Source organism: Phoenix dactylifera, chromosome 13, assembly GCF_051530095.1.
Source record: "Phoenix dactylifera cultivar Ajwa chromosome 13, Ajwa_hap1_PhDact_Kaust_v1.1, whole genome shotgun sequence".
In the NCBI taxonomy this organism is placed as follows: Eukaryota; Viridiplantae; Streptophyta; class Magnoliopsida; order Arecales; family Arecaceae; genus Phoenix; species Phoenix dactylifera.
In genome coordinates, this window is record NC_143202.1 from 24,769,127 (window position 1) to 24,910,326 (window position 141,200).

Below are 141,200 nucleotides of genomic sequence, written 5' to 3' on the forward strand. Positions count from 1 at the left end.
GGAACTGAAATGTCGAAGAGTTGACTGCCCCCTGCAGCCACGACCCTAGTAGATGGGTCCCGAATAACAAAACTTGCACCACCCCGCGTACCTCCATCCAAGACAGACCCATCGAAGTTGACCTTGAGGAAACCCGAGGGTGGAGGATCCTAGGTGAAAATACCGTACAGAATGTTGCCGAAGCAAAATAGGAACCCCAGATGTTTCGAACTGTTAAGGTCTCTTCGACATGTATGATATGACTGAGCTCTGCCGCCTACACATGGGCACTCTCCACCATAAGTCTCAACGACAAACTGCATTTGCCAAAGGTATGAGCGTTCCTAGCAGTGGGGACTCCGAACATTGATGCATGGCCTGTAAAAATTGGTCCCTCTAGCTCCGAACCTCCCGCAGGATCCTCACTAGTCGCCCAGTCGCCCTAGCCCATGTGCACTAAAACAAAGGCATGATCCACTGTCTCGTCCACACCACAATCTTCACATACCGGAGGAATTTTCAGTCCTCAACTACTAGGCCCTTGTTGGAAGACAGTCCCAGACCACCTTTCAGAGAAATAGGGCTACCCTCGGGTGGAGTCCCAAGTGCCAGATCCAGGTGCAGTCTAGCCCATGCTCATACTGTCGCCGGAGAATGTGGGAGAGGTCACCCACCCTTATGCTGGTCCTAGTAGAGGTGCTCCAAACCCGCACGTCAGGACCTGTACACCCAGGTAACGGGAGGAAATGAACCGTCTCCGCCAGCTACCCCCCAAAAAGCTGAACCAACCTAGTCTCGTCCTATGCAGCCCCCCCAGGGACAAGGAGATCACAGACCCGCAGGCCTTCCGCAACCTCGACACTGACCATAGTCGGCCAATGCAGCAAGGGGAGGGCATCTACCCACGAGTCCCCAACCACATCAATACTACGTTCATCGCCAATCAGCCATCTAGTGTGCATCAAAGTAGTACGCAGGTACCTCACAATCTCTCGCCATAGCAAGGAACATCTCCACCCTCGTGCCGATGCCTCAGGGCCCACCTGCCCATAGCGGGCTGCCATGGTCTGGCTCCAGTTCTTCTCATAATAAATATTTTATATAAATTTTTCAGAAAAATAAATACTCAACCAAATATAAGTCATCTGTAATGTGCCACTGGTCAACCAAATATATAAAAACTATTTTTTCGGTCATCATATATTCAGACATCAACTTTTAAAAAAAAAAAAATATTTCGGTGAAAAAAAAAATTCGATAACCAAATGAGTCCTTAGTACCATGGTGGGTCAATGACCCATGTATTGGATATCGAGCTGATAAGAACAAATGCTAACTTCATCTCAGACAAAATGTTGAGAAATGTTGCATTACTTTGCGACAAATTCCTTATAGAAACTATAGAATTCCTCTCAGCCAGTGGCCCTCGTGCGGAAATCTCATGGTGTGCTGGAATAACAAAAGAAGTTTGTTCTACATGACCTCTAACTTGCATGGACCGAGAAAGATGGTTTTGTGAAAGACATGTTACATCAAATTATGCTATTTATGTTTTTTTTCCCTTTGCATCATATAAAATCCCAACTCACACAATTTTGAAGGGTCGTTTGTTCACCTATTAGGAAGCATGTATGCATCGGTTCTTTCCTTGTTCAAGGTATCGTCTCCTTGTTTTGTAAATGTTTTAATAGTCTTCGTCAATCATTTTTCCATGATGCAGTAAACAAGAAGATTATGAATTCTTCCATTTCTTTTACTATGTGAGGCTTTGTTTTTACCTTCAACCTAACATAACTTGCCCATTTCTTTCAAAAGAAGAAGACTTTGGTTGTCTGATATCTTCCACCCTCAAACACTAGCTTATATAGACGAAAAATCTTTTTGAAAACTTACTCATCTAAATTCATCTAATTTCTTCCTTTGTTAAATGTGCCTAGGTCGGCCATCCTTAACCAGATACCATGGTTCATTATCGGCATATATGCTAGGATTGAAACTTTAAGAACACTTATATATACCGCTAAAAAAATTTATCAATATTTTTAATTAATTGCCGATGCCATCTTAAGATGGTACATAAGAAAAACTGCAAAAAGTATTTATGGTTTTTTTTTTGGGCTTATAACAGTACTTAAAAACACTGCTGATAACTCTTTTTATTGTAATTATTCTACCCTTTGGCAGTTCGAGTATTAGCAAATATTCCAAGAACTTTACTGATGGAAGGATGAGAGCGATCAATATCCCTCAACTATAGAGCACAACTCTGGGAGTCAAAATATGAAGATTATAATACGGACTTACAGCTTATTTTGCATTAATGCTCCTAATTTAAGCATTCATTTCTTAAACTACTGAAATCTAATGTTTCCCAACAGCTTGGACTCTCTTCGAGCACCTGAAAAAAAAGAGGCTGAGGAGATGTTGGGAAAGGCTGGCGTCTGTCTTGATTCTCAGGTGACAAGTTGCAAGCTTTGCGAAATTTCTTTTGCAGGTCTATACTCTATCCATAAGAATTACGATTTCCTAATATTTATTAGATCGTACAAATCCTCTGGGTTTTACTAGGCAAATTCCCAGTTTAATGACCAGAAGCTTGTTTCAACGCAATCCTTGTGTATCTGGTGGCAGGTGATCAGTACCTATACTTCAACGTCTCTCAGCCCTGCTTTCTGGGCAAGAAGTCTACCAGGCTGTTGAAGCAGGCATTTGATGGTTATTTCAATTCCACAGTGCTGGTGGTAGGCAAAGGAAGGCTATTAACATTGTTGTGTGAACCAGCTGATACAGCTTCAACTCCTGTAAGACATGATTTGTCGAAGCCAAGTGTTGCTTGAACACCTGTTGGACTAGATAGAAATGTTTAGAGGATTTAGGAGATGGCACAAGTAAGGACTGATGCTCTTGCATCCACAGAATCTCTCTTCAGATCACAAATCACGAAGGAAGCATACTGCTGACCTCTAGCATAGGAATGTCCATGAAATTCGCAGCCTATAGGATAGGAACTGAAGCTTGATGACATAGATCATAACTAGCTGCCAATAAACACGCCACTGCAGATAATATATTTACCAAAAATAGGATATCCTAAAAAATATCCAGGTCCACTGGAACTCCTTTGTTCAGATTCATAAACCCTTCCTTTCTCCAGACTTGGGACCGGCCACAGTGGTGCAAAACATATCAATATCAAGAGAATTAACAATTAAGTATTAAAAATTATGTAACCAAACAGATCCATTAGGTACCAAATACAATAAAGTATGAGTATGATAGTCAGATTGGGTTGCAGAGCCCAAACTCTGAAATTAACTACTGCCTTATATGAAATATCTAGCTGCTACCACCTTTGATGTCGTAACTGCATCTAAAGCTCTAGAAATGACGGCATTGTCGCATCAATGGTGACCATACATTCGAGCAGAATCATACTGACCTTCATATCCAGGCTGTGGAGACACACTCTTCGCATAACCAATCGGCGCCGTCCCTGGATGACTTCCAAAGCCTGACCGAGCGGGAACGGACTGCTAATAGTAGCCTGATGGGTTTGATGGCAGCTGAGCATACCCTGGCTGACTGCTTGCTGGCGGTGGCGCACCATATCCTGAACTCGGGGCAGTATAGCCATAACCTGCATCAGCTGACCCACCATGATACCCATAATTCACATTGCTGGAGGCTGGTTCAACATAGCCTTGTTGGGATGATGGGTACTGCCCATAACCACCAGGCTGTGAGCCTGGTTGGGCGTAAGCAGGCACCGGTTGTCCACCTTGACCGTAGCCAGAAGCAGCTGGACCACCATGCTGGGAATAAGCAGCCAATGGTGGTTGTGGATACCCATCCACAGCACCTGACGTAGGGTAAGTCTGATTATAAGCAGGTGCTGGCTGCTGCGAAGGTGCACTTGAACTATATGGATACGATTGTTGAGCGGGCGCACTTGATCCATAGGATGAAGGTGCAGGACCCTGATACATAGGATCTCCTGGCTGACTTGCTCTAGGCGGCCCATAAGATGGAGGCATTTCTTGAGGTGGCGCACCATAAGATGTCTTGCTGTAAGCCTGTTGTTGACCGTAGCCTGGCTGTGGTGCTGCTTGTTGTCCATAGACACCTGGCTGCGAGCCCATGGGCTGTTGCCCATAAAACTGCTGGCTAGTTGCTTGGTTATCATACTTCGGCTCATTATAGCCATGCCCGTAGTTCTGCTGTGCGGGGGAAGGCTGTGCATAAGGAGTTGGTTGACCATAAACTGGAGCTTGAGACTGCCCATAGCTATAGTTCACAGGAGCAGGGGTTGATGCTAGAGAGGGGTTAGCCCCTGGGTTAGATGGTTGGCTGTCAGCTGCCTGGCCACCTTGACCATAGTAGTCGTAGCCACCACTTGGGTGTGTGCTCTGAACAGGAGCTACTGGCCTCTGATCCCAGCCGGCACTATAGCCACCTCTTGGAAGGGGCTGCTGTGAATAGCTGCCATATGATTGAGGATATTGTGTTGTCTGAAGTGGTGGATACATACCTCTTTGCTGGTAATCATTACCCGTGGTTGGTCGTGCTGGCACTGTTGCTGCGGGTCCCCACTGGGCTGCTGCTGTAGGCCCGCGGGGTCGAAAACCTTGCTGACTATATCCACCGGAGAGTGGCGAGGGCCTTGTAGGAGCCTGCACAAATCAAGTTTCAGATGGTCAGAACAGTGCAGTCTATGATTTTCAGCTAGTGATTCATAAGCATCAGGAAGTATACTCAGGGTGCTGATTTTGATGGACACCAAACAAACATTGTGAAAAGAATATCTATGATCCAGCACCAAAACCACACATTAATATTACAAATATTCAGGGATATGAAGCAATATATATATATATATATAACAAAAATTGATATACAAATCAAAATTTGGAACAAGTAACAGATAAATTGGTATACTAGTCAAAATTATATATGCGTGCAAACAGATATATACAAGCAAGCTAACAACTATTACTAAAGGATACCATAATTATGTGAAAGAATTATATTTTGAGTGGCCATGCTTACCAGACATAACTTGTCAGAAGCCCATTCTTGTGATTCACAATCACCTTAACTATCAGTGTTATTATCAAAGAATCAGGTGACAGCAGTAGAAAACCATCAATCAAGCATAACAAAGATGAATTAGTGCTAAATCCAGCTTTCTGGAGTCAGAACCTAAAGCAAAATAACAATTACAGCTTCAACATGATTTTACACGACCATTGCAATTGTTGCACACACTTGAAGATTTCCATCAAGTGCAAATGTGAATTAGGTTCCACAGATATCTCTTGTACTTATGGTAAAAGAAAGATCTCATAATCTCAGTGGTAACTTCACTAAAATTGCAGGTCAATGCTTTTGATGCTTGATACAAAATCTACAAAAATAGCATGCAAATGCCAAACAATATTGAATGGAACACAATTTTACAGAAGCAATTATTAAGTAATAATTTGCAATATTGTCGAAAGGGATAGAAGTTCAATCAAGATTTTTAACAGCAGATTTTGGGCCCTCATGGAGCATGCTCAAACATCAATAACAAGTCAAATGAATCAACTAGAGAATAATAAGCCATTTCAAATCGCCTAGCAAGAGTGTAGCATCTCAATCAGGAAACTCAAATGGCAGAGTACAGAGGTGAATGGCAAGGTTCTTAAGATATGCAAAGGTGAAAGATACATTCCGAACATCATTATAGTTACCAGGATATTTAAAGACAACTTAGCAAGGATGAAGACATTGTATATAGTACAGCCAAGGAATGTGACATCATACAAAAGATTATGAACTCAGGTAGGGGTGCAACCAAGCCGAGCTGAGCCAAGTATCAGGCTGCTCAGGCTCGGCTCAGTCTACAAGGAAGCCGAACCGAGTATCAGGCCCAGGCTTAACATTTCATGCTCAAGCTCGGCTCTAACGAGCTGAGGGAGCTTCCTTTTAGTTCTGCAGCTTATCCTTGATCGGGCTCAGCTTGTTTAAAAGCCAAGCAGCATGCACTCGCTCGTTTTCTGACTGAACCGAGCTTGAACCAAGCCATAGTCAAGCTGATCCCAAGCTGCTCATGAGCAGCTCGGAACATTTGCAGCCCTAAGTTTAGGCACAAGTTGTAGAATGAAAGTGAACAAGGCTTAAAACCTTTCCTTTGAAAATTCAGAGGTAACATCGAAAGGATGGGCCTATGGCCTCCGAACAAAAAGTTTGAGCTGATATCCTGCTAAAGTCCGGTAATTGCCGACTTTGAAAACCTTTGATGCTGGGTTTTCATGAACATTATAAAACTCGTGTTGTTTTGAAGGCATTCTGGAGTTATTGTACAATGAACATTTTCTATACTTTATAACTATAGTTAATGATAACTCATTAAAAAGCTTAGCGATCTTTCCAAAGTCATCTTTTTGGGTTATATCATACTCTCAATCCAAGTTGGGTATTGACAGACAGCAGATGTAAAAGAACAGAATCCCTGGTGAATAAGGTTGCTGGATTCTGGGGAACCTATATATTAACATCTAGCAAAAGGTTCAGCGAAATCAAGGAGATGGATACTAGTAGCTAGCTATTATAGTCCCCTCCCCTCGCCTTCGAAAAATAAATCAAGCTTATTATAGTTTGGAATGAAGTCGAAAGAAGACTTTCCCAAGGGGGGAAAAAAACTCGAAATAATCCTGAAAGATCAGCATTACAGCTTGCAAATGTGTCAGTAGTCCTCAATGACCTGCAAGCAAATAGATAATTTAGGAAGTCATGCAGATATTGGTTTTTATCAGGGATAAAGGAGCTCTTGGTCACAGTCATGCCAATTGTTTTAGTTGATGCATATTTAAACGACATTCAATTTCTTAAATTAAAAAAAAGGTAATCTGATATGAAAAAAAGATGCAAACATTATGTTCTTCAACAATCTTTCTATAATAATGCAACATGACTTGCACAATACCGCATGAATCAAAAATCATATTTCATGGGACTCTAGGATGGGAAAAGATATAACATGTAACCAAGAGGAACCTATGCTGGTCTGTTAATGCATGAGACTTCCTTGAGCAGAAATCACTGCAAAAATAAAGTATGATTATGTAAAATGAACATGAAGGTGAAACAGGGTAGCGGTCGAACATACAACAACATAATGAATACATTTGAAAATTTGGAAGTTGTACTGGAGCACAATAAGAAGCATTGTATCAAATCACAGATAATCTCCACGGCAGTAGTGTAAATTTAAGGGCATAGGCATGATATGCTTAAAAATTATGAATACATAGATACCATGCAAGCATTAAATTATCAAGACTTCATCTAGAATGGCGCATTATCTGAACACGGTGCAATCATGGAACATTCCGGCCGCTACAAAACACCAAGGCCATCACGATAGGCTTACAAATTTATGAATTTGATTCTTAAGTCTTAAGCAGTCTTACCAACTATAAAAATTCTTCAATTGGCAAGGGTTATAGCCTCATATCCCACTTCTGTAGATGAGAGTGAAGAATGGAAGTTTATTGCTACACCAAGAAACCAATGTTGACCTCATGTGAAAGGTATAGCCATATCTGCATTATGAAAGCCAACCATATACAAATTGGCACCTTCAGAATAAATAAACCATCGCAACTGGCATCAAGTGAGTTTCACGTGGATCATGCATGAATAGGCCAAGTGTTGCTATATGTTATCCACACAAAAAGCTCTCATTCTCCAAAGAAGGAATATCTGCATAGCTTTCGTCCTTCATGCAGTTGATGAAAAAAGGGTGTTCATTTGTAAACATGCAGATATCTCATTAGATGTTTTCATGCATAGCATCTTGCCATTTTCCTAAACAGAAGGTACCCATGTGACACTGGAATGCAAAGATCCACATTGTAATGACAACTAATATGCATATACAGAACTTTGTCATACAAGTCCAGGAATATCTAAGAGAAAAAACTGGGATGGTGACTTTTAAAAAGAAAATATCTAAATACATTCCTCGTAATCAGGGTTGTAAAAGACCTACAAAACCTAAATCTGTGAAAGTGATAGCCAGTACTACAAGCCAGCACTACACATCATTGTAACTTTGCTCAAAGAAGGTTCATACATGAAAATTTTAGCAAAAAGGACGCTCATTTACACAATTATGCAACATGCTTTTTCTTTTGCAAACTTTCATGTTAACCTATTGCAGTCACAACCTATATAAAAAGCTGTTGCCTTTGAGATTGTTGTCAGCATACCTAATTTTTAGAGACCATCAGAGCATCTGCAGTACTAGTTCTTGACACAAGTTAAACCTCCTAAAATTATCATGATAAGCCGCAGTTTGTGCAGTAAAATGGTAAAAAAAATATTATACTTTCAAAATAACCAAGATTAGCTACATAGAACTAAATCAACCAAATTTGACACCTTCACAAAAGCATCTATTTTCCACACACCATCATCCCAAGTGCCATGGACCATAATTGCAATGACCAGAAGATGACAAGTACAATTCTTCAAAAGCAAAAAAAATCGTATGCTGCGATACAAGTGATCATGCTACACAAATCCTATGATGATCTTTTTTATGAGAAACATTAAATTATAATTTCCAAAAATACAAGAGAATTGCTGGACTATCCTATTCATCTATGCTACATGCGAACTGAGAAAACCTATACAAGATAGAACAACTGAATCACTAACTATATTTTAGAACATCATTACACAGTTATTTCTTTGGACACAGTCTTATTAAACAATTTTCGCTTTCAAGATGCATCAAACATACAATAGATTCCAGCAACACTCCTCCATATTCAAAACAAAGCAATGCTCCAAGCACCCACAGATGAGCCAAAAAAGAGTACCTCACGTATCAAGAAATTCTAGGCTGCTAATAACAAAATCATGTAAGACACCTACCTTTATGAGGGTGTCACATCCAAGTGGCCATCTAAAGCTTTATTCTTCGGAATTTGGAATCATTAACTCATGGTTTTTCAAAATATAATTTTTGAAAAAAAACTAGTGAGAGAAACATCTAGTGGTGTGCAAACCACAACTTCTATGTCAAAACATAAATTGATGATTGAAGCCTTGCCCAACGATGAACAACGGCTAATTCCCAAGCACGAGTCTCAAAAGCAGTTGACATCATCCTGACTGGAGAAGGCAAACAACCTATTATATTATTCCTTATTTAGGTTTATTCTGGACGGACAATATTTCTTTTTTTCCTTCATCCTTTGCATTGAAATAACAGATTCAAATAAAAAATATATGATTCAACCTCAGACCCTTTTGAATGTAGCGGATAACAGCGGAGCTCTCAATCTTCCTCTAGCAAGAGGCCCTCATCCAGGATTATCTAGTTTTGAAAACCGATCTGACATCCTTTCTTAGGCAGGAATCTAGAAAAATGATAAATGAAATAAGTATTTTTTTGCTTAGGCTTCTGACTCTTCTCTCAGATTTGTTGGTAAGATGATTGAAATTATGAACATCAGTAGATTACAAAAATCTGATGAAACGCTCCTTTTCATTCTCTAGAGGAGGATTGAGCATTTACAACCAAAACCCTATTTGGAAGCTCATCTTCTCTGGGAGTTTCAAGTATCAATTTTTCACTTCAAGATTCACACATGCAGTAATATCCCAATAAGAATAATGAAATTGGAGGAATTTGTCAATTTTTTGGAGCAGATGAGACAACTCTACACCTTGCAATATGGTTACTTGTCTTTGGAGAGAATTTTTCCTAAGCCTTCAAGAAAATAGGATCTCTCTACAGAGGTTAAAACTTATGTGGAAATTGTCAAAAGGATTGTGATGGATGTTTACATACACAATTGTGACTGGAGGTTCAAGAGAAGATTAGAAGGAAACAAGTTAGAATAGTGGTGTATTAGATGAGGGATTGCCATTTGCACAAAACATTTGACCCTATGAGTGAAGGAGTAGTGGATGGATTGTATACAGAACACAGGCATCCACTTATCAACGAGGGAGATTGAGACCAAGGTTAAATTAGTGGTAAAAAGGCTGGGACGCAGTTTATATATGGGCCATCCTTTCACCTCAGCAGCAGTTGAGACATCATCTTGTTTTGAACCCATTTACCTTCTGTTTCAAAAATTTATTGTGACCCTTAACTATCAAAAGATGGAAAAGAGCAATCATACCACAACCACATGCATTTGCTCAAGTGTTGTGCAACTAGCACACTTATCTAAAGACTAATGTATCCCATTACTTGCAAATCATCTTCGGTCAGGCTCTGCAACTTGGGTTGAATTTCTTCTGTTGGTCTCTTTTTACCCTCAACTCCTAATACTAACATCAGCAACATCTCAATCAAACTTTCCAAGATGACACTCTGAGGGTATTAGACGAAAAATACATTGTCAAACAAGAAACAGTGATGAACAAAATTTGCTTCCGAAAAAAAATCTCTAAAACTGATCCAAAAAAAAATCTAAGCTACACTACTAAGGATTAAGCCAACATTGAATCCTACAAAGCCTTCCAAAAATATGCAGTTAAGAAAATAGATGCAAAACATCAATAATGTGGCAAGTATATCAAATATATAACAAGTGAACAACAGCACCTAAACTAAGTTTGGTAAATCATATTACCCTGCCCCTGCTATATAATGTTAGCCCATAAACCAGAGGTAGATGTATCCCACATAAGACAGATGAAAACAAATAATCTTCATACTTATTTGATTAAGTGCATAATATTGACAGCTTGAGCTTCATGAATAGACCTGATTCATGACTTCCTTGATCATTTCTTTGGCAGATTCAATTTGTTTTTTGTTTCCAGTTATTCGGACAGTCCTTTCCTTCGATGAATCGCCTTCAGGTAGATGTTGTGGGATCAACTACGCAAAAAAGAAAGAAGTTCAACAATTGAGTTCATAACAAAATAGCAAATTGACATGATTCTTAATAGAAAAGAGAACAAGTGTTTGATGAGTGGTAACCATGCTACCTGAATGCGAGCACCAGATCTGGTCTGTAGATTCTTAATTGTCTCGCCACCCTTGCCTATGACCAACCCCACCTAGAGAATGCAGAAATATAAACTGGTGGAGAAAGCAAAAGTAAAAAATATAACAATAATCAGGCACAGAATAGTTACCTTTTCATTTGGAACTTTTATTTCAGTTTGTTCTCCACCAGATTGTACAGTACTAAAACCCCTAGCTACAAGTGATGGGGAGCCCCCAGCATCAGCCTAAAAGAGAGGGAGAAATATAATAAGAAATACTTCATATTCCACTTCCATACACCCAAAGAAGTGGACAAATATGGTCAAAGATTAGAAACACCATAACAGAATATGATGTCAAATTAAATGAACCTCAGCTATGACATCCTTTATCAGATGTTTTGCCTTGTTGATATTTTCAACAGTTCCTATCAATTCCACAGGCCGAGTAGTGGAGTGCGGATCCGCTTCAGCATCTCTTGTGATTTGAATTTTAGCCCCTGAATTAATTTGCAAGTACTTGATTGTATCCCCAGCTTTACCAATAAGAACACCGACCTGTACAAAATGCCTCCAACAATCAACTTGTGGAAAGGTTCTTGTTTGAATTTGATAGAGAAAAGATAGGCACAATGCATGAAGTAGCAGGAGCTGAAAAAGTCTCAGCTAAATAATATGTAAATACATTAAATTTGTCCCTCGGAATTCAAGAAAAGAACAAGAACAGCCACTTTCTAAGAAAAAGAGTGTGCACATATTACATATATACCTAAGGATAAAAATAGACCAGATAATATCTATCCAGATCCATTTCTATATCCAAATTTATCCAGATATGGATAAAAATTTCAGCATCTGACTAATATCCACATCCATAGCCGCATCGGTCAAAAAAATGAGGATAGAGATACGGATAGACAACTATCTGATCCATATCAGACTACCCGGTATTATTTGCAAACCTATTTAGTCTTGTTTAGCTCTCATGAAACTTAAAAGTGACAAAATATTAATTTACCTTTTAACAGTGATATCTTTGATTTGTTGATTCATAAAGCCTAACTATCCTTTTATATTCGCATTTATATCCATACTATCGATATATGATTTGTATCCATGTCGTTTAAAACAAATATGGATATGAATCTTAACATCCAAGTGATATCCACATTTCTACACATGCCTGTTTCTTCTACTCCAATCCAACGGGAAATCCATCTGCAAGTGCTAATCCAATTACACTACAGCTTGGTGTCTCTAGGAATGCATATTACTTGTACATCCCAAATTTCTTCAATAGTTGACTTCATAATATGTGACTACTTCATGACTTCAGATTTGTTTTTTTTTAACTTCTAATTATGTAGTTGTACATAATCAATGCAGAAAAATAAGGAACAAAATGTATACAAACAAATTCTAAGATAAGTGAGTAATAGTTGCAAGGAACAAAAAGAAAAGGAATATTTTAATTGCTTTGTAGCATTACTAATATAAATGCTCTATGCAACAAGAAAAAGCAACTAGATTGGCCCATCTTCCAAAATAGAACAACAAAATACTACTGGAAAATAATTCCTTCCACAAAACCATGCCTGAAGCAGCACAAGATTATATCTTTCTGGTAATTAACATAATTATCTCATAACCAAGGTTCGCCGTACCGGTACCGAACCCCATACCGGTGCCGCATTAGTATAGGCGTACCGAGTGTCGGTACGGTGCCGTACGCTCGGTACCGACCGTACCGACATTGGTGTACCGATACCGGTACCCATCGGTACGAGTACGGTACGCTCGGTACCGACCGGTACAGCGAACTTTGCTCATAACTATCTAAAAAACAAATCCTAGAACAAATGGTATATTTGACCAGATCCTCTACAATTTAGTGCCACATTCTCATATTTATCAGGTTTGAAAGATAGTGTTTTGATGTCTTTTTTGTTATTTAAGATAATTTTTATTTCCATTCGAGCACAACTTTACCATTATACAAGCAAGATCTCAAGATACCAGTAGAAAAATAGAGAGAACCATATTTTCTTTGAGTGATTAACAACTAGGAACAAACTATTACAAAAGGTACATAGCTTTGTCAATTTAGTATATTGCTTAGCAGATGCATACGATGGTAAAGGAAAAGTTCGAGGAATTCAAAACATTGTTTTGCTTCCTAAAATTTCACTATGATTATATTGATATCTACATGCCAAAATGGAAAAAGTTGACACATTCTGTCGATCTGTTATCGTTAATGCTAGGTCCAGCACACACCCAAAATTTACTTACAGAAGCAATCGATGTGACCGGCTTCTAAATCATGGCAAACCATGGCTTTTATTTTATGGAATTTTTGAGAAATACTACTTAATAGTGGTGTATTCCCCCCCTTCCCTTGTTATTCAGGTTGTAAAATCCTGATAGGATAGGTTGTAAAATTAGACGATAAGGATTTCAAAGAAATGACTTCCATCTGATCAGCTGTAGGCATCTTTACTATGCTACATGAATCACATCATTCAGAACTTTTTTTGTGGGGCCTAAGTCAAGTGGTAACTGAGGCTGCAGATTAAGGAGGATGTTAATGTGGTAGATGAAGCATGCAGAAAAGTTTTTGTCTGCACATGCATGTAGATATTAAGGTCCTCTTTTCTACTGTGGTGAAAAGAAAACATAATTTCCAGTTTTCACCACTAATTTAGTATAACTTTCAAGCATCACAGAAGAAGTTTTCATATAAATACTTCCTTGCATGTAGTGCTTGCTAATAAAAAGGCTCGCAAAACAACCAACCTTTTAATGAAAGCAATCTGATACACAAGTGATGGTTACCATGACATGCAATTATTGAGGAATATTATGGCCATAAGAGAATCACATAAAAGAAATCACCTTGCTGTTTGGAACTTCAATCCTATCAGAAGAAGTTACCAGCTCAACAGAAGGCTGCTGTTCTGCTGAGGGAAGACTACCTTGCTGAGAAACCTCAGGAGTAGACTTCTGAAGATTCTCTACAGGAACCTGCTGAACATTTTGAGCATAAGCAAGCTGACCATTCATTGGTTCAGCCTCTGGCTTCTGCACTTCATGACCTCCATCAGCAGCAGCTGTCAGTAGAAACAAGAGAATAACTGTTACATTTCATATTCAATAGTAAAACTAAATGATGCTTCACCGTCGCAGTGGTCTGAGTAAAATTTGCTCAAAACTAATGATCTTCCCACTCATTAGAGTTATGTATTTTTAAAAAAGGTGCAAAAAGAAACAAAGCAGCATTTAAAACCCACAAACTGTGCAAGGTACCAACCAGATGAGATCTAAATTTACATGCATGTCAATGGAAACCATCCACATGCTACGTTTAGCACCCCCTTGATAGGAGGCCTCACTAGGAATGTAGGTACTGGCTTGTGTTGCAATGGGTATGTGGGCAATTGGCACATACGTCCGCATGTGTGGACAGCTATAGCATGACTTTTTTATGGACTTGCTCTAAACAAACTGAAACATCATATTTATGAAGATCGATCCTCAAGATATGTAGGCAGCTGGGTGTGTGGTACAACCAGCATGTTAGCTCATCTACATGTGTGGGCAGCTGTGGCATGCCTCTTCTATGGAATTGCTTCAAACAAACTGAAACCTCATTTTGATGAAGATAGCAACTCGGTGTCTGGTACACCCAGCATGTCAGCTCCTCTACACATGTTGGCAGCTTTGCACTTCCCCCTTTATGGATGTGCTCCAAACAAACTGAAACCTCATTTTGATGACCATCAATCCTCAAATTATCGATTTGCTTAAAATAGAAATGTTTCCCAGACGAAGTTTAATGCCTAGTACAAACATTATTCCTACGGTCTGTAGCATGCATGTTTCATTAGTAATAACATCTTCTACCCAAAAATGCAGTCGATTTTGGGATGTTTTCCAATAAAACAGTACAGGATCCTAAGTCTCAAGCTAACAAAAGAAAGCAGGCAAGGAACGCCATTTACAAATAAAGCAACCAGCTAAATGAAGAAGAGGAAAGAAATTAAAGGAGACAAATACCCAATCCATTAGTTCCTTCATCCGGGCGCAGTTGCTCGGCATCAATCTCCTCTGGCTTTGGTTCAGTGTCCAGCATGTCATTCGATTTCACCTTTTCAAACACTGCAGCTGGAATCTCACTGGTTAGCATTCCTATGAGGTCGAACACAGATCGCAAGGCTTCTAAAACCAAATCAAATGTCGGAAAAACCCTTAAAAAGAGATAAAATCTACAGCCCTAATCAACAACTTATATTCTAGCGTGATAAGACCCTAAGCTCCAAGAAAGATAGAGAAATCAAGAAAACGTCAACGAGAACGAACTAAACCCAATCACCGAGCGTAATAAACGAAATCGTTATGAGCAAGACCTGAGCCGTCGATCTCTTCCTCCGGGCGGACAGGCTCGGCCTCGCTGGCGACGGCAGAGATCTCCTTCGCCTCCGGCCCCGACTCATCGGCGGCCAGCGCCGGAGCGTCGGTGGCGACCTCCTGCTTCTTGAGTGGGGCCTCTTCGTCCTCGCAGGGCTCGAGATCGCCCAGCTTCCTCTTGTGATCCGGAGCGGAGGGCGCGATCTCTCTGGGCTCGGACGATTCCACCGCAGCCGCGGCCTCCCCGTGGAGAGCCTCCTCTCCCTTCACCGCTTCTTCTTCCGCTGGAACCGGCGACGCCGCTGCCTCGGAATCCGCCATCTGGGGAAGCTTCAAGATCTCAATCAAGGGCAAGAGGGGGAAGCTCCTGGGTCGGAGAGTGGGCGGATTGGGAGAGAAGCGGTGGAGTGGATATATAGGGTTTTAGGGGCCTTTGGATCGAGAGAGGTGGCGAAGCGTTGCTTTTATAGTAGGGCTGGGCATCGTTTGATGGGCCTCCACCATATGGGCCATACAAGAAAACTAAATAGCCTTAGGTTTAACATTAGTCCCATGGTGTTTTTTTTTTTTTTTTTTTTACTGAAACGAATGTAATAATAATAAAAGATTTAGGTTTACAATAAAAAAAGTCAAAAAATAACATTAGTCCCATTTGTAATGTGAGAGTAATGATCGATTGATTACTTGCATTCTGCACGTGCAATATTAAAAAATTTTAACAAAAAATATTTTATATTATAAACAATATATATTAACTAAATTTTTTTTAATCCATGAATCTAAGTTTAGTTCTAATCAAAAGAATTTCAGATAAGAAAAATTTGTAATGAAAAAAGATAAATTACAAAACTTTTATTTTTGTAGAATTCTATTTTTTTTTCCAGTGGAATTAGGGAAGGAGAATCCAATTAGTTTGTATTCATGAAATGGCATATTCCATTTTTTAATCCATGATTTTTTTATTATAGAAGCTTAGTTCTAATCAACAGAGTCTTAGATAAGTGAAATTTCTAGCTTAAAAAAGGTAAATTAGAAAACTTTTATTTTTATAGAATTCTAGAAAAAATATATCTTTTTTTCGCGATGGGTTCAGAAAAAAGAATCCAGATAGATTGAAATTCATTATATGATAGTTCAATTTTCTATAATTTTTTTAAAAAAATCAAGATTTTTGAAGAGAGCAGTGTTTTTTCTCCTTTCCATTTAATAGATTTAGAGATCATTGTTGTCGTAATCCCAAGCATGTCTCATGCAACCAAGAGGATATCTATTTAAAAATATTCTTGCATGTACGGCTGTGTACATCTAATTCTTTGTTCTTTTTTTAATAGTTATGATATATTTTCAAGACTATTTTAAAGAATTTTTTTGAGCTCTCAAAGTTCAGATTTGTTAAGAGATAAGGGATTAAGTCGATCAAGACGCCTGAAAAGGGCATCAAATGGATAAAAGTTTGGGCCTTCACGCTGTCTTTTGTCTTCATCAGCCTGTTTACTATGTTGGCCCAAAAGATCCAATCCAGCCCATTTTCATCCTCACTAATTAGATTTCAGTTTCTGCTTACCAACGTAACCAACCTTTTTACACACAAAACATTTGAGAAAATATCCAAAAAGTTTTATAAAATAAATAGCCTAAAATGTCGGCCAAACAATTATTTGAAGCTAAAAGTTTTCATTAGAAAGGGGTCTAAGTTTTACTAGTCCCAAAGTTATATTTAAGAAAAATATGATACTTGTCAATATAAGTTTTATTCAGATTATTCATTTTTTTGGGGTTGGCCCAAATTTACTCCAAAACTCAGACGGCATGAGTTGCTCTCAAGCAAGTCTAGTTACAACTTTAATCTATTTATTACAGCTTAGAATCTTGCACAATCTTGCCTATTGTAATACATATGATATTGGATATCACATATTGCATGCACATTCTTAGTATAATATCACATATAATTATGGTATATATAATATTGGATATCACAGCTTAGAATTTTGTTGTTGTATTCTAGGGGCTCAACTTGTATATAAAGCACATCAGTGCTATAAACAGGACAACCAATTCAAATTATATATCTAATATAAATTTTTCACTACTTGTTTAATTTTTATTTATTTTCTCCACGTCTACCAATCAGTGGAAAATTTTTATCTAATATGCGATGTAGTACGGTTGTCGAGCTTGGGAGCACACTGTTGCAAGAAAGAGGATATAGGAGGATTATGGCATACTGAGAAAGAGAGAGAGATTTTTTTGTAACATTTGGCTTGGAGCTTGGGACAAAATTTCGACATTTAGATCAAGGAGTGGAAGACGATGCCGGAGTCTGATTAATGCGAGTAAACATCACATGAACATAATGTAGAATATCTGGTCTACTTGGAAATATATGTGATACATAAATGTAAACAATCTTTTACTTGTGTAGCAAGTTGGTGGCAGTAAGAAATGGACAATAGCTATAAGGAAGGCAATAAGTAGCAGAAAATAACGTGCATGTTTACATGACATGTCTACGTAAACAATCAAGTATAAGATATCATCATTTCATCTATTTATACCATGTTTTTAGATGATTCATCTTATTTTTGAGTTTTTTCCAACCCACAAAGTACCTCCAAAATGGCTGCCCACATAGGACATCACTAAGTATGCGGCCCCATTCGTCTATCTGAAAATATGCTTAGTCTGAAAGACCACACCACCACTCAACATAGCTCAAATGCCCCGGAGTAGGGATGGCCGCCTCCGTATTCATCTATACTAATCCAAATCTTTTTTTTTTTTTTTTTTCTAAGGCGGATGGACCATACCTGACGAGTACGGATACACCCAAGAAAATCAAAAGACAAAATACTTTGGAGTGTCAAAGGCAACTCCCCATCACCAGCCCACAAGGTACTACTGGAGTGGCTGGCTACATAACTAGCCACCTAATCTGCAGTTCCATTAGCTTCAGGGAAAATTTGTTTGGTTTGTTTTTTTTTTTTTTTGGAAACATAAAAAAATAATTTCAAAGTAATTTTATTTCAGATTTTAGAGTACCATTCCAAAATTTCAAAATGCTCCATATATCAGCAGAATTATCTATTCCCGCCCGGATTAAATACCTATAAAATGCCAAAACGAAAAGCACAAGATGGTATCTCCTCCACTGCTTGACGCTGGTTATTCTTCCCTTCCCGCAGTCTCCCGTTTTATTCTCCTCCTATTCCCTCTTCCTTTCTTCACTCCGCTCTGCTCTTCCCTCTCCTCTTCTGTGATCTTATCCTTCCCCTTCGAACGAAGAAACCCCAAAGAATAAATCCATGAACAACTCCCTCCGCCTTTCTTCGCTCCGCTCTACCCTTCCCTCTCGTGACTCTCAGAACTTATCCTTCCCCTTCGAACGAAGAAACCCCAAAAAATAAATCCATAAACAACCTCTCTCTTTCTCTCCAACTTCGAGGTTTCCGGTCGCCATGGCCGATGCAGCCGACCTCCAAGACTGGGAATTGCTCAGCTCCCGCTCCTCCGAAGATCCCAAGGCCTTCGAGGGCTTAGATGGCGATGGCGACTCCTATGGCGGTGCCATCGAGTTGGATTACTTCGCCCTCGACTCCGAAAATCGCCGCATCGAGAGGGAGTCCTCGGAGGAGGAGAGCGAAGAAGGCGGCGTTGATTCCGACAACCCTACTCGGGTCCTTCCCGATTCGAACTCCAGGGATATGGAGCGGTCGAGAGGGGAGGTGGAATTTAGAGGAAGTGGGTCTCCGGTGAAGAATTCCGGTGGTTTTTGGTCCGATGGGTCGTTGGATTACCGGAGTTCGCTGGCTGATAGCGAAAGTGGGGAGCTTGGTAATAGAGGGGGTTCAATAACCGAAGTCGGGGTTGAAGGAATCGAGGCTGGGTATCAGGACTCTAGCGATGATGAGAGTGGAAAAGGTTTGGGTTTTGGAGGGAGCAGGCAGAGTCAGGGAATCGAGACAGGGTATGAGGAGCATGGGGTGGAGGACTCTGGTGGATTGGTGAAGATGGAAGATGGCTCGGGTTCCTTCGAGAATGTACCTAATAGCGACGGAGAGAAGAGGGTATTGGCTCGGTGGAAGATGCCACTGGATTTCATTAAATTTTATGTTTTTAAGATGAGGCCGGTTTGGTGGATCTCCATAGCTGCTGCAATTATGGGGTTTGTTACGCTGGGGAGGAAATTGTACAAGATGAAGAACACCAGCCGGACTATTCAGCTTAAGATTGCCTTTGATGACAAGGTGACGTTGTCTTCGGTCCTGGTTTTGAACAATAATACAATTCTTAGACCGAAGAAAGTAGAAATGTTACATAGAAATTTGACTACTTTGATGATATCTATTACAAATTTAATATTTAAGTAGTTATGGACTAATGAGTAGGTTGTACTGACTGTCAAAACAAGCATGGTATAATTTAGTCATAGCAAAGGTATATAGTGGGAAAAATCCCTAGCTATAAGTTTTTGAATAAGCTTCATATCTTTGTTAAGCTTAATTAATAATATCTTTTTGTTTGATGTGGATAATGCATGCTTTGAATTTACAACACTTTGGTTTCTTGAATTTGATATAATTTGAGGTTGCAGTGAAATACAAATTTTGTTGTTGTAATTGAGAGAACTTTTTTCTTGATATTGAATGGAAAGTGATGTCATATAACTTATATCTTAATGCTGACTTTACTGAATATGGTAGTCATGCACTGCATGGGAATATGGTGGGCTGATTTCTGCTGCTTTTACTTGCTTCTGAGAGTTGAGTGGGTGGAGGCACATGTGCATGCACATGTCTTCCATACTCTTTATGCAAAGGTAATTTGTCCTATCGACAATAACACAAGAAAAGCTTGCCTGTTTTCCTCATGGTGTAGTCCAAAAGCATGAACAAAGCTGTTGCATGAGTTTTGTCATTTCTGGATGCATGAATAAGCAGGACCGGCACATTGACACGTATCGTATTGTTATTAAGAACCGGAATAGTCTTGACTTAGCTTTTCCCAAAATTCATCTTATAACAAAATGGAGTTCTTTTTTAATTAGAAATTCATGTGTTGGAAGGAGAGATTAGCATTTAGATTCGCAGGAGCAGGTTAGAAGGGAAATTCATATGAAAGTGATAAAGTTACTTAAAGGAAGCACCTAAAAGAAAGTATTATATGTCTAACAAGAACTTTGAGAGAGAAAGAATCAGGCCTTACTATCTCTAAGATTAAGGTGGAGTAAAAAGGAGGAGGGTGATTTTTTTCCCCCAGATGAGAAGAACTGAATGGGAGAGAAAGGGGCACCAGTGATGAAGCTTAATAGCTGAAGCAATATGTTGTAGGATGGGCATAACTTGTTTGGATTGCTTCATAACCTTAAATCAACCTAAATCAAGTCTAGCTTGAATTTAAGTTTAACTTGCATTCCCCTCAAAGCATTAATCATGAATCAGTAATTGAGGAAAAACCGATTAGTATATACTATCAAATGTAATATCATGCTATGATCTGTAATATTTTAAAACTATTAATTAAAGTCATGCTATGCCAGCACAAGTTGGCTGGTGAGTGCACAGATCCACTTGCAGTGGAATACCACACCAAAGGCAGTATTGAGGGCTGCTGCTTTGTTGCAGTACTTCCAGGGCAAATGCAGTAGACTCATCCAAACAACACGTCTTTATAGCATTAGCGGTGGTGATAAAGTTTGGTTGCTAGGCCTCCAATGCAAGCACCCGGAAAGCAAACCATCCAGGATGTAGTGCCCAAATTTGGAGCATGTCTTACTAAACCAAAACCCAACATCTTCTAGCGCTGCTATCGGTAGTTGAAACTCAAATTCAAGGTTCCCCTTTGCTTTAAGCTCTCTGGCAGTGACCTCCAGAGGTGGTCACATCCCCAAGAATTTCCTACCAGGCAAAATTTCCAGGGCTGCCACAGAAGGTGCATCTCTGCATCCTCAAACATGACCGACTTGGTGAGACATGCCCGGAGCTGCTCGATGTTAGCTGATGCGAACACATGAGTCTCCTATCAATGCAGGGGTCTGCCTCTTGCAACTGCTGCCCACGACCTCCTCCATCATCTTTCACACCCCGGGCCTCTCAATGCCTGGTGGAGGTGATCTATCATCTTTTGCTTGGATGCTGGGCTTGCACGAGGCTGCCTGCCCATTCACCAGATCCTCACCTCCACACAGCCCTTGCACCTGCTCATTCTTCATACTAGTCACTGTTTCACTGTGCCAGCTTCTTTACTGGTTGTCATTGGTGCTGTCTTCTATCCCATCGATTGCTAGCTTTAGTGCATGCTTAGTATATGTTTAACGGTTGCATCTGTTGAGGTGGTTTTCAGCAAAACATTGAAATGCTATTAATGAATTAGGAGAAATTAGTTTATGTCACTTCAGATCAATCTCTCCACCATGATATTTAGCGAATCATTCCTTTGAATGTAAAATGAGGCATGAATTATTAAACATATATCTTATTTGTCAGCTGTACAATCTTCTTGACATCAGCTTGTTGTGGTGTAAAATTACTTGGCAGGTTAATGAAAATTTCATGCATTTGGGCGGACTGATTATTTTGTCTTGTCATGACTTGATGGTCATTATTAATCAATATGATTTAGCAGATCCTGGCTTATACCAAGATATATTTTTCTAAGCTTTTTGTTTAAGTCAAGCTGGTCCTTTTTATTTAATAGCATGTTTGGATTTTAGTACTACCTCTCAATGTTCAATTCAGCCCATCCAACTCTTGCCATCTTTATTGCTCTGTTGTATATTGCCTACATCATAGGAGGCAGTAATTTAGAGTGCAGTTCCTTGATATTTGTAATTCCTGAAACATATATGATTTAAACAGTTAACTGCTGCATTTCTTAGTTTTCTTTTGCAACGGTTTCAGGTCCAGACTAATCTTCCTCTTGGAAATCTGCTGGTCCATGATTTTTTTTCATTCTTGGTTGCTACTGCTTAACCAATTTGTCAACTGTTAATTAGTTCCATATTGATCTTCGACTGATAAAGCATAGGTTTTCTGAAGTTATGATGACTGAGGAATGATGTTGACTAATGAGGCAGTTATTATAAATCTAACATGAAAACTATACCTTCTATTTCTTTCAAGTTCGCTGTAATAGATCTCTGAATGTATGGTTTCAAATCACTTGATAAATAAAACTCTTGTAAAAGACTTATCCTTCTTCTGCTACAGTTAAGCATTTTATTTCCTGAATATCATTTTTCTATGTTGCGTATTAAATTAAGCAGAAGGTGTCCCAGTTAAAGGTCCATGCTGCACGCCTAAACGAAGCATTCGCAGTGGTGAGACGTGTGCCCATCTTCAGAGCAGTTCCAGCGGGTGGTGTCGCTGCATGGCCCATGGTGCCTTCAAGATGATTTCGTCTCCTAATACCATCCAGGTGGGGGTTGAAAATGGCTGGTGGACGGTACTCTGCCCCTTTCCCCCTGAAGCTATGCATCTCCAGGACAGGAATATGGGAAGCTCTCCTTTATATTTGGTTGTGTACTGGAGTGAACTACAACTACATTATTTTTATGTTTTTTTCAGTCTAGAAAGTATGTAGATACCGCATAATTCCAAAGTCACTCCCAAACAACATTGTTAAACATCTTTTCGAAATTCCACTTTTATGATTTCAAGACACCCTTACCGCAAAAAGGTCCAGTTTGAGAATTTCACCTTTGATCGAGTATCAAATTTCAGTCAAGATTAATAAAGAGCGAAGGATGCAGGAAACTCGGTGAAAGTTAACAGGGTATGACAGGTTCAGACTTCAGACATCAACTTGAATATCTCTAGATTAGGTCAAGTTTAGATTTCAATCTCAATTCCGAGCAAGCTTGGTATTTTCTGGTTGGGTTTTTTTTACCTCGAGCTAATTCTCATGGCTCCCCTTTTTTACCTAGACCATGTGCATTGGATTTCACCTTAGATCAAACTTCGCTTGATCTATTAGAAGCAGGGAAAAAAATCATGGTCAAGAATACATTTAGTTGGGACCTAAATCCATGTCACTCCATTTTTCTTGATAAAATATTTTCATACCAACCTCTAAAAAAGGGGACAAATTACCCTTAAAAACTTAAAAAAATGTTTGTCAAAAGTGAGATTTGAATCCTTTTCAATGGTTTACCATACTATATGCCATCTTAATCAGCCAACAGTGTCGGAGACTTCATCATTAGCAATCTGTCCCATGTGTTGTTTAAATTTGACCATTCCCCCCAAAATTTGCTGTTATGAAATTGTCATAACTATCATACAATGTCATTATATTAACCTTCATAATGTCCTGCCCAAACATATATATTGATATGATGTAGCTGAGATGCCCTGAAATTGTTATGACAGCCATAATGTAAAATTGTGGTGGATGTATCATGCATGCATGCGTGTGTGTGTGAGAGAGAGAGAGACAGAGAGAGAGATGCTATAAGTCAAGATGAGCAACATCAGCAACAAAGAACATACAATGGTGTTTTTGCCCTCCATGTCAAACTGCAAAAATGGAGAGTAGGAGGGTAGGAATTCAAGGCCTCCTGTGTATTAAAATTTTTGGCTGCAGTGGAACGGATGGGTCTCTTACAATGGCTTCAGAGGACCAAAGAGGAAAGCTGTAAAGGCTATGAATTGTATCCATGCTTGGTCTTATAAACCAAGAGGACAAGTATTGCTGGTAGGTATCTAGTTCTTACGGTTGGCAGACATATGGCAACGCATGGCAAGTCTCACACCATGCACAAAAGAAGGTGTCACCGATTTGCCATTGCAAATAGAGTAGATGCCAATCCATATGTGAACAAATATATGAATTGAATCGAAACCAGACCTAGGATCTCAAAATATCCTGGGAGAGGATAAGGTAGAGGCCTAGCTTGAAAAGCTAAAGAAAAAATGTAGAAGGGCCTAACTAATGATCACGAGAGTTAATCTAATAGAGCTGATTGCTTTTTAGTGGTATGTTTTCATATGTTCAGGGCAGTTTCGGTCTGCAATTGTGTTGATTTATTACTCTCTGATTCAATGCACTAATTCTCAGATTTTCATGACTTTTGAACTGGGTAGAAACTAGGAAATTTGGTTGCAGGATAAGTTGGGATATAGTGAAATTGTAACAGGATTACAGTTGAGAACTTGAAGGCTGCATGGATTCAAGCATGAATGTGGATTTTTAGTTCTGTTATTGTGATATTTCGGATTTTCCAATGCAGTTACATGGAGATGCCAAAGGTGATGCCTTTGGCCCTGTGGAGCTGTATTTCTTGCTGAGCACCATGACCCAGCTGCGTGTATGTGTGAGCCCCGCTCCCACCGAGCAAGAAGTTATTCGATTTGAACCGATTCCAGCTTCTGCTGCCGGAGATGACAGCTTGAGGGCTTGCAGTCACAAAAGAAGGATTCACCTTCCTTCGCATGAATCCATTGTCAGATCACCCACCATACGTCATTCATTTATCTGCACAGATCTCAATGCAACTGTCGTTCTATCGAGTCGGCTTACATGCTTAACACCTGGTCCTTTGTTCGACTGTCATTCGAGTTGCTGCTTACATGCTTCTTACAGGAGGCGAATGTCATGAAGCACAGGATTGCACATCCATTTTATGACCTGGTTCTTTCTCTGCGTTTCTCTTTAGGTTTGTGTTCTTAAAATGTTACAGCTTAGCAACTTACAGGAAGCAATCAGGTCTGCTGTGACACGACATGATGGATGCTATCATAAGTGTCATGTATATGCTTATTTTGTGGAATATTACATCCTCTGGGATAAAAAACAGTTTGAACAATCTTATTTGTAGCACATTATCACCTTTTAAAGAAACCTCTACATGAATATGAAAGAAAAATCCCTTGCCTTCGAAATTTGTGTTCTGATGAAGATTGCATGATTTTTCTATTGCAGTAAATCTCAATAAAAATCTTTTTAGGATGCTTGGGAAACAGCTTTCAGCTTGTAATCCTTCCTTGGAAGCACAAGAATAAAATCTTTTTGAGCACACAAGAACAATATGATATCAAGCTTTTTACATGGATACCAAGTTGCCATATTCCCCCTACTTTGAGGGTCATCACATAAGTGGAGTTATATATAAGCAATCAGCCTGTGCAAATCATTAACAGCATAATTCTAGGTTGCATTTCCCTTTTGTAGCATGGATAACCACTTTACACCAACCAGTGGAAGCTAAGTTTTGAGTATAAAAATACAAGAATCAAAAAGCTACTTGACTGTCATAATATTTTATATGCTATGTATGTAGAGTAAGAAGCAAACAAATGAGTTCACAATGGCTCTTTTCTAGCAGATTTGGCAAGAATGGAATGTGAGAATTTTTGTTCAAAAGAAAGCATCTACTAGTACAGTTCTCTGAAGAACACTCCAAACCTTTAAACAGGGGGAAAATTTGTGCTCAGTTAAAACAGCAGAGAGTCACAAAAAAATCTTGTGGCGGCTCTGTCCACATTGGTGTCTTACAGCTTACAGTGATTCTACTCTTGCTGATTGGTAACTTGCACCAAATTCTAGCTGTACTTATTCCGATTTCCAATTAATAAATATGAGGGAAGTGTCTCACTTCCTCCATTATTCCTCAAAGAACAAAAAAAGTAAACAAATGAATTCTTCACCAAAAGAGCCATTGGTAAACTCTTAAAATTTATTTGAGGTGTAATAGTATTCTATTCTCGTATATTATTTTGTTAGCAAAGCGTAGATTATAGGGCTTTAAGGTTTTTTCCATAATAACCATTAAAATATTGAATCGATACGCACCCAAATCACACTTTCAGGTGGACTAAATTCTGGGGGAAACCCTCTAAGGATGCCTGCATGGTGTGTTTTGGTACACGGTTACCGAGGAGGATACACCACAATGGCTCTTCCTTGCCCTCCTAGGCTACCCACCCCACTGCCATTGGTTGCCAAGCTGGTTTTCGGTACTACAAATCCAGCAACCCTAACCCTAACATCTTAACAGGTGCCCTCATCAGTGGTTCTGATCAAACTGATGCCTTTCTTGTTGGTTCTCTTTCTTCCTTGGTTGGAAGCTAGGGTAGTAAATAATTAGTAGGAAAAAGGTGTTGCACTCTTTCCATGGATGAGTGGACTATGTTAACATTACCTAAGTTTATGGGCTTCCTTATAAATTTAAATCTAAAGCTTCTTTGAATGAATTGTAACTCGTAATGTTCCTTGGAATTCATAAAGAAATCGATCTGAAATTTGTGTTATGTGGCTCATATAATTTTGGTACTTGTTAAGCATCCAAGCTTCCCATTTTTAGTTGAGCTACAAATACCCTCCAAATAGCTAGTTATCCCTGTTCACTCATTACCACCCATATATAGTTATCCCAGACTTAGCAGCCTTAATTAGGACCATTTTCTCTCCTGATTACATGCTGTTTAGGTTTTTCTGGCTTCAAGAGCAATAGGCCTCCACATGCAAATAACTGACTTACAACCCTGTTACCTCTTCCCTATTGCTTCAAGTTAACGAAAGGAACATTAGGACATACAGTTGCAATTTGATGAGAAAAATGGGATTGGAGAAGACTCTGGTTCTCGGGATTTTCGTTGCCTTTGCAGCAGTTGGTGTTTCAGGCCACCCTGACTACCAGGATGCTCTTTCAAAGTCTCTCATTTTCTTCGAAGGCCAGCGCTCAGGAAAGCTTCCTCCAGGACAGAACTTGAAGTGGAGGGCTGACTCCGGGCTCACCGATGGATCGACAGAGAATGTAGGTTTTGTTCAGATTATCTGAGCTAACAAATTTTATTGCATTCTGCAAGTTTTCATCAGTTGGTTAAAGATTTCTATAATTTGATTAGTAATTTTATGAAGCTTCAAATAATTCAGCCTAAATGATTTGCATGTCTTCTTAATGAAGAAAAAAGAAAAGAATGCCACTGGGGCTTTGATCTGCCAGTTAGCACCTCACTCACCAGTTGGATGACTTGGTAAGATAATTGCTCACACCAACAAATCCAGGTGACTAATTTAACTGCCTTCTCTTTGCGCCCTTTAAAAAGCCAACCATCTAAATTTGAGAACAGTTGTTAATGTTCAACCATCCAATGGCACTTCACTAAATGCTTGCATCAAGAAAAGAAATGAAAGTGTAGAAATAGAGTTATAGCATGACCAAGAGGGATAAGATCACAAGTAGGTAATTTAGAATGTCACAAAAATAATCTAGAGTACTTTGTTTGAGAGAATCTTATCATATGCAATAAGTTGATGGCATTGTGCTTGTTGTTCACCCATAATTATGAAGGTATTGATGGTACGCTTGGTATGAATTCCAAATCAAATCTGCAAACACACAAACTGAGAACAGATTTCATCGCTGCCGCATCTGAGCACTAGAATCTAATTATCCTTTTTCTATGCCTCTTTTTTCCCCCAATCATATTCACTCTTCCTTTGATAAAAGTAATGTTCTATGTGTTAAAATGACAAAGAGGCGAATTCCTGTCACCTTTGCTTTTGTAGCTCCTTGATTGTTTTTGGTGCGCAAGGATCGACTTTGCATGAATATGTTTATGACAAGAAGTCTGGATTTTTTTTTTAAAAAAAAAATCAAATTGGTGATCATTTTTGTGATGTAAATAATGAAGATCCTTCTGCATAGCAATCTAAGTACCAATGGTTCAGGTGGATCTGACTGGTGGCTACTATGATGCTGGGGACAATGTTAAATTTGGCTTCCCCATGGCCTTCACAACCACAATGCTCGCATGGAGCGTCCTCGAATTCGGGAGATGGATGCCCAAGGAACTAGATCATGCTCGAGAAGCAGTGCGCTGGGGCACTGACTACCTCCTCAAGGCCTGCAGTGCTCTTCCTGAAGCACTTTACATTCAGGTTTGTTATATCAAGACCTTTTTTAATTTATTAAACTGCTATCCCAAGTTGTCAAGATGACCCACTTCAGTTTGCATGAACAAAAACATTTCCCAAATTCAGACTCTTTATTACATTTAATTAGCAGCATTACTTGTACCATGCTTTGTTGCACAACCTTGACCTCATTCATGACACCAAATGCTGCCAACGGGAATTGAGAAGGTGGCATTCCCACTGTATTTTTCAAATCCTTTCATGCCATTGCATGTATGTTCTTCTCTGATTTACAGTACAAAGCCTATGTTTGGATTGGTAACAATAATATTCTGATCAGAGAAATATGGACTCATCGAATTATCTGTGGAATCCAATAGAGAACAAACAAGAATTTTTTTCAGAGATATGATCTGACCCAGATGCATACAACGTAAACTGAGAGCAGGTTGGCGATCCAAATACTGACCACAAATGCTGGCAACGAGCTGAGGACATGAGCACACCTCGGTCTGTCTACAAGGTCACCCCTTCAAACCCAGGCTCCGATGTTGCAGCTGAGACAGCTGCCGCCCTCGCAGCTGCCTCCCTTGTGTTCAGGCGCGTTGATGGGAATTATTCCAAGAAGCTTCTGCAGACTGCAGAGAAAGCCTTCGCTTTCGCCAACAAGTACAGAGGAAACTACAGTGACTCCCTTTCTTCTGTTGTCTGCCCCTTCTATTGCTCTTACTCTGGCTACCAAGTAATGCTGCCCACTTTCATATATTGATGCATGCGCTTTGTTAATCCACTGAACGTCAACAAACAAAAAATCACCAACTATATTGTGATCTAGGATGAACTACTATGGGGAGCTGCATGGCTGCTCATGGCCACCCAAAACCCTTCCTATCTAAGCTATGTTCAGTCTCTTGGCATCAACTCTGACTCAGATATGTTTAGCTGGGATAACAAGATTCCTGGTGCTCGTGTGCTCCTGGCTCGGGTATGTTCTTTTTCCTAGCTGTGTTTTGATATCACCTGGTCATTTATGTAGATTTCTCACAACATTTTGTCCACGATTTATATTTAATTAGTTGAAAATGATGCTTAGAAATAACCATTGACATATACTCCTCAAGTTCTTATATTCGATCGCATTAATCGCTTGCTTTCGTATCTTCTTATAAGATGGATCGAGTCATTCTCGCATGCTGCATCATAGAGAAGGTGCATTTGATGAGCCTTGAATTTTACAGGAGTATCTTGTCGAGAAGAACGAAGCAGCCTCATCATTCAAAGAGCAAGCAGAGAGATTTATGTGCAGCGTGCTGCCAGACTCCTCATCTCGGAGTGTCGGCCACACACCAGGAGGGCTATTGTACAAGCTCAATGGAAGCAACCTACAGTATGTGACCTCTGTCAGTTTCTTACTATCAGCCTATGCCAAATACTTGAAGATCTCCAAACAAACTTTCAGCTGTGGTGATATGGTTGTCTCTCCATCCATTTTGAGGAAAGTAGCTCAGAAACAGGTAACTGAATGAATGCTCATGTCTTGCTTGTTTGAATTTTAATTAGTTCATAATTTGAGCTCATGTCAAGGCTCTCTATTTATTTAGCTATGTTAGCAAAAGCGGGACTAAGACACCAAGGAGTTCATGCATTGGCAGACCTGCAGGAATCATATGACATAAGGCTTATATCATGCCTGTTTGATTGTGTTTGGTCTATAAGTGACACAAAAGTTTAGCTGAACTCAGAGACTTAAATAATGTCAGTGTAGGTAGGTTTATAGGCATCACTTGGTGTCTAAATTCTCTTCATTGCTTCTCTTCTTCAGGTGGACTACATCTTGGGAGATAATCCAAGGGGGCTGTCATACATGGTAGGCTTTGGCAACAACTTTCCACAGCGCATCCATCACCGAGGCTCGTCGATCCCTAGCATTCGCTCTAACTCGCAGAACATCGGTTGCGACCAGGGCTTTCAGTTTTACCATGCCACCGATGCCAATCCAAATATATTGACAGGGGCTGTAGTTGGAGGGCCTGATCGGAACGATGCATTCTCCGATGACCGGAGCAGCTATGCTCAATCAGAGCCAGCCACATACATCAATGCTCCACTTGTTGGAACTCTCTCTTACTTGGCAGCTTGCTTCAAACCTTGAAAGAAGTTGTTTGTAGATGACATTTACTGAACTATATAGAAACTGTTAGCTTGGTGGCTACAAGAATGCCTCAAAGTAACTTGTTTAAGTGTATGTATCTCCAGTCTGAAGGAGTTTGAATCCTCTGCAACCCTAGCTGTTGGAGATTTCCAATGCTTAAGTAGATGAAAATTGGAGATAGGGTATAATGGTCTGAAAAATGGATAATTCTTAAAAAAAAGGGCTTTTTAGCATCTAACTCCTCTCATCTTTTATATTTTTACAACTCGCGACCCACCCCAATACTAAATTATCAAATGGGGTCGTAATTAACTCCATTAGTATAGTGAATTTTTTTATCGCATTTCTTCCCCCCTCCCTCTTTTTAATTGGTCCTTAGAAGTTTTTGAGCTACAATGTTCCTCAATGCAATTATCTTCAAATTTTGATATAAAAACATTAACTCAGTTCTGATAATGATGACGGCAAGAAGGTCAATTTTGATTACAATTATATTGAGTAGCATGAATGACTAACAGCTAGAAACTTTGAGGGACTAAATGAGGAGCGGAACGGGAAAAAATATGATAAATATTCCATTATAACTAAATAAAAACTTAGCTTACGGTTGTTATAAGAAAAATTTTAGTATAAGAGAAGATTTGGTTTATGAATATATAAAAAAATATTTATATATTCATGAGCTTTGCATAAAATCCCTAGATTAATATTTTTTTTCCAAAATAACTTACCTTTAGGGGTATGTAGATAACTTTATTCTTGGGTCTAGATAGACTTGAGCAAGAACATCCAGCCTGCCTAACCTAATCTATGGCAGGCTTGGGCACAGATTTCATGCTTGTTGAGCCGAGTCGGGCCCCTAGATTCATGTTGCTAATATTGATCACTGTAAATAAGCAGCCGAAGAGAGAAAACTTGAAGAAAAGCAGATTTTCCCCCTATTTTCCTATAATTGGAGAGTTTTCTTTGCTATTCCTCCTCTTTCTAAATCCTCATTCCTACAAAAGGAGGAGAAAACAAGGTTCTCACCATCAAACTGCCACAGATGCATGGAATTGATTAACAATTAATATTTGATGGATGGATGAATCCCATGATATCCCATGTATGTGGCTGATTTTAAGTAAAAAGAATGTTTAATATATGCTTTGGATTCCTCCAATCCCAAAACTGCTCTCTTTGCTCAGCATCAGCAGGGATAAAAGCACTTGATTGTTTACATGATTGGAGTAGAAAAGAGTATTTTACTTAACCAATGTTTATATTAGTCCTAGCATTTGTGCATAGAAAATGAGGTGGGTAGATTCAATGGGAATCCCAACCCAAGCTGGATTTAACTAAATTCAAATCAAGTAAATGTATACAGCATAAATATAAAACTTCAGTGTACATTAAATTAATTTTAAGTCAAGCAAACTTGTAAACGACGGCTTATTCAAGTAGAAATACCTCTCAGCTTACCAACTAGAAGTCTGAGTTCGACTCTAGATGATACACCCCAAAAATACGAACGTGGATGATTATGACATGGATGGAAGTTTCACCCTTTATTTGGAAAAAAATAGGCAAGTGAATCAGAGTAGCTAAGGTTGCAACTTTGATAAGAGAGTCACCACTGGGGATGAAGGACTTAGGTTTTAAATGAGCCAAGAGTATTGGCATTAAAAATCTATTTTAAGTTAAAATATCTATAGAGGTAGTCAAAGAAAAGAAGTTTTACTCGGTAATCGAAAGCTTGGAAGCATGAGGTTCATATGTTTTCGATACTGCCAGTGGCCAAACTTATTCTATAGAGGATATGAGAACTGCAACTATTTTATTATATATATCTAAAATAAAAACTTATTCTACATAGATTTTTTTATTAGCTACATGAATACTAGTATTAAAGTTTTTTACTTAATATGTAATAAATATTAATGACATAGCATTAATATTCTCAGCCATTTTAAAATAAAGTGATTCATTATTATAATTAGTCATAATGTTGGAAATGAGAAATAGAACATATCCCTGAATGGTATCGATATTAATTCTGAAAGATTCTTGTTGGGGGAAAAACCCAAGTCATATCGCTACGGAGGCGCTCGGCCAAGGGGCGCCGACCAGGAAGGTGCTCGGCTAGAGAGCGCCGATCAGAAGAGGTCCAACCAAGTAGGGACGCTCGGCTAGAAAGCGCTCGACTAGAGAGCGCCGACCAGAGAGACCGCCAGCGGAGGCGCTCGGCTAAAAAGCGCTCGCCCAAAGGGCGCCGACCAGAAGTACTGATTAGAAGCGACCCCACCACAGGGCGCCCCGTTGGGCGACCAGCTCGGCTCGGCACCCCTGCCGAGCCGATGCCTTAACCAAATACTCAATCTCCGCCTAACCTTTCAAAGGATCTGACGGCTACATACACAACTCCACTACAACCTGCCACCTGCCACTATCTTTGAGTCGTCAAGGCACAAGATCTTCACAGGTATTTTGGCACGACCTATCATTAATGCATGAGACCCTCTCAAGTCTCTGGAGCACTCAGTCATTTAATGAACACGGCCCAAGACGATCTCCGGATCACTGAACCATCAAAGCGTATGGCTCTCCCTGACCGCCGGTTCACTCGGTAATAAATGCACTTACCATCTACAAACCCCAGGCCCACTACGGCCGACGGTTCAACCACTCCAACGGGTCTGATCAACCGCGACAACTCCCTGACTCCGGCCCGATTCGGCCTTATTCACCACTACGCCATTAATGGGCCAAATCGTACCCAATTATCACAAAAGAGGACAGATTCCCCTGTCACCTCCCAGGTAACATAACATCCTTCTATAAAAGGGAGCCCGGGGGGAAAGAGGAGGGGACCGGAGGAAAAAGAAAGAAGTAAACAGCACAGACACAGAAGAACAAAACATATCTCTTCTTTACTCTCTCCACATATTTGCCCCCTCTGACTTAAGCATCGGAGGGCCGGCGCCGGGGAGCCCGGCCACCGGCTTTTTTGCAGGACAGGACACACTCTTCTCCGCTCTCTCATCCCCACGGAGGACGCAGTCGGCCGGCGCACTGTCGTCCGCCGTCCCGGCAGCGGAGCTCCTCCTCCCCTGGTTTCGCGGCAGTCCCCGGGTCCAATTTCCAGCAACAATTCTATATCCATATTTTTGTGCATTTTTTTTTTATTTCGTGAGAAATCCCAAAATCCCAAATTTACGACCAAACAAATTCTCTTTCCAACGACCAACGGACCACGGTATCTTTGGTTGGAATCTCCGTCCCTCCCTGGCCCACAGAGCTCAACGCTACCGAATCAGAAAACAGATCCTTATCTTTTTAATACCTACTTCCCCCATTCCCGCAATCCCATCCTACTCCCAGCCACCATGACCTTCCCCTCAAACTCCGATCTCCCAATTGCTCCCAACCCCAAAACCCTGCTAGGGTTTCTCCTCATCCTCTCCCTCTCCCTAGCCTTCGCCGAGACCAATCTCTCCGACGCTCCCACCGCCTACGAGCTCCTCGAGAGCTTCAATTTCCCCAGAGGAATCCTCCCACGGGGAGTACAGAGCTACCTTTTGAGGAAAGACGGCACCTTTGAGGTTTATCTCAGCGGGGACTGCGAGTTCAAGGTCACTGGGGCCTATCAATTGAGGTACAAGACGAAGATCACCGGCACGGTGGAGTCGGGGACGCTCAAGGACTTGAATGGAGTCAGTGTGAAGGTGTTGTTCTTGTGGATTGGCATCAGTGGGGTCGTGAGAAGTGGCGATGAGCTCAAGTTCTATGTCGGGCCGCTGTCGGCCTCCTTCCCCTTGTCCAACTTTGAGGAGTGCCCCCGGTGCGGGGGCGGATTCGATTGCGCCATCCCCTTGGTTTCTGATGCTTAGGAGGATTCTGTTGTCGTGGGTGACGAACAATCTTTTTATCTCTTCATGCATGCTTTCGATTATAGATTATGGAACTAATGGTGATAATCCCTTGTATGGTTGTATTGGAATTTGGATATTGAATGAATAAGGATTTTATACTTTAATGTGCTTTTGTAGATTTGGTCCATCTATGCCTGATTTAGATGCATAGAGTTTATAGCAAATTCTTAAATCAAGATTAGAATTTTTATACTATTGACTATCTCTTTTCTTTTTTTTTTCCGATAGTATTTGGTGTTCTTGTGCAGAATTTGGATGCTAGACAAATATAGATTGGAAGTCTTGGGGTCTTATTTGCTTGATTATGGTCGTTTGTTTATGAAAATGTTTTAACTTGATAGTTGATATGTGGTACAAGTAGATATCAGAGTTGGATCTTTTATGTTGGCCTTCTCATGGTGTCATTCCCCATGTCCAACTTTGAGGATTACAAATGAACCTGCTGCTTATTCGGATGCAGACTTGCAGCACAACCTTTTTTTCCTCCCACAGACCTCTTTGTTCTTCAGATTCTTAGGTGGTGTCAAACTTTCTCTCTTTAAGCCTGTGGTTTTTTCGAGTGCGGAGTTAAGATTTGATGGGTGATATTATCTAATGTCACTATATGAATTTGGATGTTGAATGAATAAAGATCATTTATTTCTTGTGCTGCAGGGAAATTGAACTAGATTGCTGTGACTGGCTTTCAGAAGATATGGATTTATCAAATTAAAAGTGATGCATTCTTGAACTGGAACTGTAATTCCTATTAACTGCTATACGCAATTCTTGGATGTTGCATACATATAACTTAAAAGTATCAAGTGCTCGTGTTTTTGATATGGACAAAGTGAAAACCGTGACCCCTTTGTTGGTCAATTTCTTGCATCACTGCTTTCCCGATGCTATAATTTGAGTTCTTTCAAGTATGTGTTTCAATAATAGTATTTTACATTGTGAACCAGGGAGTTTGTTTTAGTTTTTGTACTCCAGTATCCAGCTTAATCATCTTTTCCTCCCTTAATTGGTTCCGCTTGTCTTAACAGACCAATACAATGTATTGCATAGACTCATACGTGTGCTTGATTATGGTGGTTTAAGTGGTGCACAGATTGCTTTAATATGGAATAACCAGAATATTTAGCTTTTATCCTTGACTTGGATCTTCCTTTTTCTTGTTGCTTTGGGGATTTAATATCCTAAAACATTGACATATTGATGTAAATAACAAGCCATGTTTCATAAATTTGCGTCAACTTTATAATGCATCCTGCTTAACCATTAATTCAGGGAGTTTTATCATGCTGATTTGCATTCATAGGAATGCTGATTTGCAATACAATGTATTGCATAGACTTATACGTGTGCTTGATTATGGTGGTTTAAGTGGTGCACAGATTGCTTTAATATGGAATAACCAGAATATTTAGCTTTTATCCTTGACTTGGATCTTCCTTTTTCTTGTTGCTTTGGGGATTTAATATCCTAAAACATTGACATATTGATGTAAATAACAAGCCATGTTTCATAAATTTGCGTCAACTTTATTATGCATCCTGCTTAACCATTAATTCAAGGAGTTTTATCATGCTGATTTGCATTCATAGGAATGCTGAATGTATCTGTGGTTTTTGATTCCAATGATCTTCTCTCCTCCCTTCTAGTAACTCAGACATTAAGATTCATTTTTCTTTAATTGATTCCTTTGGAAGGGAACCAAGGCTTTACTTACTTTAACTATAAAATATAAGTCTGATCAATTTAAGTTATAATTTGTAGCTTGGATAAGACTTAGATTAATTGGAATTCCATTTAAATGGCTAATAGTTGTTCCACCTGTCAGCTTTGTCTTAGCTTTGGAGAAGCCTTAGTTCTGTTGCTTTCACATAGGATTTTGGTTTTCTTATGAGAAAAGACCATCTGATTTTAATCCAATATCACCTCCAGAAACAGAAATATAAATTCATGTACTACAACCTTTTCGCGTCCGTCGCACTCTTTGTTTCTACACTGAGTAGCTTGCTCTTTTGATTCTTACACTCAATATGTCTTCCGGAGATGAATTCAGTTTATCTGAACCTTAAACACCTCACCAACTATCTATTAATTTTACATTAGATGATTCATATTGGCATCTAAGGATAAAATTTCACTGCAGGCAATATGGAGGCCAAGCTGTTGCACATACCATGCTGACAGAATAACTGCTTCCTATAGTAACTAATCAACCTGATATGCAGGACATGAATGCAATTACCTTGCAAAACTAGCTTCCAAGTGTCTTGATAGAAAGAGGAAAACAAATTATTGCCTCTCACTACAACTTAGCAAAATCTTACATATGCAACCTTATCAACTAATATGTGGGATCACCATCTGCAAATGAAAATATTGAGTATGAAAAGACTGAATGCATATTACCTGAAATATTTTGGTGAGTGATGTTCAGAAGAAAGCTGGCTGATTTAAATTTTGAGTCACAATTTTATGCCATGAGTAAGAGACGATTCATGGCACAAAACAAAGAACAATTAGATTTGACTTTTATATAATTTAAATCATGGCACAGAACACTGATAATCCACAAGCGTTGTGGAAGATAAAACATTGCATTTCATATAAAAACCTGCAAAAATGCATACCAATATTCACTATGTATCTTCCATAATTGGTATGGATTGCCATTATAGTTGCAACTCACTCAAGAAAAAAAGATGCAGCACCCTTGAAAAGCTCAAGGGAGGGCAAAAAGTCTCTTTTTAAAAAAGGCCTTCTTTTCGAGATCAACTTGTGTACAAGGACCTGTTCTATCTAGACTTCTGTTCCGTCCTCACCTCTGATAAAATGAGGGCTGCATTTGTCCTAGTGCCTTCTTCGTCTAAGATACATTGGTCACATCATCTCAGAGAGACTCAGAGATTTTTCCCCTATTCGTTTAGTGGGGTCATCACTTTCTCTTCTTCACCTACTGCCTCATTATCGCTTTGCTTCTTCTCATACTCCAGAGCTTATTGATTCTTATCACTCTCTCTTACTCTTACAGAAGAAGCTTATTATTACCTAGTCATTTATTACTTCTTAAATGCTAAACTTGTTAAGCTGCATAGTGTCATGGATAGCCAGAAAATAAGAACAAACAACATTAGAATGCTTGGAGGATCTTTAAAATACTTGGTGATCTGGTTTTTCACTTCCCTCTTTGCATTCTCCAATTCTGAAATTTTAGCATGGTAGCATCCATGGATCCATCATCCCTTGGCCTAGTAACCATGAACCAACTTGTAAATCTGTTTTCTCAAGAACAGGTTACAGTTATTTGAGCTAATACAGATATACTAAGACAAGTAAAGAGATCAAATTTACTTTAACATTACTCACTGTATGATCACCTAACAAACAACGAGTTTGCATCACTATACATTCTGCAGCAGAATTTCAAATTACTCTTTGAATACATATCTCACAAAGCAAAATCTGGGGAAAAGAAAATATAATGGAGACGTTTCGTGTTTGGTGATCCATCTATCCTCTCAATTAAACTTAGGGATGATCTGACTTTTCAACTCAAGCTCCTAGTACCATAAAACACATGCTTGAAACCTCCGCTGATCCAAATACACAGAAGGTAAGAATGCATAAATGAGAAAAGTATAATTCCTGTGTTGATCAGAGAAGAGGGAGAGGAAGGAACGAGGGCTGAGCAAAAGGAGAGCTGCAGAAAAAGAATTTAGAATTTCATAACCATTGAAGCGAGGTTGAGTAGGGGTTCCAATGCATCAGGAGAAAACTTCATCGCAAAAAGGAAACAGACAGAACTTGGTTTGGAGTTGTATGTACAGATGGTCCCATTATTTCTGATAGACTGGATGAGGCCCTCTGTAATGTCTTCGCTTCCATACGTTGCAGGGTGATGACCTCTTTTGGACCAGTCAGCCCAGGTAACTGTCCGGTTCGCATTCAAGATCCCATCAAGCATGTTCAAGTATGTAGGGATGTAGGAATCATCAGGGTAACAAGTAATTTTACAGTATTTCCTGAAAATAGAGTAGTATTTGTTGTCTGCGACTATATTCACCGCCAGTGAGCGCTTGACTTCAAACCACCGAGTCCCTTCTCTCCATTGAGAATGCTTTATTTCAGGGGCCATGCGGCTGTTATAACTTCCATGGCCTTGGATTGGGTTTTCATCATAAGACTGAGAAAAGCTGTATGCAGAGTTGATGAGGTAATTATAGATGGTTTGGAAATTAAAGACTGGTATACAACTCTCGGAGAGCAGAACAAAGCGCTCATTGGATAAGTCCAGCAAAGCATTGGCCAAGAGGCGCTTTTGCGCATCTACCAGTGATATCGAACCCTGTTTAGTTTTCTGCATACAAACAGCAAATAAAAACACAGTTCAGCTGAGCTGTCTTCATAAAGAGAATGCTTCAATTCAACCAAGACTTCTGTCATGCTAAATTCACAATTGTTTACAAGTATGGTGTGCAACATCTTAATTTCTACAAGTTTCTGATATTCATTCAATCTTGGATGAGAACATCTTTACTGAGAAGACAATAAAGCAAAAAATTTGCAGAAATATAAACTTAACTTCATTTGAAATGCCTATTAAAAAACACTATTTTTGAAATTTATAGAATAAAACTTTTTGAAAAATTATTACTGCTGCTGATGCCACTGGACAGAGAACTCATACAGCTAAGATAAAGAAACACTATATCTTTTATTTTTTACACTATATCCATTAAAAATTTTTAATGTGCTTTACCATGCTGAACAGCCAACAATGAAATGCTATGGTAAAAAGATAAAGTGCACTACTAAAATATAAACACAATAAGCAAGCTAAGATACACTGGAAAAAAAAACTATATCTTTTATATTTTACACTGATTAAAAAAAAAAATTGTAACAGGAAGAGGCATGCCAAACAGTCAAAACATAATAATGACCCATCTAAATGAATTTAGGATCCAAAGTGATACTAAAGGCCCATGTTAGTTGGAGATAAAGTTATCCTCAGCATATACTCATCATACTAACATGAAGCAAAAGCATATTAGATTAAAGCTTAGAGTTTAAGAAAAAAAGTATAGAAGAGACACAATTAGATAAGAACCTATTCAAGCATAAAAACAATATGGTCTGGTTTACAAACCAACATTATATGAAACAAACCCGTACCATCTTATGGAATCTGCACCATTTGTATCTCGATTACTCATACACCAACTCTGTAACAGGAAGGGGTTCCCAGCCCCGACCCATATTAATGTAATAAATTTAAAGCAGTTCAGGCAGGACCAGCAATTAATTTAAGTATCGTATATAGAAAGCATGAACTAATACTACAGGCCTTGACAAGATTTAAAGTTATGGATGTACATCTACTAATTGTGGGACAAAAATGTTCTATTTCAATGGTGAATATGGAAGTGTTTCTTCTTAATAAATCAAGTGATTACATGTCTTGTTAAAAGATTAACTCACATTACTTAACTAGGAAAAAGATGCAAGCAATCTCCATGGAAGTATGTTGACAAAATGAATTTCATTCAAGAACCAGATTTTGGAATTCAAAATCCAAAATGAGAACAAGGGTAGATTATAGGAGATATTTTTGTATCGTTAATAGTTCAACATGGAAACTGGAACAGGACAAAGAGAAAACAGTTAAGGATCAGGATAGACAAGATCATATAATGATCTCTGCTTTGATGATACAGATCATAGGCCATTTCTACAATCAAGATTGATCGTCGCCAAGGGTACAGAGGAAAAGGTAGATGCTTTTTGCCAAAATAAAAGAATGGCAGTTGGAAGAATATAACAGAAGTATATTCATATTGTTCTTGCTGACATTTTCCCTTAACTCAGCAGAAAGAATCATAATGATTATTAGCTTGAATTGAGGCATTAAGCTTGATGGCTATTTTTTGACCATACTGCATGCACTGTTTTGTTTACTAGTTTAAACAACCCTCAAAATAACAGAGAAATTCGGAGAGAACTAGAAAGGTTGACCACACGAAAGCATACATAGTTTGATTTACAAATTCCAAAATTCAAGTACACCACTTTGGTGAGTTACCAAATCTTATACAAAATTACACTCCATCACCAAGGAGGCCACTACAGATAATTGTGTCAATTCTAAGCGCACAGAATTTAAGAAGATAAATAAGAAAATCAGAAACAATATGTGCTTGGGAATTCTATTTCATAAAAGATACGGGAAAGCAGCAGCATGCAAATTTTTCAGAAAGGATACCGCAAAGTAAGAATATAGAATAAAATTCCTATAAGAATTCAAAATAACTATTATCTCAGAAAAATGAGATCATTTGGAACTTTGTTGTAAATAACTATATCTCAGAAAAATGTGATTTTATGGAAATTTTTTCTGTAGTTACAAAAATACTTGGTTGCTGTGTCTCCATCGTAATACTAACTGAAATTACTTTTAGATATCTTCGCTTTTACCATTGTCACTAGTAAACATATTCAGCAACTCTCAACAATGGTGATGCACTAATGTATCTTCAGAACACACTCTATGATAGATTGAAAAACATGGCATGAGTTTCAGAACAGCAGATCAAGCTAAATATGTGATAATAAACCAATTAAACACAAATAAAATCATATGAAAAAATCAACAATGGTGATGCACTACTGTATCTTCAGAACACCCTCTATGATAGATTGAAAAACATGGCATGAGTTTCAGAACAGCAGATCAAGCAAAATATGTGATAAATAAACCAATTAAACACAAATAAGATCATATGAAAAATTGTACCTCACTTGGAATTTGGCGATCATAGAAGAAAGAGGTCTCAGGGACCTTAAGTGTGTACCCTGGATATGCATGCACATACACTGTGAAGAGCCCTTGATGGCCTCTGAAAAACCTATCCCACAATGGAAAGAATGGTAGAGGTCCTTCCGTCATAAACATGAAGGCCACCTTTGGCACTCTGTTGAATGGATACTTCTTTATCTTGGATACCATTGAAGCCCTCCAAAAGAGTTCTTTATCTGTCATCCCATGCATCAAATGGCATGGCTCAAGGAAATCTTTAAGGTTCATGGTAACCTTCCCACACTCTTTTGCGTATGGCTTTGTCGGGAAGAAGATTTCAGTCTGTGCTATGTGCGGATTGAAACGCACACCCCATGACAAGCCTAGAACTGCCCCAGCCATGAAAACAACTACGCCCGTAACAATCTTTATCAGCCTAAGCAGCGCATCCTTTCTTGGAGAGTTTGCCCACAGCTCTTCCTCCTCTTCATCCCCTTTCCTCCTCGGCTTCATCTCAATCCTGTTATAATTCCAAACTCTCCAACACCCTTAAATTTATAAAAAGCACCTCTTTTTGATCCTTGCTATGAAAACCATCATCCTGTGAACAGTTGGCAGAGTTTTTCCAATCCGATTAAACTTTATGCATCAGTTTTATACCCTTAAAACAACCATACAAGAAATATCAAACTGAAGTTACGCTCAACATCTACGATCAACTCAAGAGATCAAAGGGAAAAAAACACATCTTTAATTTGCTTGAAATCCAACAATCTATTCAGCAGTCCATTCGATTTCCTTGCAGAAAACACTGAAAGAGCCGCCAAATAAAAAGGAATGAAAAATACTATTTTATCTCGTCAGAATCAAATTTAGTACACCAAAAAAATCAGCCTCAGAAACCCAAGAAATCCCAGTACCCTAAATTAAGCTTAAATAATATTTCATGGAAAAATTAAAAACCAAAAAGAAAAACACCGCTTTTAGATTGAAATCCCGAATCTATTCAGTAAGCTATTCGATTTCTATGCAGAAAACACTCAAAAATCAAGCAAAAAAAGGAACGAAAAATAGTGTTTCATCTCATCAAAAAAATATATATATAAAAAAAGAATTCTACTCAAAACCAACCAAAATCATCAGAAAATTCAAAAAAACAAAACTGATAGATTCCGACACTCCAAAACAGAAACTCAGGGTACCGGATAAACAAACTGACCTCGCGCAAGAAAGGCGATCCCTTTTTATCTTCCCAATCACTGCAGAGGATCCTAGGGCTCCTCCAACTCCAACAACAACGAATCAAGGTTCGAACTTGGATATCATCAACTGATCTGGCCGCATTGGAATCCTCGATAACGAACGACAAGACCGAAGGATTGGACGGAAGAGAAGGGAAGAAGACAACAAGACGAGGAGATTTTGGGAGGAAACTGTCGCTCTTTTTTCCTCCCCTCCACTTCTCCGTCGAAGCCTTGGCGTTTTCGAGATAGGTTTAATGGGTTTTATGGAGAGAACCGGGAGGCGGAGAAGTCGGCGGAAGGACGAGGAAACGGCGCGCGCATCGGGAGGCCGGGGCGGTTCACTAATCTATGCCTAGATTCCCTTTTTTGCGAATCTTTCGGATAATTTCGACAGGGTGGTAATGATCCAAGAAATGGCTACCCTTCTTCGCTGTCGATTCACTGCTGCATAGTATATTCAAGCAAAATTTTTCTAATCCGTACCAATGCCAGCTTGGTATCTTACGGTATAATATAAATTTTTTTGGATGCATGATCCATGCCATTCATCCAAATCAGTATAGTATGGTATGCTTATGTCGCTGGACTTAGACTGGTATGAAATACATATATCCAATATTTTTTATCTAGTATGATTTTTTTTAATATCGTATCAATTTTGTACACAGCTAATTATATATAAAATCAAAAGATAAAAATAAAATTTTTGGTTAATAGAAAGTAAACATGAAATACCATGCATCATAGGCGGTAGATCTCAAATTTCTTTTTTCATTTTGTAAAGGCACAAAAGCAAAGTGCTATTGTTGATGAACACCTGATTTCTTACCAAAACTTATCATCTTATGATTGGCATTATATATATATATATATATATATATATATATATATATATATATATATATATATATATATATATATATATATTAAATCAACTAAATTAAACTATTTGCACATAAAAACTTCTATAAAAATTAAAAAACAAAGTACTCAAAAATTAAGTAAAAAGATCTACAGTGAATCCTATCTCATCATAGTTGGCTACCTAAGCCGCCAACCGATCAGCTATACAATTAGATTTCCTAATAAGCAATACGTGCCGCTATGTTTAATCCTATATATAGTTGTTATATAGTTCTATATATTCCCATTTTATGTTTATCGCAAATACACTTAGAATTTCATATTTAGTCCTGCAAATAGCTAATATACTATGCACAGCTATGTTTATTTTCTAGTTAGGTATTTTTGTTTCAATATATACAGCTGATCTATTTTGTATATATAATTATATTATGTCCACAAGATGGGGGGAGTAAACGTAGACTGCTGGTCAATTTTTCTAGCATGATCGAGACACTCTTTTTTAAAAAAAAACTTTCTCAATCCTGGAGTGATGTGGTGGGGTCTCTGGAGCACTAGGTTATGAATTAGATAATATCACCATCTCCTTCATGAGTTTAAGATATTAATTTTTGTCAGTCCAGCCCCTCTCATAAGTTAGTTTCCACGGACTAATTTTTTCTAGGAGTGCACTTTTTTGTAAAAAGTGATGGCGCATGCTTATAGGCTGACCATTAGAGTATTTGTTTTCTTGAGCCTAAACTACAAGCTAGTGAGGTCCGAGTTGGTGTCATATAATTGGAACTCCAGTTAAGTCATGTTGGGCTTAATCAAAGTCTCAGCAAGGTGGATTTGGCACAGAGCTTTTGGAGCTAACTCAAGTTTGCATTACTTGATTCACTATCTTCACTATCTGAGGAAGAAAACTAGGATGAGATGTTAAGATCCCAATCTTATTCTTAGTAGTCATGATCTAGTATATATATATATATTGTTAGGACGGGCAAACTACACCTGACGAATACGAATGCATCTAATAAAATCAGAAAACATAATATCTCAGAGTGTCCGGAACAACTTCTTATCCCCAGCTTACAAAGTGATGCCCGCATGACCAGCCACATAAGCGGTTACCCAATCCACAACCTCATTGGCTTCACAAAATACATGCTAAAGGCCCCTCCATCCCTCGTCATTGCCCAGATGTCTCGAAGCAACATTCTTACCATGAATAAGAATCTAAAAAATATGTCATATTAATTGTCAAATATTAAAATTATACTTTAAATCTTTTCTCTCATTCTTTATTTCTTAGTCTTTTTCTTTTTCTCCCTTTTAAAGGAAAGGGTTTGGTGTGTTCGCAACTGATGGATTAATAAATCCAGATTTTCTCCGTTTTACAACCGGTGCTCTCCTATCCATAAACTGCTGGCTGTGATCGCCATAAGTGATAACTTAAACGGGTTCCTATCTTAAAACTTGTCAAAATCGTAACGAAACACATAAAGTTTATTAAGAGAGAGAATAAATTCTTGGCGTTACCCTTGATTAAGTAAACTCTATATTAAATTTGGAAAGCTGTATAATGCTTTGAAGATGTTTCAAAATTATCTAAATGTGAAAAGAAGGAAATAAAAATCATCTCTCCTCATGTAAATTACTGTATGTTGTACATAGGACTCGTTTGGTTGGCAAGAAGAATGTTTTTTCACTAAAATATTTTTTAGAATGCTGTTGACTAGATATATGATGCATGAAAAAATGGTTTTTGCATATCTAATTGATAATAGAAAAATAGTATATTTTAGTGTAGCTCATGTTTAGTTGAGCATATATTTTTCTTAGAAAATTAGATAAAATATCTGTTAGGTCTTTAGTAAAGCGAAAGTCCTTATCTCATTTTATCCAAAAGGTTAAGGATGCTTTTGAAAAAAAAATACTCCAATTCTCATCAGATGAAAATTGGAATTTTCAATGTTCCACGTTAGGCTGCAAATGGGTCGGGTCAACCTGAGACCCAACCCGGCCCGACCCGCGTAGACCCGATCCGATCCGAATTTTAGGATCTACATATCCGGGTCGGGTCCTATAATTGGAACCGAATCATTTTCTGGGTCGGATCTGCGTTTACCGAACGGATCCGATCCGACCCGAATAGATCCGAATCATTTTTTGGGTCGGATCAGATTTCGATCTATTACACTGTTGATATCTCTGGTGTCTCGGTAGCTGGGTTTTTTTTTTTTCTTTCCGTTTTTTGGTTTCTGTTTTTTTTTAACTTTTACAGGGAGGAAGTGTGGGGACGCTGAACTGATTATGGGTCATGTGCCAGTTTTCTGCAATGGAATTGGATTTTGGAAGAAGGTCTGGGATTTTTTTTTGTCCTCGTGAAAGGGGAGCTGGGAGACGCCAAGTTCCGTCCAATCAGTCATATGGACAAAAAATAGTGTGATATGAAATTTGGCTTGTTGACCGACTTAGTTAGTAAGTCAGGGGTCATCTGTTCTGACTGGAGGTCAATTGTAGGTCTTTCAAGTCATGGGTCACCCAGCACCTCATAATTATGATATGACCAAATTAGATTTGCCCAAATTCTTTCGCAAAAAAAATTAAATCTGATTCGAATCCGTACCCGATCCGATTCGAATCTGGATCCGACTTGGATCTGACCCGATCCGGCCCGATCTTCAACCGGGTCGGATCTGGATCCCAAATTAGAATCCGAATAAAAAACTGGATTAGATCGGGATCACCCAGGATCCGATCCATTTGCACCCCTAGTTCCACGTGGATTTTTCTTTCTATGAAATGTGTGAATTTTATTCGCATGAAAAAACTATTTTTCCATCTCTTTTTTTTTAAAAAAAAAAATTAACCGAGCATCACCATATTACTTTATTTTTCCGTTGACTATACTTTTTCTCTCTCCTCTTTCTGCGAACCAAACGAGTTCGGGCAACATATATTGATTTTGCATAGCAAGACTAGTGCACACTATCTCTAGTCATTTATCTAAGAAAAAGGAAAACTTTTTGGTCCAATTAATACAGATTATACAAGGAGTATGACCGAGATGAAAGCATTGATAACAAAGAGACGAAAGAGGAAGAAGAAATACAAAGATGCTGTGGTGGCTCAGAAGCTATCATAGCTCTGATGGCAACAAAGTTTTAAAGCCTTTTTCGCTTGAGAGCTGTGAGGTCTGGAGCAGGAAGTTCTCCTTGATGCGCCTAATAACCTTAGCAATCATGGGATTCAAGCTTCAGGCTCCTTCAAAAGCACCCAGATTGTCCAAGGAGCTCAAGGGAAGCCGGTAGTTGCACTATTAGGCTGAAGCAATAAGTGTACTAATTATAGGGAGAGACACCATAAGTTTTCGAGGTCTAAGTTTTATGGTGATTAAGTTAACATCCTATCTAAAAATGCAAGCATTTAGATAGATAGGCCCAAAAATATATAAACACTACAAGAGTTCTAATATATTATTAAAATCTTATTTAAAAACTAAGCATTAAGATTGTTGGGGGGCGGATGGGGTATCCGGGATTTTAGTCCCATATTGGAAAAATAGCGGAAAGGATTATGCCTTATAAGAAGGAGCCACCTCTTTCCTTCTAGAGGCATATAAGTACCGTAAGAGTCCTAACCCATCTAGAACTGGAAAGAGCTAAGGTCTACGATGTAAAGCACTATCAAGAGCTAAGCACGTGCGTACTTCCCCAAAGCAGACATAGTCACTTTTCTGCTCTAACAGAGATAAACAGAGATCCGCTCTAACAGAGATAAACAAAGATAGATAGACCTCCGAGCATATAAGTACCGTAAGAGTTCTAACCCATCTAGAACTGGAAAGAGCTAAGGTCTACGATGTAAAGCACCACCAAGAGCTGCGTATGATGTAAAGCACGTGCGTACTTCCCCAAAGCAAACATGGTCACTTTTCTGCTCTAACAGAGATAGATAGACCTCCGAACATATAAGTACCGTAAAAGTCCAGTCCTAACCCACCTAGAACTATCATTTTTCAACAATTGTTAGCATATAACTTGCCAGCAAAAGAAGGATGAGTTATTGCTTCTCATAGCAATCTCTTATTCCTCTCTCTCTCTCTCTCTCTCTCTCTCTCTCAAAAGAAATGGAAAGAGCTAAGGTCCACTAAAGGAAAATGGAGGGTGCAACAAAAGTTTTGATCAAAGGGCAATTGGGTCAGAGAAGAAAAGGAAACATCAAAGTTTAGTACAAAGGAGCATCATTGAAGCAAGCCTCACCTTTCATATCAATCTCAATCATTGCTATACACATTGGCAAGCATGTACATGACCTGGGAACCTGACCCAGTGAAAAAAAAAAGCTCAAATGAAAGCTTCCCAACTTTGCACCTGCCACCTAGTGCATCAAGAACTCCTAAATCTGTTACTAGAGAACAAGTAACAGCTATTTGAGCTAATGCAAATACACTAAGAGAAACAAAGAGATCAAATTTACTAGCAATTGCTGATTGTACCCTGAGCTAGCTAACAAAGTCTGCAGCAGGATTTCAAATTTCTGTTTGAATACATATTCCTCACAAAGTTAGAACTGGGGAAAAGAAAATAAGAAACTGAAGTTTGTCATGCTTGGTGATTTCTCTGTCCTCTGAACTAACTCCAAAGTGAACAAGCTTTTTGACTCAAGCTTGTAGAACCTTTAAACACATGCTGGCTACCTCTAATTTTCCACATACAAAGAAGGCAAGAATGCATTAGTAGGAACTAAGAAGAGTATATTCCCCTTGACCAGTCAACCTAAGTTACAAACCTGTTCACATCCAAGGCCCCATAGAATAGTATTACATATTTTTGCAAGCCCAAAGTCACCAGGATTAGCTTGTTTTTTTTTTTTTTGGTAAATGGGATAAATTAAACCAAACGAGTATAAGTATATCCATGGGAATCAGCTAACAAAATATTTAACAATGGAACAGGAAGGTGTGCCCTAGAATCCCATAATATTGATCCTATATCATTGGCCACATAAGACTTGTCTATTGCATGAGGTGCTCGGATCAAGGTTTTTGTGTCATAAGTTGCATAAAATTTTGACCAAGCATGCAAGAATGTCTATGTACAAATCACAACTTTTTTTTTCCATCATAAACCACTAGAATGCTTGAACTCACAACCTCTTAATAACTAGCAGGAAACATTTTTGATTCTTGAATTACGCTAAATTGTGTTGATTTGCATTGATTTGCACTTGCTTTAACAGACTAGACCGTGCTCAAGCAAACCCAGTGGAACTAACTAGACACAGTATTAAAGCGCAAATATCAGTTACGAGGATTTGGAAGCAGCAACTTCTCAGTCATGATATAAAGCAACACCATCTAAGTATTATTGAATTTATGGGGGAAAAAAGCATGCTCTCTCTTTTTTTTTAGAAATTATTTTTTGTTTAAAAAAATAGCTTCTAACTTGTTAGCCTGTTAATTCCTCGATTCTTGAAATTTATTGTATTAATTTTAGTTTAACTACAATTAAAAATGAATATATTTGAAGCATGTATTAAGTTATTTAACAGTCAAAACTATTCAGTGCAACCATGCGGCTTTTGGGGAGATGGTTATGGTGGATTCGTGGGCCTCATGAGGTCGTTCGGCTGAGCTTCTTATCTTACAAGGCCGCTTGGGTCTGTCGGGCTGGGCCTTCAAACAGCTTAGCCCGTTCCCTCCTATTTCGCCTGCCCTCCCCTTCCTCCTCCGCCCTGATGCTCTCTATTTCTCTATCTCTTTTTTTTTTTCTCTCCGTCAGGACCAGTAGGTTTGGTGTAAGTGGAACGAGCGGGAGCCAACTTCACTGAGAGTCTATTTGGATGATTGGGATCAAAATTCTATAAAATTTATGGGTTGGGCTAGTCATCCAAACAGGCCATGAAGGTTTTGATTTCTTTCTTTCTTTTTTTTTTGGTACAACGGTTGGCGCAGGGTGGAGAGGTAGCTATATAACATGTTCAAAAGTCTTTTCTCGAGTGCTGAGCAGCAAAAAAGACGACCCAGTCTACAGTTCTGTTTGCCTTCCAGTACACATGCATGGCCTAAAAGGAGCCACAGTCTCTCACCATTCAACGAATGTCACTAATCAACGGGTGTCTGTCCCCCGCCGATCTTTGTCTTGAATCCACTAGATCACCATAGCTGAATCTCCTTCAAGGGAGATACAATCTGCCTCTAACGCACGTCTCGCATAGGTAATGCTCTCTCATATTGCCCTGAGCTCTGTTCCTATCAAAACAAACAAATATCTAAAGTCCCGCGAAGCTGAGTTGAGTCTGGATATTTAGTTATGGATCACAAAACAAGCCATATCTAGAATGAATTTCCCGGTTCTTACGTAATCACGTCATTATCTCAATAAACTGCTGCAGCCAGGCACCATTTTCCGATAAAAGAAGCAAAATGGGCCGTTTCTAAGAAAGAGAGATGCACCACTCCACTGTAGCAGGTAGCAGCAGTCGCTAATATGATACAGAGCTGAGAGGGGCTCAAGAAAGATGAGCACTACTAATGTATTGCAGGCTGATAAGATGGGGTCTTAAAGGGGATTCAAAGGCAGGATTTCCATCCCTTCCTCATGGACATTCGGAGGATTGTTTCTTCTCTCATTGTCTTTGTAGGTTATCCGAGGCTAGCAGTAAAAAAGACTGGGTGGCTTCGTATGCTGCTCATCAAACGATCTCTATGAAATGAAGTTACTGTGTTTCCATCCCTTTTCACCTCCATGATCTTCTCTACTTTTGAGTGTGCTGGTTGCAACCAGAGCTGTGTGTTGTCTTACAAAAAATAAATAAAAAAAAAAGCATTACTTTTGCAGATATAGAAGTAAAGTTTCTTTAATCAAAAGATTTTTTTTTTTTTGGGTCAATCAAGATGCTTGTTCATGGATCAACCTTGGGACAGGCTAAGCTCTGAACCTGCGAGTGCTGTCGGGGTTTTGGAGGAGCGGAGCTTGAAAACTCGGAGACCGTCCTCCTCGGGGGAGGCCCAAAGGTGACAGGCTCGCAATGATGTGTCGTTCTCAAGGCCAGCATTTGGTAATTACTATCTTTATTCACGAGCCAATTCGTGTCATGCCAGCGACCTTTCTATCATATCTTTATCTCATCCTTTCCTTGCCTTTGATTTCTTTCTTTTGACCGGCTTGGCTCCTAGCTTTTCTATGGCCTGGGTTACACCATATGACCGAGCTGCTCATGGGTTTGATTCATCGCGTGGAGTGCAAGTCATGCAAACTGTGTCATGTAGGCTTGGAGAGGCCTAAATATTTAGTAAATGTAGTGCTGCTGTGTTTTTAATAATGAGTTATTGGACACTGACAATAAAACTGGAGATCTGGTCTTTGCATTTCTCTCACTATTTTTTTTTATAAGACAGGAAAGATGATGCAATTCTAATATGAGTATACTTAAGAAAAACAAAAAATAAAATATGACGAAAGAGATGAAGAACAGTCTCATAGTTGTCCCATAAAATACCTCCATAGTGCTGAACTATATAGGTAGCGACCCAATCAGCTGCCTTGTTCACCTGTAGATATATATGGATGATCCGGAAGACAACATAGTCTCTCGCCAGCCTGCAGATGTCATACAGCAACGGATGCTCTCTGTCCGTTCTAGATGGACTCTGAATCTATCCAATCACTGTCGCAAAATCACCTCCAAGGTGAATACAGCTTGTTCGCTGGATGAGCCCCACATAGGTGATACCCTCCAAGGTTGCCCTAAGATATCGTAGATACGGTTGCTACATGCCGCTTCAAGATGAATACAACCTACTCGCAGGATGAGCCCCATATAAGTGATACCCTCCAAGGTTGCCGTAAGCTTCATCTTCGGACATTGAGACATCATAGATACAGTTGCTACCTACCGCAACAAGTCTAAAATCGGAGCCTCCTGATCACAAACCCTACTGTGCCCCTACACCAACTATCAGTCACACTACGATTAAAAATTTTCTTGAGAAAGCTCGGAGGTGGGGGCTCCCAAGAGATGAGAATCATCCGAGTCACTATTTTTCCACAGTACAGATTCCATTTAATTCCTACAACCACAGGAAATACATTTATCCTAACTATTTCCCTGTAATTGGCATGCAAATATATAATTGAAATGAAGATTGGAGCACATTTACAAATGGGGGAAAAGATACATAAAGTCATGTTCCGAAAAGCTATTCATGTATTTATGCTGAGCCATGTCAAATATATATATTTTTCTGGTCTTATGTCAAGTTAGCATACACGATGTTCTTGTACTACACTATGTTAATTTTGGCAAATTATCACACTATTTGTTAAATAGCATTATAAAGTTTCGGGTTCCAGTTTTCATGGTTCACATTATATTCACTTACAAGCAAATGTATTTAATTACAAATTTCATGGTCTATCTCAAGTTCTATCTTGTGATGTGGTTTGCATTTGATAGTCTTTTGGTTCCATCTTACTCTAAAGGAGTCTTAGCACGAAATTTTACAAGAAGTTATCAAGTAACCTTGATAGCAGGAAGAATCCTTTCCAACAAAATAGTCATGTAGTAATTATTGCTTCAAGTGTTACATAATCCTTTTTATAAAGAGTCCAAATCCTGTCCTTCTTATATATCAAATATGGGAGATCCTTGGTAAGAATATCTAGTATATGTCAAATTGTTGGATTTAAATATTGTTTCACATGCACATGTAAGAGTATCAAAAATATAGGATTTGATAACTAAAGCAAAATTGGCTCCCAAGTTTATATATAACCATCGCATTAAAAAAAACAAGGTCTCTGTGACTTCTGTTATCAAATTTTTAGAGGACAAAACAAAGAGCTAACATATATCAAGATAATGGAGGTTGCCGTATTATTTTGGCAAACTTATCTTTTTCTTGATTCTCTCTCTTCCTAGGTTTTTATATATTTGACTGGTACCATTTTTTGTGTTTCTTAATTGTCACCATGGCCAAATACAAAATTAGGGGAGAGTGATGTGGTGTGGTGGAAATACTATTCCCGTCACAAGCTTGGATGCAATAGATCAAGAATTTGATGATTTATGTTTGGAATATTGTCACTTTTGACTGCATAACTAACATTCATACTGAATCGATCGTCTGAGTTGGCTACATGATAAGGCCGCATGAACTCTACAACAATGCCCTAGAGATCATTCAAAAAGCATATAAAATAAACAAAATTTCCAATAACACCAAAATAATTAAATTAATCATAAAATTTAATCATAATGGTCTAATTAAATAAATTCATCTGATATTAGAAAGAAAAATCAACTCTTTAACTAATAACTTTATTATTCGAACTTCATACCTAATTCATCTGAAACTAAGCATTCTGCAACTCTAAAAGAAAAAACAAGAAATGGTGTGAGCTTTATAACTCAATAAAAATTTTCCACACATACACTAATGTAGATAAAGTACATTTAAAATAAAGATTGACTATAAACTATAACAAATGCAGGTAAAAATTATAAAACTTCATACTAACTATCAGCATAGCTCAAATAAATCTATATAGATATGCATACATGAATGTATGTCATCAAATATACATCTCATTCAAGAAAACATATCAGGTGTATCATTAACCTAAAGTCTTTGTTTAATAGTGGTTTTATATATCTTATCTTTCGTTACTATCCAGATTTCCGATCAGTAATAATTTTTCTAATTTGGACTATCTATAATCATGCTCTAGCCCGTTATTGGCAAACCATAATCCTATGTTTCGGCCCGTGGCGGTAAACCATAATATTTATACTTCAGTCCGTGGTGGCAAACTATAATATCACGATTCGACCCTTGATTAGCAATTCATAATACCCACGTTTCAGCTCGTGGCGGCAAGCCAAGGTGTCGCGATCAGACTCGTGACTGATAATTTATAACGTCACTAGTCCAAAGCTGCTTTTTACAATCTTATAGTCATTCAATTTTGGCAAATAAAATATAATTCCATATTATATTTTTTGCCCAATCCAAAACAACCAACACCATATTGGGAGCAACCAAAATCATTAATATCGGATACAATTAAGAAACATATATTTATAAATTCAGATCGACAATAAATCAGCAATCACATAGAAAATGATGCAACATCTAAAATCATCGATACATATTACGAAATACATACACCCATATAGGTGATTGTGTATAAGAATTCTTATCTCCATTAGCGACTAATGAAGAAAATATGGGACACCTCGACCTCATGCTAGACCAACTCCCCGACCGCGGACATGAATCTTGGTGAACGACTTTAACTCTAACTGAAGAGTCGCCAGCCAAAGAAAACCATCAGTACGCGTTGACCAGGGTTGACAGCCCTAATAATCGACAGCCTTAGCAGTTAGCAGTCATGGTATCCCTACGTCCTGCATCACACTTTTGCTGTACTCTGTCCATGCGGACTGACCTCCACATCGTGATTGTACCATCAGCCGCTGCATGGTATCATTGCACACTACGTCGGCTTAGTTAACGACAAGACTGGCTCTCCATATAAAGGGGGCAACTCAAGAGACTTGAGGTATGCATATAATAAGAACTCACTATCACTCACAGAGACCACCCTCTGCTGAGATTTCTTCCTTCCATACCGTTGTCTCATTATTTCGACTTAGGCATCGAAAAGTCTCCGCCGGAAACTTTCCGGCAAGTGGACTTCTTGCTGGCCACTCAGCAGATGAGACTAGTGCCCGACATCTCAACCAGCCTGCTCAGGTCGCCTCCAACCAACCTCAGGGTCGTCCAAGTTGCACTCCCACCTCGGTCCAGATTCGACAACAACAATGACCAACTCAATTACATTGAATACCAATCCATTTTTCGACCTACAAACTCAGGGCAAAGTGTCCAGGTTAACACTTTCTTACCTAAATAATTGCTCACCTATTTCAACATCAAAATAATTATAAACAACTATGAATAGTGCAAGATTATGGAAAGATATGGTAGATGATCATAATAAGGTCGGTTTGAGATTGCTCCTACGTTCACATAATATCGACCCACGACTCATCTTAGTATCAACTTAGGTTTATATGTTTGGACCCTTCACTAGTTCATAAGACATTTAGAGAGAAAAAGAGTGAAAAAAGAGAGAGACATTTAGGTCCGTCTTCCTATTGAATCGCGAAGAGGCGGACTCCCATGAGAGTCCATTTCTTCCATCTCACGTGCCAAGCATGCGAAATTTTTCCACCTTACGCTGAGATTCGTGCAGACTTTCGGGACGTGCGGTCTCTGGTGCCGGTCAAAACATCAAGCCCTCGCATATGATATCATAAGCACTTCTGCCCAAAGAAAATACCACAAGCACAACTTTCAAAAACTGCTGCAATTGATACGCAATTGTACGATGAAAATATTATTTTTATTACACAGCAAACAGTTCTCAAATAAATTCCCAGAGTCGAAAGCAATCAACCACGAAAGCAGAGCACCAAAAAGTGAAGGCTAGCTTTGTCTGATCCTCAAAACAATCCCTCGAACAATTCAGCGTGCGGCCTGGTTCGAGTGAGACCAAGAAGAGACAACAGCCGGGTCTCATGCACACAGTTCATCGTTGCACCACATCACTGCAAAATCTTCTTTGTAGACAGTTCCTTTCCGTACATTCGATTCCGATGTAGCCTTTTCCTTTCTAAGGGAAAGGGAAAAGATATGGTGTGATCTTAAAGCAACGCAGAGGAAAGGAGGGGCGGTTTCAACTTAAAGCTAACAGTATCTCTTGGATATATGGAAAGAAGGGTGGGGGGGAGAAAGAGAAGGAGGGAAGCAGTGAGTGTAAAGGTTTCCACAATGGTCGCCCAAGTTCTCTGGCAGCTTTACTCGGACTTTGGTTTCTTTGTGAGAGGCTGAGAGCCCGTCTTTTCAAACCACTGCTCTGAGATTGCAGTTGACACGACTCATCCTTTGTTTTCTCATCCAAAATAGGTAAGACATAGGTTGAGAACTTTGGATCCTAAGAAATCCAAAACCTATTAAATATGTCATGATGCCTCTGTTTCGTATCTTTTAAATATCTTCCCTTTGCTTTCGGACAAGAGGCCTCACTAGGATATTCTAGTCAATGAAGTAGTTTCGGACCGCATTATATTTGAAGGAAACTCAGACCATGATGATTGATTAGGTTTGGAGCCGGAATTGCGCTACAGACGAAAGGCTGCTCCACGACATCCACAAATTTTTAAAAAAGTGTGGCTCCTATCGGCCATACATGCCTACAGGGAGGTAAATGATGCTGCTGACTGGGTTGTGTTCTTCGTGGCTCATCACTCTGATTATTTCATTTGGAAGAATCACATGTTTGCGCTTTATACTTTGTGTTATCTCCTTTTTTCTGATTTTATTGGCTGCACTCATACCCATCATATGAGAGCCGCCATTGTACCCAAAAAAAAAATAATAATTTGAGAGTTCCACCATCCCGTGCACCTACCAAGTTAAATATCAATAAGAGAGAGAGAGAGAGTAGCAAACTTTCTCCACAGATACTTTACATGTTCCATACAGCTCACGTATCTAGAGTTGGCACTGGATCATCCATTCAAAATCCAAAGTTTGTTTATTTGTATTTTCTATAGAACAAGGATAGGTGGAAGTCCAGTCTGAATATTGGCATTACGGTGAGACTTGGTGTAGGTCTCTTCCTTTGACACGCGCACACAAAAAAAAAAACCTTTACCAACTTAAATAGTTAGCATGCTCAAATATAACTGTCAACTGCAGAAGGGTTGTTTTTGGCCTACCTCGCCTTACAGCTCTCATAAAACTCATAATATGCATGCTGAAAGATATAGTATGCTTGTGCCTTAACTCCTATTGGATTAAGGTTCTGAATTCTTTAAGACAAGGGGCTGTATTTATCTTGGTCAGTCATTATACTCTCACAAGAATCATATCTTAATCCACTGATGTAAAGATGGCTTCTCGCATATTTTGACATGAAGGGTGCCTTACTCTGTTGTTTCTCCTTGATTTATCAGGGGCCAAGTGTGGAGGTCAAAATCTATAGTTGTCAGAGCTGGAATAGGAGCAATATTGCAGGGCTCCACTCATATTTGATGCATCATGACAGCAAGTTATGAAGGATTTGGCGTAATCCAAACTCTAGCCTTCGAATATATAAAGCCAAGTGATTCTCTTCTGCTTGTTGCTCTAGTTATTAATATATTCCAACAGAGAAAGTGCCTCAGAGTGGAGTGTCAGAGCATTCTTCTTAAAATTAGACATCAAATGGTGGCGTTTTTATTTCTTATTAGTAGGACCTCCCCTCTTTTGCAGCCATGATGGCACCTTGGCTGCTGGACACCTCATTAAGCCTTTCAAGGCTATGCCCTTTGCGGGTCAACCAAGTTAACACATGACTTTCTTTCTTTTTCTTTGACCAATGCCACAAAGAATTGCACTGATGTTGTTGATGTTTTGAGCTTTCATTTTTTTTTAATTTCGCCCACTTATTGACAGAGACATCTTTTGACCAATCCTTTATCGCATTTGTTTGGTTATTCCAATCAAGCAAAGGAATATTATAGCAGAATAATAAGAAATTCATGCTATAGTTCAGCTTCTCTAGGGAAATTTTGATACCAACTCTCTTTTGCAATGATCTAAAACATTTGTTCTGTTGCAAACGACACACACCTTCAGTAGTAATTCATTTCATAGTAGCATATGTCATGAGCCTTGATTCTAGATGCCTTCATTTCGTTGTCCACAACACTACTAGATAAACAACTAGCAGTAGTATCACTTCTTGTGAAACAAAACAACACTGGATTCATTAAAAACAAGCTCAGGCAGGGGCAATGGGAAATTATTGTCTTCCCAAGTCTTTCAAATATGGGTACCATGCTTAGATAGCTAATTTAGCTTGTTGATTGGCCTCCCTAAAGATATACATAATATAAACATGCGAAAAAAGAACAAAGAAGTAAACATAACATGAAATTTTGGACACTGAAGGCTAGATGTATCATCAGATAGAGGGAAACTAGTATATAGTTGTTTCTAGACAGAGTTGCATGTCTCTTTAGCAATCAAAAATATGGTTGTACAGAGTCTATAAAATAGTCAAATAGTTTGCCCTAGCTCTTTTCATATATGTCTTTTTTTAATGAAAAAATTTCCAGAGTTAGCAAGTTGACATACTAAAAAGTAAAGGCCAGTGATCTCCACCAAACATTGCTACAATTACTAAAGCTTCTTTATTTTTAGAGAAAAAGGGAGGGAGACCTATGAAGCATCAAGGAGAAGGCTATGCCACAAGACCATCTAGTGATTGCTTTTGTTGATTGGTGTTGCCCCAAATAAAAAGAATGCTTAAACATCCCTATTTTGTTTAAAAAAACTAAAAAAAAGCTGGCATCAAGTTGAGAAGGAAAGGCAGGGGGGTTATGAAATTTACTAATGTAAGAAAAAACATAATTTTGTGTCTTTAATAGATGGAGAGGCCAATATTGTAATCTATATTGGTGTATTTAGAAGAATGAGGGTACATGGAAGAATTATTGGAGAGTATGAAATTGCCTAAACTGTAGTGACACCATTAGCCATTGATACATATTTTAGTTTCACGCTGGATTCTACTATTTTGAATTTTGTCCCTTTGCTTCCGAAAAAGAATAAAAAAAACACTAATTGTAACCTTTAAAGGTGACGAAATTAGTAATATTACCCATGAATATATTGAACAATATAATAAAAAAGTAAAATTTGTGAACATCGGTACCGTACTTTAAGTGGGTGATGGCATTGCTTGTATTCATGGTCTTGATAAAGTAATAGCAGGTGAATTGGTAGAATTTGAAGAGCGTACAATACGAATTGCACGGAATTTGGAATCTTAATGGGTTAAGGTTTGGCACATGGTTTTGATAAAGTAATGATAGGTGAATTAGTAGAATTTAAAGAGGGTACAATAGAAATTGCTTTGAATTCAGAATCAAATAGTATTGGCGCTGTATTAATGGATGATGGTTTGATGATACAAGAAGAAAGTTCTATAAAAATAACAAAAATAATTGCTCAGATGCCTCAAAAATGATCCTTTATCTCTTGAAGGGCTTCAAACCATGATAATTGGGCCTTCGTCATGCCCGGTGTGTTTTACGGACCAGTTCCATCGTCTTGAAGGGGGACTCGACCACGGTCATCAGCTAGATCCGAGAGAGTTCAAGAGGCAACGGTTGTGTCCACCTTTTATTCTGAGATATCTAGGTAATGGTGAGGGATGGAGGAGATTTTCAGGCCAAGCATGTCTTCCATGAAGCTAATGGGGCCGCGGACTGGGTGACTGCTTATATAGCTAGTCACTCAGATGTACCCTATGAACTGAAGATGGAAAGTTGCTCCTAGCACTCTGAGGTATTTTATTTTTTAATTTTATTGGGTGCATCCGTACTCGTCTGATATGTTTCATTCGTCTAAGCGCGGAAAAAAAAAAAAAAAGAAAAAGAAAAAACATGATAACCGCAAGTAGTGCCACAGATCAGTCCAAAGTTGGATCTGTTGTTTTTTTTTTTTTTTTTTTGTTTAAGAGGAAATAATTGGGCATAAACCCAATCAATTGTTTATATTTGCTTTCAATAGATATGTATGGCTTTTTCATGACCAAAACCTCTCGTACATGGACACCAGTCACAGTCACATTACTAAGCCTCCAATCACTGTCTATCTTTTAAGGAGCCATAAACACACAAAGATGTGGAATTGACAACCACTTTGAAGGAATGTGAACCACAAAATCCCTCCTTGATATCCAAATCTCTTGTGCTTCTGATGCAAGAATACAAAGAGATAGCTCTCGCTTTCACATGCATATATATAAAGCATGCTTTGTGTTGCAAACCATCATAATTATTTTTTGCACCACTTGAGATGCACCCTTGAAGTTAGGCCATCAAGCATACATCCAGGAATTGATTTGACTTCCCCAATGCTAATTCAGGCCAATTCATGCCCCAAACTAATGAAATGACTTGCATCATTCATGATACTGAACTAAGAAAACAAATCTTGTCAAATTTCAAATATCATATCATGCTACCCAAGTCCATGATTTGACATGCAAGCAAACACCTCAAAAATGTCTTTCATGTGGGGTAATGACAATATACCTACTTGCTTTTGAGATTTTGTTGTTCCTTCACTGTGTGAGACATATCTTTTTATTAGTTATTATTGCCATTAAAAATATTATATTATTTGGATAGCAATGTAGAAAAGATAAATTGGTGATATATTACTTAGGTCTAGATACTGAAAAGCTCGGTCTTTGAAAGCTCCTCCAAAGGACATTACCATTGAAAGTGCTGAATTTGTGATCAAAAATGCTAATTCCAGACTGATTGCAGCAGGGACAGTTGGCTCGATGACATTTCTGTTTCTAGAGCCAAGCTCAGAGATACTTGGAAAGGGATCACCCCCGCCGGATCAACCTGGGGGGTTGATCGTATCCACTTGTAAAGGGACTCACCCACGTCCGAGTAGGCAATGAATATCCGATGTTGCAGAACATTCGCAATCTTTTGAGGGACTGTGTGGGCTTTCAGGTCACCCATACTTATCGAAAGACGAATAAGGCAGTTGATTGGATTGTCTCGTATGTTGTGTAGCACTCTGATGGCTGGATTTGTGATAACTATGAGCCTGCCTTATCCTCTCTTTGTTACTTTATTTATTTATTTTTTTTTGAATGTAGTCATACTAGAATAGCACGGTACATTTGGCTTACGCCAAAAAAAATAAATAAAAATAAAAATAAAATCTGCTCTAAAGGAAAGAAAAACTATAATCACTGCACTGTTGCCTTGGTACCATCCTCTCTAAGTTGTTTACTTGACTCCAACAAACATTTACTCATCCCTGTCCATATTTCATAAATCATAATCCTTTCAGACTTTGCCAATGCATTGGATACCCAAGAAAGAGGCCCTAAAGAGACACCCCCACCAATCCTAAAGTAGAAAAAAAAATCTGGCTGGAGGGTGATGTGTGTACACCTAACAGTGTGAGGGGGCCTTACATCTGGGTTGGGGACCAAGGTGCTTCTATCACAGTTGAATGAAAGCATTCTTGCTCTTAGTTCCAAAATATTCCATCAACCATTTATGTGATTTCTCCATGGTAAAAGGTAAGATAATTACCTATTCAAATCATAAAAAATATGTTATGAGTGAGGGGTATTTATGCCATCCGCTGGTTTAAACCCCTCCCATCTTGTTTGTACCATAAACTTGCCTCTTTTATATGAAAAACAAATTATATCAAATATATATATAAGAGAAAGCTGCAATGAGCCGTCTGTTTTATTTAAGGTGGCATGCACAACATTTGAACCTCTTTGATTGGAAAAGTGACGCCTGCGACTTAGTATTGAAGCTCACATTAGCTGAGAACTAAGAAATAAAACTTGAGGAATGAATTCGCAAAGCCAATTCAACTAAATAGCAGGAGCACTCCATGAATTGAATGAAAATACCCGAAGTTTAATCTTATAATTCATCAACGCATGATATATTCAGGCTATCCGCTAAAAAAATTGGCATTCAAACTACTCATAGTAAGCTTCTTAGGAGAATGCTGTGAAGCACTCAATGTGCCTATAAAAAGTTCCCCGGCTGGCAAATTAGGACTCATTTGGCATTGCTTTTTATTGTGGTTCAAATTTGGCCCAAGGGTGACCATGCTGGAGGAGTCGAGAGAGCCGCTGGAGTGTCGAGGAAGAGGGTGAGCCACCTCCCGTGCGATGACATACCCGCACAAAGCCTCACCGGTGGTTCCGGTGAGGGCATTCCGACGTTCAAGTTAGAGTGGATCTTAATTGGTCCCCAAAAGTCCCTTGGCGTTACCTGATGGGACTATTTATAGTCCCCATAGAGGTGCCCAGATGGCGGAGGTGTGCCGGTCCTCATCATGAGAAGAGATAGCTTTTAGCCAGATGGCGCGCAGCTAGAGCTTGCTTGAGGTATACGGCGTAGGCCGTTTTTATGAATGGTAAGGCGTTGGCGAATATGGCAGAGCATGGCTGGGGAAGCAGGGCATGGTCCCTGGTTGATATGTCGTGGCGTAGCCAGTAAACAAAGTATGGTGCGGTGAAGTATGTGGACGACGAGGTCAACCTTCTGAGCTCGGCCTTCTGGGCTTAGCCTTCTGAGGTCGGCCTGGCTCAAATTGGATAACTTCATATCGAAAATAGGACTATCCATTTTGCCTCCCATCACTTTTGTTTTCAAAAATCCTTTAGAAAAGTAAACTAAATTAAACAACATATATAATGAAACCTTTTGAGTTTTAAGTTTGCTCGTAAAATTTTTAGTATTTTAATTAGTGAGGATTTATTATTTAGGGAGAGAGTAAAAGTAAAAGCAAGAAATATTAAAAAAATTGCGCAAATCTTTATGTAGCCATTAATTCGCAGAGAAGCAATAATATAAAAATGACGAGGATATCAAATAGACTTTTACTATATATATCATGTCGGTCGTTGCATCTTACACTAATTTCCTCACTAAATATGGTAGGAGAACTTCTCGCTCCAACCTAAGGTTTTTCAAAGATAGTCTCGATGATTGAATGAGGTAAAGAAGAACCGGGAATTCAAATTATCATGACCGATACATACAATGAGAAAAATTATAGGAAGTCAAAACCTCCCCCAACTACAGTCAAGTATTGAATCTTATTAATTTAAAATATTCATTTAAAAATAAAAAAATGATTTAATATGTAAAGAATATTTGAAATTGATTAAGATAATAGTGCACATACCATGTAAAAATCAAGATCTGGGTGGTAGCTTCAATCTTTTTCCCCATTATGCCTTTCCCATGATTTCTCCATTGCCATCCAGTGTGTCAAATTGGGTCCAAATTATTATGTCAGTAGTCTTCCGCTTTTCCTAACTTAACGCTTTCGGTGTCGCCTTCAAAAATCCGGAGACTACACCGTCATCAATCCCCACAAAAGTACGGTACCCGCTGCACCGATCATCCTCATGAATGCAAATTTTTGGCCATCTGATCATCATCAGACGGATATCGTACCACTGATCCAAAAGTAGCAAAAAGGCACAGCCCTCCAGCCTCCCTCTCCGGATGCATCCATTCAAAGTGCTGTACCACCGAAATTTGGTGTACAGGCGGAGGATCGAGGATATCGGTAAGTTTTAATTGTTACAGTGTGAGTCCTCCACATCGTTTTAATTGTTACAGTAATTTTTCTTCTTCTTGTTTTTGTTTTTATTTTTGAGAGGGCATCATGAGACATCGGTCTACGCGACACGACGAGGGGGGGCCGGCGACCGACTTCGGGACGAGGGGACTCGGTGGGTCCCACCTGGATTTGGAGGATCTCGTCCAATTGAAAACCTCGACGGTGGTGGGTCCCACTGGAGATATGAGATCATACGGCTTGGATGGATGGATGCTTCTGATGGACTCCAAAAGGTACACTCAAACATCATGTGCATCTAGGAACATGTGATCTAATGTGCACAAAAAGAAGGATGGTTATTTGTAACATGGTTTTAAATAATAGCAGTGTAATCATTACAATGGTCGGTCACCCGTCGTGCTGTCAAGGTATTGAAAAAAAAAACAGCCATTATTTTTCATTAGTTCCTATTATTTCTATTACAACAAATGATCATAATATAAATAGCAGCTTCTAGACACAAGACAAATATTATAATAGATTGTACTTTTTAGCTCAGGTATATTTTTCGAAAGATAAAAAAAAAAAAAACTGCTGATTGAGTTATTTCATTTATTGCCGATCATTTTAAAAAAAAATTTTGAACTAAATTTTTTTCCTTTCTTTTTTACGTAGTCTTTTTGATAGTAATATTGCTCGTTGTTCTCATACATGTTAGTATGAGCCATCGATGTATCATATATATATATATATATATATATATATATATATATATATATATATATATATATATATATATATATATATATATATATATATATAAATAAATGATAACCATTATTATTAGTTATATTTTTAACATAAATTAATTATTATTTTATTATTAATTTTTTTTTTGAAAATTCCCTCCAAATGTAACTGTATGGTACAGTATATATATTATTTTATCTAACAAAATGAAGAGAAAGATAACACTGTTATAATTTTATTATTATATATTATTTCTTATTATAATAATTGTTATTTCAATAATAGCGCTAACATTAAAAAATTTTAAAAAATAATTGTTTCTCTCTCACCCTATTTTGTTTTTTTTGAGGTTGGGGATTGAAGGAGAGAGAGGGGGGGGGGGGTTATGATATTATAGTTTTTAAACATTTTTATAACTATTTAGATGCATAACAATTAACAATGGTTTTAAAAAAATCTTTAAAAATCGATATAATTATAGTTTTTATTGCTTATGATATTACACAATCTAGTGTTTGATAATGATAGAAAATCTAGATAAAGAAAATTATGATTAAAATTGGGCGAGACATGTTCATAAGGGATGTATATTATACAATTCCAAGAATTATAGTTTTATTAAAAAAATATTTTTAACATGAAAGATTTATTATGAAAAAATCATAAAAAAACTCATCAGTGAAATTTATACAATATTTTAATTTGAATACAATCAAATTTATCCAGCTGAACACAATCTCCAAAAACAAAATAAAAATTATTTAATCACACTTAAGCAAGAGAGATTGTCTAGTATTCACATGTGAGTTATGCACTTATGCATCAAGAAAAACAACTATTTATTGTTAAAATAAATAATTTAAATATAATATAATAATTTAAAATAAACAACTATATATATATATGTGTGTAAATATTAATTTGAGAAGGTTTTTTTTATGTAAAATTTGATATTTAGGAAAATATTTATGAAATGAAGAATATAAGGGGACTTACAGGTTGCAACGGCACAAAGAGATGGGGATCCGAATCCGATATGAGTGGGGGAGGGGGAGAGCAAAGAAGACTATTGGCGCGGTGGGGAAGGGAGAGGTCAATGACTCGAATCCCGTGGGGGCTGAGATTCCCCGACAACCAAATCTAGGAGAAAGTATTCCGTTCCCTCACGATCTCCCCTCCTGAGAGTGGGTCCCGCTCCACACGCGCGGGGGCCCCACCCCTCTCTCTCTTCCCTTAAAACGGCACGAAGTCTCTTTCCTTCACGCTCTCCACGCTCTCCTCTCTCTCCCCCTCTCTTTTTCTGTCGCGAGAGCCATGTCTACTGCTTGAAAGCCTTGGGAGTTTTTTTAAAGAGGAGCTGTTTTGGGTTTAAGGTGGTGGAAGGATGGGGGAGGTGACGGAGGGGGATAACGGCAAAGTTAACGGAGGAGGAGGAGGAGGAGGAGGAGAGGGGGAGGTGAGGGTCCTGGTGGTGGATGACTCCGCGGTGGACCGAAGGATAGTGGAGGGCTTGCTCAAGAGGAGTGGGACCATGTTTGAAGGTAAAACGATTTAAGAAATTAAGTAACGATAATTGATATAGTTAGTCCCTTTTTTGATTTTTTGGATGTTTCTGGGTTGGTTTTAATGGATGACAGTTTGATAATTCTTGTTCTGAATTTTTGGGTTACTTGGATTATTTTGCTACATATTTTGTTGTGTTTTAACTGGATAGAGCTGATTTGCTTACCATTGTTTTGGATTTATATGTCAGTCTTTTCCTTTAGCATGGAGTTTATAACTATATATTATGAATGGATGTGCATGATGATGTTTTTGTCAGCGATTTCAAAAATTCATTCTTTTGATTAGGCAATGCGTAGTCAGCTTTTTTGCTTCCTTTTTCCCACTAAAAGAAAATCTATATAGAAGCTTCTTCTGTTGTCTATTCTTGGAGTTTATAATCTAACTCTCTTATATATTTTTTTCCTTTTTTCTGAAAAAAATTAGGCCACACTTTGCTCGAATCCTGGTTTTCCACCAGTTCAAATTATCTTTTTAATATTTGAATTAGGGGTTCGGTTTATCAGTCAATTATTTGCATATAAGGTTTTGAGCACATGTATAAAGGTTGTCTGAATTCCCATGTAATAATTTAATTTTCAACAGAGGATCTGTCGTCTCTTTGGGAATATTTAGTTCGCCTTTAGTTCAGTATGCATTGTTTTTGCTTAGCTTCCTTATGCCGTTGATGCTTCATTCTCTGCTTTAAAATATTCTGGCTAGTAAAAGTGTCCTCTTAATTGGTTGATAACAGTCCATCTTCCTTCTCTTAATCTCTTATTTAGAATTCTGTGTGTTCTTTGAAGTATGACCAATTTGTTCATTTTTCTTCCAATTCGTGGTTCGAGAGTGTGTCCAAACATTCATAAGTGCATGCTTCTTCATGCAATCTTCTTTGTTTATTCAAATATTGTACTTAATCTATGGATTGGAATCTCTGAATTCTTGTATCCGTTGTAGTTTGTATACTTTATTGGGATAATTCTAAAGAACTCACCCTCCTTCCGTTTTAATTCAAGGGTGGATGTCCAAGGTTCGGTTCCCACATATAATTTTTCAACCTCTTATCAAGTTCATCAGTTTGTTGCTTGCTTGTATCTCTTTCTGATCATTACGTTATCTCCTACTCTTAGTTTTGCTGATTGACTCGCAATCTTATCTCTATAGAGATCATTAGGTTCCTAGAATTGAAGTTCACACCTTCCATCAGTTTTCTAACTTTTAACAAAATTTTTCGTGTTAAAAGGCTTCAAAAAGCTAGTCTCTAAACATGCTCTGTTTTATTCAGTAATTGCTGTTGATAGTGGAAAGAAGGCAATGGAAATTCTTGGATTAAATGAAGGGAAGGCCGAGTCTCCAACTGTGAATGTAAGTTATCTTTTCTGAGGATATGTATGTTCCTATTATTTTGGAAAAATTACCTCTTTATTCTAAAGTTATGTCAAGGATCTTTAAAGGTAATAGCTAAAATATTGCAGACTTTTAGGTTTAAGATAATAATTATAGAGAATATTGTATAGTGATATTATGGTCATCTAATAAAGCACAGACTTTGTTGCAGTTAGTTATCTTAATATAATCAGGGCTAAAAGATATTTGTTTTTCTGAGTTCAAGTGTCAATTTTTGGCTAAACTAGTAGCTGTTTTTCCAGAGGTTTACCACAGTCTTTTTTCTGCTTTCTCTGTGTGAAAGAACTTTAAAGAATGCAAGTTCACTATTCTTTAAGACACACCTTTCAAATTTGAGTAGAAATCCCCCCCCCCCCCCCCCCCCCCCCCCCCCCGCGGCACAAAAAAAAAAAAAAAAAGAAAAATCCTTCTCCCCTGCAAGCAGATGGAGATATGGTGAGAAGTTTCTGGCATTCCAAACAAGTTTTATCTTTTGGTGGGGCACTTTATTCAGTCACCTTCATAATGATACAGAGAAACATGAGGGAGGAGTAAATTTTGCATCACTAATCTATCAGCACTTTTTGATGTGAGCTCAAGTGTATAAATTATAATTCCTCATTGAGGTACTAGAATACCTCTCTATAGTCATCAAATCTATTTGTGCTACCTTAGTAATCATGTTAAAGAATGGCGTTAGTTTCAACCAGTGTTACCTACACAATCTAAATTTTGGGTTCTTTTTTTATGTGCTGGATACTTGAACACTCAGGGACACTTCGTGATACTACCCGACAGTTCATACCGCCGTATAATAGTGTCTTCATAATCATGTGTCTACTTTTGAAAATTTATCTAAAAGTCATCATTTCTAACATAACAACAAGCAAGCATTTTATCAAGTTTTGCGAACTTAAGGACCATAAGTAATTAAGTATGGCTCATTTTTCAATATATGCATATAGCTCCACAAATTTACTTTTCTTGAGAAGAAAATAAGATATAAATGCATCCTCATGACTGATTTTTAAAAGATTCCCTTGTCAGATTCTTCGAAGAACTTGGACACTTAAAAAGCTGTGTCATGCGTCCATGATACATTGGTTTCACCTATTATCTCGTAGGATACTTCTTATTAGGCACCTACTTCCGGTCCTTGGATCTCTTGACAACTATCTCAATCATCTTCTCAGTGCATCTTCAGTTTGCTAATTGTCTTGTAGAGTTTCCTTGATTCGGAGTAAGAGGGGGAAAGGATGGTGGTTCTGTTTGCGGTATTATTTGGTATTATTTCTTAGAAAGGGGTAGGGCGCATGGTAGGGTCAATATGCTGACTGGTGGATTAAGTTTGGGACCAAGGGAGAGGTTTGCATGCATTGAAGTGGGGTGTCATTGTGTGAAAGGAGAACTTGAGTGAAAAAGGTAAAGCTTCGAATGAGTGGTAGGGACAGAAAATGCTATGCAGAGGGATATGATGCTGCCAGCAGGGACACTGGGTGGTTCATGCAGTGAATGGAAATTGTACAGAAGAAAAGTAAAGAGCACGGGGGACGTGAGTCAACATTGTCGCCAGGATTGGGTTTTGGTAGTCTGATGGGCAGTACTAGATGACAATGTTGGTCAGGGCAGTGCGATGAAAGTGAGAACAACAAAGGAGATAGTGACATAGGGGTAGACATTCTGCGCAAGCATGGAGTCGCATTCGATGTATTGTTTTTTTTTTTTTGTTTGTTTTTCCTATCCATTAGTGGTCCTTACTCCAAGTTATGCAGCCAAGAAAAAAGGCCATCAAAGATTGTCTACAATTTGAAATCCTTGGGCAGATATATAAATACTTTAGTGAACGATATCTTCCTCTACAATAGAGTAATTTTCGTCAATTCGAAATAAAAAGGAGAGTTATTACCAAGTTATAGAGATAGATAATTCTTAATGTTCAATACAAGTGTTCTTGCAGTCATTTGATATCCTGTCCCTTTGGTATGGACCTGGATCCATCATTGTCTCGTTTAAGTTTTTCCATTAGCCGTTTACTTGCTAATTTTTTTGTTTGTTAAATATTTTCATTTAATAATGCTTTACCATTGACTACATTAACAAGTAATGTCCACAGGACAAGAAGATTGACATAATCCTCACTGACTACTGTATGCCAGAAATGACCGGTTATGACCTCCTAAAGGCTGTTAAGGTACTATGGTGCTCTAGCCACAAATTTCTCTCAGTCCTTCTGCCATTTATTAATTTCTTTATTATATTATGCTTTGGATTATGTCCAAATCAGTTTTTGTTAAATCTTCATTTTTTTTGTTCTATACGTCAAATTTCAGGAGCAGAGCTGCCCAAAATCTATTCCTGTGGTCATAATGTCATCAGAAAATGAGCCACAGAGAATCAACAGGTTTTTAGGTTCTTTAACACTTTGCATATTTTTAGTCTGCACAGGATATTTATGTGAGATAAACTCTAGCATGGAACCGTTATTGCCCAAGTTTTAGTGACAATTTAAATATCTCAATTTTAGGTTTCAATAAGTACAAAGCTATGGATGTTAGGTATGTATGATGTACAATGAACTTACATATCTATGCATGTATTGCATGGTATGGCTCTAGTGTTTTCAGGGAATTGTTAATATGTAAGTGCAAATGTTCATGCTAGGCCATTCAAGTTAATGATCCACAATGTTTATTGAAACCTACCTTAAAAACAAATGTCAACCGCCATGGATTAGTAGTCATACATTTAGAAACCATTCGTCTTCCGACCACATCATACATGGCTTAGTAATCAAAGCATCGAGATGATCCATTTCATCAGGATTGTCAATTTTGACAGCCGATCGTGCATTTTTGCTTAATGTTTGACCTTGGACTTTCCATGACTGAACACTCATCGAGATCAATTGTTTTCACCAGTTTTCAGGCTGAGGAACCTACTTTGCATCCAAATAATAAAGTGCGAAAATGTATTGATGTACTAGGAATCATGGCACAGCTTATTAAGTGGCCTGTAATTCTTAGTGGGGAGGGAATATATCATTGTCAATGGGGACGAAATCCAATCTAAATTTGCCAAAAATGATTACAGTATTAAGTGCTTTGACTAATGATCTGGATCGATTGTTTGATGATATGACAAAAATATTCTTTGGCTACACTTGTCACTGATGACTAGAAATTGCGTGAATCTGAAGGATCTTCCACCCAATACTTCCCATGCTACCAGACTTAATCTGGATTTCTAGAATTCTTTACATGTAAAAAGATGGTGTCAAACAGTAGCAGTCAAAAGTTTCAAAACAAGGAGATGAGCACTTAAAGCATTATCCTCTTCTGCTGTTTCTTCCACTTACCACATGCTTTCTCTGCCTGCCCTTTTTCTAGAAGTGGCATCAAATCGCAAAACTTGACCTATGATATTGCATCTTTATTTTATCTCATATATGCTCATTACCTACCAGATATGGAGTTCCATGTTACTTTTTTGGCCCACTGCATTTTTCTTTTGGTGCATTTCCTTTTCACAAATTGCATTTGTGCTGGCAACTTTTTCATGCACTCTTTTGACGGATAGATGCCGAGCCATCGGAGCTGACGATTTCATCCTAAAGCCTCTTCAAACAAAAGATGTGCAGAAGTTGAGAAGCTATGCAACATCAATGGCACTGGCATCCAAAGCAGGCACCAAGAGAAAGATGCCACTAGACCTAATGGGTGAGAACAGTGGTTCGGAGAGGAGACCGCACCTTGCTGGTGTGGCAGTGGCATAATAATATTCATCTCATAGTTTGCTTTCTTAGCAGATCAGTCTTGAACTAGTATGATAAATAACTTCTCATATTGTAGCCAGAATCTTGTGCCTGTTCGTAACCTTTTGTGTTTTTTCCCCTTCTTTTCAGCTTCCAGTTGGGCGGCCTTTTGGTTAGACTCTGCTCGGCGCTTTTCCTTCTACTGTGTGATCTTTCTTTGTTGGTGTGCATTAATTTTGTATGAACGTTCTCTGAATGGAAATTTATAAAAGCTCTTATAGTTCTAAAGTTTCTTTCCTTCTCACCTTGCCACTTAAGAATGCTAACCCCTTTATTCTCTGTTATGTTAAGCCTCATTTACAATTAGAGCTCTAGTATGCTCTTTATTCAGCTGATTTGCCATGTTGGATTGCACACTTCTCTTGAATTTTTGATGGTGGAGTTAATGACATGGAACTTTGTACATCTGTTGAGTCTTCTCAATTCTTGCCCTGCAGAGAAGTTCCAAGTTTAAACTCGAAAGCTGGCACTTATGGCATCAATCTTGATACTATTACTATTGATACTTAGTAGTATCTCATGGCATGCTATGATGGGGCAAACAACATGCACGAATTCAAAAAAAGTTAATAAAGGCACAATCTTGATGTACATCTATGACTGGAAAGTTGTTAATTTCTCAGTTCAAGAACTCAATATATTTTAGGATCAGTGTCCGTATGCTTGGTAAACGTCATGAAGCTCTGCAAAGGCATTCATGGCAGTAGGCTCTGCAATTCCTTCGCCTCAAGCCCAAGCTGTACTAATAGACTAACATCACATATTTCAACTAAGATGGAGTTGAACCAAAAACCGATCTCAGCTATCTCAAACTTTGAAACAGGCAGGACAGCTCTGTGAAGAACTTGTCTTGCATTTGGGCTAACTCCAACCTCTTTAACAAATGAGAACTGATTTGGATATATTGCTGAACCCAACTCAATTGATAATAATGCAGCCCCTCAACCAACTGTATCATAATCCAAACTGATATCATAGAACTCTTAAACTGACCTAACTCAGATCGATATGTAGCATTCATTATTTTCAGTAACTTCTGCACTATATACTATCTGATGATAAGAAAATTCTTTTTCTCATGATAATAAAGTAATGTACATTTCTCGACCCTTGCAAATCAGAGGTTTCGGCTTTGTGATTCTCTCCATTCTATGTTTCGATCAAACGACTCAAGAATCAATGATAGGTGGTTGAATGGATGATGGCACTATGTCCAGCTTCTGTTCTATTGGAGTCGATCATCCGGCGTCGATTAATGATATCCTTCTGAATAGATATCGATTAATTCGGGTAGGTTGGATTACAATAGCTGCTTCACTAGTTTCTCTACCTCAGCTTTCCCTCTTTATGAGAATATAATTATAGACTATTGCAAAGATACCCTTACTAAACCAGCCAGTGAACTAGTAGTGTTCTCCAGTGTGGCTTGAAAGGTTGGAAGAACTCATTTTATATGATAAGATGTCCTTGAGCTAAGGATTATGTTGATGTATACCAGCCGGCTGCTCGAAGATTCATTTGATAATGATGATGGAATCATCTTCCATCAATATCCCGGAATCATGGTATACCTAAAAGGCCATGCATACTCCTCATGAAGTCCTCATCTCATTTGTAAGAGCAGAGCAAATGGGGATAGATGAAGATGCAGCACAGAGGGGTCTTTCCATATGATCCTTTATAATGAATCCTACTCCTGCTACAATCTCTTCCATTTACCAATCCAAATTTATCTTGACGCCGAAGGAGATGGATCAATAAGAAGTTACTTACTTTATGTATGACATTGCATGGCAAGATCGGATTCATTAACAAAATATTGTAATAAGGGAGAGTGCTCATTTCTTATCCCAATTTTAGTAGGATTATTTTTTCATTAATCTATTTTTATATTTTTCTTAGAAAATGTGGTTGCTCTTTAGGCGGTGTTTACATTTAAAGTGGAGGGGTTTTCAATGCAGCGGCATCTAGTTTGCATTTTATGGGCACCGTCAGCAACTTTTAGTGATTGAGAGTACAATAACTCTTCTAAATTTTTCAGTTATTAAAGTTTTCGATGGTTAGCATCCTTCTATACTGTGTCTAAGCATGGTAGCATAATAGCTTGGTAGAATATGTGAGAAGGGGAGAGAGTGTTTTGTAAGATTTCTTTAAAATAATAGTAGAAGCCGAATGTAGTAGCACTATTGCTTGAATTTTGTAAAATTTATTTATTAATAAAAATTTAATTATTTTCTCTCTCTAATTTGTTCTATGCCAATATTATTCTTCACAAAATGAGGTTTATGGCGCCAATAGATTTTTTGCTGCCTCAAAACATAGTTGTATTGCCTCCAAAGACATTCAATCATTATCTATTGATTCTTTAGTTTGGAATAATAGAATCTCACTTTCAGCTTGGCGGTTTTTTTGGAATATCTTCCATAGATTAATGATTCAATATTTGAAGAGAAGCTTTGGTTAAATTCACTAAAATGGATGCTTTTAACTCTAAGTGGATGCCTGCTTTTGCAATTCCAAGCTTTCCTGGCCTTATTATAGATACCAGTGAGCCAAAATTTCTCAACATTACACTTTGAGGGTTTAACACCATAATTTTATGCTTTAAGGTTTTAACATCTTCTCATATTAATAATGTCAAATAAGTTTATATACTCAAAAACCTAGTGTATTTAGAAATTCTATATCCTAAAAAGGAATATGGAATCCTAATGTACCTTCACCAATACGACACCATCCAAATTATTCTTTCATATAGAGGGTAGGATGACACCACCTTTTACAAGAGAGTATGATTTGTTTCATTCTTCATGGCTCATGCATATCGCATATATTAGACATTAGTTTGCCATGTTTTTATAGTAGATATGAGTTTTTATTGCGTCGAGCCAAATTAAAGTGAAGCCACATGAAAGCTTTGTGCTAAGTCTATAGCCAAAATCCGCATTGAACGAATTTAAAAGTTCGATGATCTGATTATACTAAATTAAAGTTCAGAAAAAAAATTTAAAACCTTCAAATAGTTCAGAATTTTTTACATGGTTATTTCAAAAAAAAAATAAAAATCTCCAGTTGAATCCTAGATGAACCTCAGATGAGTCATTTAGCCCAAGATTCTCTGCCCCGCTCTTTCCAGCCTGCCCGACCCAGTTTGGGCAGTTTGGGCCCAGACCCAGACCCAGACCAAGTTCCGGAACCACCCAGTTTCAAGAGACGCATCGGTCTCCTTCGGACGTCTGACGTCCGCAAAGGTCGCACCCCGCCGAGATATCTGGGCTCTAGAACCTTCCATTCCCCTCTAGAAGCGAACCCGAAGCGAACGCGAAGCGATCCGTTCCGGCTTCGTATCTCGTCGAGGTCGACCGCTAGAGCTTGGCGACGCACTCGTTTTTCTCTCTTCTATCCCCTCAATAATCCCCCTCAAAATTAAGCTTATTTTGTTCCTCACTTATCGGGCTTCTTTTGGTTGGTATCACTTGATTCATTTTCCTGTTTTTTTTTTAATTTTTTATACAATCAAGATAAAGAATGAAAGGGCAATTACCGGATTATTTTTTCTGCATTTTCTTTGATATTTTGATTCATTTTTGAGTCTCGGTGATATGGTCTTTGGTTTAGCGAGGTATTGGATTCCCTGTTGTATTATAGGAATAAAAGGTGGAGTCAGAAGGGCGCATTATCAAATTTCAAGCTGGGAATTTGTAAAACTTACTGTTATAATCAAGAATCTTTGGTACAGGAAGTGTGATGCCTGATTACATTCTTGGAGGCGATGCTATTAATGTCTTAGTGATAATCTTTGCTTCATGACTCCCACACTTATCGCTCATTTGACCTCTCATGCTAACGATCTTTTCATTTCTTGTTTGAAGATGACATGAGCTGATTCTAGAGATTCAACAGCTTTTGACGCAACTATGAGAATTCTTATTATTCTATTCTTGCACTTGAATTATTGATTTTAGTTTCAGGAAGGATGAATTTGACATTTACCTCATTTGTATGGTAAATGTTGGCACTATGATAAACAATGCTACCTTTTCCGACCTTTTTCAGTGAATCCTATAATAGCTGTACTATGAGGATAAAGAATTTTTGTTTGGAATTTCTTGAATTTGCCAGTGAGGAGGTCATCTATTTTGCATTTTGTACAACTAATACATACCCATGCATCCATTTTCCTTATTTACGGGAGCTAAGGCTCTACTGACTATTGCTCTGGAGTAATAGGGTTGATGATGGCTTTATCGCAATTGAATCTTATAATAGTATTCCATATCAGCACATGAGCGTATGAAATAATTTTAACTTTTAGCTTTTGCAGTTATAACTGGCTTGGCTCTCTTAATACCAGCTGCCCATCATGTTTAAGAAGCCAGTGGAGGCAAAATCAATGCAACGGTTGTCAGGAGCAGACAAGAAGAAGCTTAGAAGAACAACCAAGGAAAGGTTCCCACAAGCCTCGGATGCTGACATTGATGCTATACTTCCTCTGAAGGTAATAACTTTTAATGAATTGACCTATGATCTTACAGAAAACTATAATCAATATATGTTTATCAGACTTAATACAATTAGTACTGAAAGCTAAATGGCATTCTGTTACGCGAGTGGACATTTCTCAGAGCATACGTTCATATGTATTCATGAACAGTAAATGAATGGAAAAACCCCATGCGATGGTATAGTCTCAAAGGGCAAATCTGGATATACTCCATAAATTCATGACCTTATACCACGGTCATGGTCATGATGGGTAAATGTGCAAAAGCGTGTAAAATCTCAAGACTTAAATATTATAATCTTAAGATTTTATACAAGATACTTAAGAACCCATGGTTGAAGCACAAGTGTTGGTTGTGCTAGGCCAAACTGACACATGACCTAGTTTAGCATAACACTTATTTAACCATTTTTAGCCTTTGGCTTAAAATGGTGTATGTTTATTTATTATTATTTTTTAGTCTTAGAATGGTGTGGTATGTGGGCTAGCATGGCATGGCATGGCACGGCACATACCATGCTGGTGGGTGACTGCATGGGCATTGGCATCAATCCTTAAAACCTTGGATTGGAGTTGTATCCATTGAAGCATGTGAAATCCCATGACATGATTATGATGCATGAAGATAAATATGGTGAAGTGTGTACAACCTTGTTGGTAGCAGGCGAAATCACCAGAATGCTTATTTTACATTGATGACAGAATGAGCCCTAAATTTGGGAAAACCTCATGATGTGATCATTATTTATTGATATTGGAAATGCATCAAATGTTATCATGTTGGCAAATCCGCATTTAAGCGTGCTATGTTTTGTAAATAATGTTGTTTAATTGGAACAATTGGTGCCGAGAAATTTATATCTATAGCATAAATGTTGCAACACATTCAATATTTTCAATGACAGCTGTGTTGGCCCCCGGCTGCCTAGATGGTATGCATAGGTGGGGTCACCTAGACACCTGCCTTAATATCTTGTATCATGTGCTGGTATTGAGGATGAAATCTATTTGTAAATAAGTATTGGATGAGGTCAAGATGATAGTTCTCACTGATTTACTTCAACTTATTTGATATGTTATGTTCCATGCAATGTTCCTTGGACACTCGACACCTGAATCTGACATGTAATCATCTAAATATTGGACATGGGGACACATCTCTACTTTATACATGCATGCGTAAGTATGTTTCAACATAGACATATAATGAATAATGAGCTTGACCTATGATTCTTAAGCTTATAAAATTTGAGAAAAAGGTTGTTAATTCTTATGCTAGAGTTTTTTTTTTTATTATTTTTTATAAAACTTTCATATGGAAGTGCCAAAAGTAGACACATAATGATGATGGCATCAAAATTTGATAATATGAAGTGTCAAGGAATATTATGAAGCATCCCAAGTGTCCAAATGTTTGACATGTCAAACAATCCAAAATTTAGAGTGTCCAAATAACATTGGTTCCATTTGTTGGATTATAACTATCATTATATTTTTCTTTATATTCATTATTTATTCTTAATTTATTATTTTCTAGCTGCCTTGACCTCTGGTAGATGGTTATTGCTAATAAATGAGTGAGAGTAATGCTCGTTATGTATTGCTCGTAATACATTATGAGAATTAGCTGCTTCATATTAGGCATGAAGTTACTCATAGCCAGCTGCTGGCATGCCAAGGCATATGCACTATCATAAGTTCCATATTTGGGCATAATTTAGTGATGTTAAAATTTTTTAATTTCAGAAAAATCTATTAAATTCAGGAAAGTTGGGTAAATTTGGAAAATTAAATTAACGATAAGTATAAAAAGGATAAAACATTAAAACTTTTAGTATTTTCATAATTACTTTATATTAACTAAACCCAAGGAATATGTGGAAGATGTAAAAGAAATTTCTTCTTCTTCTTCTTCTTCTAAATACGATGTAGAAGATTTTTTTTAAAAAACAAAATACATGAGGAAGCCAAAATGCTTATTCTAGCGGAGGGAAGTGAAAATTGACTCTGATTATTCTAGTTTAGAAAGCTTTGGTGGTGTCCATGGATCTTTTGATTTTACTCTCCCCAAGTTTGAACGAAACCCAAGTCGTCTATTCCCTTCTTTCTCCCCTTCTCTCCCAATCAATGTTTTTTCTTTTCCAGTTGCTTATCTCACATGGTTTCTAGCATGCTCAAGATCGTGACCTCACCTCAAGATAAACATGAACTCTCATGTTTTATTCGCGAATTCAGCGAATCCTACAAATTATTTATGGCCCGTTCATGCATCTTTGGATAGTTTGCAGAATAGTTCACGTGGCTTTTATATGACAAATAATTCATGAGTTTTTTTAAAAAATCACCAAATATTGCAGCTACGCTCATATAGTTACAATATTAGCATAATTACAGTATTTGGCAAATGTGGCTATTCCCATATGTAGAATCATGATATGATGCTCATGCAAACTAATCATTCAAGCACATGCTTTGAAATTTGAGCATCTAACATTTTTGTTGAAGGTGTAATGCATTATATATGTTGAGTGTAATTGCTTGATGGAACTTAAATATTGAGTTATTGGCTAAAGTTACCATGAAGGAAAAAATTCACTGATGTGTGAGTAGCATCACAATGCATATGTTGGATTTGTAGTTAGGTTGGCTCTTAACTAATCCATGGGAGGAAACTCTCAGATCCTAGGAAGCCTTTATGGATCATATTAAGATAGCGTCATGCCCTGAAGGCTAGCAAGAAGTCTAATGATTTATTTGGCTCAACACAAGTGGGACATGTAGGGAACTATGGCCACAAGGCCAAATATTAAGTATCTGATGTTCTGAACCCAATTTAACACTAATTTGGCTGATCAATCCGTATCAGGAAATATTGCAAAATAATTATTGTGATGTAATAGGATACTAGTGCAAGATTTCCACCAAACTATTATGGCATCGGAGATAGCTAGGGTATACACGGACCGTCTAGATTTGTGTATGTATGACTGAGAAAGATTCATGAACTTGGTCATTAATTTGGATTTTCTCAAACCCAAGAATGATAAATTTTTTTCTGTATATTGATGCCTAGGCTTAATGACAACAGATATGAGTACCTGACCATATCATGTGCATATGTATTATATGATTGCTCATGGCTATGAGTACCTGACCATATCATGTGCATATGTATTAAGCAATTTGGCTGGCCATCTTCATGAGTTAGTGTTGTTCCATATAAATTTCACTTTTACATAATCTCAGCCTAATTCCTTGTAACTCCTGATCTTGAGGGGCAGCTTTCTAGTGAGGAGCAATCATGTGGGTGGGACCAGATATATAAGTTGATGTAATCATGGTACCAGATATTGTGAACTGATCTTTGGGTTTAATGCCAACTCTGATGTAGATTATCTGTAACTGTGGCTTTGGCTGCATCATTTGGAAATTATATTCTCACATGAGAATAATCTGTGAAGTGTGAACGTTTCTTGCAAGTTTCTATCACTGTTTTTTCACTGTTTTTTCAGCCTTCTTTATACAATCCATTAATTTGATTCAATACTATTGTCTTCTCATATAAAAAATGTAAAGATAGAGGACGGAATGGATGCTACATGATGGCTGATCACTTCTAGATACATAGGAACTGGAAAATCATGGCAAAGAGACCATCATATCTGCTAAGAAGCTTGTTTTCTCCTAGTGAGCTGACCATGAATCCTTGATCATGGGAATGTGCTTATTGAAGTCTAATCATTGAAAGTTGAAACCTAAAACATCAGAGAGTTTTAACAATCAAAAGGTGCGGTTCTTCTAAGGGTATCAAATATGCCTTCAGATGTGCAAATGGAATGAGAGATTAGTTATTTATGAAGGGGATGTTCCCAAGGGTTTGTTAAATGTCTAGCAAACACTGCAGGGTCGCAATTCTGTTGGCATTTGTAGGAAATGATTTTGTTCCATGGTAGTGATTTTTTCCCTATGATGGATACTTCTTATCATTCACCACTATTGCCTATCTGCAACACCAAATAAAAGTTGGCCTTGCATTTCTGGGAAGTACTGATTGATGTCTGCATGCATTGTCATTTTTTATTTGGGAGTTATATAGAACCATGTTTCTCGATCATTTCTGGGCATCAGGTGTGTCACTTATCTAATTTGCAATAAATATTTCTTGGCATTTGTGACAATAGTTAATTTCCTGGTTAATATATTTTTACTCTGTATCATGATACTTTCAGATTAAATGTGTATTGAAATGCGTGGATTGTTTTTTAGTAGTTAAACCACTTGATCACTGCTATATATTTTATGCTTTATTGGTTGAATTGCTCATTTTCATATATTATATGACTTTCAGTTAATAGATTCTAATTTATTACCAGCAACTGTTCAATTGAATCCATTTTGACATGCACTGCCTGTTATGATGCATTGTCCTCATTTTCGATTTGCAGATGGACATGGGTTGGAGTGTAGATTCTCTGTTGTTTAATAGCATTATAAGTATCTATTTATGAAAATATTATATTATTTTCTGCTTGAAGAATATATCTGTTTCTTTTGAGATTCTATAGCACGACTTTTTATATCAGGTTAGGTGAGCCCGTCCTTTTCAAAAGTATACCGTGTAAATTTTTTGATGCTTTTGGATGCGGCTTTTAGTTGCTTATTTTAATTCATAGATTCTTATATGGTAAAACAATCTTTTTTATTCCTTATACCATAATATATGTTTTAGGCTGAGATAACAGTAGCTAAGTACCCAAATCGCGTGCATGTGTACGGTGTAGAAGGAAGCTTTCCAATTCTTTTTGATATTGATGGGCGAGGCACTGAGATATTTCCCACAGGTTAGTGTATTCTGCCATTTTTCTGCTTGCACATTTTTCCTTCTGCTATTAATTACTCCGTCCTTTATATTTGAGTTACTTCCATATGTTTTTGCCCTACTAGGCGTGCCATTTGTCATCATAATTGTCTTCTCTAAGAAGCAGATAAAATTTAGCATGTTGCAGCAAGTCTTGTCCATTAGTATGAAATGGTCCAGAAGTCTATAATTTCCTATCCAGTTTTTTGGCTCTTTGTTTCAAATGCAGTGACAGAATTTTTGTGGTTGTGCATTACAGTCCAAAAGTCTGCTTTTTTCCTGCAATTTTTCTTGCTCTCTCTCTCTCTCTCTCTCTACAGGACTATTAGTTGCAACATACAAAAAAAGGTGAATGGTTGGATCGGGTTGGCTTTGATCATGAGGAAAAACCACCTCAAAAGTTCCCTGACTGGATCAAGGAGGGATTGACCCTAACTCCCCACTGTTTGATTCACTTTAGGTTGGGTCTAGACTCTAGACTTCCTATATCCCAATTTATTTATCTAGCATACAATATTTTATTTATGATCTGTTCGACCAAACAATATCTAATAAGAAAAGGCTGCAGTACCAGCCTAAGTCAGAATACATGGTTTTGATTTAGGCTTTTAAGCATCACATCTTTCATCTAGATACAAGCCAACATTGTTGATATCAGTGTTTTAAAACGGTTGACCCATCTTGAATCACTTTGGTGGCTGGGCAATGGTTTCTGATTCAACTATGGTCACACCATGGTTTGACTGGGCTATCATCTTTCCAAATCCCAATGTATAAGCAAATTGTCCCCAAATTCCCTTCTCAACTCTCTCCCAACACCTCAAGCTTACTCTATCAAATCTAGGATCTTCTTCATCTCCCAGACTCTAGAATGGAGCCATCCTCGCCAATATATCTACTCCTCCTGATCCCTCTGTTGGGTCTTTTGCTTTCTTGGGTCAATCTAAAAGAGAAGAAGAGGGAATGGTGGAGCAGAGCTCTGAGCAACAACATCGACCTTCGGCATCCTCATCCCTAGATTTCTCTTTCTCTCTCTCTCAATGATGATGATGTTCTTTTCTCCTTTCCATGTGACCTCGACATTTTAAATCTGTTTATACGAGAACAGTCGCCCCCCCCCCCCCCCCCCCCCCCCCCCCACAACAAAACCCTCAAAAAAAAAAAAGAAGAAAAGCCATGGCATGGAGACTGGAGAGAGAGGAAGGGGAAAGAGACAGGGAAGACTAGGGGAAAGAGACAGGGAAGACTAGGGTATGGATAAGGTTTCAGTCTTTCTTGCAGCTAGCTGCGAGTTTTAGCTTGATCTGGCCAACAACGGCCTATGGTTGATAGGTCTAATGGGTGGACTGGTCTATCCTTAAGTTTTGAAATAGGTATCTGTATACGTATGTTAAAATTTTCTCTGACAGATTGAGATTGCATTTGGTGAGCTCAAAATGCAAGCAATTAGTTTTTTCTTCCTTTCCTCTCTAATTGTAAGGAAAGAAAATAATTAACCTTTATCTCTAAAACCAAGGATATAGCCAGTCTTGCCATATGATAAGTACGTCTCAGATAGTTACTAGCTTGATATGAGGATTACATATAGATGCTGGATGGCCACCACCACACATGGGGTGTTGTAGCTCCTGGTTTACATTGGTAACTATTGATTGTTATTATCCCATATTGTAGCACCTGCAGCTATGTGCTATGATGTATGCTAGTATGGATTCGCTTGTGGTTGGGCTAGTTGTAAATACAACCAAACTTGCATGAATTTAAACATATCACTGAGGTATTTGGTTTTTTACTCTCCTCTCAAGTTTCTGAATTTCTTGGAGTATTTTTTTTTTCTTTTTCTGTATATACTAAATCATATTTATTTTAATTTGTATGTTTATGTTTTTAATATACTAGTGTCTTCTACATGCGATGCATATGATAGAATATATAATTTTTGTGATTTATTAATTACAGAAATATTCAGGGGAGTAAGAAGGTTATAATTTTTTGGGAGATAAAGAAATGGACTAATGGCTCTTAGACTTCTGCTTCTTTAATTTTATAGTATCAAAAAAATATATTTATTGGGAGTCATATTTATTTGTTCTCCCTCCCTCTCTCTCTCTCTATTAATTACATTATCATTTCATTGAAGACATTATTGATTGTTCCCTTTCAATTACAAGGTCCCGCCATAAAGGACATTCAAGTTACAAAGAAAAGTCTAGGTACAAAAGCTTCTTCCTTATATCGTGGCTTATGTGTTTAGGCTATGTTTATCCACGAGCTTTAAGATAAAAATTACATTTGATGGGGTGGATAAATAGTTTGTGTTTTGAAGACCTGCTCATGGAGTAACTATTGAGAATAGTCAAGACACAAGAAATGAGCATAGATACCTTCTATAGCTTAACATTCTATTTTTGTATCTTTCAGCAATACGGCGTTTGTTCCTGCGCTAGCGTGCATGTTTTGCCAACAACCTTTTTGCTAACCTGAACAGCATGATCTGCAATATTTATCTTTAGCAAAAACATGGAATAGGTGCCCATGTACAGGTTTTTTTAATAAGGTTTTGTCAAGTTCTATTTCAATGACAATATGGACAATATGATTTTGTTGAAGTGGGGTTGCCTGTACTGCATATTATTCTGATGGCATTTCATCTTGTCCTAACCTTGCTTGATTGTTTATGAGGTTATTGATTGATTTCTAACTATTCATTTGGCTCTTTAGAGACTTGTAAATTGGTTTTCTTTAACTTAATTACCTTAAGGAAACATCATCTCGAGCTTGCAGTTTATGCGCTCTGGAAGGTTCCTGAACTTTTACCTGCATTTCTGCTCAAGGGGGGTGAGGTATCTCGCTATGTCATTGGAGGTGCTGATTTGATGTTCCCGGGTATTAGCATACCTCCAGAAGGGCTGCCTCCATTCTTAGCTGGGCAGCCATGGGCAGTGAAAGTCCCAGGCAACCCAGCACCAGTTGCAGTATGTGTTTCAACTGCTTCTTCCATCCAGTTAGTTGCCATATAGAAATGCTGGCATGCATCTTACATAACCACTATCCAATTTTTACAGGTTGGAACCACCACTATGAGTAGTGCAGAAGCCTTAAAAGCTGGTTTGCGGGGCAAGGCTTTGCGAATAACACATTGTTATCATGATTCATTGTGGCAAGTATAGTGGCCTGAAGGACTAGATGCTTTTCTTAAATCTTTGAGACTTTGATAGTACTGGATTTAACATATATTTTACTAAATTTTCTCACAGGGAATCAGTTGAAGGTCACTATGTTCCAAATGCAGGATTTTTGGAAGATGTTGTCGTTGAAGATCCTGCATTGTTTTCAGTTTCTCAGTTATCTGATGCTTCTGGAGATGCTTCAAGCAGCTTACATGGTGACAAAGTCATAGAAAAAGGAGAAGCAGATTCAGATATGCATACTGAAAAAGATGTTGATGCTCCACAGGATGTTGATATTAGCAATGAAACCTGTGAAGAAGAGGTTGCTGCTGATATGAGTGGGTTAAAGGTATCAGATAATGTACGTGCTGAAGAATCAAACAATGAGAAGGAACAGCAGACTATATCCAGTGAAGAAGTAGATTTTCTTTTGGACAAATGCCTTTTGCAAGCATTGCACACAAGTGTAAAAGATAAAGACCTTCCCATGCCTGGTAGCACATTATGGTACTCCACATGGAACTCACTTTTCTTCCCCTTTCCAACATAAACTTGTTTTAAATTTATTGAATCTTGACTCATGGTTGGTGAGTTAGATGATGCCTACTAAATAGGTTTTCATTATTGTTATTATTAGCTTGGTTCTTTTCGATCATGCTCGAGTCCTGCCCATATTGCCTACTACATTATGGATGTTGTTGTTGGGCTGTGGACTTATTCTTGAGCAATGTTGGTTATATAACAGACAAGAACAGCTGAATGCAGATGTCTCATCTTCATTTATTTGAAATATAAGCGTTCTTACTAATAGAAAATTGAGAATAGTTTTACAAATTTCTAATTATTTCTGTAGGAAATAGCTAAATTAAGATGCTCAACATTGTTTACGCAGTTGAGAGGATGTTATGATTTAATGTGGCTGTGCATATCATACTTCTTTGTTGGGCTCATCAAACCCATCTTTATGGGAATCCCAATAAATCTTGCTTCCCCACTGTTTGAAGTATAATTATTACCATTTGGTCTGATTATTTTCATTAGTATCCTGTGTTTTGCTTTTCTTCACATTCTTTTCTCAAGTCTCTTATAATGCTTACAACTCCTATATGCTTATGATGTGTAGGTCAAACCATATACTGCCCTGTAGGCCTCCAGGCATCACTTTGGACATTAAAAAGTCATCTCATAAAAAACTATCAAAGTGGTTACTAGCTAAATCTTCTGCTGGGCTGGTAAGCATAACTATAAACTCATACTGGATATTCTGAAAAGAAACTTTGGAAATATACAGTATGGCATGTTCTTCTTTTGATTAGTTTTGGACAGCATGGTAGGGTATGAATATCATTCATTCATACCTAAATTTATTTAGCAAACAATGAAATTTGTGTTTTATTGAGTTATTGCAGTTTCGAGGTTTTTTTTTTTTGATGTGTGAAAAGAAGCATCTCAAGAGTCCTTTATTGTATAAAATATTATCAATTTATATTTCTGTCCGCGATTAGGGTAAAATCTTATTATGCTATGTATGTTTTACTTTTTTCTAGGCAATAGATTCTCACACAGCCAGAGGGTATTAAGGAAAGTTTATCATCGCTACATAGCTTGCTGGCTATGTCTGGGGTTGCTAGAATGACTCTCTCTTTCTCTGTAGATAATTTGGGAAAGCTCCTTTTTTTGGTTACCTAATTCAACCTGTCCGAGTCACATACCAGGCTAACCTATCACTAATAATGGAGGAGAAAACATGTCTGCAACACTTTCCAAGCAAAGACTATAACTAACATTCCTTTAAGAGATATGGTTGTGCATGTTGATGGGGTGCTTTGGCTATCCAAAAGGGTATCATGGTAATGAATTACTGGAGGAAGTAATATTGTATGTATCAACCCTAAACCCTAAATCCTAAACCCTAAACCCTCTCTTTGTTTCTTTACATATATAACAAAACTGCATGAATGTGTAGAGTGGGTGCGTACTTAAATTTGTCAGGCATTTGAACCATCTTAAGCAAAGACTACAGGATCTATAATTTTCTAATACTTTATTTAACGTTAGTTGCATAAACTTGACAGATATCAGCAAAGGAGGATAAATATAAGAAAGAGGTCATGTTACTTGCTGTTAACCATGCTCACCAAGACTACATGTCCTTCAGACCAGAAAAGCAAGTAGTAGAGACTGCTGATCAGAGGTATGATTCCTCAGTTGGTGAAGTGCGGCATGCTAAACAGCAACTTGAGGTAGCTGAAATTTATAAGCCAAGTACGCACGTCAAACCCATATTCACATCACTTGGAGCTGACGCCGGGAAATATTACAGTGCATCAGAGGCATCTGAGATTGTCTTCAGGTTAGCTGCCATAAATTCATTGTTTTATTTGTGGGAGTATTTGCTTAATCAGGATTTCAATGAAAGCCTCATAATTTTCTTTCATATGTCACAAATCATCACAAGTTAGAAGGTTTATTGTTGGACTTCACCTTTTCTTCTTATATTTCCATTTGTATGCTATATTGCTGATTTTGGAAACTTCACTTTGTTTATGTCAAAATTTTTGCCGGCTATTCAGTTATGTGGAGAAAGAAAATTTGGTCAAGCCATCGGATAAGGCAACGGTAGTTCTGGATGCTATACTATGTGATGCTCTCTTCAAAGGGACCATCAAGAAGGGCTCAACTTACCCAACAGAGATCCATAAGAAAGACTTAGGAGTGACATTTCTAAACCGGCTGCAAGCCCACCATAGGGTGTCCAGAGGAAATGATGTTGCTGTGCGTAAGGGTGCAATTAGGTCCATTCAAATTATGACTGAACGACGTCAGGGAAACAAGAAAGTGACAAGAGTCTCAGGGCTAGAGTCTTTCTTAATGGATGCTGAATTATTAGCATCTGAGCTTCAAAAGAAATTTGCTTGCAGTACATCTGTGGCAGAGCTTCCAGGTATGACATCTTATTGATTTTACATAAGATCTTCTCCGCTCTTGTTTGCTCTTGATGAATTGTGTCATTTATATTTTTCGCGCTATCAACTGAGGTCTATATTTTTGGAAGGTTGTTTTGTATCAGCCAACTGATTGCAATGAACTAAAGGTTGTGCTGGTGTTAGGGTCTCTGATGCTCTTCGTGGGTTAGGTGCATGTCTTTTTTTCTGCTTCCATTATCCAAGACTCTACTTGCAGACCATACCTAAATGTCTTGCCAATGCCCATGGCTAATGTGGCGTATGGTTTCTTAAAGCTAAGCTAAAGGGTCTGTATAACATAGAGATGATGTTTTGGATGCCCACTTGCGCCATGTCTGTCATATGTTGGCTCCTATTTTGTCAGCTAGTTGCTTAGGAGAACGATTTGATGAATGGAGTAAACATAAGTATAGTTACCTCTGCAATGATCCAGCTGGAGATCCCAGCCCTAGCATAACACGGATACCTGACTATTTATGCCAGTCTTTCTTTCATATAAATCTGATACTTTCCCATGCTACTGTTGTATGACATATTATTGATGCTAGGACAGCTAAACCTCCTAGATTTTCCAACCATTGTGAGATAGTTATCTTCTAATCAAAAAAAGGAGATGGTTATCTTGTTTGTGGTCAAAATTGGTCAGAGTGTTGTTTCATTCAAATCAGTTCTGTTCTCAGGTGAAACAGAGTTCCTATCTAATATTAGGCAAGATGGTAACATTTCAATCCCTCAAACCAAAAAATCTGAAATGTTAATAGTCAATACACCAAGATAAAAGTGGTTGAGCAACATTTTGCTTTTGGTCGTAGTACTTTATGACATTTGACTTGCAATTATATTTGAACATCTGCAGAGAAAAGATAGTTATGCACATTGATATTGCATTTTGTTTCTTTTTTTTTTTTTTGAAGAGCAACTTGTCTGTTCCATTTTGTAAGGTGGTTGTTTCTTTGATTAGGGCTTGTTCTGCTTGGTAAGCTGTATTCAAATATGCCTTCTTCAATGCACTGCATAGACTCAAAGAAACCTAATGCTAAAACCCATGTTCATAAAATGCTATGGAAATTTAATACATGCCCAAGTATTTAGTCAGAATGCCTAGGCAGCGAGGTGGATCAGCTAGGGTTCAAAATTATATGTAGATTTTGACTTTGTAATGGTTTATACTTACTGTAGATATACTTAGGGCCTGTTTTGGAAGTTGCTTCCAGATCACTTCCCAAACGCATCCTTAATGGTTCTTTCTGGATCTTTTATATGGTGTTCGGAAGCAGAAATAGAGAACTAAACATACATTCTGCATACAATTTTTGATGCCATGATTAATTATACAGCTAAATCACCCTGAATATTAAAAAAAGATTTTTTTTCTTTTTTCTTATAATTATTATAAGTTACTATTTATGATAATTCTCTATGATTTGATAAGTTGGAAAACCTAACAACTTCTGTATCTTGTTTATTTATGATGACTTTTCATCATACTGATATAACATAGTGGCTCTCTTGTAGGAATTGTTACCTAGATGGTCCGGCCACCTAAACATCTGCCGATATGAATCCATACGGATGCTTGAATATTATTCATTTGCATACACCTTGGGGAGGTGTGGAACCACATGCCCATCACAATTACCTAAGTTGACTGCCTATGTGCGTAGTTTGCCCTAACCAATTTGCCAAATGACCCTTGTTGTTCATGATTTTCCCCTCGTGGTAGTGATCTCAGTATTTTCTAGCATGCTTTGGCATTAATTGATGATGTATGAAACTTGTCCCTACGACAGGTCAAGTAGGATGATAAATAGTCAGATAGTGTCGAACTAATACTTAATGCATATAATTATGACAATGTATAGCGTCGAACTAATAGTTGATGCATCTAATTTCAACCACATACCTTAAGAGTACAGAGTACAACAGAAGTACAAGAAAGAGTCAATGGAACACAGTTTTTGTTTTGAGTGAAGACATTAGTTACTGATAGTATTGAACTATCCAAGAAGAGTGCTGCTGGCCGCTTGCTAGATACCATGTTCTAGTATCTCTCTGTGCCCCTGATTACTTCTCTATATTCTGCATAATGCCTTATCTCCAAATTTTTATTGAGAAAATCAGCATTGCTGCATCAATGTACATTTTTCTCACTGCTTCACTCCTGGGCCACAGTTGCTTAAGAATGACAACTTCCATAATGAATTTCAGGTAAGAAAGGGCAGCATGAGGTGCTGGTTCAAGGTGGAGTGATCGATGACCTTGCAAAACATCTTGTTGACCACCATGGCATACCAAAGAGGTACATTGAGGTGCTCGACAAAACCAAGAAATAAGAGGCAGGAAGCCTAGTCTTGAACTAAATATAACTAGTAAAGCCAGGAGACCCCAGGGCTCCTCTTTTCAATAGTAGAGCAGTTTAGGGAGTTTTTTTTTTTACAAGGAAAAGATATGATACCTGTGTCCTCTCGAAGCATATAATAAATTAGTGGAACTTGTATTACCGATTGGGAGTTCATTTCAAACTGAACACCAGTGTAATGTTGCAGCTGCTTTGAATATGTTAAATTCCTGTTTTATTGTATAATGAATTGTGCAGCTCTGTTAGCTCTCAAGTTTCCAACGGTTGGATGAATGACATCGGTGATGGCCACATTGGTGATGGCCTTCTTATGCCGATAACCTGCATTTTCCTTTGGACGTCAAGCTACTAATGTGATGGCACTTTGGACTGCACTTGCTGATGGGCACCAGGGAAGGGAAAAAGCAACTAATTGTGTTCAATTATATCACCCTCCTAAAGTGAATACTTGTTTTTGCATTCATTTAGGGATCTGAATTAAAGCAAATATACTTTGTGGGTGACCGAAACAAAAAAGAAATTACAGGTGTCAATTCCTTTTTCTTGGGAAATTCTTATTCATAATATCTGACAGCTGCTAGATGTATATGTTGTTATATCAGGGTTGCTGCTGTGCACTGGAATTATACTGTTTTTGTTGCGCTACAAAGCTGTTGAAAAATGTTGGAAATTTTGCTGCATTCTAACGCTGTTTACAGTATCTTGAGATTTCCTGCAGGGCAGATCTAAAATGCAACCCACCTAAGCCGTACCTGGCGATTTCAGCCACACGGCGATCCCAAGGTGAGATAAGATTTCTCGTCTTTGTCCGTGGGTTATATATACTTCTCTAGGGCCATTTTGAAAGCTTTTAGTAGGTTGTACTCGATACTTGAGACGTTGAGGATCCCCTGCCCATCCATCTCTCTTTGGGGCCTGTTTGGATAATGCCGTGGAATCCCGCTTGGACAGAAAGGGTGAAGAGGGAGTGGAGGTTTGATTCTGGTTGGACTTTATGAGGTGAAAGGCTTGGATTTCTCCTTCCTAATTTCGACAAAAATTATCATAAAAATTTGCCATGTTATGGACAGTAATATTTTTATTTTCTAATATTTAATACTTTAGTTATAATGACGAATTTCTTGCATGTGGGTACTTATAGCCATGGCCATGAATATCTAGCCTTGTGTCAATTATATTGGTTCTTTTAACTTTTATTTGTATATTTATTCATGGTAATTTTAAATGTTATTTTAAGTTTTTTTATACCATTCCTTTCTAAATATATTGTAACACAAAAAATATCTTCATTGTATCATTTTAATTGATCGTATATATCTTTATTCTTAACTTATATACATATTTATAATATGTGTATTTCTTAATCTACCTTTCCAATCTTATTATATTTACTATGATATTTTTATTTTTGCTACACCCAACATGTCCTTATTATTCTTTTCATTTTTAAAATTTTTGAATTTTAAGATCGTACAAGTAATTTTTAAAGTCACAAATACATGCACTGATTGCATAATATTAGAAGCATCTTCGCATTTTACATGCATGACCAACTCTAATTCTCTAAATTATGTATCTGTATACGTCTCCTGCATTTTGTTACCTTCGTACGGATGTATGTATATCCTCTTGAGCATATAAAAGACCGAAACCAATCTACAGTGTTCCTTGCAGTCTCCTTTTTTTATTTTACTACTGCATTCAGGATATCTCATGCTTAAAACACTAACTAATATGATAGATATTGTGACCTATAGCCATCATAATCAATATTTCAAGACATAATATATATGTAGGAAAAAAACCTTTGTGTTGTTTATTGCAATATTAATGATTCATATAAATAATTTAAATAATGCATATGGATGATATTATCAGTAGTGGGTCAGCGGCGAGCTCAGACGAGACACGGCCAAAATTTAACCTCAGCGTGGGGTTGAAATCTCATATAAATGTTGGCTCCTGCTAGGATAGCTTGATCAAATGAAGACTTACTAAAAAAAAATTATTATAAATAGAGGAAGACTTTGGAATTATATGTGAAGCGTTTTTGGCCCTCAACAAACTAAAAGAGCTTATGTGGTTGTGTTCCAACAACTACTAACAGAAATGGTCAGCAAGATAAACTATGATATCTAAAAGTAGTTCAGATATAAATGATGAGAAACCAGGAAGATGCCCTGGGATGGATGACCCCTGGGTGCGACTATACCAACACTAATGCATCAGATCTCATCAGAATTCTACAGTTAAGCATGTTTAGATGAGAGTAAGTACTAGAATGGGTGCCTCTCTGGAAAGTTCACATGTTACACCTTTTTGTACTCATCGTCAAAGAAAGAAAAAAAACTAGGCAGATGCTTTTTTTATTCTTCATCAGGAAAAAAAAAAAAGCAGATGCCCTAAAGAACCAAAACTGGCCTCATTTGAACTTGGATCATAAATTAGGCGGTCCTTTAAACAGGCCGGGCCGAGCCTATTGACCACTATATATATATGTGCCATCCCTGGCCTAATCGCATGTTTATTTTTGAGATTTTTCTTGTCGCCGATACCGATTAATATCTCAATCGGACGCCATCTCGAACCCTAAAACCATTCTACTTATTCCCGGATTATTCCGTCCCCGATGGCGGACCCGGCCACCGCCGGAGGACCGTCGGAGCCGGCGGGGGAAGCCGCCGCCGCCGGTGGCATGACGAGGAAGGAGAAGCGGAAGGCGATGAAGAAGTTGAAGAGGAAGCAGCTCAGGAAGGAGGAGGCGATCCGGGAGCGCGAGCAGGACGAGGCGCGGTCCACTGATCCGGAGGAGCAGCTGAGGATCCGACTAAGGGAGCAGGAGGAGGCCGAGATCGCGGAGAGGGAGAGGAAGGCGTTCGAAGAGCGGGAGAGGCTCTGGTTGGAGGCCGCCACCGCAAGGAAGGCCGCGAAGGAGGAGGAGGAGGAGGAGGAGGCCCGGAGGAAGAAGCTTATCGAAGAGTCGCGAGAAAAGGAGGTCCTATTCCCATCTCATTTCCTCGTTATTTTTCCTCTATTTTTTTTTTCTTTCCCTTATAGGTTGTCGGATACCATTATAATTAATATGATTATCCTAAGTTCTTGCTCTAATTAGTTTTTTTAGAGTTATGATGTGGGAGAGAAAAATAATTTTAGCTCTCGCTAGTCTGTTGCAAGTCTAGCATTCCGAATTCTAGCATTAAATGACTGTTTTACGTTGTTTTTTAGATGCATTTTCCAGTTTAGCTTCTAATAATGCTTTCTGTGAAAACTTAGGGCCAGTGAAACAACTATATGTGTTTATCGATAAAGGAAGAGGAGTTGGAGAGTCGAGAGGTTTCACATATATCTGTTCTAAAAATAAATGCCAAGCTTTTTTGCTGATTTGAATGCTGGGATGGAGGAGAATTGATCGATTGGTTATATGTTGAGTTATCCCTTCTGTGGAGAGAGAGAGAGAGAGAGAGAGAGAGAGAGAGAGAGAGAGAGAGAGAGAGGATGATGTTTGAGTGATGAGTTGCAATACATTACGATTACTTCAGGTTTTTAATATTAGGATGAGTGACATGTTGATGTTGCAATTTAACATCTCAAACTAATTTCCTTCTCTGGGACAGGGTGTTGACAGCTGAGTATATGTAGTGGTAATGTCTAAACGTGGATGAATGCCACTTCTGTGTGCTAGGGAGTAGAGAAACCTGGATTAGAAAATGGTCACATATTAGTTGATTTGCAGTTTAGATTTTTTTTTTTTTTTGGGTAACAAAATGTACTATATGTTGGCCTTGTCATAGCAAAGAACTGTTATGTGGATTAGCTGATGGCCAAGCATGGTACCATTGGGATGACCAGTTTGTAACAAATATTACAGTGAAAACAGTTGAATGGGCAATGGAATCAACACACTGCATTTTTCAGCAACTTTTACAGATATACTTTCCGAAAGAGTGTATATGTTGTTAGTTTTTTGTGTTTCTTATTAGAAATTTTGGCGATCAATTTCATATGACTTATTTTTCGCATTTAATTTGGACATGTAACAGACTCAGCAGAAAGAGCACGCAGATGAGTTGGAAGAAGGTGATGAATGGGAGTATATTGAGGAAGGTCCCGCAGAAATCATCTGGCAAGGAAATGAAATCATAGTCAAGAAGAAAAGAGTTAGAGTTGCAAAGAAAAGTGATAGACTGCCAATCAACGAGGTTATACTCTTAATTCCATTTTCAGATTTGGTCAAATAAAGTTATTTTGTTTGGTGGTCATGCGTATAACTGTAGACATCTTTGGAATTTGATGTGATAAAAGTTGATTAAATCTGTTGCAGGATGATGACAGACCCACATCAAATCCCCTTCCTCCACAGTCTGTAGCTTTTACTTCGTACAAGATTGGGCCATCAATGTCAGCACAAGAAGTACTTGAAAAATCTGCTCAACAGATTCCAAATTTTGGAACCGAGCAAGTATGTATCTTAAAAATTTTATCTTTATTTTATAGTCACAAAGACTCCATTTCGATGTTCATTGCTTAGGAATGGATCGTTCTCTCCATACTAATTCATTTCTACCCTCTACATTCACTTTAAATTTCTCATCTGTTCATTTGTAGGATAAAGCTCACTGTCCATTTCACCTTAAGACCGGGGCCTGTCGTTTCGGGTCACGTTGCAGTAGAGTTCATTTTCATCCTGATAAATCTTGCACATTGCTCATCAAAAACATGTACAGTGGCCCAGGACTTGCTTGGGAGCAAGATGAGGGGCTTGAGGTTTGTAAGATGATGCTCTCCTGTGGATAATGTGGTATCCCTGATATTGCTTTTTGGTTTCATCCGCAAATTATAGTTTTCTACTATTTATTGCACTTTTTTCCTTTGGTAATGTTCTTTCCATGGTCATAGTGGCTTCTTACTAATATATGCAAACATGACAAGCTGCAAAGTAATCTGATCATGTGTCATAGTGATGAAGAAAGGCTACTCGGTAAACATTCTGGAAATCATCTGTTTGAGAAAATGTTTTTGATAGGATAATATCATCTATTTCTAAATGCCTGATTTCAGAAACTACAAGATTATATTTTATGTTGCATATGCATTGGCATGTCTTTTTTTTTTTTTTTTAAAATTTGTGATGTATGGTCGAGCTGTATTTTTCTTCCAACACTACCAAGTGTTCTTTAACAAAATCGACACCAGAAATTCATCTCGAGGTACAGTGTAATGGCGAATTGGCCTTGGCTGAGGATGGAGATTAACATTTTCTGGGGCTTCTGTATCCTATGCTACTTTTGCAATATGTGGCACTTGTATCTGAGCTTTTTTAACTTTTAATTCAGCTATATTATGATAAAATGTTCTATATTATACAGTCATTCTTGTATAGAATATCTTATCAAGATTCCTCTTTTTTCTTCTATGCTTTTTACCCCTTAAAAATATGAGTTGACTTTTTTAATTAAAGCTTTAGATATTCATGTGCTGACAGACCTTTGACTAGTTCATGCTTGCTTGAATCTATCATATTTGCGAGTATTGATTTGTCAGAATTATTAATGAACAGCTCCTTAACATTCAGTAGTTCTCTGGTCACTTCCTGTTTGTTGAACTGTTGGTGATGTTCCATGGTTGAAGGCATGAGCGGGAATATAAAGTTCACAGGTGACAGAATCTTTTATGTAAATAGGATGAAGGTCATGTTTTTTAAATACAAGTTTCAAACTCAATTGAATTATGAAAATTGTGAAAAACCTGGTTGCGAAGTTGGGTGAAAAGATTTGATGTGTACCTGTGAAATGAACAATATAAAAGAACTTGCAAAGCAGAGTGTAAAATGACAGGGTAAGATATACTTGCTTGATTTATGCATGAAGGGAATGCATTTTTTGTATGAGATGACAATTTTTATGCCTAGATTGCTGGTGGCACAAACACTAATACATAACATCTACTCATAGCATCTTATATATCACTCAAGTTTCAAAATATTTGCATAATATGCATCTTTCTATGAAGGTCGTAAGTTTACATTTATATGGTACAACTGTACATTGTAACTTGTAACTAAGCACCTATAGCCACTAAATAGCTAGCCTGGCATTTTTCTGTTTTGTCGACAAGGTAACTTCATTAGGAAAGTGTCAAAATCTGTGATGATGATCTTCAAGAGCCAAGGTGGGGATTCTTCCATCCAGGTCTCATGATCCTTAATTTCTAAGGCTTATCTAACTAACTGATGAGCCACCTTATCTAAGTAACTTATCTAACTAACTTATGATCCTTAATATCTAAAGATGGTGCACATCAACCAAGATCAAGTCAAACTCTGAGTCAATACTTCACCTTCAAAGACAGCCTTTGATAATATTGAGTGCATCCCCTTCCACTTCAAAATTATTGATTCCATATTGGAAGAAAAAATTGATCTGTTCTCTGACAGCCTGGCATGTTGGCTTGCTAGATGATATGGTCATGGATGTTAAAAGTTATACAGTGGCTGTGGCAAAAGATCTTTGTTCTTACTGGATTTTTGGAAAACAAGCTTCAACTGGCTTAAATGTTTCATATGTATCTTTCTTGTTCTATTAGATGTATTTTAGTTTCAATTTATTTGTGCTTTTGTATTCTCTTGGAGCTCCAATCAGGAAACTCGTTGGTCCTCCACCTGGGAATTGAGATTTATGTGTTAATGCAAGGTGCAGTTATGTGGTACACCTTCAAGTTAATCTCTGTAAACCATGTTAAAGTTAAGCGTTGTGTCACGGACTTAAATTGTTGTCGCTAACTTAAATTAATTGGGAGGTGGTTCAACGGGAATTAGATTTTGTAGGCACAGTGGCTACAGTGGTGCTGGACTATGGATGTCATTGTTGCATCAACACAAAAGTGGAAATCAAAAGTTGATTCTTTTGGTCTTATTGTCTCTTCAGCTTGACTCTATTATTCTATGGTGTTAATTCTTACTGATTTTGGGGACTGAAGAGTCAGTTGTGTCAGCAAGAGTTTATGCATGGAAAATGTCTTCAATCGTGTGGCTTGTCAGGCAAATTTTAAAAAACTTACTGGATCCCTGGTATTGATTTATTCGTGCCATGTTAACATTATTTGAATTTTCCATTATATATATATATATATATAAATTTTTTAATGCAGTCATCAGAATAATGCATATGATACATGTAAATCTGATACATGTTGTTTACTCTTCTTGTATGTTGGCACTAATATACTCTTTCTGGTTCATGCATATTACAGTACACGGATGAAGAGGTCGAACGTTGTTATGAAGAATTTTATGAGGATGTACATACAGAATTTTTGAAGTTTGGTGAACTTGTTAATTTCAAGGTTGCTTGATGCTATTTTTTTTTGCTTTAAAGCTGTTACCAGTTCAACTATATTCATGTTCTCTTTCTTCCTCACCGTGTTTTTGTTATTATTAGTATGAGAACTACTATTTTATAACCACTGATGACAATTGTTTGTAAGATTATAGATGTTGATAAAATTTGTATTAATTGGAAGAGGAAAAATTGGTTTTGATGCATTGCACAAATAATCAATATTAGTTAATATTCATGAAGTCTCATGTATTGCTGTCTATCTAAGATGGTTTGGCTGTTGTGTGTTAACAGACTTGTGGCTTTTTTTTAATTTTTTTTACATTACAATAATTATTTCATTTTCCAGCCATTTAAATTGTCTTGCTATATTTTGCAATTCTGATTCACATTTTTTCTTTAATTTTTTCCTTCATTCGAACATTTAATTATTGTCCTTCTCCATATATGTTTTCCATCTGTAATGTTACCAAATTGGTCTGAACTCACCCTTTGCTTTGCATATTTGGAGCTATGCACTATGAACTTTTTGCGATAGTCGGCTGAACCAGCCAATACTACTTGGTCCCAGCAACCAGCTGTGATGCTTCACTCCCACCTTGGACATTCAAATATTTTGATACGTTGCATATTATTACTGCTTAAACTTGTCTTATGTTACTCATGTACGGTCGGTCCAACCAACAAAATAATTACACCCATCACCAACAAGCAAATTATACATCCGACAAAGTTTGTTTTTACTCCATGTTCGCCATTCATTTGCATTGAAAGTTTGTCATTTTTTTTTTACATTTTTTATGACATTAAACCAGTTTTCTATAGGTCTTGCCTTCATCTTTTCTAACTCCTTTTTTATGACTCCAAGTTACTTGCCTTTGTGTGCCTCATGTTGGTTTTGGCTGAAGGATCTAAACCTGCACATGTAATTATAATAAAGGATACATGAAAAAACAGCTCGGTTTTATTGGGAAAATCTTCATTTTCCTATCTTGCACTCACATCTATCAATTCTCTATTGTTATATCAAGTATGGAAACCATCATTTCTCTTTGTTACACTGCTTATTAAGCACCTGGACCCAATGCTGCATGGGCAAGGACATGAGAATCAAGTATCTAACTTGGCTAGAGGGAAAAACATGGATATGTGAGTATGTTGAAAACAATGATATTAATGAAAAATATAAATTTAAATATCATATAAAAGAAAATATTAAAAGATAAAATATGTTAAGGTTTTCCAATATGCATGTTTCTCATCCGAAACTTTCTAATTACTTTAAGAATCTTTGAAAAATGACATTTGCAAAGTTATTTTAAAACTTACATTCTTCATCGATCTCTAGAAAAGAATGAAAGCTGCTTATGAGTGTCTAGGTAACACAACCTTGATCTTCTTTATTATCCAACTTCTGATGGCCTGTGAAATTATATATTGCAAGGATCAAAGGAACCAAAAAAAGGTTTAGGTTTTTCTTTCACATTTATTTTTGTAGCCGTTATGTAGCCAATTCAGATTCTAGGAGCTGGATATGAGTGTCTAGGTAACACAACCTTGATCTCCTTTATCATCCAACTTCTGATGGCCTGAGAAATTATTATTGCAAGAATCAAAGGAAGAAAAAAAAGGTTTAGTTTTTTTTTTTTTACATTTATTTTTGTGATGGCAGCTTGGCGTTTGAAAATAAATTCCAATCAATTTTGTCTAGGTGTGCAGGAATGGTTCTTACCATCTACGTGGAAATGTGTACGTGCACTACAAGTCCTTGGATTCAGCCCTTCTTGCTTACAGTAACATGAATGGCCGTTATTATGCTGGAAAACAGGTACCTTGCAGAGGCACCTTGTTTTTTATCGTTTATCATTCCGAAGTTTGATATCTTCATCTTCTGCTGGTAGATTGTTTCTCTTGTGTTCATGTCCATGCATGACCTTGGTTCTAAGCCAGCAGATATCAGTCAAAAAGTATATATAGCCCCTTTGTCGGTTCTTCCTTATTTGTTGGTTTTTCTCTGAATGATCACTTTTTTGAATTAGATAATGTGTGAGTTTGTTACTATCGCAAGATGGAAGGTTGCTATATGTGGGGAATACATGAAATCAGGGTTAAAGGTAATCAGATAGTTTTTGGTGATTAATACTCAGATGTTATAGTCTGCTTTCATCAAATAATGGCTTTTGTTTCTTTGACAGACTTGCTCTCATGGAACTGCTTGCAATTTCATTCACTGCTTTCACAACCCTGGAGGGGACTACGAGTGGGCTGATTGGGATAACCCTCCACCTAAATACTGGATTAGAAAGATGTCTGCTCTATTTGGCCACCCAGAATCAGCGTATGACAAGAAAATGGAGCTAGAAGATTGTGAGAAGTTGAGGGATTCAAACAGGAAGAAAACATCAAAAAACAACAGGTATGTCCAGTCTTAGTACACATTGTGTTGTGGGGGGGCTGCCGAATTTAGTCCCACATCGATCGGTAGCGGAAAGGTTCTGTGTTTTAAATGGGGGGCGAAGCTCTTTCTCCGCGAGGCGTCTTTTAAAGGGCGAAATCGTACGGCGGGAAGGAGATCCCTGATCCCGCCAAAGCGGACAATACCTCATGTGGTGGAACACGGTCCCTTTCTCTGCTCGGTTGGTGTGGGCTATGCTGTTGCGCGAGGCTCCGGCCAAAGCGCCATCTCCGCAACAGATGGCGCGCCAGGAAGGGGGCGTCCCTTGCCGCAGGCTACCCTTTAGGACTGGGAGGCGCACTGAACCTTCCCGTTAGGGGGGCTATGTTGTGGGGGGGCTGCCGAATTTAGTCCCACATCGATCAGTAGCGGAAAGGTTCTGTGCCTTAAATGAGGGGCGAAGCCCTTTCTCCGCGAAGCGCCTTTTAAAGGGCAAAACCGTGCAGCGGAAAGGAGATCCCTACTCCCGCCAAAGCGAATAATACCTCATGTGGTGGAACACGGTCCCTTTCTCTGCTCGGTCGGTGTGGGCTATGCTGTTGCGCGAGACTCCGGCCAAAGCGCCGTCCCCGCAACACAATGGTTGCAGGTTTTATTTCATTTTATAAGTTGCCTAGTTGATTGATGGTGGTGAGCCGCTTGATTGTCTAGGCAAATTGTCTAGGGGCCATTTGGGTGAGCCGCTGAGATATGAATCCCCTAACAATCACTAAGTTGATATGTTAAAACAGCAAACTTATATCTATAAATGTAATTTACTTCATTTGTGGTCTTAGTTTGAGAAATAATTATAAAAGCTTAAGATATAGAGACATTTTTTGTCTAACTCAACAATTAGGATAAGACTTTTTAAATTAAGAACAGGATGGAAAGAACTAAGAGGAAGAAGATGAATGAGATGACAGAGAGGAGGAAAAGAGGGGCGAGTACTTTTAGTCATTTGAAAGAACCAAAGAAAAATAAAGGAAGAGGACTAGGAGCTTAGGGGGGTTCGGACATCGTTGTGTTTATTGATGTTCAAGTGTTAATTTGTGCTTTCCCTGCATTTCTCTATCTTTTCTAAATCTCTCTTCTCTCTTTCCTGTTGATCTGAAATTGGCTGGTGCTGTATCTTGGCTCTTACAAACTACTTATTCTTGGATGGGGCAAAGAAAGAAGGATGCTCTGGTACCCCTCTGTCCCCAGCTGCTCCCTCCATGTTTTGCCTTGATCACTATGACCTTCAAGAGATGCTCCTTCATCTCCAGGCTCCCTTAATATTTGATAGTTAACTGTACAGTATAGCTTATCATTGTTATGTGACTCTATTAACTAAGGGATAACTTGTAACTAAGTGCAGCAGTTATCAGTATTGATCTTATTGAGCATCAGGAACTTGTAAATTATTGCCATTTAACTTTAATACTATCTTTTATTTCCTTCTAATGTTCAGAATATCAGAATGTGAAGCTTTTGAATGCTGATTTTCATTCACTAGAGAACATCATTTTTTTTTTTTTGCTTTAGCCTGTCAGGTTTTATCATTATACTATCACAATGTAGGTCCATGCTGACATTCTTATATTGATGTAGTAGGTATCGTTCAAGAAGATCTGTTGATGGTGAGACAGATGTGCGAGATAGTGTTTCCATCAGAGAAGATCCAGATATAAGGAGAGATCAATACAGCAGGCACTCAATCAGGAGAGAGCACTCTTATAGAAGAAGAAAAGAAATAGCTTTTCTGGATAAGCTTGAGCAATCTGAGGAAAACAACAAGTCAGAAGCAAGGCATTGTTTCCCCAGTCATGATTCAGATGAGGACATCTCTAAGACAAGGGATGGGGATTTCCTTAAAAGGCACTGGAAATATGAAGAGAAGAACAATGTTGACGATCATTATAAGAGGAAACATCAAACAGCGGAAGATTTGTCTAGGAAGGAAAGTGGAACGGCTTACTCCAGTGGGCGAAGCAAACCAAAGAAGCGTCATAAATCCAAATCTCATGAAGTACATAAGAAGGAACATGGATCATCTGGTTGGCATTTGGGCAACGATAATAACAACAGGGTGCCAAGCATTAGGCCTCCAAGTGATAAGACTGGTGGTGTACTTAAGATTGATGAAGAGCGGTATGATGGGGGATATTGTTCAGAATGTTCTGATGATGTTGGTTACAACAGAGATTCCTCCATGTATGGAACAAAGAAAGAATATCGCCTGAGTGAAAAAAGAGAATGTGATCGATATAACTCCCAACATCATAAAAGTCATAAATCCTATAATTATGAAAGTGATGATGAGAATAGTAAATTTAGAAAACAGAGGACTGGAAGTCAGAGAGATTCTTTTAATGATTCTGCTAATGATTGGAAATCCACAGATAAAAATTCTGATCAGAAAGGTGCTGATGACACCTTACCAAGTAATAGCAGTCGATCTTATAGGCAATATAGTAGAAGTGGTAGAAAGAGAAAACATCACCCGGGGAAAGATGCGTGCAGAAAATGTGATGGAGAAATTAGTAATTCGGATTCTGATAGGGCAGAGTTGAATAGGAGTGCCTACAAGAAGCATTCAAGAAGCCGCACACACATTCAGTGATCTGGCAGTTTGAGGGACCATAGTCATTAAAGCAGTTGTGATTTCCCAAGGCTTCAAATATGTGCTACATATGCAAGAAGATGGTACATCACTTAACACTGCCTTTTCCCGTTCAAGGATTTACATTCGGTTGTGATCTGAAAATTGAAAATCTGATCAAACGCTAATTTTTCCAGTGATAGTGCTGGGACAAAACCTTACGTAAATGAAAGCACTTGATATTCTTGTATTTCCTATTAAATATCTCTGATGCATGCTAGAAGCTTTCAATTTTGGGAGAATGCTGTATGTGAACTTCCATGTCAATTCTGCTCTCATATGTGGCTGGCAAGCGCTGGGCCGATTGTTTAATTATAAAAAATTTTCTGAATTCATTGTTTTGTGGTCATACATCATAGTCCAATATTCATCATGGGGGTTTAAATAGGATGGACCAGGCTGGGTCCAGGCCTGAGTGCCTGACCAAAGGTTGGGGCTGAAACCTTAGTTCTGGCCCATACTGGCTCAGATATGCCTTGCCTGAACTGGCCCAAGTTTGGGCTCCTTTTTGGATTGGTCCTGGCTCAGTTTCGGGCCTGATTTATTTGAACTAAGTTCTTAAGCCCAGTCTAGTCCTGAACTGGTTCAGTTTTCAACTGTAGGCCTAAATAGGGAGCCTGAGCCTGGTTTGTCTTGGCTCTGGCTGATTGGCTAAACCAGTCCATTTACTCACATAGAGTTCAATCTATCCTACTCTGGTCTATCACACTGGTCAACATTTCATGTCATTATGTTGTGTCATTATGTTATCTGTTGCACTAGGACCTTCTTAATTGGATAATGTTAAAAAAACAAACAATCATGTGCTTCCTATTGTTTGAAAATTAACAGCTTGGTCCGTCATTTAGGATACTAAATCTTGTTCGCTCATGCAACAGTCTGGGAAGTGACCTGTTGAACAGTGGAACCAGGTTGAGTTGTAAAGTTTAAATAATCGATCAATTTTATAAACCCCTTCTTGCTGACTGTTAAAGCTTAGATTGATATATTATTGTTTGCATGGTTTTTCTTTAATAACTTTACAGGATTTATTTCTTTCAAGATTTTGGATTCTTTAAGCACTTATATCATATAACTATTGATTAGTGGCAAGTGTTTTTCTGTGCGCCTAATGATTCCATTCAACCAAGGTACGCTACACCAATCCGGATCGGGCAGTACGGAGTGTACCGTACCAGTTCAGTACTAGTACCTTGTACAGGTGGTATACCGAGCATTGCTACACCAAAAAAACTCCGTATCATAGGCGAACATTGCATTCAACTAAATAATTCTCAGAGGTTGAACTGAGAGTTGGGTTAGACCTTAATGTGTTGGGTTGCAGCTCTTTATTTTACCTTCAGTCATCAATGGCGGGCATTGGAGGGTGATTTTCTTTAACCCTTTTCTTGTGTTGACCAAATGCAGCTGCTGGATTGTATAACTAAACTCCCCGATTTATTATCTTCTCTGTATATTATAATGGTATGAGTAGCCTTTTCCATCCAGAACGAATCGATTGAATGTGAACAGGTCATGCTTTTCAGGTTATATCAAACTATGTCATCATGTTCTTATTCCTTTGCTAGATTTGGTGCTAGTTTAAAAGCTGAACAAAATTTTGGTTCTTTGCCATTCATTGGGAGGTTTGTTCTCGATGTGCATTTGTAATTTGATTGCTTGGTAGAATGTATGGTTGTTGAGTTTCATAGCAGTGGGGAATATGCATAAAGTGACTGTTGGTGACTCTCAGGCATATCTCATTTGGCCGGCCCTAGTGGGAGCTGTTCTGATCATTCCCACAGTTAGGAACCCAGAAATTGGCATTGCTGTTGTTTAAAAAGGCCATACATCCTATCCCCATCCCAGTTTGTTATGATCTCTCTTTTCCCATGACAATCAGTCATCATTTTCTAAGGAATTAAAAACATTGGTGTTTAGACAATGGCCTTAATTCCTTTTCAAAGTGTCAAATGCACAAGCTTCGTAGATATGAAGGAAGCTTTATTTTTTCGTTACAGAATAGTATAATTGTTGTAAGGTACAACCTGAAAGCAACCTGTGAGGGAGGATGATGCAAAGAATGTGCCAATGCTATTAACAGAACCATCTTGGCTTCTCAACACCTCCCATGTCCCATCTCCTGCGTGCTGGTTTTTTGGTACACCTCGAGTGGTCTGGATCCCATCAGATATCATCCATGATGTTCTTGCTCATAATAAAGAAGAAATCAGACTCTAATCAGCCTTTTCTAAAAACTAACATATTGTCTGAAAAAACTGGTAGTGTGGGTGAACGTTAAGAATTTGTTTATTTATATTACCCGAATTTGGTGCGGACAGTCTGGGAAAGGTTTGATGGGATTTCTGGTTGTGCAGTTTGATGGTTATGCCAAAGTTTTAGCTCGATAATACTAGAGTTTGACACGTGTCATGCAAGTAAAAGGTGGCGCATGGTTGTAATCGGGGCTGAAAATGGATCGGATATAATTTGACTGTATCCGTATTTGCATCCGATTTGGGCTGAATTGGGATATACATTGTTGAATCCGATCCGAATTTGGATCCAGATACCGAGCCGAAAAAATAGCGGGATATGGATTTGGATATGGGTTCTTTTATTTTTTTCAGATTCGGACATCTGTTTGATATAACTCCTTTCTGTCTCGAATTTAGGCTAAGGTCTGCTTCCTGCATCTGCATGCCCTTTCCTATAGTCCCATTAGACCCATTGGATATGAAAAAAAAAAGTTATAAAGGTATACACGCAAATAGCAATTTTATAAAGGCATTCATGCAATTTCTTATATTTAGAAGAATATATATTCAAACTCGGTTGGAACTTGCTATTAAGTCAAAAAAAAATTGAGCCACATTGTCAATTTTCTTTTTTAAGATCATGACTCGGTCAAGTTGGAATATTAGGTGATCATTTTGGTAATACTCTTCTCCATTTGATTTTGATATAATTATCATTATTGAATCTATGACATTTATATATTCTTTATTATTTTTAAAAGAGTATATCAAATCTAAATTAATTATAGATGCTTAGATTAGTAAAATATTTTTTAGTGATTTGCAAATATTGAGTTGTTGTTTGTTTTTGAGGTGAGAATTTTGTAAGAGCAACGTAATTCATTCTATAAGAGTTGATATTAACATGAGATTGTGTGACATGATAAGTAATTTTTTTTGCTTTTTTTTTTTATTAAGAACAACTGAATTATCTCTACTAAATTTTGATTATTTTTTATTAGATTTTTTAAGTATATACCCTTCTAAATATGCGTAATTGTATGAATATCCTTGCAAAGTTGCTATTTGCATATGTATTTTTATAAAATTTTCTTTTTGCGTGTCTAGCTATAAGGATATTTCAGACATTTCAAATTTAAATCGTTTATTTTAGCGACGTTAGATGGTATAGGTGTTTATATATATATATGTATGTATGTATGTATGTATGTATGTATGTATATAGGTATATATACAAAATAAGTATTTTATAAGGATACATATATGCAAATAGCAATTTTACGAAGAGATCAATATAATTTGTATATTTTGAAAGGTATAAATGCAAAAAAATCTAGGAAATAACTTATCCTCTAATATTGGCTAAAAAAATTAAGGTAAAAAGTATTATTAAATTTTACTATGAATAATTTTTATTTATCATTTCACCTATAATCATATATCCATAATCATATATCCATCCATCAATATTTAGCTACTTGCATCTCATCAAATAATCCATGTGCGGCATGCCCATAATCTTCTCTAAAAGCTAACAAAGACTCGGCAACGACTTTGGGTTTTTTTTCGCCTCTTAACCCCGTCGCGGCGTCGCCACGGCCTTGCTATTGCGTCCGATTTGCGATAAGAGGACGCACAAACAAGAAGGGAAATGAGAGGGGGGCTGCTCCCTTCTTCGAGGAGAAGGCAAAGATTTCCCCGATTCGCTTCCAAGGGGCTTCTCCGCCTTCTCCTCCTCCTCGCCTTCCTCGCTGTCATCCCTCCAATCTTCTTCCACTTCCGCCTCCCCCGATTCAACCAGGTCTTTCCGCTTCCCTGCAACCTTACAAATCTCTCCTACCCCTGCTTTGATATCGTAGAATATCCAACTTTTATGAAAAACCGTAGCCGCAACCCTAGAATTCTCCCCTGCTTGGATCGCATAAATATCCAATTTTTTTTTTTATGAAAAACCAAACCGTTCTAATGAGCTCGCATGGCCTCAGATACGATCGCGGAAATGCGGCTGGTTGAAGGATCCTCCTCTCGTCTGCGCCCACGGCGGTGATTCGAGCAAAGCTGCTCCCAATACCGTGAGAATTTTCGATCCACTTGTCTTTATTTGTGGAAAAAATTGGTTTTTGAGCGATTAGTTGTCTCTATGTTGACAGATGGAAGCCTATCGGATAGCTCTTGATTCTCGTGTAGATTGTGTGGAGATCGATGTCTCTCGTTCTTCGGATGGAGTGTTGTTTGCGCTCCATGATAGGTAAAACATACTTTTTCTTCTTTTTTTATCTTAAGTTGATTTTGGCATTCTTTGAATTATTCTCACGTAATTGAATATTTAATTACTGATGAATTTTGAGATTTACTAGTTAACAACTTGTTGTTAGTGATAGTTTTTTTAGTAATGCTTGTCTTACAATCTTTATTTTGTTATGCTTTTACTTTTTAGTATATAAATTATTTCTGAATTTAGACAAATTCTCTGATTTTGTAATCTTTTCTGCATTTTTTTGATCTTTGCATCCAAGCGAATTGTTCCAGAATGTTGAACTTGTGATGATGATTTCATAGTTTAAATGACACAGCCCTTTTGGTGGATAGAGAGGACACTAGAAGTTGCATTTAAATTCATTTATAATTAGGGAAACTCAGTAGTTATCGGTGCATTAAATCAATGCTTATGCAGAATGTACGTAATGTGTGCAAGGAACCAGTGTTAGGTGAAGGGTTTGTGAAGTCCATGGACGGAAATAAGTGTGAATTCAGAGGAATGTCTGTAAACTCTAGGGTTTCATGGGGATAGAAAGCTGTTGAAAAAGAGATGTCATGTCCTAATTGGTCTCTGGTTATGCTGAACTTAAATTTTTTAAAAAATATCAGAATAAAATGAATCAATAAATTTAAAGAAAACGTATAGTTCAGCCCGAGCAAGGCCAAGAGTATATTTCATATTCTGGATGAATTTTCAAAATCATAAAAAAATCAAATTGCAGATAAAAAATGATTTTTCCAGAAGAATATATAAAAGAATGGATAAAAGGGGTTGTATATGGAGAAATGAAGAAGGAATGGAAGTGTTGCAAAGGAGGTTGTGATATGTTTTAGGCTATAGGCAAAAGTTGATCCTTATTTCGTTCTTTACCTCAAGGTAAATTTTGGTAATACTCAAGTGTCAAAACATTGTTAAGGTACTCTTGTATTACGTAATTCTTAGAATTTAACTTCCTATTATAGCTTGATAGTTGTTTGGCATGAAAACTTTGCATTTAATGATGTGAGAAACTAGTGAAGTTAATTGGTCTTCTGCAAGCAACCAATAAAGTTAAATCTTTCATTATAACAAATTATAAGTGACATTACCCGAACACTTCAAAATTTAGGTTTTTTAATGTGTTGAATGCCTAGATGCTTCTTGACACTTCTTGACACTTTATGACACTAACTGTAACTTCAAATTAACAAGCCGTGATATCATCACAGTTACATGTAGCTCTATACACTTATACCTAGAATTTTCCAAGTCAAAAATAGCACTTAATAAAATTTGATAGATTTTATCAAATTACAAAGCGTTCTGCTTAACAAATTCGCATTACATACATACATCTGTACGTGTTTACAAATACATGAACAAGAAATTGGATGCATCCTTGTGCCCCATTTTTTGAAGGTTCCTATTTTCAACTCTTTTGGACACTAGGACACTTGACACGAGTGTTACATATCCAAGTAAAACATTGATTATGATACCTTGGCAAGAGATTCAAACCTATGTGAGCTTATAATTTGTTCCTTAGTTTTAATGAGAAAGAAATTATTGTTATGTAAAAAGAAAAATTATTCAACCATGTAGAAAGCCCTACTCGTTAATTTTTTTACTAGATACTTTTAGTGGATATAAGAATATTTACCAATAAATGAGCATAATAATTGTTATGGCAATTTATATGTTAAGTTGAATACTTTGGTGATAGGATTGGAATTGATAAATTGCTTGTCTTTCGAGGCCTTTGTGACAGTTCTTGTGTAAGATGCATTTAAACAATTGTTTTGAATATGTAATTAGATCATATTTGGTCACTAGGGCTGGAATTGAGCCAGGACGGTTTGGGTTTCTATGCTTTCCAGGCCTCGCCACGAAATTTTTTTTTGAGCTTCTGAGAGGGCCAAGGTCTATTTCTTTTTTCCAATTCTCACCTGAGCCTGCTCTCAAGCTTGGCGCACAGCCAAAATCAGGTTGTCTTGGATCTAGGCCCGAGCCCCTCTCTAGTGCAAAACGAGAGAGCACATGGGAAAAGGAGAGATGAGAGGGAGAGAAGAGAGAGTGTGAGAGGGAGAGAGGAGATTGAGAGGGAGGAAAAAGAGGTTAGGAGGGAGAGATCAAGATAGAGGGGAGGAGGAGAGAGAGATCAGGAGGGTTAGAGAGAGCGAGAATGAGAGAGAGTGGGCAAAAGGGATGCTGGGGTGGGGGGAGAGAGAGAGAGAAGCGGGTGCTTGGGAAGGAGAGCAAAGAAGGGGGAGAGAGAGAAAGGGGGTGGGCAACCTAATTTCAAGCTCGGATGGGGTCTACTATCTAGCATAGGCTTTAGGCTAGTTCTAGGCCAATGTCGAGTCTAAACCCAAGCCTGAAATTTCTTTGGGCTTAGATTTTAGGCACAAGCCCGACCTGATTCTTTTTAAGCCATGCCCAAAGCCCAACTTGAAGCTAGCTTGGCACGACGAGCCCCAAGTTGGCCCAAGCCTATTTCCAACCCTAGTGATCATTCACTTTTCTAACTGATATTTGTTTTGAACATTTCTGACTTTGTCGCATTAGCTTGATGACTTCAGTGAATGATATGGAAATTTTGTTTCGAAGATTGCTTTGAAATTATATCGCAAAACACTCAGGGAACCTAATTTCACATGACACAGGCAGGGATTTGCAGAGGATGTCTGGTAATAGTAGTGCAAAAGTTGGCTACTTGAGTAAAAATGAGGTAAGACCTTATTGATTTAGTCAATTCAATTATAGCCCCTGGGTTGTTAGTTTTCCATAGAATTACTGTTTGAGCCAACTCGCTTGGTTGGCCAACCATGATATAATAGTTTTGGTTTTGATATTATTTACTTTTTGCAAGCAATATATATGTTAGGAGCTGAGCTTGTATATTCTCATTTTGCTTTATCATGGGTGTCATTTGCTTCATCTAACACTTCCTCCACCTTACACTTAATGTGGAAAACCTTGCTTGGTATTGACCACTTAATTAAAAGGATGGAGATCAGAATCCCTAGTTGTAGCTCTTACTGTAGGAGACAGAAGGGGGAGAATGAAAAGGCGTCATAAAAGGATGGGCCATAGAAATTGTGGTTGATGGCATCTCTCTCTTTCTCTCTCTATCTTGTGGTCTCATTAAAAAGTGGTTGGGTGGAGAATGAGCTGAGGGGTTGGGTGGTTTGGTTGGGGAAGGGGCGGTGGGAGATTTGGCCGGGTGGGGTGGGAGAGAGGGACAAGTTGGGAGTCAGGGAGGGAGAGGGATGGACAATGTCACAAGAGGTTGTAGGTATGGAGTGGAGCAGTATTCCATGACTGATGTATTACAAATAATACATTCATATCAGTTAGTAATTGGATCATGTTGACGCCCTATCCGAATTTTTTCTGAAAAGTACCGGGTTAGTCAAATCTAGATCGCAATCAAATTATCAGATCTGGAAAAAAGAAGAAAAAATCCTACCAGGTTGGACTGTTGAAACCAGTTTGCAGCGTGATCGATTAATGGACGTAGTTATTTGGTTATCAATATAACTAGCCAATTTTTGAGAATTCAAATTGACTACTGGGCTGCATGGTCCTGCATCCTTTCAAGGTCATGCTGAATTCTTGATTTAAGAAACCATGTAGTTGCGCAACATGTTCCATAGAGAACTGAATTAGAAAATTTGAAGGATTAGTTTATGGAAAGATTCTTTTTCCCCCTCCTTTTGTGGTTAAATTCAAGAAATCATTAATAATGTCATATTTATTTTGTCATGTAGATAAAGGAACTGGATGCAGGTTTCCAGTTATCTCAAAAATTTCAGAAACAAGAAGTTCCGACAGTTGAGGATGCCTTGGTGGTATAGTTCTGCTATCTTTCCACTGAATTGTTTTGTCTTTTGCTTCTTTTGGCTTAGATACTGTACCACTATCATCCAGCCCAACTCCAACTATCTAGGGGCTTTGCTTTTGATAGGTATATTTTGTTTGTTGTGGGACAACCAAATGACATGGCAAAATTCAGAACTTTGCCTATATGCACTTGGCATTTTTAATCAACCACTATTTGTGTTGCTAAGTAGTGATTAATATTTAACTTTTGCAGTTGATATCGAACTCAGTCAGGCAGGTGATTCTAGATGCCAAAGTTGGGCCTCCATCATATGAGAAAGGCTTAGCAAAGGATATACTGTCTGTTGTAAGTTCTATGTTGTTCATTTCATCTAGTTTGTGCCCTGGGTGGGTGTAGAAATTTGGAAGAGAAACTCAGAGTCCTTTTCAGTCAGTGAGAATCAAATGGTGGTCTCATTGAAGAAAGAATGGCTCTTTCGATTTCCTCCAATTTGCAAATTGCATTAACTGTTGATAGGGGTATTATGCAAAACTGTGCCTCATATATCTAGCCTAAGCCAGTATAAGATAACTGAGCCTGAACTGAGCTAAGCCTATTTTCGCTTGGTTTATCTCGTATTGGTTACTAAGCATGTTTCTATTCTTGGGTCTGCTTGCAAGCTTGTAATCCAAGGATAAGTTGTTCCACTATTTGCTTTTCTTTTTTAAAACTCGTTGAGAATTCGGACTGAGCCTTCGTACCAGAAATATGCACAGTGCAGTTACATTTCTACAAGACCAGCCTTGTTTATATATTCCTATGCTGAAAATATTTATGAAAAATTGTGCAGTTATAATATACTCTTTATTGGAATAATTGTCTTTCATTGTCTGTCTTTTCATATAAGTTAGATATCATGCATACCATTTTTTTTGTCTTGCATTTAGGACTTGTAAGGGCATGGGCACAAAGTAGCATGTCTACTTCTGCCATCTGTTGTTCATTTTATTCCAACTGCCAGGCTGATCGAATTGGAAAATCACCATAACTGTGTTCTTATTTGAGAATGTTGGCAGGTCAAGAAAACTCGCTGCAAAAATTGTCTCATCTGGGCAAAAAGTGACATTGTTGGAAGGGATGTAATCAAATTATCAAAAGATGTCACGGTAGCACATCTCTCTTCATAACAAATATTTTCTTTATTGACTAAATTTGACAGGAAAGACTGAAGATGTAGCTTATATATCATGATTGATGGCTAAGATAAAAGCAAACTCCCGATGAGTGCACAAGACTCTGCTCAGGGGTGTCCATTTCCATAGCATGTGCACATGGCACATCCCAATTCTATAAAATTTCATTACCTTAAAGTACAGTTTTGCAAGGAAAGATTAATGTTTATTGACATGTCAAATATTAGGCCCCTCTTCCCCCATCCCTCCAAACCCCATGTCCTGAAATTCTTCCCCTTGATTATTCTGTTATAGGTTGGCTACACTGTTATGAAGGATCCTTCAACTGGTGCCAGAAGTGACTTATTGAGGATGAAAGGTGCTGCAGTTGCCAGCGTCTACCATTCTTTAATCGACCGGAAACTTATGAGGATCTTGCATGGGTAAGAGCACACTTCTACTCGCCTACTTATTTCTGAATCTTGGCAATCCCAAAATCCATCTGTTATTGTTACTTCTAACATGTTAGGATTGCTGCTTATAGCTTTTGGCACCACTAAAATGCGAAGGATGCTGATTTAGATTGGGTTATGACAGGAGGGGCAAGAAAGTTTATGCCTGGACGGTTGATGATGCTGAATCTATGAAAAGAATGCTTCTCGAGCGTGTGGATGCCATCGTCACAGGCAACCCTTCCCTCCTTCAGGGCCTTATGCAGGGCATGAAAACAGAATGCCTTGAGGAAGGTTCCGCTTTACCTTGACAACATGCGTGCGCGCGCGCACACACCCCAAACACATTACAGAGAAACATTTGGTTCAGATGAATCGACTTTCGGTTCATAAAGAATAGATTCTCATTCATAAAGCTCTTTCGGTTTTTGGATGATAATCCACTCAATTGTTTCAACCCATGGTAGCAATGTAAATGAACCTTACATACAAATTGCAAAAAGGATTATTTGGATGAGAGTTTTTCTTAGGGACCTTGCATGTATCGAGACTTCGCACCAGTCGATCCAGAATTTGTGAAGGGTAAGTAGTGTGAATGAGGTTGGTGAGCCCCTCCTTTCTCAAAAAACAAGTGGTTAAGTAGGTAGATGAGAAGGTGACTAATTTGCTGCACTGCTTTTGGCTGGAAGATGTCTAGAAGTAGGAGACAAAGACCTCTTTAGTGGCTGGCAATGCCAAACCTCACCTTACTTCTCCTGTAGGAGTTGGCGTCGATGGTCTTTTCGATGGAATGTAGTGAATGGACTGAAGTTAAATAGCATACCAAGTTCTCGCATGTCCTTGCTGTGAATAAGGTTGATGGAGCCCTCAGGTCATTATTTCCCTTTTGATGTGAAGAAATGCCTGAGTTATGAACTTAACACAGCTGGTCTCTGATGTTATATGTGCTGGTTTCTGATAGACGTATCTCCTAATTGTAAATCAAACAACAATCAATTCAAAACAAAAAAACTAAGTAGATTAAAATAAGTGACCCCATATGTGACCCATTTAATGTAGCACATCTTTGTGTCCAACAGACATAAATTGAAGATGAGAAATACCTCATATACTTGTAGGGTGAGCTCCATGGTGGTAATGTTGAGTGAATGTTAAAATGGCATGCATTATAAAATGTCATGCATGCCAAATAATTAGGGCCCCTAATTAGGCCCCAAGACTAGTAAAATAGTTGCATGTCCTTGATTCGATGAGCCTAAGCAGTGTACATTGTTGTCTCTTTTCCATTCTTTTTATTTTTCTTTAAAGAGACAGCACACACCCATTCCTTCACGCAATGAACATGGATGGAGAAACCACCAGGCTTGGGCCCACAAGCCCCCGTCCCTTCCACCAATGCCTTGTTGCTTAAAGACCGAATCGAGCCACCGGTCCACCGGCCCAACGCCGCCCGACCCAACTCCCCAGGAGCCTCCCCGGCGTCAAGCGGTCCGCCTTTAAACTCCACGAACGACACCGAGGCTTCCAGTCCAAGCCCACCATCACCAAACCCGGTTGGCACCTCCAATCGGCCGATCTGAGAGACTCTCGACCAAACTGGAAATCATATCCTCTTCCTCGCCGATGTCTAGTTTTTCTTTTTTTTGGTGTAACGGTTGCTCACGCTACTCTGGCGTAGGTGTAACTAGTAGAATCAAGAAAAAAATGATGACTCGACACTGAGGGAATTGCCTCCTGATCTATCCAAAGAACCTCTTCTAAGTGCTGGGTTGCATAGGCGACGATCCAATCGGCAGCCTCGTTCGCCTTTCAGTATACGTGCACGGTTCAAAAAATGCTGCAATTCTCCATCTGTTGAAGATCATAGAGCAAGGGTTGCCATCCCTCCTCCTTTTTTTCTCTCCTAAATCCAATCGATCACCATCGCAGGATCTCCTTGAAAAGGATACACTCCGCCCTCACTATCCCCTCGCATAGAAGATGCCTTTTCAGACCACCCTTTGAGCCCATCAATCTCTCCATCATCGAGTTTTATGAATCTTTATCTTAGTGAGGAGGGAACCGGGTCAGCCGAGTTGAACCGGGAGGCGGAGGAGGGAGACTTGAGCGGCGGTTCAATTAGGAGATCAAAGTTAGAAAATATAACCAAGTCCAATGGCCCATTTTACGTGCAAATCACAGTGAAAAACTAGTTAGAAAATATAACAAACTGTGCATAACATGCATACAACATGGCTTCTGGAAACTGTTACTAAGATTAAAATTGAAAGAAGAAATAAAATTATATTTTGTTTTTATTAAAAAATAAAAAATAAAAGCTCTGCAGATTTCTATCTTAACCATTTGGCTGCGGTTCCTTTCACGTCTTTCTTTCTTGTCTGATTTTGCTTCACAGGATGATGCCAATACGTATATCAGATGGAATGTTTTGGTTCGGATCCCAAACAACAACTATTAACACTTGATAAACTTTTCCTTCTTTTATTCTCACAAAAGGTAGGTGAGATTGATCCAATATTATAATTATTTAAATCCAAATAATTGAACATCACCTTAATTTAATCAATTGGATAGAGTAAGTTACTAAGCCGAGTATCTTTCACTCTCCTCATAAAATAAAAACACTAAATGATTCGTATGCTAAAATAATAATAAAAAAAACCATCCTTCTTCTTCTTTCATAAAATATTCTCGCTATTCCATCCTTCCCTTCTTTCCAATCCACCGGCAACGTGTACCTTTTCCCTCTCCCTCGAGACGTAACCCCTCGCTATCCACATCCTGGGATATTCTAACAACCGGGAATATATTTATTCCACCCCAATTCCTCAACTCCCGATCTCTTCTTTTTCTTGAACGCACCCAATCTCTCATTCTGTTCTCAAGACTTTTAGGGTTTCATGGGATAAACACAAAGTTTCCTGCTTTCTTTCACTAATTTTCTTCAATTTGTTACCTTTCTTGGTTTTTTTTAGGCTCTTAGGGTTTGCATTTCTTTGATTTCTCCGTGAAATATTCAGTTCAGATGTCTTGTAGCTCTCCGGATCCAGCTAGTTATTGCTCGACTGCTTCCCCTGAGTTGAAGCTCTACCAAGCTTTCATCTTTTCGGTGCCGGTGTTCTTCACCTTTGTTCTTCTGATCTTGTTCTACGTGTTCTACTTGAAGCGGCGGAGAGCGAATTGGCAGTCGCTGAGGATGAGGGCTTCTCATTTGGGCAGGGGAGAGGTCCCGAGAGTAAGATCTGGTTTCGTGCATTTGTTACTGGATAGATAATTACTGATTGATGGCATTTTATTAATTGTGGTATATTTTTGTTGGTTCATGCTTAAGAGTTCGGAGTCGGGTATAAAGAAAGAGGTGAGAGAGATGCTTCCGATAGTCATTTTCAAGGCGAGCTTCTTGATCAGAGAGACACAGTGAGTGATCCTTTTGCAATGCTTATTCACTTACTTTTGTAATGCTAGGAGTGTGCTTTTGATTGGTCGAGTATACCGTCATCAACTCCTAAAATGTCAGCCTATGTTTTGTTATTTGTATCTTCGGATTTTAGCTGGTTCTTGTAGTTCTTGGAGAAAGATGTTTTGTGGCCTTATGGTCTTTACTAATGGTAGTTTTTTTCTTTTTCAGTCAAGAGTTAACATTTTAGTTTGTTCTTTTGGTTAAGTTCCTTGCTCATGCAATATATCAATGAGACAGACAAACAAGGGATTAGTTTGTTCTTTGCTGGTTGCATTCTTGTGTATGTAGTGTGTAGAGTTTGGCATCATGGTCTTTCAGAATATGTTTGGGTTGTCATAGAAAATTTTGCAAAAAATGGCAAGGTCTCTTAGGGTGCCCCTTTTTTTTGAATTTTTGTAATGCCTTCTTACAATGATGGATTAGTGACATAAAGGAAGAAGGAAATTTTCCTTGTTGGAATTTCTATATATGCCTGTCATTACTGAGAGAATGCTCGTTCATGTTGAACGTACTTATGGTATTATATTAAATGAAGTAGTTAGCAATTGATTGTATGTTTGGAAAATCTATTTATTAGTTTATGAGGCCATGGAGGAACTCTGAATTTCGTTCATAGATTGATGTAGGTGAAGTCTATTTTGAGCATTGATAAAACAGAACTAGATACTGAACAAAATTTGTTTATTTCTTTTTCTAAGTTTTTCCTGGTTTTGATTTGAACAGTTGAGGAAAAAGCAATGGGACAATGATGGATCTCTGGTATGGCCCGAGGTCTCTTCTTTCATGTTCCATTGTCTCCCTAGAATCCACAGGAGTATGATATATTTTAAATTGGTTATGTGGAATATGGATTATGATAGGATCATGTTGCAGTGCTGCTTTGCTGTTACAGCAAACTGGGCCTCACTTTCATATGAGTTCTTTCCAAGATTACATCCTCTGTGCTTCATGTTACTTATTTTAGACACTTAACTTTAAACCTTCTCTAATGTTCTATATTAGCATTCACCTATCTGGAGTAAGCACTTTGTCATCCTAATATACATACACTTACCTATTCTTAAATGGTGGTAGTTGAAAGGTTTAATGACGTAAGAACTTAAGGCCAATGTTTAACGCAGGCAAATTAATAATGGAAGCTTAGATAATGCGAGTACTAGGAAATTTTTTGGTATTACTTCATGCATGCACTTCATTGATCTAAATATAACCCTTTATTCCTTCACTGTTGCCACCATATCTCGTTGCTTTATTTGAAAATTAAGAAGGCCTTATGGAAGAAGGGTGGGATATTGACATCATTTAGGTGGAAAAATAGGTCAAACTATGAAAATGAAAAATAGGCTATAATAAATATTCTACATGGTTCTTTATTCATACAAAATTTTAAACAACCTTTGATAATTCAATATGCAGAACACCATCTGCTTACATACCAAAATATTTTAAATGTCTTTATGACTTAGGCTTATAAAGAGCAGCTTCTTTTCAGGGTAAAATTATTCAGTTTGCTGCTTTACTTTTCTATGCAACTCTTTTTTAGCTGTTTTTGAAGTTTCTCTAAATGTCTAGATCCAGTCGATACTAGTAGAGTTGCTTATAGTGCAAAAGGAGTTGTTAGTTCTCTACTTCGCAGCCTGTCTGAATCAAAAACTTCCAAGATGCCGTGGCACTTACACTAAATGTTCATTTATTCTTTTCATGGATAAGCTAGGAATGGTTGACGTGTTTGCTCTAATGAAGTTGTGGTAAATCAACTACATTGCCACGTGTGCAATTAGTCGATCAATAAAACAAAACGAATCTACTTTATCTAACAAGCATCTCACTTGCAACATGAACCATGAAAAGTGAGGGTGGGGGGGAGGAAGGAGGGAGGGAGGGAGAGGGAAGAGAGAGAGACAGACAGAGAGAGATGCATTTCTTTTGTAACAAAGACAAGATATTTTTCTTTTGTCAACAATGTGTTAATGCCTTGGAAGTTTTGTATTCCCCTCAAATCACAATTCACCAATCACTTATGCTTTCTAACCTAGGAGTCCTTATCCTAGTATCTTTTCACTTCTTGTGGGACATTTTGCAATTACTTAAATTTTCCACTTCTAGGATTATAATGTCTGATGGCTCATATTGTGTTCTGATGAATATTTCCCCTCCAAGTTTATATTATTTCCTAATTTAGGGTAATCTTGGAGTGTGTAGCCTGTTTGATGAGCTTTAGTGTAGTTCATATATGAGCTTCCCTTTGTATGCATAAGCTCTGAAGCAATCGCACTCCTTTCTAAAGTTTCCTTGTCCAGAATTTGGCTCTAAATAGGTTTAATATAAGTTTGAGAGTTCGTTGTAAGATGTATTCGGTTAAAAATCTTAGAAACACTTGGATGGGGTTTGCCTTGCAGTTTAAGATGAGGAATAACTATTTTATGTTTTTTTTTTATAACATTGTTGAAAGCAATATTTTGCAACCAGCCTAGGTGATGACGTATTTGCATCAATCCACTCATCTTGTTGAAATTTAGGATAACATTAGTGCCTCTTCCCAGTCCTTCTGGAAAATAATTTAAAAACAAAGAGAGGAGAAAAGTAGCCTTTTTCTGGCTTTTTGCACCTTGCTGTCAAGTGGCACTTCAAAGACACTTTTCTTCGGCACTTTTCCTAGCATCAGCCATAGTCAGATTTGGCAGCATGGCAGGAAGAGGACAAAGGAGATAAGAGATGGGAGTGGAATGGAGGGGAGACAAACATGGAATCGGCTTCCTCTTTGGCATCAGCCATGATGAGAGATGGGCCTCCTCCTTGGTGCTAGCCATGGTGGCAGCAGTATCTGACAGCTAGGGAGGAGAGAGGGTGATTGATGGAGATTGGCATTTATTAGGGCTCTAGAACTAGGATGCTTAAGAGGGAATTGGCAGCTACTTTTTTTTCTTCCTTATCACCTTCATGAGTGATCCATGCAGGTCATTGTTGTCAAACCCGAGTCGTCCGAACGGTTGAACCACTCTTGCTAATGATTCAGCAGGTTATGACCGAATCCATGTTTGAAAATGAACTAACTTGCATTACTTATCAGATGGCAGTTGCATGATATCGAGCCCAGCAGCTTAACCAGGTTTCGGAACACTGGTTGGAACCATTCATTTATCCTCGACACTTTGCACATTCTGATTTTCGGTCAATAGTAACCTATCAAACCATTTCATCCTATAGCGTACAATGATGAGCATATATGTATATGAGGCGATATGAACATGCTGATTCTACAATAAATAAGTGCATAACTGCATATGTTATATGGTATATATATTACCTTTCATTTCAATGATTACAAAAAATATTCTATGTGATCTTTACTTTGTTCAATTTTGCTTTCTATTTTAGTCAATGCATACATGGTAATGTACGGCAAAGGTGTTTTTATTACCTAAGCAAAGTGGGGTCTGGGTAGCGAACCTACTTTACCCTCTGCTTGACTCATAATCTAACAACCTTCAAAAGTATCTCGTATGTGTCTAGAAAGCATTGGGATTTATCCTCTGCGTATCGGATACCTTTCTGTTTTGAGAAAATAAACGGATACTTTCTAGACGCATCCCAGTATTCCAACACATAGAATGCCATATCTGGGTGATATCGTTGCCTTATGTATATAGCAGATACAGACATTGATACTCTGTGAAAAGTATTTATGCTTTACTTATTTAAAGACATAAACGTTATAGCTCTTTCATCCTCTATGATGACCTGTGCATGAGTGTCTAAATTCTGCTCCATCTCACTCTGGACGGTAAATGTTTCTGTTAGCTCTCAAAGATGATATCTAATATGGCCATCACAGCTTGCCTATACTCAAATTTATACTTGCTCATGTAAGTTTCAGCCAGCTTTCATAAAGTTTGCTCTAGCATTTTATGATGATGTGCTACCTTTGGGAACTTACCGTCTTTGGAGTGTTCATTGAAAAGAAAAGAAACCTTTTGGACTCAACCCAAAAGTTGAGCAGATTAGACATGAGGATCCAGAGATCATGTTTCTCTAGTTCCATTGAGTATGTTGATTTTCTTTCAAGTCATCAAACATATCATTTGGTAGTGGAGACAATAGCATCTTCAAGAGCCAATGTATGACCACTGTCATGATTTTTTTTTTTTTGAGAAAATTTGCCCTGATAATTTATTTAAAGATTATGGCATCCCTTTCAGTGTAATTCCATCCTTTTTCTAGGGCCCACTTGAGTTCATATCTTTTAGGGAAGAAGAACCAAACGGAGGTGCTTGCATATTTACAGCTACGAAGTGAGGAACACTGCCATACAAGTTTTTCCCTTTGTGTGAGTGCATTACAGCCATACAGGCTACAAAATAATTTATAAAAATTGATCACTTTAATTGTCCAAAACTAAGCTTAAGCCGTTCAACTCTTCAATCCAAGCAGAAAAGGAACATATGGCATGTCTACAAGCACAAAAAGAAAAGTCTGATCTCCATATAAAGTCCATCTTATTGCCTTGCAGACTGCAAATGTGATTCTTCTAAAATCAACTTCATGACTGCTTAGGAGCTGAATGATATGATTGCATCACACTGGTGTAACATTTGCAGCTAGATTTTTTCTTTTCTATTTTCAGGCAGACCTAATGGTAAAGAAACCATTGATATTGTGTTTCTACATGATTAATTATGCTCATCCTGCTGTTTCGGAATGCCCATAATAAGGAGTATATGTAGTAAGGGCACAGAGGCATACTTTAGTAACACTACATATCATGCCCAATTAAATGTAGTCATGCCATAGAGGTTAGTATTATCAAAGATACAAGGAGAAGCTAGGAAAGATGGGGACAGGAAGAGTAATTAAACCGGTCACAGAATTTGCATGGATTGAAGAGATCCAACCAAGATAGTACAATTGTCTGCAACGAAGACCTGAGGATTCCTTTCCTCAATAAGAAGAGGTACTTGATTTGTGCTCTGAGGATAAAAACAAAGGGAGAATGACCTTAAGTAAGTACATGGTGGACGGTTGTGAGAATATACTCAGAAAGGTGGGTAATGACATCAAAGACAAATCTTAGTTGAAATGATTGGTGGAGAAGCATGTATAAAGCAGACTCTATGGTCGGGCCAAGGCTATATGGTCAAGGCTTGGCTTTTGTTTCTATAGTACACTTGTCCTTTCACCACCCTAGTTCCAATGACGAGCACTCAACAAATGACTTCTATATGTTACACATAAATGCCACAGAGTGAACTATATGTCCATCAATTTGCCATCTCTAATTATGTTATCCATAAAAGCCACAAAGTGAACTATATGTCCATCAATTTGCCATCTCTAATTGATCTTCATCATTTTTCTATTTGTTGAAGGTACATTAGCAGCCTTATTCACTTCACGGATGTTGTTATTCATAATGCTCTTAGAAAACCATTACACATGTTCTGAAGAGACAACACCAGCTGCGTCTTAGCTATTTTCCCAGACCTTTTATTCATCTACAAAGTCTATTCCTCTACAAAGCCTTATTCAGTACTAAATCATGTTAAGCATCCTTTTCCTTTGCTTCTCACCTTTGCAAGATGTTGGCATAAGCATGCATCATTTTAACACCAAAATGAAGGCAGTGTTAATAATTTAACTGGAAGTTCCAGAATATAGGGAATGTCTTCTTTTCTTAAAATCCAATTATTTTTATTGTTCTTTCACAAGCACAGTTTATTTGAGAAAAAAATCCACAGGAGCTTCAATCCAAAAGCTCCATTTATCACAAACTGCCCACTCGATAAGCTTGGGGATTTGTTCATTTCTTTTCCAAATGTTTCTGAAATACTCTGAGTTACTCTAATATTCAACTAGATGTTTGAAACCAAGGCACAAGTGACTAGAAAACATCAACTCCCTTAGCACTTGGATAAAAATATTGTGAAAATTCTCGTTAATACGATTTAAACTAAATACATGAATTTGCAATAGGGACTGGGAATTAAGTATTTCATTCATCATTTTAACCCATTTGGTTAAATTCTGATTTAGCATCATCTCTTTTGTTTGGGTTTATGTCTTCTTGTCATCTTTCAAGGAAAGAAGCTCCTAATGCCAGCTTCAGCATAACCTTCACAAATGCAATTCAAGCTCGACTGGAAAAACCTCAGAGACTTTACCCAGCCTTGAGATTTTCTCATTTCAAGCTCTAAATGAGCAGATGATCATTCCTCTATAGTAAACTGCTTGAAGAAATTAGTTATTGTTTTACTTTTCCCTTTTTCCAGAAGGATGATTTAAACTGTGATACTTTCTGGGCCTCAATAACATATGCTTCATTGAAAATTGCTCTTTATAAATCTGAATATTATTTAAGCAAGTGATTTATTATTTTCAACCATTTGCAGATGCCCATCAGTTAGAGGACTATTTGTTGCTGCATGTCTCCTTGCACATGTGGTGATTATTTCTCCTTTCTGGTAAAATTTTACCCAAGATTTGAAGAAAGTGGTTTAAAATTTTGATACAAAATGAGAGTTTAATTAGGAAATACATGGGCAAAAGATCAACAACTTATGTGCAAGTATGTTCCCACAGAGTAGTCCAACTTCTAGTGAACCATAGCTTTTCGTTTCATTCAAAACTATATGCTATAAGATTTATTAATGCTGGAGTATATTTCACGCTTTCTGTTATCCATTCTTAGTGTCATCCAGTCGCTGTTACCCTGTGCATTAGTTTAGTCAGCATTCTTATTGCCTTGTGCTGAAATGTCTTTTAGAGTCTCACTCTTGTGCTTTTCTGTCATCTTCGGCTTTCCCCATATTCTATCAAGATCACCCGTCATACCCTTTTTTGATGTCAGAACCTGCTTTAAAGGTATTTTAGGTTCTGAAATAGGAGCTCGGTATGCATGTCATGCACTAGATCTCCCTTGTGTGGTTGTTTCTACAAAGCAGTACAAGACGAAACCTTTCACACAAAATTACATCCTGAATCTTTACAGTAATGCTGTGATGTCTTTCCTTTCCTTTCAGCTTCATTTCGTTCCCAACAATCATTCTCCACATCCTTTATTTCTTCCTCCTCAAAGATTATATTGTTTTCCAGATGCTCTGTATGCTTAGGGGACTACCGACCGAATGACAAGCTTCAAAGAATACCTCAATGCGGACACACATTTCATGTAGGCTGCATCGATCACTGGCTTGCCACTAACACCACCTGTCCTCTCTGCCGAGCCTCACTCCTTCCAGTGACAAAAGCTGCTGAGACCAACCTCCCACATCATGAAAGCCAAACCACTGGAGAAGCTAACCTGCAAGAACAATCCTCAGAGAGGCTCATTGATGAGAGAGTTGCTCAGCGTGACATTGAAGCAACAGAAAGGCAAAGAGATCTTGCTAATGAGGACTGCAGCCATTTAAGAGGAGAAGAAGAATGTAGGCATGATGGGGAAGTATCAATAGCAGTTAATTGCTGAAGCTCATGGTAGTGTTAAGGGGGAACTAGGAGTACAGGCTGCCTATGATGCAAGTGCATTTTCATTTACTGGGGCATGTTATTTAATTGTACTGAATATACTAGTACTATTGATTTTACATGCTTCTAATAAAGCGGATTATGATTTTATAAATCATAAATGTTTGGATTTGTTTCGGTACTTTATATATCTCTCTGAAATGTAAATTCAAGATTTTTTTAATTTCAAATTTCACATTTATTCTCTACCATCTCTATCTCCCTCCCTCTCCTCTCTATCTCTGAAAGAATCTTAATTTTGAGATTCTGAATTTGTGAATCAAAGGAAGCAACATAGCATAATTTTGGAAGTTAAACCTCCAAGAATGCAAATAGGTGAGGCATTTTCTTTCACTAATTGGACAAGTATACTCATAAATGTATGCAAATTCTGGCCACAGGTTCCCATGGGAAATTTTCGGCGAATTAGTACATCTTTCAAAAGGTACCAATACTTTCCATCTTTAAGTTCTGATCTTCTTGGCCGATTTCATGGTGCAACTCGGTGCAGTCAGTGGAAGATAACTACAAAATGAAATTGGTATTTTTTTAATTTGATTTGGTGCAATTTCTCGCATTCCTTGCGGTAGCAGTTTCCGAAAAAAAAAAAAAAAAAAAGGTTAGCAATCTTTCTAGATGCACTAGCATTACCTCAATAATAAGACAGATTTTCTTATTAGCATTTACTAATGAATTAAGCTTAATAAAAATGTCATGAACGCAATTTTAATGGCATGATTCAAAAAATTAAATCATAAGTAATAATTGCTCTGATCGCCAGCCTTTGCATCATCATGTGGCATTCTTCTTTCAAAGTGTACTTCTGGATGAATGCAGCCCATTGCCACCAAAGAGAAGCACTGCAACTGGATACTGAGAATGGTTGAGCTGCCTGTCTGATTTGTTATCACCAAGTGGAAGAGTGTGATCTATTATTGCTTCATAGGCATGTCTCTGTGTTAGGAGATCATGAACTAAATGCAAGTCTAATGCACACACGCAGAAGCTTCAAATCAAATGTATTTACCATTAACTAGAATAAAACATGAATTACCAATAGGACCTGCATCTGCAGGGTCCAGTTACATTCCTATTGTACTTCTAAACAATAAATAATAAAAATAAAATTTGAGCAGACATAATTTTTTTAAAAAAAATCTTTCAGCAATTACCAACTTCCTAGATTCAATGGGGGCATCTGAGAAATGAATACTTTGGAGCCTTTAATCCCTCTAGTAAGTATCCAACATTTGTCCAAGAATTTTGCTTATTTTCTGAATAGATTTATAGCCATGTTTGCAGCCTTCAAATATGCAGTTTAATTGTCTAATAAGTGATTTTGAGAGGAGAGCCTTCTTATACAACCACCCCACATTACTGCTGATTGTTTGTTTAAATAATGTTTGTATGTAAACTGCCAACAATCCTACCAATTTGTTATGATATTATCGAAGAAATTTCACGAACATGAATCATTTTCACTGGTCGTATTCGGTGGGCATGATTCATCATATATAATAAGACATAGAGATTTTCATTTTCTTTTTATGGCTAAACCGAAAGATTCATACCCATATAATAATACAAATATATTTGATAAAATCAAAAAATAAAATATCAAGAAATTGTAAAAAAAATAGTTTTAAGATTACTCATCTTTGCCAAAAAAAAAAGCCACTCAATCTAGTCGGCAGACCTGCTTACCTCACGGTAAGTATAGAATCTTTCCTTGATGGATATCTTCGTGTGGATCTTCCAAAAAAAAATTTTGTTTGGTACTTACATCCTTTTATTTGTGTGCATTATAACAAGGCCTAGAGGAGGAAGCCTTTCATATCACGGCACCTCACGTTTGCGGTCACTGTTCTGTTCTTGGTAGTGTTTTTTCCACGCGTTCTCGGTCTTAAGGTGGCCAGTTGTCCAGGCCTCAAACGTAGGTCGGCTAATGGGGTGGTGTCATGAGATAATGACCTGTTTGGGCCCATCCACACTAACTTATAAACCTTAGACGTCGTTATCTACATGGCTGAGTGAGCCCTTTCTTTTCATCTACCCTATATTCTATCAAAGTTGAAGTGGACATTAACCTTGTATTGGTTAAAAAGACATGATGACTCATAAAAGAGAATGGGCAATAAGCTAGCCAAGAAGCAGTCCTAGATGCTGCTGTCTCCATTTAGCTACTGCCATATAGCCATATATCAACTCCAAATATTGTTATTTGCTTGCTTAAATTTAAGGGGAAAAACTAAAAACTGGGTGTCTACATTTGAGGACACATATCTTGCAAGGGTTTCTTAGTGGTAGTTGGGGAGGGTAAGGGTAACTACTATGGAAAAGGATATACTTGGCTGAAGTTAATCATCACTATATTTGCTCTTTTGAGATTTCTCTACTCTCTCTCTTTCTTCTCTCTGTAGCATGTTTGGCATTTTACTGTAACATGACAGACCCATCACTTCAGCATGATGCATCATAGATTCGGCTTAATAAATTAACTTGTGCACAATTTATTTAAAAGAAATGTTACTTTGTTGTTGTTATACTAAAAAAACATATATAAACTTTGTTTATATTTACACTCATTATAACGAGAGAGAGAGAGGGAGAGAGAGAGAGAGAGACTATTAAAAAATATCCCTATTTATTTTAGAGATTCTAATCTCTTCCCACTTTTTTAAACCTTTGACGTCGGCCATCACTATTCAACAAAATACATAGCATGTAACTCATCTTTTATTCGGACTTATTGATATTAATACAAAATTGATAAACAATCCAAGTCATGAATCACTTCCATGTTATATTTAATTTATCTTCATCAAATTTATCAGAATTTGTTCAAACTAAAAACTAATACATCCTTTTTGGTGCAGTTATTTCTCATTATGATAATTATAACGATCATTATCTGCTTCATATATTATTTGATCTGATATTGGAGGAATAAAAATATAATTGTTACAGCAGCCATTATTAGCGGCTATCATACAAAATAACAAAAATATCAATAAAGTAAGTTACTATATGATCATGCCATTTTAATAAAAAACGATGAAAAAAATTTATCGCAACTTAAAATTTCATTATACAAAAACTAAAACAACAACTAAATAGTTAGCAATGGTCATTTATTATTTTGTTTGTGTGCGCGCATGTGTGCCTGTGCGTGTGGGTGCGTATGTGTCTGCGGGCATGCGCGTGTGTCTATGTCTATGTGAGAGAGAGATCAAGACTCGTGTGTGAGAGAGAAGCCTGTGTGTGAGAGAGAGATCAACAACCCAAAAGCTGCTCAATGCATTTATAGCTAGAAAGATACGTAGCATTGAAGGCCCTCATATGCATTGGGCGCCTTAATGCATTTGGATGCTCACCTTGAAACTCATTATAATAAATGCATTTGGAAGTTGGGGCCTTAAGCAACCATCTCACTCGTCTAAAGATTGAGCCGGCTCTTCGTTAGAGAAATCAACGGCCTTGTGTGTGTAGAGAGAGAGAGAGAGAGAGAGAGTCCATGTGCGCACACGTGTGAGAGAGGGATCAAGAAGCCTAAAAAAAAAAATCATTATAACGGCCGTGAATTATATGAGGATTATTCTAAAATCACGGCAAAATGTATTATGTGCATATTAGTAATTATATTATATTGTTAAAAAAAGCAAAGATTGGATTTTTTTTCAGTTTTGAATTTGAGGACAGGTCCTGGGAAGAAAATTTCCATCACCCACAAGAAACCGGGTATTCTGTTTTCAGTTATTCTCCAACCGGTATCTCTCCAAGAAGAGGCCTCTTTGGAACCCTAATCCTCACGCGCTCCATTTCGTGCCTCCCCTGCCTTCCTCCGTTCCTTCCTTCTCCCAGTCCTCCAACAAGAGTCCAATCTTTCTTTCTTTGTTTTTTTTCTTCTTCTGATGTTGATGTCTCTGCCTATAATTCCAATCTCTTGGTCCAATCCCCCATGTTTTGAAAACCCTACCCCTCAATTCTTGGTCTGATTCCAAATTCCCATGGAAACGTTTCCAAATTTTACGTCCACCAGAATTTCTCCGAGTTGTCTTCCAATTTGATTCGAAACCCTGGTGAAATTTCAGGTAATCCATCCTAACCCTTGTCAAAGCTGGGATTTTTATGAATACAAGGGTAGCAAAGAGAGTTGTTGGTATAAAGCTGGGATTTTTATGAATCCGAGCTTGTAAGAATTTGGTTTTCTGGATCAAATGAATCCCCCTTTTTTTGGTAAATTCAAATTAATCCCTTCATTCCACCACCAGAATCCTTCTGAAGTTTTCTTTTAATTTTATATGATAACCCTGGGGAAATTTGAGGTAATCCAGCCCTTCTCAAACCTGGGACTTCTGTGAATCAGGGGTAGGAGAGGGAGAGAACTCTTTAATAAATAAAGCTGGGATTTGTTATGAATATAAGCTTGAAAGAATTTAGCTTTCTGTTTTCAAATTAATTCCTAGATTCCACTACCAGAATTCATCGGAGTCTTCTTTCAATTTGATATCAAAACCCTTGTGAAATTTGAGGTAATTGTTCCCAACCCTCCTTAAAAGACCGAGATTTTTATGAATCAGAGCTAGGGGAGAGCCCTCCATCTCCAATGGAATCCCAGCCTCCATCAGGGAACGTAGTCTTCTGCTGCGTTTCCAAAGGCAACAGAATCCTCCACAAATTCAGTGGTTGTGACCCCGAGCTTGAGGCAATAGCCGAGCGCTGCCTGGAAAAAGGCCCAGCCCTGCATTCCTGGTACTCCCACACTGTCGGCTCGAGGACCTTCAGCTTCCTAATGGACGGTAATTTCACTTACTTTGCCATCGCCGACCCGAGCACTGGCAATCTGGAGACCCACCAGTTCCTCAAGCGCTTCCGAGATAGTTTCAAGGCCTCCAAGAATGGATTCCAGGATGAATTGGTTCCCGTCATTGGCCGCTTGATATCTTCTTTGGAGAACATGTCCCGGAATCAGGCCTCTGACAGTGCATCAACTGATGGATCGACAGATTCTGCAAGGATTCTTCTTTTAGGGAAGGCGAGTGGGAAACATGATAGAAAGAAATCAAAGGACAGGGTGGTTGAGGCTGAAGATGGCAGCGAGGATCGTAACGATAGGGGGATAAAGATCGAATTGCCTCATGAACCGGCAGGCGGTGGTGTTTCTTTGAGGAAGAGCCTGAGCTCGAGGAATCGAGGGCCCCAGCATACACGAAAATTATGGTGGCGCCGTGTGAAGATAGTGCTTGCCATCGATGTGTTCCTCTGCTTGGTGCTGTTTGGGGTCTGGTTGGGGGTCTGTAGGGGTTTCCACTGTCTTTATTGATGATGGTGGGATTGGTTGGATTCAGAGCTCAGCAAGGTTGTTAGCTTCGAGCAGAATGCTTTATGAATATGGAATCCTGCAGTTTTGAGGGATGGAGGATATGGAAGATGATTCGGTTGTTTGTGAGAGCTGAGTTTTGTTGATGCTTGATGTATATATAGTTTTCATACCTTTCTATGTGACAGAAATGTTACAAGTATTAGAATTGTGATATATATGGCTTTCTTTTTCGCTCATTTTGTGGGTGTGATTTTTTTAATGATGGCTTTCTTTCTGCAACTATATAGTTTTCTTTGTTTGTGATACTGAATACCATTGTTGAAGAGATCATGCAGGGGTATTATCATAGGCAGCATCTAAATGGTAACTTATCAACCTATTAGAGTTCATGCTTCCCTTCCTATAGCATTTGAAACATTGCCTTCATTTAGGTGTACATTCCAAGAAGAAGACAACGACGATCAATAAGAAGAAGAAGAAGAAAGAATATAATCAGTTCCTTCACCAAATAATTGCTTTTACTGCTGACCTTAACCTCTGCTTACAATTAATCTTTTTCTAAGTTCAGTGCTAAGGACTTTCGTACAGCATCATGGCCAGGTTCTTCTAATTTAAAATTTCCTCTGTTATTTTCAGCAGACTTGGCACGTTTTCAGAATCCAAGATGTCAAATTTCAGCATCTACTCATGGAAGTTTGAAATCTTGAGTTGGCCTGTTATTGCCATTAGATTTATTGCAGAAGGTCTTTTACATTGCATTGGAACTTTACGTTTTTCCAATTCTTTAGATGTCACTGCACTTTTCACCATCAGTGCTCTATCACCTTGCAGTGTCTTCCCTTCGACATAAAGTCAGCTTCCTTGAACTGCATTTAGCAGTCTGGGAAATGAGTTGCTGAATCTAAAACCATTTCATACGTGATCACTAGGATTTTCAGCTTGCTGTAAGTGTTTTATCATTGCTGTTAAAGTTCGGATATCTCGAGCCATGGTTAGGGTTTCTTTGAATCACTTTTCTCACGTGATTAAAATTTGGCTTCAATCATGAAAATTTTGCTTAGCGGTGTTTGGGGTTCCAGTGGTGGAATAAGAACTAATCAGAAAGTTGGGCTTTTGTTGGAATTCAATGTACTTAAAAGCCCACAGTTTTCAAAGATTTATATGTTGCAAGAGCTGTGAAAGGCAAAATCAATAGATGTTTGACATGCATATGGTTGTACCTTATTGTGTGATGCAAGGGTTGCAAGTGTTCCTGAGAAATACAGAGTGGATGTCTGTGACTCTCTCTTTTGCTCAAGTTGTGGGAGTGCATTCACCTAATGATAGCTTTCTTCCTAAGACTATTTAGTTTTCTTCCTTATTGTTTTAGCTTCCTATTAGTCAGTTTTCTTTAGTTTTATGATACTTAACACCATGGCTGAAGAGTTTAATACAATGCTGTGAAGATGGTAACATATCAATCTGCTTTAGAGTTCATATTTTCTCAATCACCCGTTTTTTTACAACCTTTATAATTTGATTGCATGAATTCAGGTATCAAAAGTAAAAAAGAAAAGAAAAAACATCGGCTACTTTGTCTTTGCTGCTGTCCCCAAGCTCATATTGCCTCAAATTGTATATTTGAAGGTTCACCAAGTCAGCTTTAAGAAATTTCCTATACCCACATTCTTCTGTCAATTGCCCCCCTTTCTTTAAAATAATCACCTCTGCTATAGCATACCTCACATGTTTGAAATTTCTTTGCCATCAAATTTCAGGCTAAAAATGTTTTGCTTTCTTAAACATTTGTTCCACGTATCACAGTCATAGTTCCATCACCTTGCACTATCCTTCTCCGGACACATCAAAATCAGCTACCTTACACTGGGTGAATTCAATTTTGGCTGGCGAGGATGGGTTTGAAATTGTCTTGCATGTGGTTGTTGAAAGTTCAGCTTTCCCCTAGTGCTTCTGTCATTACTGTCTTCAGCTGTCTTGAACTGCGCTGAAAGTATGGTTGTAGTTTGAGCCACTTCCTTTCTGAAATTTATGTTTGGCTTCAACCAAGATATCATACCCATTTTCTGTGGATGGCTTGGATTTCAGAGTTTATTTCAGGAACCACCATATCAAAAGACAACCTTCTCTGAAACTGTTTCTTGATTGGCTATCACCATATGAAACTGCATAACAAATGACGAGATGTTCTGCAGGCATAATCTTCCAACCTTGGAAGATTATCACCATATGAAACTGCATAACAAATGACGAGATGTTCTGCAGTCATAGGAGCTTCGGTTGCTCCTATGACTGAGCTATCTTTTGGTTACTTTTGCGGAACTCATCGACGATCTACAGATCATAGTAATCATGTGCTCCTGTAAAGTCATTTTTTCTGGGGCTGGCATAATAGAAGGCTTTTTCTTGAGAATGTTTGCAGATATAATCTTATCCTGTCAGAAAAATTTTATGATGCCATTTGTTGGCTCAGAGGCCCTTTTATAAGGTCTCTTACGAAAATCTTCCATTGATGTAGAGGCTTCTGCTGAAGGCAAATCTGCTGATTTGCTTAGAAGGACTTGCCGTCATCATTTACTCTGACCCAGTGGGTCTTTGATTTGTCGATCCAAAGTCCTCAACGTACTGCGAATAATAAGTCTCAATGGATGAGAAAGATCACCGGCCACAAACACATGTCTCATTCTCTCAACCTCGATCCAGCTACATCCGGCTGGCTTTTTCAGATCCTTGGCCTTCATTAGTCTACGGACCTGCTCAACACCATCCCACCTCCCATCTGCAGCATAAATGTTTGACATTACCACATAGTTTCCAATATTCCCAGTGTCAACATCAAACAAATGATCTGCAACCAGTCGCCCAACTTCCACCTCTCCGTAAGTCTTACAGGCTCCAAGCAGTGTACCCCATAAATTGCCATTAGCTTCACAGGGCATATCCTTAATGAAATCGTATGCTTCCCTGAAGCGCCCTCTTCGAGCAAGAAGATCCACCATACAGGCATAGTGCTCCATCGTGGGTTCAATGCCATGATTCTTACTAATGGATTTGAAGAGCTTCCACCCTTCATCTACCAGCCCAGCATGACTGCAGGCTGAAAGAAGGGAAGTTATGATAACATGATCTAGCTTTATATCCAATTCAAGCATCTGAGAGTACACCCCAAGTGCCTTTTGTGCCATACCATGCATTGCATAGCCACCAAGCATAGCAGTATATGTGACTAGGTCTTTCTGATAGCTCGTTCGAAAGAGTTTGTAAGCATCATTTATGCTTCCACATTTTGCATACGAGTCGAGGAGAGCTCCTTCCAGGTGATCGTCTCCAAGAGAAGCACGGATTATGTAGCCATGGCACTGCCTTACCAAGTGAACAGAAGCCAGACGTGCACAAGCTGCAAGGATGCTCATCATACCAACATTATCAGGCTTCATTCTTTCGTGCTGCAACTCATGAAAAAGACCAAAAGCACGATCTATGCAATCATTCTGAGCGTAAACTTGGATCATCAAATTCCAGGTGGTTACATCTCTCTCGCACATCTGGCCAAAGATCATCTCAGCATCCTCCCGGCAACCATGCTTCAGATAGCCAGAGATCATTGTATTGCCTGTGATCACATTCCTTCCTGTCAAGCTCCTGAACATTCTGAATGCGTCATCAGTGCTCCCACACTTTGCATATGCATCAAGTATTGCATTCCCAACAGTCATTTGGCTTGTGAAGCCAGCTCGAAGGGAATAAGCATGGGCTTCTCTAACCTTTTTTATGCCATAGAAAGCACTTACCTGAAGCACACTTAAAGTAGTTACGGGGTCAGGTTGAATTCCTTTGAGATTCATTTGATTCAACAGGTCCATAAATTTCTCCCATTGTTCATTATCAGCATAAGCTGAAAGCATTGCATTCCATGATATCAAATCCCTCTCTGGAATCCCCTTAAAAGTCTTCAGTGCATTGTCTAGTTCGCCACACTTCCCGTAGAAGCTAATAAGTGCATTTCCTGTGGATGCTTCTTGGCAGAGCAAAAGATGCCGCAATATGTAACCATGGATCTTCTTTCCCTCTCGTACATCATTTAGTTGAGCACACACAGGAAGCACACTGATGAGAGTGATCGAATCGGGTTTTATTTCACTAGAAAGCAATTCATGAAACAAATTTATTGCCCTTGAGAGCCATCCATTCAAAGCATACCCAGCAATTACAGTGTTCCATGTTACTAAATCCCTTGAATGCATTTGCTCGAAGATCGATTCAACTGCTTTCATGTCTCCCACCTTCGAGTAATGAGTCAAAAGTGCATTACAGACAGCAAGTTCCACCTCCAAGCCACACCGCAGTGCATAACAATGGAGTTCTCTTCCATAGCACCACCCATCTTCCACCGATGCACAGATGGGAAGAATATTAGCAACTGTAGCATAATTAGGCTGCCAACCTGACAATAGCATCCGACAAAACAATTCAAAGGCTTCACCAAAGAAACTACCATCGCAGTACCCAGCAATCATTGAATTCCATGAGATAACATCCTTCCAAGCAATGAGACAGAATGTCCTAAAGGCATCATTAATGATGCTACCACACTTCGCATACATCGATATAAGTGCATTTCCGACTAGAGTATCTGAATCCAATCCCATCTTGATAACATAAGCATGGACACTTTGCCCCGCCTTCAGAATTTTTAGTTTTGCGCAAATGGGAAGAATGACTGCCATAGTTACTGCAGTAGGCTTAACTTCCTCATCACCCATTGCATGGAACAAATCCATTGCATCACCATAAAGCCGGGCACGAGCATAGCCAGACAATAGGACGTTCCAAGCGACCGAATCTCTCCAACGCATCTCCCTGAAAACCTGACAAGACTCACTCAACATGTCAAATCTAGCATACATGTCCATTAGCGCCTTTTCGACCACCACAAATGTCAAAAAACCTCCCCTAACAGCAAATGCATGGAGTGTTGCTCCAAGTCCAGCATCATGTATTGCCCCCAAGGATTTCACAACCGCTGCAAGCGCAAAGCTATCTGGTCTCAATCTGGCGTTCTGCATCCATTTGAATACTGACAGTGCCTTGAGGTATTGGTGGTCGGTGGTGTAGTTCTTGATCATGGTATTACATGATTTGTAGTCTGGTACAAGCATTTCATCAAGCAGCTCATAGGCGCTAACTTGATGGCCTTGTTCGCTACAGCTGGCAAGTGAGCACAAGAGAGAGGTCTGTGGCTTGGGTGGCAAAGTTGCAGGCCTGACTCCATCTAAGATATAAGATATCTTTGCTGAGATGCGTTTGTTAACGGATCTCTGGAGACAAAAGAACATCAATCTGAGACTAGATACGCTGTCGGTATATGGTGGAATCATCAAAGAGAGATTATGGACTGAGGCAAGGCAATGTTGTTACCGATCTTTGTTTGCGATATCTGAAACAAGTTTTAATTGACGTGTTTGCATCCATGAGACGGCGTTCTGTCCGGGAATGAAGCAGATACGAGGATTGGAAAAAACCTGGTACTTGCCAAATATTCTTTGTGGGGAAGGCATAATCCAAGAATTATTATGCTCGTCAAACTTGCTCATAGCATGCACGTCGATTTCATCGGAAGATTGTCATAAGCTGTTTCTAATTATTTATACTTTTTTCCTTCTGCTTCTAATTATTTATTCTTAGTTTTATGTTTTTTTTATGGCCTTCATGCAAAAGTTATTCTAAAACTGTGGCCAACAAAAATTAGAATAGTTTGTGGTAACTATTTATATTACATCAGAAAAAGCTATTTTTATAGATATAACTTCAGATATTGTCATTTTTCTTATTTCTAAACCAACAAAGCCAAAAGGATGGATGGAGGTAGGCATAAATGATGGATTTATCTCAAGAGTGGTCTATGACAACTTTTTCCTTGAATATTTATGATATGAGTAAGTTTGACCGGCATACTTCCATGTTTCCACCTTTTTTGGTTTTTTTTTTTTTTAGAGGATAGGGGAGGTAAAAACTTATGCCTAGTTTTAAAAAGTTACTCGGGCAAACATAAAGCTTGGAATAAGCTTGTCGTCACTTTATTCAACAAAGTTTGGTAGGCAAATGAGCAAAGTTGTTTATGTGCTAGTTTGAGTTAAGCTCACTTGATTAAGAAATGAGCGAGCGAGAGCTCAACCTAGCTCTTTCAAGCTTGATTTGAATTAGCTCAAAATATTAATATACACATAATTTATTTTAAATTATTTTTTATGCATTAATATAAATTATATAGAATAAAATAGATTTAAATTATAAAATTAAAATATAATTAGAATTATTGTTTCAAACTATATAAATAAAAGTCTAAAATGATCTCAAAATTTTATTAGATCTTGTAAACAAGCTATTCGTGTATATGCCGAGCTCCAGTCAAAATGAAATGCACTAGCTCAAAATCGGCTCAATTACAAAATGAGCCGAGCGAGAGCTAGAGTTATGCCTCACTCGGCTCATGTTCAACTCATTTTCACCATTGAGAGTTGTGACCAAATGCGGCTTAGAGGATTTGTCTACAGAGAATTTGCCCATGGAGTAGCCCAGGTGCTTCTTTAACTTAGAATAAGGGTTACTAGTATTCTTCAGCACCACTGCAGTTTAATTTCAATAAGTTACTCTTTAGTTAGATAAAAGGAATTAAAATAGTAAAATTTCTCCATTATGATATAAAGATTATAAATTTGACATACAAATAACACCCTCTCCATACATATCCTTTCCAAAGCCTACAATGAATGGCTGACCAACCTATTTTTACCATCTACATAGATTAGCTTAAACCATGACCAATATAGCAGTTTTTAATTGCCAATAAGTTTTTTTAAATTTTGATCAGAGGATTGGCCTTGTGGCTGCATCTTTATGCGTAGGTAAAGATTGGCAAGAAAGGATCATCAAAAACCTTGAGAAAACGTATCTCCATAGATCTTTTCTGGTCTAATCAGAACATAATATAACTTAAAATATTTCTTATCATCAACAAAATAATTGCGTAAAGGGAATGGTCATCCATATTCAGAATATCCTGCTGCATTTTGGAGCGGAACCACACAATTACATTAAAAAAAAAAAAACCATTTGAGATTTCACAACCCATGAATCAGATAGTGGATTATCAGCAAGATGCATTAACGACATAAATAAAGACGGGAACAAGCCAATGAACTAATGCTCATGAGCATGCAGGAGAATGCTCGAGGAACTACATAAGCATTATACTCTGTTTGGAAAATGCAAACCCAATGATGCAGCTCATCCCGGCTATATCAGACATTTCCATTTTTCAAAGAAATATAGAATGAGAACAATGGCAAAGTGTGACAAATTTAAATTTTTGAAATTTAGGTGATAATCTCATGTAGCTTTCTTTTTTTCCATGCTGGAAAACCAGTAATTCCGGGAAAGCTCCAGAATGATCTCTATTTGTCTGTTCAGTTGTCCACAACTGGGCATCCAAACTCAGATTGGCTCATGGGAGCAGCATTTGGTTGGCCTGAAGTGGAGCTAAAATAAGTTCCTGCAATGGCCCAATTTAAAGAGCAAAAATTGCCAAACTTAACACCAAACCAAACAGGCCCTAAACAAAACCTGATGTTATATATAGCCAACAATATAGATGAGCGATTTAATTGCCCAACAAGTTCAAACATACATCTGGGGATTCCAAGAGAATATTTAGGCCTGACTGTGGCAGATTACATGGTCACTTCTTTCCAATGACGAGAGGTGTGATGCAAAATACAAATTTAATATCACCTTCCCCATTCAAAATCCGGGTCTGGCAGCACCTCCCTTCGCTGCCTTGGAGTGTTCTGCGGGATGTTTGGCAGCCGCGGACCGATGACTTGGTCCCAGCCCATGATGTGTGGCAATACATACTGCAGAGAAGAGATGTTAGGAGCCACATAGAAGTCATTAACGTCACAAAAAAAACACATGAAATCATACTGACATAGTGACATATCCATATGCGTATGCACAACTAAGCATGATAAAGATATTGAGTATATTGGGTGCATTTTTTATCTCTGTTGTGCATGTTAATGATACCCACAGAAACACCTGTCTAGATAGTTAAGCACTGCCGTTGACAAAACATATACTTGGTCATATAACCAAGAAGACTGAATCTTGGCATTTTTACGCATCTCTCTTCAATTTAGAACACTCGAGAAAGCATCCAATTGTCTGTCTACCCATTAACTTAGATGACCCAAAAAACTTCCAAGTACATGTGGGTGTTCATTTTTACCGAAGCAGCGGTTTGAAAGAGAACTAAAAGGGGAATGAAGCATAGAAGGTTCGGAACTAGCTTGTTTAAGGCACATAAGAGAAAATTGAACTTTCTGCATGACGGTGTAGAGGAGCACTTGCTTATATAATTTTAATAACAGTGCCATTTGTCAGTAGTAATGATAATGATATAATATGGTGGATAAAGCTTCAGAAGCGAGAAAGAACAGCAGGTGACAATGGAAGGGAAATAAAAAACAAGAGCCCAATGACAAGCATTGAACATATGGCAGCAAAAGTTAAGTTGCGTCTGTACATGTTCGGGGAAGGTTCAAGGTGTTCCAATGCACAGAGAGAAAATAGCGTGGAGAGCCTAAATAGAGTGAACAGTACACGGATAGAAGTCAAGTTAAGAAAACAGTCTATTACAAGGGCACAACCAGCACGTCCAGTGATCAGTTTGGTATGGCAGGTCAATGAACGATATCAGAGTCTGACAAAGAAGGTAAACTAAGAATGAGATTTATGGAGATCATAATCACATACAAACAATGCAGTAATGCACTATCAATTTTTCTTTTTTTGTCAAATGTGCAAATATGTGCATATGCAAATACATCATTACGAAATTGGCTGATATACTTTGCACAAGAAACATGCTGTTTATGTATATGCAAAGAAACACATGGCACACAAATGCATGCATCTGAAATAATATAAACTCTGAAGTGATTAACTATCATCCTGAGTTTTATTTGTCGCTAAATTATGAAACCTATTCTCACATTTAGATATATTCTTTTTCGTTGTTTCTCATTTTTCTCAAAGAAATGAGTATGTACAGACTGCTGTTTGCTGATTCAACCTTTACTGATAATGATGCCAATTTTCATGTGCGTATGGATCCCTTAATGGTACACTGTTCATCAATTATCGCAAATATAATAACAAAAGGAATGATAAATCAGTTGGAATCCGAACTAAATGTAATCCATAGTCCAGGAGTAATATTGAGAGAAATAAAGTGTTTGACTGGACTAGATCTTCATATTGCATTCTAACGGTAGCCAAAAATGATTTATAACACTTTTCCAGTAAATATTGAGCAAAATGACTATTTTTTAGTTCAGCATGGATGACAAATAAATAATTGGATTGCAAAATCTTACACTTAATGCTGTGCGCATCACTGCAAACTCAGCCTTTGTAACTGGTAATGAAAAGCGCTCATTTGTCTTCTGGACGGTATTCACAACATCTGCATAGTATTTCGTAAAAGGGGAAAAATATCTTTAAATTAAATAAGCCCCAGGAAAGAAACAGAAAAAAGATGTCAAATGTCAACAAGAATAAAAAAATAGAGAAACACTTTATGCCATCTCAAATTGATTATTCCAATTTTCAAATGAAGAATAAGGCCCTCTCTTTATTTCTTCTACCAATCAGCTGCTGATTGAAGCACAATTGTATCATCATCCCTCATTGTATGTTACTGTAAGACCACTACGCTATACGAAGTTACTATTGCAACACCATCCTCAAGAGAGTTATAATATCATGATTTCTACCTATCCAATTTCAACACTCAAATGAAGATATTCCATCAGTTGATTTTGTAAGCTAACCATCAAAAAGAGATCCATTGTGCCTTAAGGTTTACAAGGTAGAAGACGTTTTAGTTATCCCAACTTTGTTTAAATAGGTCCACCAATTATCTTAAATAAAGTAAAATCTTGCTAAAAAAAAGATAATTGCAGCATGAGACTTTCTGAACTCTGTAAAAATATACATTGATAAGATCTATCCTTGAGGGCAGAGGACCAGTAATCTTACTTGCCAACCTTCCTAGGAGTACATGGGTCCGAGAATGGCCACACTGAATGGAGATCCTGAACTTGATCCTGCCCAGTCAGATCTCCAGATAGTGTTAAGCTTCCACCTCTGTCATGACATGTTTTCTCCACAAAGACAACATGTTAAACACCCACCACACTGACTACTCAGAATTCAGGCTACTCAACCTTTAACCAAAGGCCAATTGCAAAAGGGCTGCAGGCCCGTTACACAAATCCAACTCTAAAGAGACTCCCCCTCCATATTTGGTATCCAGTACTCAGTGAAATTGGGCATTTACCTATATAACAATGTGCATTGTGATGGACAATATGGCAGGGGGTTTCTCCAACAAAAAGGCAATAGGTGCAGTAGGTCCAAATCCTCCTCTAAATAGACCCCTATCCACATTTCGTCCTTAACATTCAGCAAAATTTGGTGATCATTATATATACGCATGTGTGCGCACGCGCGCGTGTACATGTGTATGTGTGTGTGTTATGTTTGTCTTATCCAATCAGAGAATCCTTAAACATTCAAAATCACAAAAAGATATTTTAATTCTAGCCTCACGGCTGGTTAAGAAAATTGTCTCTACAATCCTTTGATACATACTCTTGACCAACCAACTGGATCAATCACTTAACATGGATGGTAAAATGAAATAAGGCTAACATACTGTAAGATAATGTTCATTATGGTGGACTGCTTTCAATTAATCAGCGGGAAATTGCGTAATCAGCATTTCTCTTGCAGTTCTTTTTCTTATATTTTTCTGTCAGACAATCTAGGAGATTGTTCTTTCCTAACTCGCATGACAAAAAGTTTACCTACAAAATCAAGTTTTATTTCTTTTCAATAATATAAAACATTTGAGATTCCAAAATTAATACTCCGCAGAATCTTGGTTGATGAAAAAAGGAGGCAGCAAGGAGAATTTTTATTTCAAAAAAGACATTTTGAGAGATTTAGAAATTTGTAAACCATAAATTTTTAACAAACAGTTTAAGGATTTTACAAAATTTAGAAAATAAAACATGGTCATAGCATAAATTAATCGTTGAGAATTTCATGATAGAGATTTTAAAACATAAATTTATCATATAGAATTTTCAATTGGATAGCTTAAGGATGCTTTATTCTTTAAAAACAAAATAATTGACGTGATAAAACATAAAAGTTGCTCTGAAAAATACAGGTAAAACAACCAGCTTTTTTCCAATTCATTTAAGCAAGGCAACACATTTCTTGCTGTTTCAAAATCCCTGATTCCCAATTTATTCCACATAAAAATGAGATAAGCAAACTTAAAAAGAACTGAAACAAACAATTGGAACAAACAGGGCTGTTGAAACAATGAATGTGTTCTTTAAAAAGACAATAATAATGCAATTGACATATTAGAAGAAACAGAAAATTACTCACTCAAATTAAGGAAATAGCCACTGCTATTGCCAAGTGGGGTAACTGACAGTGATTTCTTCACCTGGCCTTCAAGACTGTATGACCAATGTTCAGTGAAAAATCATGTATGTGAGAGACCATAGGAGTGTAAATCAAATGCCAAACAACTGAATGGAAGCATTTTTATTACTATAAAAACATGGCAAAATGCCGCAAAACCTTGATTTCATTGAAGGATCGTGTAAAAATTCACAAGATTCATCAGGGCCTAGGCTTATCAAGCTTCCAACTTCAGTAGGTGATAAAGCAAAGACCTACAGAAGAAGATTAACCAGAAATGACGTACAATTAAATATAGAATAAAGAGGCAAACCAAGGAAGATGGAATTATCCAAAATGTCAACTTTTTAGCAGTCACAAAATCCAACTTTATGAAAAACCAACTTGTTTCAGCCTTAACACCATAAATAATTTAGAATAAACCCAAAACCTTTAGCAGTATCCAACCAAAATCTATTAACAAGAGTGAAATAGGCCAAAGCATGAAGAAGAGAGCTGATTCAATAGGGGATCCCTGATCAAAAGAAAGAATGATCATTACCTGCTTCTTTTGCCAATCGTATTTCCGTTGCCCAACAGCAGGCCAAAATGTCAGCATTACACCACCCTTTCGGTCAACTCTAGAACTCCCTGACTGTCAAAATAGCAGTTGATAATTTCAAGCAAAAGATATCAAAACAAGAATGCAGAAAAGAATAGAACAAATAAAACATACATCCATTATACAGAAACTTGGTAACTTTGGTGACACAGAAAGGGCAGCTTTCCCTTTAAAAATTGTGTATTGTGCAAATCTTCTGCCTGAGAAATTTCCTGCTGGAGAATAAGAGATCAAACAGATGAAATCAACAATGTATAAGATTTGGGGGGCAGCAAGCGAAAGTATGTCTAATTGGATAGAACCATACCATTTGCCACAAGATCTGGTCCAGAGGTTGAAATACCATGTTGAGAACTAAAAGCACTCAACCAAAAGGTATCCTTTATTTTAGTAGCCTTCCTCAATAAAAAGTTCCTGGCCTGTTCATTTCTGTTTATCCATATAAAAGTTCAATAAAATCATTCAATAAAAACACCATTTCACAGAGAGAGTTTCACACATAGACATAAAGCGGAAACTTGAAGTTACATTAAACAGATTACAATTCTACCTGTTACCTAGAAAAATACATGGTTTTAGTATATCATAAGATTACAGCATTTTTTCCCAAAGCTTAGCCACCTATCTAGTACGCTTTTATATTTGAGATGTTGAGTGCTATAATAAACAAGATGCATAGAAGAATCACAACAAATTTTGGAAAATACAGCCAATTATTGGAGTATAACCAGCTGTTCAGGTTTTAAACACATTTGACGTACCCAGGAGCAGAAAAATGTTACTTTGATTTGTACACAGCCAACCACTGCTCTGAAATATGCGGCGTATGCTGTGAATGACATGCAATTGATACCTTATCTCACCAAATCCAAGTGAAAAATTGGAGTTATTTTTCTTTAATTTCTACATTGTCCAACTTGATACAAATAAATGTACAGAATTCATGGTCCATGATTGACGGTCATGGTACAAACCAAGTAGCTGTGAGCAATGCTTTATTCCTCTCGTATTGGCTAAAAGAATATTCACCATATAAAATCCACACTGAATTTGAAGCCAGGACCTATACCAATGGGCATCACTTCAAAAGAGCTTCCCAAGAAATATCAAATTACCAAAAAGTTGGGTTGAAAAGGTTTAGGCAGAGGCACATAAGGGTATACTATATGCTGTAGAAAAATTCATGGTAGCCCAGTAGCATCCTCATATCACCCAAAATATAGAGCCAACTTCTGGTTGTTTTCTGAAACTAAACCTATTTGTGGTGATTGTGCTGTGTCCTATCAATCTAATGGTGTATATTTAACTTACAATTTCTTTCTCTACCTTTCATGCAGCAACATTAAGTTTTAAGAAATTATTAAGATCCATTTACTTGGTGGCTTAGCATTTGATCCAACATCATAGAAGCCAAAAAATTAAGCACAAGACAGGGGTAAAGAAGAGACTACAAAATCTAGCTGAGGTTTTGCTTAACTCCAATATATATATATATATATATATATATAGGAATTTATGTTGCAAACAACTCAACCTAAATTTGTACAAGGCTATTCGTTAGTAACAAAAGATCGAGAGGCTAACCTAGATGATCCAATACTTAAAGGAATCCCTTTTAACTTGCAAAAAAATCAATATCGCGGTCACACAAAAAAATTGAATAACCATGAAAAGCCAAAACACATGCAGAAACTTGAAAGACACTTGATGACTCCAAAATACATGCCTAGCAACCCTCCACCTGCAACAAAAACAGGGGGAAAAAGTGAACGCTACTCCTAGGCAATATGAAAGCATTTAATTCTAAGCCACCAATATTGGCCAACTAGCCAAACACATATAGAAGATTTCCATTTTAAATTAAAAGTCTCACTAAAAACTGTCCCGTAACATTTTTACAACCCATATGGCTGCAAGTGAGTCAGGGGCCTCACCTGAAATTCCGAAACCTAGGCACAGATTCAGATCAATGGCCAGACCCAACCTGATATTAACAAACCAATCTAACGGGTCCCAAACTAGGTATACAAGACCAAACCTGGAACTAAGCAAATCCGTTTCCAACAAGGTCAGTTACAGTCCCAAAACATGGTCAGGTCCGGCACATCTTAAACCCAAATCCCAATCTTTCTTGCAGCCCCAGCCCTTACCCAATAGTAAGTATACCAGATTACATACTTCCACCACATCTTTCATGATTCCACTATCATCTTGTTAATCTCACAAATATTTACAGAAAACTGGTATTCCCCAGGGACTCATAAACTCAAATCCGCACAGAACTGATCGCCACAGACTAAGGATTACTCCTCTAAAGTCCTTTCGTGTGTTTTAGAAACCATTTCGAAGCAATCCCTCGTCGTTTTGCATCAAAGAACGCCATAAATTCTAATATACTCGATATATTTTAAAAAAAAAATTTAAAATCAAAAGATAGACGCAAGCAATCAAGGTCAAGTCGAGCGACTATATAATCCACTGTGTGGAATTAAATGGAAAAATGTATTATGGAGTATGAGAAGAAGAGGACGCGACGGTATTAGGGTTAGGGTTAGGGTTCAGTTACCTGGAGGGCAGGAAGCGGGAGAGCTTCAACATCGCCGCGAAGTATCAAAACCGAGTCATGGATAGTCTGCGTCTGTTTGTTTTCGGAAGCCGCATTTCTGATCAACTCGGCGAGATCA

The 141,200-nt window shown here is 38.0% G+C and overlaps 12 protein-coding genes and 1 pseudogene across 30 annotated transcripts in view; 9 read left to right on the forward strand and 4 right to left on the reverse strand.

Annotated features, from left to right (window-relative positions):
- Positions 1-3,171: 3,171 nt before the first annotated feature.
- Positions 3,172-15,827, reverse strand: LOC103711083 (uncharacterized). Of its 2 annotated transcripts, none has more exons than XM_088709572.1 (8): positions 15,387-15,827; positions 15,037-15,138; positions 13,876-14,090; positions 11,353-11,538; positions 11,131-11,226; positions 10,981-11,052; positions 10,754-10,870; positions 3,172-4,649 (listed from the first exon to the last, which is right to left on the reverse strand). In XM_088709572.1, the coding sequence occupies exons 1-8, from the start codon at positions 15,706-15,708 to the stop codon at positions 3,513-3,515; spliced, it is 2,247 nt and encodes a 748-aa protein (XP_088565698.1). In that variant the 5' UTR covers positions 15,709-15,827; the 3' UTR covers positions 3,172-3,512. The 2 variants fall into 2 exon arrangements, with proteins under 2 accessions (XP_088565698.1, XP_008795301.3); XM_008797079.5 differs by having other exon boundaries at positions 15,037-15,144.
- A 2,680-nt stretch (positions 15,828-18,507) lies between these two features.
- On the forward strand, positions 18,508-25,880 carry LOC103711081 (uncharacterized). 4 transcript variants are annotated; one of them, XM_026806247.3, is made up of 2 exons: positions 18,508-19,634; positions 24,617-25,880. In XM_026806247.3, exons 1-2 carry the CDS (start codon positions 18,846-18,848, stop codon positions 24,983-24,985), a joined length of 1,158 nt encoding a protein of 385 aa, XP_026662048.1. In that variant the 5' UTR covers positions 18,508-18,845; the 3' UTR covers positions 24,986-25,880. The 4 variants fall into 4 exon arrangements, with proteins under 4 accessions (XP_026662048.1, XP_008795300.1, XP_088565718.1 ...); XM_008797078.5 differs by lacking the exon at positions 24,617-25,880 and adding an exon at positions 22,652-23,063; XM_088709592.1 differs by lacking the exon at positions 24,617-25,880 and adding an exon at positions 22,287-22,645.
- A 125-nt stretch (positions 25,881-26,005) lies between these two features.
- Positions 26,006-30,948, forward strand: LOC103711079 (endoglucanase 9-like). Its single transcript, XM_008797075.5, has 6 exons — positions 26,006-27,142; positions 28,060-28,269; positions 28,694-28,987; positions 29,081-29,230; positions 29,484-29,759; positions 30,068-30,948. The coding sequence occupies exons 1-6, from the start codon at positions 26,936-26,938 to the stop codon at positions 30,395-30,397; spliced, it is 1,467 nt and encodes a 488-aa protein (XP_008795297.4). The 5' UTR covers positions 26,006-26,935; the 3' UTR covers positions 30,398-30,948.
- Positions 30,949-33,762: 2,814 nt separating this feature from the next.
- Positions 33,763-34,266, forward strand: LOC103711080 (uncharacterized protein At5g01610-like). The gene has a single exon (XM_008797077.6). It carries the CDS (start codon positions 33,763-33,765, stop codon positions 34,264-34,266), a length of 504 nt encoding a protein of 167 aa, XP_008795299.4.
- A 3,370-nt stretch (positions 34,267-37,636) lies between these two features.
- LOC103711078 (glycosyltransferase BC10-like) lies at positions 37,637-42,886 on the reverse strand. The gene is made up of 3 exons (XM_008797074.6): positions 42,315-42,886; positions 41,093-41,696; positions 37,637-38,656 (listed from the first exon to the last, which is right to left on the reverse strand). The coding sequence occupies exons 2-3, from the start codon at positions 41,606-41,608 to the stop codon at positions 38,015-38,017; spliced, it is 1,158 nt and encodes a 385-aa protein (XP_008795296.4). The 5' UTR covers positions 41,609-41,696; positions 42,315-42,886; the 3' UTR covers positions 37,637-38,014.
- A 21,500-nt stretch (positions 42,887-64,386) lies between these two features.
- On the forward strand, positions 64,387-70,106 carry LOC103711077 (two-component response regulator ORR5-like). Of its 3 annotated transcripts, none has more exons than XM_008797073.6 (6): positions 64,387-64,677; positions 65,967-66,046; positions 68,181-68,258; positions 68,398-68,468; positions 69,644-69,887; positions 69,969-70,106. In XM_008797073.6, exons 1-5 carry the CDS (start codon positions 64,521-64,523, stop codon positions 69,837-69,839), a joined length of 582 nt encoding a protein of 193 aa, XP_008795295.4. In that variant the 5' UTR covers positions 64,387-64,520; the 3' UTR covers positions 69,840-69,887; positions 69,969-70,106. The 3 variants fall into 3 exon arrangements, with proteins under 3 accessions (XP_008795295.4, XP_008795294.2, XP_038986734.3); XM_008797072.6 differs by having other exon boundaries at positions 69,644-69,783; XM_039130806.3 differs by having other exon boundaries at positions 69,644-70,106.
- A 3,010-nt stretch (positions 70,107-73,116) lies between these two features.
- Positions 73,117-87,960, forward strand: LOC103711076 (eukaryotic translation initiation factor SUI1 family protein). Of its 5 annotated transcripts, none has more exons than XM_088709786.2 (10): positions 73,117-73,343; positions 74,203-74,376; positions 79,112-79,223; positions 82,075-82,215; positions 82,306-82,400; positions 82,498-82,917; positions 83,534-83,642; positions 84,486-84,763; positions 84,984-85,354; positions 87,585-87,960. In XM_088709786.2, the coding sequence occupies exons 3-10, from the start codon at positions 79,194-79,196 to the stop codon at positions 87,707-87,709; spliced, it is 1,569 nt and encodes a 522-aa protein (XP_088565912.2). In that variant the 5' UTR covers positions 73,117-73,343; positions 74,203-74,376; positions 79,112-79,193; the 3' UTR covers positions 87,710-87,960. The 5 variants fall into 5 exon arrangements, with proteins under 5 accessions (XP_088565912.2, XP_008795288.2, XP_088565911.2 ...); XM_008797066.5 differs by having other exon boundaries at positions 73,120-73,343; positions 82,025-82,215; XM_088709785.2 differs by having other exon boundaries at positions 73,207-73,347; positions 82,025-82,215.
- Positions 87,961-90,248: 2,288 nt separating this feature from the next.
- Positions 90,249-101,707, forward strand: LOC103711074 (uncharacterized). Of its 3 annotated transcripts, none has more exons than XM_088709783.2 (10): positions 90,250-90,730; positions 91,776-91,934; positions 92,057-92,194; positions 92,341-92,499; positions 94,984-95,076; positions 96,781-96,897; positions 97,109-97,183; positions 97,265-97,485; positions 99,097-100,191; positions 101,278-101,707. In XM_088709783.2, exons 1-9 carry the CDS (start codon positions 90,365-90,367, stop codon positions 100,106-100,108), a joined length of 2,340 nt encoding a protein of 779 aa, XP_088565909.2. In that variant the 5' UTR covers positions 90,250-90,364; the 3' UTR covers positions 100,109-100,191; positions 101,278-101,707. The 3 variants fall into 3 exon arrangements, with proteins under 3 accessions (XP_026662042.4, XP_088565909.2, XP_088565910.2); XM_088709784.2 differs by having other exon boundaries at positions 99,100-100,191; XM_026806241.4 differs by lacking the exon at positions 101,278-101,707 and having other exon boundaries at positions 90,249-90,730; positions 99,097-100,337.
- A 2,181-nt stretch (positions 101,708-103,888) lies between these two features.
- Positions 103,889-110,587, forward strand: GDPD4 (PLC-like phosphodiesterases superfamily protein). Of its 4 annotated transcripts, none has more exons than XM_088709789.2 (9): positions 103,889-104,185; positions 104,370-104,456; positions 104,535-104,632; positions 107,287-107,351; positions 108,394-108,474; positions 108,720-108,812; positions 109,523-109,612; positions 109,934-110,061; positions 110,216-110,587. In XM_088709789.2, the coding sequence occupies exons 3-9, from the start codon at positions 104,587-104,589 to the stop codon at positions 110,379-110,381; spliced, it is 669 nt and encodes a 222-aa protein (XP_088565915.2). In that variant the 5' UTR covers positions 103,889-104,185; positions 104,370-104,456; positions 104,535-104,586; the 3' UTR covers positions 110,382-110,587. The 4 variants fall into 4 exon arrangements, with proteins under 4 accessions (XP_088565915.2, XP_088565914.2, XP_008795285.4 ...); XM_088709788.2 differs by having other exon boundaries at positions 107,291-107,351; positions 110,163-110,587; XM_008797063.6 differs by having other exon boundaries at positions 107,291-107,351.
- A 2,174-nt stretch (positions 110,588-112,761) lies between these two features.
- Positions 112,762-121,152, forward strand: LOC103711072 (RING-H2 finger protein ATL58-like). Its single transcript, XM_008797060.5, has 3 exons — positions 112,762-113,305; positions 113,402-113,487; positions 120,620-121,152. The coding sequence occupies exons 1-3, from the start codon at positions 113,096-113,098 to the stop codon at positions 120,990-120,992; spliced, it is 669 nt and encodes a 222-aa protein (XP_008795282.4). The 5' UTR covers positions 112,762-113,095; the 3' UTR covers positions 120,993-121,152.
- A 3,356-nt stretch (positions 121,153-124,508) lies between these two features.
- On the reverse strand, positions 124,509-132,227 carry SLG1 (Tetratricopeptide repeat (TPR)-like superfamily protein). The gene is made up of 2 exons (XM_008797104.5): positions 131,769-132,227; positions 124,509-131,668 (listed from the first exon to the last, which is right to left on the reverse strand). Exons 1-2 carry the CDS (start codon positions 131,820-131,822, stop codon positions 128,921-128,923), a joined length of 2,802 nt encoding a protein of 933 aa, XP_008795326.5. The 5' UTR covers positions 131,823-132,227; the 3' UTR covers positions 124,509-128,920.
- On the forward strand, positions 125,637-126,589 carry LOC103711071 (phytolongin Phyl1.1 pseudogene; annotated as a pseudogene).
- A 1,736-nt stretch (positions 132,228-133,963) lies between the features above and the next one.
- The window catches only part of ATWHY2 (WHIRLY 2), a 7,259-nt gene continuing 22 nt past the window's right edge, over positions 133,964-141,200 (reverse strand). Inside the window, exons 1-9 of one of the 4 annotated variants that reach the window (XM_017843780.4) lie at positions 141,083-141,192; positions 140,243-140,257; positions 138,824-138,945; positions 138,631-138,731; positions 138,457-138,549; positions 138,075-138,169; positions 137,877-137,950; positions 135,788-135,876; positions 133,964-134,263 (exon numbers count right to left, since the gene is read on the reverse strand). In XM_017843780.4, the coding sequence (XP_017699269.1) occupies positions 134,138-134,263; positions 135,788-135,876; positions 137,877-137,950; positions 138,075-138,169; positions 138,457-138,549; positions 138,631-138,731; positions 138,824-138,945; positions 140,243-140,257; positions 141,083-141,114 (747 nt within the window). In that variant the 5' untranslated portion in view covers positions 141,115-141,192 and the 3' untranslated portion in view covers positions 133,964-134,137. Of the gene's footprint in view, positions 134,264-135,787; positions 135,877-137,876; positions 137,951-138,074; positions 138,170-138,456; positions 138,550-138,630; positions 138,732-138,823; positions 138,946-140,242; positions 140,258-141,082 lie in introns of all 4 variants that reach the window. The other 3 variants (XM_017843781.4, XM_008797058.5, XM_008797057.5) reach the window with 3 other exon arrangements.

What these genes read in the sequence shown, in the direction of transcription:
- LOC103711079 (XM_008797075.5), top strand. Translation starts at nt 26,936, where the DNA reads ATGAGAAAAATGGGATTGGAGAAGACTCTGGTTCTCGGGATTTTCGTT. An exon ending in CCGATGGATCGACAGAGAAT is followed by an intron (nt 27,143 to 28,059) that starts GTAGGTTTTGTT and finishes CCAATGGTTCAG; the next exon opens with GTGGATCTGACTGGTGGCTA. An exon ending in CTGAAGCACTTTACATTCAG is followed by an intron (nt 28,270 to 28,693) that starts GTTTGTTATATC and finishes AACTGAGAGCAG; the next exon opens with GTTGGCGATCCAAATACTGA.
- LOC103711077 (XM_008797072.6), top strand. Translation starts at nt 64,521, where the DNA reads ATGGGGGAGGTGACGGAGGGGGATAACGGCAAAGTTAACGGAGGAGGA. An exon ending in CCGAGTCTCCAACTGTGAAT is followed by an intron (nt 66,047 to 68,180) that starts GTAAGTTATCTT and finishes TAATGTCCACAG; the next exon opens with GACAAGAAGATTGACATAAT. An exon ending in ACCTCCTAAAGGCTGTTAAG is followed by an intron (nt 68,259 to 68,397) that starts GTACTATGGTGC and finishes GTCAAATTTCAG; the next exon opens with GAGCAGAGCTGCCCAAAATC.
- LOC103711074 (XM_026806241.4), top strand. Translation starts at nt 90,365, where the DNA reads ATGGCGGACCCGGCCACCGCCGGAGGACCGTCGGAGCCGGCGGGGGAA. An exon ending in ATAGACTGCCAATCAACGAG is followed by an intron (nt 91,935 to 92,056) that starts GTTATACTCTTA and finishes AATCTGTTGCAG; the next exon opens with GATGATGACAGACCCACATC. An exon ending in ACATGAAATCAGGGTTAAAG is followed by an intron (nt 97,184 to 97,264) that starts GTAATCAGATAG and finishes TTTCTTTGACAG; the next exon opens with ACTTGCTCTCATGGAACTGC.
- LOC103711076 (XM_008797066.5), top strand. Translation starts at nt 74,242, where the DNA reads ATGTTTAAGAAGCCAGTGGAGGCAAAATCAATGCAACGGTTGTCAGGA. An exon ending in ATGCTATACTTCCTCTGAAG is followed by an intron (nt 74,377 to 79,111) that starts GTAATAACTTTT and finishes TATATGTTTTAG; the next exon opens with GCTGAGATAACAGTAGCTAA. An exon ending in GCATCTGAGATTGTCTTCAG is followed by an intron (nt 84,764 to 84,983) that starts GTTAGCTGCCAT and finishes CCGGCTATTCAG; the next exon opens with TTATGTGGAGAAAGAAAATT.
- LOC103711072 (XM_008797060.5), top strand. Translation starts at nt 113,096, where the DNA reads ATGTCTTGTAGCTCTCCGGATCCAGCTAGTTATTGCTCGACTGCTTCC. An exon ending in GCAGGGGAGAGGTCCCGAGA is followed by an intron (nt 113,306 to 113,401) that starts GTAAGATCTGGT and finishes TTCATGCTTAAG; the next exon opens with AGTTCGGAGTCGGGTATAAA. An exon ending in TTCTTGATCAGAGAGACACA is followed by an intron (nt 113,488 to 120,619) that starts GTGAGTGATCCT and finishes ATTGTTTTCCAG; the next exon opens with ATGCTCTGTATGCTTAGGGG.
- GDPD4 (XM_008797063.6), top strand. Translation starts at nt 104,036, where the DNA reads ATGAGAGGGGGGCTGCTCCCTTCTTCGAGGAGAAGGCAAAGATTTCCC. An exon ending in GCAAAGCTGCTCCCAATACC is followed by an intron (nt 104,457 to 104,534) that starts GTGAGAATTTTC and finishes CTATGTTGACAG; the next exon opens with ATGGAAGCCTATCGGATAGC. An exon ending in TTGTTTGCGCTCCATGATAG is followed by an intron (nt 104,633 to 107,290) that starts GTAAAACATACT and finishes TGACACAGGCAG; the next exon opens with GGATTTGCAGAGGATGTCTG.
- LOC103711078 (XM_008797074.6), bottom strand. Translation starts at nt 41,608, where the DNA reads ATGAAGCCGAGGAGGAAAGGGGATGAAGAGGAGGAAGAGCTGTGGGCA. An exon ending in ATCGCCAAATTCCAAGTGAG is followed by an intron (nt 38,657 to 41,092) that starts GTACAATTTTTC and finishes GTTTGTATGCAG; the next exon opens with AAAACTAAACAGGGTTCGAT.
- LOC103711080 (XM_008797077.6), top strand. Translation starts at nt 33,763, where the DNA reads ATGACCTTCCCCTCAAACTCCGATCTCCCAATTGCTCCCAACCCCAAA.
- LOC103711083 (XM_008797079.5), bottom strand. Translation starts at nt 15,708, where the DNA reads ATGGCGGATTCCGAGGCAGCGGCGTCGCCGGTTCCAGCGGAAGAAGAA. An exon ending in TAAAGGATGTCATAGCTGAG is followed by an intron (nt 11,227 to 11,352) that starts GTTCATTTAATT and finishes CCTCTCTTTTAG; the next exon opens with GCTGATGCTGGGGGCTCCCC. An exon ending in TAAAAGTTCCAAATGAAAAG is followed by an intron (nt 11,053 to 11,130) that starts GTAACTATTCTG and finishes TGCATTCTCTAG; the next exon opens with GTGGGGTTGGTCATAGGCAA.
- SLG1 (XM_008797104.5), bottom strand. Translation starts at nt 131,822, where the DNA reads ATGGATGCAAACACGTCAATTAAAACTTGTTTCAGATATCGCAAACAA. An exon ending in GATATCGCAAACAAAGATCG is followed by an intron (nt 131,669 to 131,768) that starts GTAACAACATTG and finishes TTTTGTCTCCAG; the next exon opens with AGATCCGTTAACAAACGCAT.
- LOC103711081 (XM_026806247.3), top strand. Translation starts at nt 18,846, where the DNA reads ATGGCCGATGCAGCCGACCTCCAAGACTGGGAATTGCTCAGCTCCCGC. An exon ending in AGATTGCCTTTGATGACAAG is followed by an intron (nt 19,635 to 24,616) that starts GTGACGTTGTCT and finishes TTTCCAATGCAG; the next exon opens with TTACATGGAGATGCCAAAGG.